The 121,896-nt window shown below is 51.8% G+C and overlaps 2 protein-coding genes and 1 pseudogene across 7 annotated transcripts; all 3 read left to right on the plus strand.

Annotated features, from left to right (window-relative positions):
- The first annotated feature begins 20,142 nt into the window (after positions 1–20,142).
- LOC105494027 (uncharacterized) lies at positions 20,143–26,983 on the plus strand (annotated as a pseudogene).
- A 27,611-nt stretch (positions 26,984–54,594) lies between these two features.
- On the plus strand, positions 54,595–90,735 carry LOC105493839 (tropomyosin 4). Of its 6 annotated transcripts, none has more exons than XM_071086165.1 (9): positions 54,595–54,796; positions 63,868–63,993; positions 70,107–70,240; positions 74,311–74,428; positions 75,925–75,995; positions 76,951–77,026; positions 80,842–80,904; positions 80,990–81,059; positions 89,003–90,735. In XM_071086165.1, the coding sequence occupies exons 1-9, from the start codon at positions 54,683–54,685 to the stop codon at positions 89,083–89,085; spliced, it is 855 nt and encodes a 284-aa protein (XP_070942266.1). In that variant the 5' UTR covers positions 54,595–54,682; the 3' UTR covers positions 89,086–90,735. The 6 variants fall into 6 exon arrangements, with proteins under 6 accessions (XP_070942266.1, XP_070942267.1, XP_070942268.1 ...); XM_071086166.1 differs by lacking the exon at positions 89,003–90,735 and adding an exon at positions 82,568–82,832 and having other exon boundaries at positions 54,610–54,796; XM_071086167.1 differs by lacking the exon at positions 54,595–54,796 and adding an exon at positions 54,948–55,028.
- An 8,433-nt stretch (positions 90,736–99,168) lies between these two features.
- Positions 99,169–121,511, plus strand: LOC105493781 (RAB8A, member RAS oncogene family). Its single transcript, XM_011761724.3, has 8 exons — positions 99,169–99,368; positions 105,858–105,918; positions 109,514–109,574; positions 113,202–113,279; positions 115,112–115,201; positions 115,725–115,790; positions 117,283–117,333; positions 120,175–121,511. The coding sequence occupies exons 1-8, from the start codon at positions 99,245–99,247 to the stop codon at positions 120,265–120,267; spliced, it is 624 nt and encodes a 207-aa protein (XP_011760026.1). The 5' UTR covers positions 99,169–99,244; the 3' UTR covers positions 120,268–121,511.
- The last annotated feature ends 385 nt before the right edge of the window (positions 121,512–121,896 follow it).

Consider the following 121,896-nt stretch of genomic DNA (forward strand, 5'->3'; position numbering starts at 1 on the left):
TGCTAACCACTCAGGGGGCGGAGGACGCTGACTCTGGGCCCTGCTGAGCCAGGCAGGGCCCCGTCTGATAGGAGCTGTGAACCCATGATGCTGTCGCTGTGCCAAGGGCCGCCAACCTACCTCCGTGCCATGGAGCAGTTGGAGACACAGTGGTGCTGTAAGTGGTTGTGCACCTAGAACTCTTTTCTGGGTGAGAGGCACATCTCAGCACCGCTGCTTGATCAGACTCAGGAAAGTGTGACCTGCTCTCTTCTCCCCTGCTGACTTGGGGACAGTCACAACCAGGTGGGTGGCAGCTACCCGAGGAGGGTCGTCCCTGAGCACTCACCGGGTGCCCGTTCTATGCTGACCATGTAGACAGTTGTCCCCTTCATCCTCACGGCAACTCCACGGGGGGTGGAGAGGTGCTATCCCCAAATGTACCTGCTGAACAGGTGAGATGCCAGAGGTCAGAGGGGCAGTAACTGGCTCAGAGACCCAGAAGTGGCCCTGGGCCATGCTCTCAGCCCTGCCCTGTGCCATGCTAAACTCAAGCCTTGACCTCTGTGACCTCCCTGTTCTGGACTGCACGTCTGCCTGGGGTTTCTGACCCCAGTGGGGCTGAGCCTCGCCCTGGAAGAGCCCTCATGACGGAGCCCCTGTGGGTGGGGTGGAGGGTGGTCCTCCGTCCAAGTCTGCGCTCTAAGGTAGGTCTGAGATCGCCGGGTCTGGGGCTCTTCCCCACGTGGCCTTTTCTCTCTCTGGTCCCCTAGAGGCCTCACCCTTTCTTTGCCCTGACTGTTCATGGGAGGGGTCCCTCTGGGGTTCTCCAGAACCAAGTCCCCAGAGTTCTCTCATTCTTTCTTGGTGACCCGGAAACACAAGGCCCCTTCCTGTAATGACAGCTGAGAATTGTGGGATCCACGATCCCTGCAGCTGAGGCATCTCCGTGAGCACATAGGCTGCTTTGGCCCAAACCAAGCACCCTCCTGTTTGGCTGGTATTACTCTTGACGCAGCTTCACTGACCAGAGGGAGTGGAGATGGGGGTGACATGGAGCAGTCACAAGGTGTCTTGTTCCCTATAGGAAAGTGGGCCTCTTGGTGGTCCCTGAGCAATCCGGGAGGGGGAGCATATGGAGCTCTCTGGTCCCTGACCCCAGTCTGCCTCCAGGTGCCCAGGATAGCACATCAGGGGCCCCTCACCCTCGGCAGGTGGATGCAGTTCATCCTGTGTGTGCCTGTCTCGGGGCGATTGGCGACAGCAGGCCCTTGTGTCCAGGTCCCCCTGTTCTCAAGTCCTCAGGAAGGAGTCCACCTCTGTTCAGGGGCAGAGACTCCAGAGACCCCAGCAGGCGTGGGGCCACTGGGTCTGGCCCCTTTTCACCCAGGGCGGTGGTGGCATGGGGCTCAGCCGGCCGGCAGGGTCTCAGAGCCCCCAGGAGCGGTCCGGGTGTTCTCTGAAGCGGTCAGGTGCAGCGTAGCCTTTGGGCGATGTTGTCTCGCAGGATGGACATGGAGGAAGACGCAGCTACTCTACTTGCGCAGGAGCAGCGGCATCATCGCCCAGCGTGAGCAGGTACAGGTCGGGCTGCTCCCTTGAGGGAGGCGGGGCCTCGTCTCTCCCAGTGTGCCCTGGTAGGAGGGCTCCCCTGGGAAGCAGGGCGGGAGCGGGTTGCCCATGCATTTGCACCTCCACAGCCCTTCACCTCAACCCCCTCACTCTGGACCCCTCTGGGTCCCAGGGACGCTGACAGGGCCCAAGGATGTGGAAAGCTTACAAAGTTACCGATTGCCTCAGGATTATGCAGTGAGTCCTCTGTCCCTGCTGCCCGACCACCACCAAACTCACCTCAGGGGATAAATTTTGTTTTTAGAAAAGTCTCTCGAGGCAGGACACATCTTCCCGGCTTGGTCCAGCCTCCTTTCCGGTGTAGGAACTCCAGCTGGCTACCCTGCCGGTGGTGGGCGGCAGGCCAGAGCTGCGAGGCTCATCTAGGGATCTTGGGGGAGCAGGTGGGGATGGAGACGTTCTCAGCAGAACGGTCTCAAAGACAGTATGAGAGTAGAGGGCAACCTGAGGGTCTGGTCCTGTCCCCTTGGGCTCTGCCCCAGTGAGACCCACAGGTGTGGCCACAGGGCATGGGGGTGCCTGGCCCAGCCTGTGGGCAGTTGTCCAGCAGGTCTCTGAGGACTCAGGGGGCCCAACTGAGCCACCCTATGGGGAGGGGCGTGGGGGGCAGTGAGGGCTGTGGCCCTGGGAGGGCGGAGGGGAAGATGGGCAGGGTGTCAGCCAGGGCATGTCAGGGTGAGGCTAGGGATGAGCTTGCAGCTGAAGGCAACCTGCCTTGGTGCTGAGAGGGGGCCTGGGTCCTGGGAAGGGGAGCCCAGCCTGGAGCCTGCCCCTCAGGGGTCACAGGATAGAGAGAGGGAGGAGCCTGGGGGAGGCTGGGTGGGGACGATCCCACGGGAAGTGCCACTTCTGGGACGCACCTGAATGGAGCCAGCCTAGGGTGGAGCTGATGGCCTGGGGTGAACAACACATGGTGGGGCCGGGGGTAGCGGCTCACCTGGGACTCCTTAGCAGAGGGGGCTCGGTCAGTCCCCAGGGCTCTGCATGGCCCTCCGGAGACCCTGGCTCCCCGCTGGATCCATCAGCACAAAGGCAGAGGGAGGATCAGGAAGGCCGAGTCGGGGCAGGCAGGACGGTGGGGGAACAGCCAGGGGCCTAGTGTGTGGCTGCCACAGTGGCTCAGAGGAGGGCAAGGACCGATGGATGGATGATAGCCCCGAGAGCCAGCTGAGGCTGGAGACGGGGCTGTGGGGCCATCCCGGCCGCCTGTGGAGCCCTCACTCACCCTCGTCACCTCTGGCATCTCCCCCACGGCACTTAGCAGCCCAGTGAGAGAGCGGTGGAGGCGGGCGTGTGGATGGATCCAGGGCCCTCGCTCAAGGGTTCTGACAAATGAGGGTGGAAGAAGGGCCAGGCTGTCCACAAAGACAGTCTCTGGGCTGGACAGGACGGGCAAAGTCAAGGAACAGGCAGAGTCTGCAGCCGGGGTGCAGGGAGAGGCAGGTGTACACTGGAAAGTCAGGCCCCACAAGAGCCCTTGCGGGCGTCAAGTGGGACAGGGCCCAGGTGCACCCTCCGTGCCCTGAGCAGGCCTCGGACCAGTGATGTGGTCACTCCTTCGGGAACTGCTGTTGGGGCCTGACCACCCACCCTGGGTCACACCCATCCCGCCTCAGGCCTGGACTTTCTCAGCTCCTGCAGAGGATGCTGCCTAGCCCAGGAGGGGCAGCCCCGTCGTGCAACCCAAGCCTCGCCCTCCACAAGCCCCAAGCAGCCCCCATTGGGTGGGCCCTACGTTCCCTCTTCTCCCAGGCCCCAACCCCTCCCAGGCACCAGCTGGCAGGGAAGCACCCGTCCTCCCTTCCCTGTGCGTCCCCTGGACTGAGACCTGGGGCGGGGGTGGGGGACACGGCTGGTTCTTCCCTGGGGCCCACGAGGGGAGGAGGAGGACAGCTCCCGGCCCGGCAGAGGTCCTCAGCTCTGCCTGGGTTGCCTTACAGTGAGACGTAGCTGCTACCCATCAGTGCCCTGGAAGTAAAGGTAAGAGCCTGACCCTGCCGTGTGAGAGGCTGGTCCAGGGACAGGGAGACTCAGTGGGTGGTCAGCAGCCCGTGGACCCAGGCGGTGATGAGTGGGAGTGACAGGCTGTCCCTGAGAGGGGTGGCAGTTCCTGCGGGACCTGACTTCAAGACTCTGTCCCCGTGGTGGTTTGACCAAACCCCAAACTGAGAACCACAGTCGTGGCTGAGCAGTCACTGCCCACTTGTGCCAAGACCCCACCTGGATGTTGGAACCCCACCAATGCCCGGGGTGCCTGTGGCCTGAGGACGGCATGTCCCAAGTCATGAGGCCAGGACACCGGGGCCCATTCAGTCAGAGGGTCTCAGTTCCCCAGGGCCGGCCCTTTCCTGGCTCCTTCCAGTTTGATCCTGTTGGGGCCCTGGAGCCCAGGACCCAGCATCCAAGGGGCATCCCGGCAGCTCCGCTAACTTCATCTTGTTTGACAGAGAAGACGTCAGGAGATGAGAGACAGAGAAAAATGGCTCCAGGTGCTTCTCGACTGGCAGTGATATAGGAGTGGCAAGGAGGTGACATGGGGAGGGAAGGGCCCCGTGACCACTTTCTACAGAGTCAGGGGGACGGGCTCCCATGACTGTGTCCTGGCACTGCCAGCCTCTCAGAGGATGGACACCACACTGGGACACCAGCTTTCCTGTTCTTCCCTGCAAACCTCATCTTGCCAGGAGAGAGTCTGATGCCAGGGCCTGGGTCAGTCCTAGCTCAGGGGTAGGGACACCCCCTGGTGACCCGAAGGAAGGAATAGGTCAAGATCAGAGTTCATGACCAGGCGTAGTAGCTCACGCCTGTAATCCCAGCACTTTGGGAGGCCAAGACGGGCGGATCCCCCGAGGTCAGGAGTTCAAGACCAGCCTGGCCAACATGGTGAAACCCCGTCTATACTAAAAATACAAAACTAAGCCGGCTGTGGTAGCAGGCTCCTGTAATCCCAGCTACTCAAAAGGCTGAGGTAGGAGACCCACTTAAACTCAGGAGGCGGAGGTTGCAGTGAGCCGAGATCGTGCCACCGCACTCCAGCCTGGGTGAAAAGTGAGACTTGATCTCAAAAAAATAAATAAATAAAAATAAAAAGATCAGAGTTCATGACCCTGAGTGCTTCTTCATTCTTTGAATCATGGGAGGAGAGACCCAGTCCTAGGTAGACCCCATCTCTCCCAAGGAACTGAGGAGCCAAAGGCTGGAGATATCCGGAATCCTCAGGGTCCTGTCCTCCCCAGGGTCACCCCATGTCTCACTGGAGCGTTCCTCTGTCCATAGCTGTCTGTCGGGGTCTACAAGGGAATCCGTCTGCAGATGTGGGGCCAAGTGTGGTCACTCTTGCTGAATGTCGAGAAAGTGAAGGCTGAGAACCTGGGAAAATGCCAGGTACCACACTTCCACACTCAGCCAGAGCCGGACAAACAGGCCAGGCCATGTCGGGAGCCCAGGCCTCCAGATGGAGGATCAGATGCACGTCCTGGGCACAGACGGTGACGCCGGCACCACAGGTGAGCTGGGCTCCAGCGACCCTCCTGGTGACCCTTTGGCTTGTTGGAAAACAGGCCAAAGAAGGAGCTTTCTGCAGAAGGAAGCCTGCCTTCCCACCTGCCTGCCTTCCTTCCTTCCTTTCTTCCTTCTTTCCTTCCTTCCTTTCTTCCTTCCTTCCTTCCAGAAGCATGGACTGTGGATGACAGCCGTGTGGGGCAGCGCGTCTTCAGTCTGTCTGGAGGCTGCTTCCTCCTCTTGACCCTGCCCTGCAGGTCATGAAGAACAAGGGCAAGAGGTCCCCTGGGAACTTCCACCAGATGTGGAGGTTGGAGGGTCCCTGGGAAGATGGGGTGATCCAGAGGCATGGGGGCTTCCCCAGAGCAGAGGCAGGAGTCACCCTGGAAGAGTGACAGACTGGCCAAGCGCTCTCCTGGCCCAGGAGGCATGCAGCACCGTGGACTCAGTGCCTCTTGGGCTCCAAGCCCTGTGCCTGGCTGGGACACATGGGGCCAGAATCCAGGCGGCTCCCAAGGAGATGGACAGCAGCAAACAAAATCATGCGGAATGGTGGAAAGTGCTCTGTGTGCCTCTGAGGACCAGGGTAGGGACCCACAAGAGGACGGCAGGATGAGGGGGCTCAGGAGCCTTCCCAAGCAACACTGGCAACACCGAGCACCGGGAGGATGTGGAGCCCCAGGGACCCTCGTCCCTGCCAGGTGGGAATGGGACAGGGCACAGCCACTTTGGAAGCCCGTTGGGCGGCTGCTCATGAAGCTCAGTGGACTCGTACCACACATCCCAGAAGAGTCTCGGAGATTGACCCCAGTGATTTGAAAACTGGCGTCCACGTAAAACCCGCGTGCCACGTTCACAGCTTGATTCATCATCACTCGTAGCCGGAGGCCACCAAGAAAATCTTCGACGTGGGATTAGGGGAGGAAGGGGGCATCCGCCCTTCGAACAAAACACCACTCAGTGAGAAAAGGGAGCAAAACCCTGACGCCCGTAGCAATGTGGGTGAATCTTAGACGCATTTCGCTGAGGGAAAGAAGCCAGGCCTAACAGTCGACCACTGTAGGATTCCAACTCACGGGCCATTCTGGAAAAGGCTAAACCATAGGGATGGATAACAGATCAGGATGGCCAAGGGCTGATGGAGTGGGAGAGATCGGCTGCAGAGGGGACACCCTGGGGACTTGGAGGACGAAGGAGCTGCTCTGGGAGGTGCTGGAGTGGTGGGTGGGAGACTCGGCACCCTGGTTCAGAAACGTGGGACTGCGTATCCCAAAGACTGAGCTTTCACTCTGTGCTAAAAAGGGGAGAAAAATAATCAACCAGAGTGATTGCACACCTGAGATATTTGCATTTCACTGAAAGAGGATTTGACCCAGAAATTTCCCAAAATAATCAGATGCCCTGAAAAGGTCACTGCTTATTCGGTGGATCATCTCAACCTTGAGTTGGATTTGTCATCGGGGCTTGTAGACAAAATGAAACAGCATCTGCCTGAAGCAAAACAATCTTTTCTCTCTTTCCTAAGCAGCAGGATTTCTTTCAGGTCCCGGTGGCATATTCTGCATCTAACCCCGTGAGTATTCCCAGGCAACGAGATTCCCGGGCCACACTCCCATATTCACAGGCATAGGCCTCTCGGGTGGGGCGTGTCATTGTTTCTTTAAAATTCAGCATTTGCGGCCAGGCGCGGTGGCTCATGCCTGTAATCCCAGCACTTTGAGAGGCCAAGGCACGCAGATCACCTGAGGTCAGAATTTCGAGGCCAGCCTGGCCACCATGGTGAAACCCCATCTCTACTAAAAATACAAAAATTAGCTGGGCGTAGTGGTGCGTACCTGTATTCCCAGCTACTCGGGAGGCTGAGGCAGGAGAATTGCTTGAACCCGGGAGGCAGAGATTGCAGTGAGCCGAGATCACGCCACTGCAATCCAGCCTGGGCGACAGAGCAAGACTCTGTCTCAAAAAAAAAAAAAAAAAAAAAATCAGCATTTGCGACCCACCAAGACACAGTAGTTGGGACTCAAGCTCGCTACTGGCTTGGACATCCAAGCAGGAGGAGAAGGGTCTCAAAGGTGTCAAAGTAAGATGGAAAGAGGTCAAGGCCCAGACCCCTGGTCTGACCTGAGCCTGACCACCATTTCACAGAGCAAGTAATGACGCCCTCCTCCCAGACTTGACCCAAAGCCCCCCAGAGCTTGGCGGTGTCCCCGGACGGTCGTCCCAGGAAACATTTTGAACAAGTTGCTGAAGTGCCTGATGGACGCGGCTCTTGTCATGAAATGAGTTTGGATCCGAGAAGCCCTCTTCTCATCAAAAAATGGGCCGGGGCCCAATTTCCCCTCCACCCGAACCCCGTCAGAGCCCTTCCAGGCAGCAGACGGCTCCGTGTGTTGGGAGGATCTCTGATTTCGAGATGGGTCGGGGGCTTCTCAGGATTCTGCAGCCCAAATTGTGCCAGCCCACGAGGAGCACGTGTTATGAACGTCATTCCCAAAGATCCTCGGCACTTGGTGAACGGACAGTCCCCTCGGCTCCTTCCCAGAGGCCCTGGGTCCCATGGGCCAGGGGTAGAGAGGCGGCTCGAGCCCCTGGTGGGGCTGGCAAGAGGCTGAGTCCCAGCCAGGGACATGGAGCTCTCCATGGCTCCGGAGCTGAGTTTCCTTCTCCTGCCCTGGAGCAGGCAGAGGCACTCTACCCGGGCTGAGCTTCGGCTGAGCAAGGCTAAGGGAAGTGTGTTCTGGGGGTCCGTGCAGGGGGCAAGTGTCAGGGGTGCCCCAGCCACCACCTGGTATTCTGTCTCTCAGGGAAGGGTCTGCAGAGGGGCCTGGAATAGGGAGGTTTGGGGGCAAGCCCAGGGGCCCCAAGGACCTCTGTTGCTCCCATTAGGACAAGGATGAGCTGTGTACCCAGAATTCCACGTTTACGCTGACTCCTCCAGTGCCTCATCAATGAAGTAAGCAGGTACATTCATACATCAATGAAGTAAGCAGGGAGCCCCCAGCCCAGGGACCCTCCTGCCCCACACTGCCTGGATCCCCCAGCCCAGGGATCTGCCTCCCCAGGAGGAACGGGCTCACCCCGATCTGGCAGGAGGCACAGGCATGTCCCTGCGGGGCACACGAGCCAGGCAATGCCCCAGAGGGAGCATCCCACAGCAGAGGCCGGGGCTCAGCCCAGCCTCATGGGCAGACAGGGCCAGGACTCAACTTGGGAGAGCCCAGGGAAGCCCCAAGCCCGTGGGGAGCCTCTCCTTCCAGGAGCCACATCCCCACTGAAATGAGTCTCCCACATGAGGAGCTACAGGACCTCTTCTGATCCAGCCTCACAGGGGAGTGGGGTGGGGGATCTCATCCCATGGGGAGGGGTCCCTGGTGCTCCAGGGCACTGAAACCCCAATGGGCCCTGCCCAAGCTACCAGCCCCCAGCTAAGAAGGGCCAGGTCCTCCCACGCCTGTTGTCTCCAAAGACTCCCTTTGGGCTTGCCAGGCAGCTACGTTCTGGAGGGCTAGCGTGTCCTAACGGCACACAACTTCCAAAGTTGACAGAGTCAAGTCCTGGCGTGCCCAAGGCTATCCAGGGGAATACGCGGGACAGACAGAACCCTCAGACCGTCCCCATGACCCTCTGCTCCAGTCTGAGGGACAGGACACCATGAGACCTCTCAGACACAGAGCCCACCCTCGACATGACCCGGATGAAAGGCAGGAGTGTGGTGAGCCCCTCCCTGCCCGCGCCTCCCCCTGGCCGTGGCCTCCTATGCACAGCTGGACCCCAGGGGTGGCCTGAAAAGGACCCAGCACTGCCCAGTGGGAGGGGGCCATGGTGGAAACAGCGTGTGAACACCAACCTCTCCCAGGGACCCCTCCCGGCCTGATGCCCACCCTGCCCCTAAAGCATCTCATGAAGCTGTCCCAGTCCACCCTCAGGGAGCTCACCCAGGACCAGTTCTTCTGGGCCTGGGCCCTGGAGGATGCCATGGCGTTCAGGTGCCTTCATGTCTCCATGGGGTTACTGACGAGGAGGTGGTGGGTCCTGCTACCTCCAGGTGGGCCCCAGTAGCAGGTCCCCTCCCAAGTCACCCTCTGGGGCAGTCAATCGTGGAGAGGGCCTGGGCCCCTACAGCCTCACTACCTGGGCCTTCCTCCTGCACTTCTGAAGGCTTCTGGAGGCCAGGCAGGGTGGTTCACGCCTGTAATCCCAACACTTTGGGAGGCCGAGATGGGCGGATCACTTGAGGTCAGGAGTTCGAGACCAGCCTGGCCAACATGGTAAAATCCCATTTCTACTAAAAATACAAAAAAAGGCCGGGCGCGGTGGCTCATGCCTGTAATCCCAGCACTTTGGGAGGCCGAGACGGGCGGATCACGAGGTCAGGAGATCGAGACCATCCTGGCTAACACGGTGAAACTCCGTCTCTACTAAAAAATACAAAAAACTAGCTGGGCGAGGTGGTGGGCGCCTGTAGTCCCAGCTACTCGGGAGGCTGAGGCAGGAGAATGGCGGGAACCCGGGAGGCAGAGCTTGCAGTGAGCTGAGATCCGGCCACTGCACTCCAGCCTGGGCGACAGAGCAAGACTCCGTCTCAAAAAAAAAAAAAAAATTAAAAAAAAATACAAAAAAATATTAGCTGGACGTGGTGGCGGGCACCTGCTATCCAAGCTACTTGGAAGGCTGAGGCAGGAGAATCTCTTGAACCCGGGAGGCGGAGGTTGCAGTGAGCCGAGATCACACCATTGCACCCCAGCCTGGGCAACAAGAGTGAAACTCCGTCCAAAAAAAAAAAAAAGAAGCTTCCAGAAATGAGCCCGCAGGTCCTCAGGGCAGGTGCTGAGCGCGTGTGTGCTGGACGTGCTGCAGATCAGGCGGGGGGACCAGGCGAAAGACTCTTCTGAGCCCCACCATTGCCACCTTCCACAGTGTCCTGCTTTGCCCTCGAAGGTCCCTGCAGAGGACCCATCTGTGCGAGCCCACAGCCCTACCTGCAGCATCCACAGCCTCAGAGCAGCAGGGGCTGCTTATCCCTGAACACCCGCCAAGAGCATCAGGACAACAAACCTTGAGCCTTGGAGACAAGAGAATCAGTATGCCTGGCCCAGGAAGGATTCGAGGAGAGGACACGCGCAAGAGCCCTGGCCCAGAGCCAGAACCAAGAGTCCAGCCAGGTGTGGAAATGGTCCAGTCCTGGCATGGAGTGGATGGCCCCGGAGGGCAGAGGGGACCCCATGCCTGGGGCCATCCATCTCACCCACTATAGAGACAGGCCCCCGAGTGAGGTGGCAAGGGGGCCAGGTGACAGCAAAGGCCCCTCCCATCTAAGTTCTGAATCAGGGCTGCATCCCAGCCAGCACAGCCCTGGGGTGAGAGAGAGAGGCAGGAAGACTTGAGCCAGCCCAAACCCTCGGGGGCCGGCCTAGGAGCAACCTGAGGTGCCCCGACGGCTCCCCCGCCACAGCCCACACACAACTGTCACTCCAGGATCGGATACCTGCAGGAGTGTCCGCAGCATCAGACTCAAGGAGCCACACAGGGACCCCAGGGACTCCAAAGACCCAGGTCTGGGGGGGCCCGGCCCTGTGAGGACCTAATGGGCTCGGTGGAGAAGCGGACCACACATGTCTGCTTTCCTTTCGGCGAAACTGGAGCTAGAGTCCCTGACACCCAGGCCTCTGCAAGCATCTCCCAATGTCAAGTCCTTCTGCAAGGGAGATGAGCTGGCCTACCCCAGGCTGTCCAGCTCCAGCAGGCTTGCATGCAGCCCCTCCAGAACAAAAGCCTGGTCCTCCGCCACCCTGCCCCCGTCCCCCAGGCTGTCCCTGAGCCCGAGGCCCAGAGACACAAGAGGACATCTGTAGAGCCCAAGGGAGCAGATTGTTCTCTTGGGACCCCGGGGGGATCAGGGTGTGGCCAGGCTGTCCCCAACTCAGGACAGACCATGGGCTGCCCCAGGGTACCTCCTCTAGAACTTCCTGCCCAAGCTTCGCCATGGACCTGGACGTCAGGGGCCTGTGGTTCAACTTTGAATAGGGATTCTGGACCTTGCGCAGGTGCCCAAGACAACCCCAGAATCGTGGGTGGGACCCAGTGGGACACGCCCAGCAAGCCCATCAGGGCCCTGAAACCCGGCCTTGCCGGGCACTGTGATAACCAAGAGGCAAGTCCAGAGACATCCACTTTGCCCAATGGCACCTGCATCCGACTTCTCAGTAGGCAGTGACTGGCATGGTGTGGGGGCAGCTGGGGCAGCACCTGGCCAGCTGCCCCGTAGCCCCAGATGGTTCCAGTGCCTCTGGACCTCTTTTTCTACTTTCTACGGGGAAACCTGCTCCCTCAGAGGCTGCCAGAGGGAAGAGTGAGCAAGGCATTCCTGCAGCTCAGACCAGCCAGCGGCATGTCCTGTGGCCTCTGACTCAACCTATGAGACAGAGCTCTGATCCCAGGGCACACTTCCCAGGACATGGGGCCCAGCCTCAACCGGAGCCCTGTGAAGGGAGGGGCACCAGGATGACCATATGGGGGACCGTGGCACTGCACACCTGGGCACTGTACTTTTCATTGGAGAATCCAGGCAAGATCTTGAAGCAGGTGCGTGAGGTCCTGAGCCTGTGCAGCAAACAGCACTCATCTGGGGCTGGCACGAAGGGGTCTACAGAGCCACGGCCACTGCTGCCTCCTCCCAGCCCCATCTGTGCAGTGCAAGTGATCCACATCCGCTCCTAAGCCCAGTCCAGCAAGCAGCAGCCCGGGCCCCCCAGCCCGCCAGGCCAATGTGCTGCCCAGAGGCTTCGAGGCCCTGCCCGCTGTGCCTCCCACCACCTGGAAGCTGCCTCCTGACACCTGCCAGCCACTGCCACAGCCGCAACAGGTGCCACGGCCAGTGCAGGCTTTCCAGACAGTGGGGGCGCCCAGCAGCGGTCGCCTCAGCAGCTCTTTGGTGGCAGCCAGGCCAACCAGGGCAGCAACTATGACTAGGATGACGCGTGAGCAAACAGCTCCACACTGGTGGACAGGCTGGGTGCGCGCCCGGCCCTCAAAGGCTCGCTGGGCCTGTACCATCATTGTAAATTTGAGATCATGAGATTATACCATTTGCCTTCTTGCTTTTTGAAGTACGAATATTTTTATGCACACTTGGTAGACCTAAAAATCCATGAAGGGTCTCAAAGAAGCTGGCTGGATGGAGCCTGCTGTGGATGCCTTTTTACTTTCATAGACCAGGGTGATTTACATTCCACCTGTAGCCTGTTTGCAAACTCTCACAGAGCAGCCTTGCAGCTTTGTGCCTTTAGACTCTTGGTTTTGCGTTTCTCCCCGCTCCCTTCTTCCAGTAAGACGCAACTTTTCTGATTGAAAGGGTGCAAGGCTAACATACGGAATGACTAACTCAGGATCACATACTGGCAGTGAGAGGGGCGGGAGGAGCAGCTGCCATCAATTGGCACGGCCAAGTGGATGATAGGATGGATGCTGGCGCAGGCGGAAGAGGCAGACGCAATGCTCATCTCTGATACGATGTCTATTCCCTTAAAGGCAGCTGTAGCATCGCCTCGTCAAGCAAGTGTCTTGAAACTCAGTTTGAAGATTTCAGCAAACGTATCTTACAGCGAGGAGAAGAGGGAGTCAGTCCATCAGGATTTAAAATATTGAGGCAGTGACAACACACACCCGGCTTCAGTTCAGTTCTTAGGAGAGTTTTGGTTTTGTTTTTTTTTTTTTTTTTTTGGAGACGATTTTTTTAATGGATCTACACTGCTAACTGAGACTCGGTTGAGATTCACTGGTTTACTTAAAAACTTCTCAGGGACATCTATAAATTTCAGTGTCATATGTCATGAAAACAGGTGTGGGTGGATCTGTTGGTTGCAATAATTTCTACTATTTCAAATACTGAAGGCAAGCATAATTGGTTTATACTGTATTTCAAATAAAAGTATGACTGATAAGTCCCCCAGGACATTAAACCTTAAAAGTCATTTTTAAGCTCTTATTATTGTAAGAGAAATACAAATGACTGGAAAATGCCACAGAGATTCGAAAGCTGCTTAATTGAAAGAGCAGGAAGGGATTCTGGCTTGTAATGCCAAATTTTCCACGTTTTTATAGTTACTGAGCTAAACCATATGGTTATTGAGACTTTCTAAATCTGTCACTGAAAGGTTAAAGTATCTGCTGTTTTTGTGAAGTCGAACTTAACGCTGCCTCAGAAATCCCTGGGTACCGAAATGGTCACACAGAGCTAAGGAAGTCAGTTTGAAATGCCAGTGAGTCAAAATGATTAAAGAGGCCAGGCGCGGTGGCTCATGCTTGTAATCCCAGGACTTTGGGAGGCTGAGATAGCGGACTGCTTGAGTCCAGGAGTTTGAGACCAACCAGTGCGACATGGCAAAACCCTGTCGCTACAAAAAAAAATACAAAACAAATTTATCCAGACCTAGTGGCGCGCGCCTGTATAGTTCCAGCTAGGGGGCTGAGGTTGGGGGATGGCCTGAGCCTGGGAAGTCAGGGCTGCAGTGAGCCGAGATGGCACCACTGCACTCCAGCCTGGGCGCCTGGGCGCCTGGGTGACACAGCCAGACCCTGCCTCAAAAAAAAAAAAAAAAAAAAAAAAAAGATTTAAAAAATGGGTCTGTTTATTTAAAAAGAAAAGTGAAATAATGCCCAACAGCACATTTACTCTCTTAAAAGTAATTTCAGGCTGGGTGCGCTGGCTCACGCCTGTAATCCCAACACTTTGGGAGGCCGAGGGGTGGGTGGGGTGGATCACCTGAGGTCAGGAGTTCGAGACCAGCCTGGCCAACATGGCAAAACCCCGTCTCTACTAAAAATACAAAAATTAGCCAGGCATGGTGGCGCAAGCCTATAATCCCAGCTACTTTGGACGCTGAACCAAGAGATCACTTGAACCCAGGAGGTGGAGGTTGCAGTGAGCCGAGATTGCGCCACTGCACTCCACCTGGGCAACAGAGTGAGACTCTGTCTCAAAAAAAAAAAAAAAAAAAAAAAAAAAAAAAAAAAACCTTCATATGGGCTGAATTTTTAAGGTCAGATGATCACAATTTTGATATTTTGTCTGTATTTTATACCTACGTGACTTAGAGCCTGATTTTTAACGTGGCTTTGTCTTGACTACAGATACGTGGAACTGTAGCCAAATATATTGTTCTGTTTTTTAAAAAAAAAAAAAAACCTGATTCAGTTACTAGGACTGAAGAAAATTGGGCAAAGGAGGGCCCAGGAGCCTAGGTCCCTACAGCTGCCATCCTTGGCAGCTGCATTTCATGGTTAGAAAAACTCAGGAAACAGTACAGCTCATGCCTGTAATCCCAGCACTTTGGGAGGCCGAGGTGGGTGGATCACCTGAGGTCTGGAGTTCGAGACCAGCCTGGCCAACATGGGGAAACCCTGTCTCTACTAAAAATGCAAAAATTAGCTGGGCATGGTGATGCATGCCTGTAATCCCAGCTACTCGGGAGGCTGAGGCTGGAGAATCCTTTGAACCCAGGAGGCGGAGGTTGCAGTGAGCCGAGATCATGCTACTGCACTCCAGCCTGGGCGACAGAGCAAGACTCCATCAAAAAAAAAAAAAGAAGAAGAAAAGAAAAACTCAGGAAAGGAGGTCTCACACACTGCAGGGAGGGTCCAAGCTCCAAAGTCGGGGGTGGTGGGGGGACCAGGGCTGCCAGTACCAATGCCTTCACCCCTTTGAAGTCCTCCCTCTCAGAAGCAAGGATCCCCTCCTTGGCCTCAAGTCCCCACCCTCATTGGTTAAAACACAGTCACTTCTCCGTCGCTATGACCTGCCTGTTTTTGACTGAAATGGTCATACAGAAGGAAGTCAGTCTGAAATATTGGTGAGTCAAAACGATTAAAGAGGCCGAGCGCAGTGGCTCGCGCTTGTAATCCCAGCATTTTGGGAGGCTAAGGTGGGTGGATCACTTAAACCCAGAGCTCTCTGCAGGAAGCCCCGGGCACCCTGGGGCAGGCAGGGGGAGAGGGCAGCACAACCCAGGCTCCACCCGACCTCTCTCAGCTTCCACCTCCCACAGGCCACAGGGGAGCCTGGGACAGGAGCAGAGGGCCAGGGTTCCGGTGACATCTTGAACATTCACGATAGTCCGTGCAACGCATTCCTGGGAGGGTCCATGGTCACCTCTGTCCCAGGGTGGCTTGACTCCAGCAGCCCTTCATTCCTTCTGTCCGTCCTTCCTTCGGCCTGCACCTCCTCTCAGCATGTGGCACTCCCACGTCCTAAGCCTGTGTCACTTTCTTTCCATGGATTCTTTGACCGTCTTCCTTTTCTCACTGACTTGGCATCTAGGAGGTTCTTGGTGGAGGAAGGTAACTGGTAAGAAATGACATACTGAGGCGAGGCATGGTGGCGCACCCCTGTAATCCCAGCACTTTGGGAGACCAAGGCGGGTGGATCGCTTGAGTTCAGAAGTGCAAGACCAGCAACATAGTGAGGAAAAAAATAGGAAGGAAGGAAGGAAGGAGGGAAGGAAGGAAAGAAGGAAGGAAGGAAGGAAGGAAGGAAGGAAGGAAGGAAGGAAGGAAGGAAGGAAGGAAGGAAGGAAGGAAGGAAGGAAGGATTGACTAAGAAACTAGCAGTCTTCTGGCTGTCTGGATGTAGGGTCCAGCCCTACCGGGCTTAGCGGGTGTTCTCCCCATGTGTGGAGACAAGAGATCATAAGAAATAAAGACACAAGACAAAGAGATAAAGAGAAAACAGCTGGGCCCGGGGAACCACTACCACCAAGATGCGGAGACCAGTAGTGGCCCCGAATGGCTGGGCACACTCATGTTTATTGCATACAAGACAAAGAGGGGCAGGGTAAAGAGGGTAAATCTGCTAAGTGATTGACAAGGTGAAGTGAGTCACGTGATCACAGGACAGGGGGCTCTTCCCTCTTAGGTAGCCGAAGCAGAGACAGAAGGCAGCATACGTTTTCTTCTATGCACTTGTAGGAAAGATCAAAGACTTTAAGACTTTCACTATTTCTTCTACCGCTATCTACTACAAACTTCAAAGAGGAACCAGGAGTACGGGAGGAACATGAAAGCGGACAAGGAGCGTGACCGCTGAAGCACAGCGCCACGGGGAGGGGTTTAGGCCTCCGGATGACTGCGGGCGGGCCTGGATAATATCCAGCCTCCCACAAGAAGCTGGTGGAGCAGAGTGTTCCCTGACTCCTCTAAGGAAAGGAGACTCCCTTTCGTGGTCTGCTACGTAACGGGTGTCTTCCCGGACACTGGCATTACCGCTTGACCAAGGAGCCCTCAAATGGCCCTTATGCGGGCATGACAGACGGCTCACCTCTTGCCTTCTAGGTCACTTCTCACAATGTCCCTTCAGCACCTGACCCTCTACCCACTGGTTTTTCCTAGGTTATATTTTTAATGCAACAAAGAGTAATATTAAAAGCTAATGATTAATAATCTTTATAATAACGATTGATAATGGTCCATGATCATCTCTATATCTAATTTGTATTTTGACTATTCTATTTTCTTTATTATGCTGAAACAGTTTGTGCCTTCAGTCTCTTGCCTCGGCACCTAGGTAATCCTTCGTCCACATCTGGGGACAGTCCTCATGTGTTCCTCAGCTCAGCCTCGAGGGTCCTGGGCTGGTCACCTCACCACCTCCGCACTGTGTCTCTAGATCCAGACTCCACAGGCAGGGCTTGGGAGGCCTGGCACAAAAGGTGCCTGGTGTGACAAACATCCCTCTGTTCCCTGGACTGCAGCTCAGCAAAAGGTCCGGGTGGTGCTTTGCCTATTCACTGTCCCCTTTGAGATGAGCCCAGAGGGCCTTGTAGGGGGCGAGTGTGAAGCTGGGCGCCTGGAGCCTGAGGCCAACTGTCCCTCCCTGTGTCCTGGAGGAGGGGCCCCATCCCAAAAAGACCCCCAGGGGCCTGGCCTGTGGCTGCAGATGTGGGGAGGGGAGAGTCTGTGGGCTGAGTGAGAGCCATAGGTAGGGGACATTGAGCACCACGGCTGAGGGGCCTAGTCAGTGGGAACCTGGACATTGTGCCTTAGTCAGCGGAGGCCTGGTCAGTGGGACCTGGACATTGTGGCCTGGTCAGCGGGGGTCTGGTCAGTGGGACCTGGACACTGTGGCCTGGTCATTGGGGGCCTGGTCAGTGGGACCTAAACACTGTGTCCTAGTCAGTGGGGGACCCGGTCAATGGAGGCCTTGTGAACGGGGACACATTGGGGACATAGTCAGAAAACACCTAGTGAATGGGGATGTTGTCAGTGGGGGTCTGCTCAGTGAGAATCTGGTCTGTGGGAGGCCTGGTCAGCTGTGGCCTGGTCAGAGGGGACTGGTCACGGGTCCTCGAGTTCAGGACCTAGTCACTTGGCACCAGTGGGGACCTGGTCAGTGGGATCCTGGTCGGCGGGAGCTGGGTCAGTGGGAGCTGATTATTGGGGCTCTGGTCTGTGGGGACCTAGTCAGGGGAAACCTGGTCACTGGGGCCTGTTCAATAGAAACATGGTCGGTGGAAGCCTAGCAGTGGGGGCCTGGTCACTGGGCTCTTGGCTAGTGGGGCCTAGTCAGTAAAGGTCTGTTCAGTAAGGACTTGGTCAGTTGGAATTTTGTCAGTTGGGGCCCAGTCAGTGGGGACCTGGGCAGCCAGGGCCTGGTCAGTGGGACTTGGTCTGCAGGGACCTGGTCACTGGAGTCCTGGGTAGTGGGGTCTAGTCAGTAAAGGTCTGGTCATTAAGGACCTGGTCAGTTGAAACCTTGTCACTTTGGGCCCAGTCAGTGGGACCTGATCTGAGAGGGTCTTGTCAGTTGGACCCAGTCAGAGGGAGTCTCATCAGTGGGGCCTGGCTAGTGAGGCCTGGTCAGTGGAGGTTTGGTCAGTGGGGTCCTGGTAAGTTGGGGCCTCATCAGTGGGGACCTGGTCAGTGGGGACTTGTCAATGGGACCTGGTCGGGGGCCCTTGTTAGAAGGAGCCTGGTCAGTGGGTCCTAGGTAGTGAAACCTGGCCACTGGGGGCCTGGAGACCTGGGGCCTGGCCAGTGGGACCTGGTTAATGGGATCTTGGTCACTGAGGTCCTGGTTTGTGGGGTCTAGTCAGTAAGGGTCTATTCAGAGAGACCTGGTCAGTAGGGGCCTGGTCATTGAGGCCCTGGAGAGTGGGGCCTATTCAGTAAAGGCCTGGGTCACTGGGGTCCTGGTTAGTGAGACCTATTCATTAAAAGTCTGGGTCATTGGGGCCCTAGGTAGTGGGGCCTGGTCAGTAAAGGTCTGGTCACTGAGGACCTGGCCAGTCAGAACCTTGTCAGTTAAGGACCTGGCCAGTCAGAATCTTGTCAGTTAAGGACCTAGCCAGTCAGAACCTTGTCAGTTAGGACCCAGTCAGTGGGCACCTCATCAGTGGGGGCCTCATCAATTGGGCCCAGTCAGTGGGGGGCCTGGACAGTGGAGACCTCATCAGTGGGTCCTGGATAGTGAGACCTGGCTGCTGGAAGTCTGGTCAGTGGGGGCCTGGTCACTGGGATCCTGGTTAGTGGGGTCCGGTCATTAAAGGTCTGTTCAGTAAGGACCTGGTCAGTCGGAACCTCGTCAGCTGGGGCCTGGTCAGTGGGGGACTGCTGAGTGGGGGCCTTGTCAGTTGAGCCTGATCAGTGGAGGTCTGGTCAGTGGTGTCCTAGTAAGCTGGGGCCTTGTCAGCTGGGGGCTAGTCAGTGGAGACCTGGTCAAGATGTGCTTGTCAGTGGAAGCCTGGTCAGTGGGGCCTACTTTGTGAAACCTGGCCACTGGGGTCCTGGAGAGATGGGGCCTGTCAGTGGGGAACTGGTCAGTGGGAGGTCTGGTCACTGGATTCCTGGGTAGCGGGGCCTGGTCAGTAAAGGTCTACTCATTGAGGACCTGGTCAGTCAGAACCTTGTCAGTTAAGGACCTAGTCAGTTGGAACCTTGTCAGTTGGGCCCAGTCAGTGGGGGCCTGGTCAGTAGGGACATGGTCTGTAGGGACATGGTTAGTAGGGACCAGGTCAGTGGGGGTCTGGTCTGTGGGGGCCTTGTCAGTTGGGTCTGGTCAAAGGGGGCCTGGTCAGTAGGGACATGGTTAGTGGGGACCTGGTCTGTGGGGGCCTTGTGAGTTGGACCTAGTCAGTGGGATTCCTGGGTAGTGGGGCTTAATAAAGTTCTGATCATTAAGGACCTGGCCAGTCAGAACCTTGTCAGTTAAGGACCTGGCCAGTCAGAACCTTGTCAGTTAAGGACCTGGCCAGTCAGAACCTTGTCAGTTAAGGACCTGGCCAATCAGAATCTTGTCAGTTAAGGACCTGGCCAGTCAGAACCTTGTCAGTTAAGGACCTGGTCAGTTGGGCCCAGTCAGTGAGAGTTTGGTCAGTGGAGGCCTAGGCCATCAGTGGGTCCTGGATAGTGAGGCCTGGTCACTGGGGTCCTGGGTAGTGGGGTCTGGTCTGTGAAAGTCTCATTGATGAGGCCTAGTTAGTGGGGTCCAGACGGTGAAGGCCTCATCGGGGGACTTAGTCAGCGAGTCAGTGAGGGCTTGGTGAGTGGGGGCCTAGTCAGTGGGGCCTTGTACCTGGTGAGTGTGAACCTGGTCTTCAGGGGCCTGGTCAGCAGGTGATTGATCAGTAGGAACCTGGTCAGTGCAACCCTGGCCAGTGGCTGCCTGATCATTGGACCTAATCCATGAGGGCTTGGCAGAAGTGGGGGAGGGATGGGGGGCGGCTGTCAGTGGGGTCTGGGCAATGATATCCTGGTCAGCAGGCTCCTAGTTAGGAGGAGCCCAATCAGTAAGGCCTGGTCATCGGGGGCCTGGTCAATGAAAACTTAGTTAGCAGTGTTGGTCAGTGTGGCCTGGATACTGGGGATTGGTCAGTGGGAGACCGGGCCAGTGGAGACCTGGTCATCGGGGCCCATTCAGTGAAGGCCAGGTCGTGGAAGGCCCAGTGGATGGGGTCCTGGTCAGGAGGGGCCTGGTCAGTTAGACCCGGTCATCCCAGGACTGGTCCTCAGGGGCCACTCTGACTTCACCAGGCTCCCCTGATGGTGCCAGTCCCTGGACCGCAGCCAACTGTGTCCTTTGTGTCTCTCCCAGCACAGGCCCAGGACGTGGGGATGCCTGAAGCTGGGAGGAGGCTCAGACAGCAGGAAGGAGAGAAGGAAGGAAGGAACTTCCACAGCACCGACGCCTACGAAATTACAACACATGGTGCTGTTTCTACTCCATCGCCGTGTTCGCTCTTTGTTTCCTACGTAATTCTCTATTCGACTGGCCTCAGTTGAGCACAAAACCATCCTTGTACCACCACGAATAGCTGGCCATGGCTCTTTGATAGGCATTTTTATTCTGCCGTAGAAATTATCCTTGAATCAGAAAAAAAATCCCCAACCCAGCGTCCAGTCACTCAACACTCTCATCTTTGTGAAGAGCTGGTTCCGAATTCTGGGTCGCTTTTTGGAAAAAATATCTGTTGTGGTAAAACGTGCTGCATCTGTGGTCTCAAGTCTCTACTGGAATTGGATAGAGATGGTGAATTTCAGTCAGAGCGCTCTCCTAAAAGCCATCAGCCCCGCACCTCCATCTTCCCTCCTCCCATGAGTCGCCTGCTCCCCGTGACACTGGTAAGAGCTCCTCTGTGAACGTGGAGGATGTCTGGGAAGTTGGCCCCGTGCCCCTGGGACTGGCACTAACAGGTGCAAGATGGGGTCCAGGTCCTGCCTGGGCCAATCCGGAAGAGCTTACCAGTGGCATCACAGGCACCTCAGGGAAGGGGATGGCTTGGTTCAGGACCACCCAGAGGCCCACTGGGCCCACTCCAAGGCCTGGCTGAGGTCACAGAAGGGCTGGCCACCTGCTGATGCTCCTTCTTGAAGCCCCTCACCTCCTGGCCATGGGCTCCATGCCCTGTGGCTGAGCAGCAGCGCTGTGGTCCACCTTCTTGGGGAAGCGTCTCCAGCCATCCATCTTGCGCTCCACCTCCTGCAGGTCGAGGGCAGTGGTGGGGGTAGTGCTCAGGGTCAGGAAGGAGCTGACACCCACCACGCCACCCTTCTCAGCCTTCCTCTTGCCCTGTTTCCAGGCCTCCTCGCAGTGCTGCTGGGGCACGTCAGGAAGTGCTGGAGGACATGGCACTGCGCCAGCGCCAGGCGACCGGCCGTGTGGCTCATCCCGCAGATCAGGCTCTTCCTGTGCATGGAGATGGAGTCTTCCTGGAGGCAGCCCATGGCCCGATTCTCAGGCAGGTGGAGCATGGAGATGACTGGGAATTTCACTAGACATGCATCCAGCCAGTCCAAGGACTTGTCGAGCCATGCACCAGCTTGGAGGAGAGGTAGCTCTTTATGCCCTTGAACTTGTTCTACTGAGTGGTGTCGCCAATGGTGCACGGGCAGGGGTAGGGCTACTCCTGCCACTTGGGGCCATGGAGCCACAGCAGCCACAGCACCATGCACACAGCATGTCCCTGTCCTTCACAGAGCCCAATGCCTCGCCAAGCACAAAGGCCTCCCTTCCCGACTTGAAAAGGCAGAGTAGTGGTTGAGGTTGTGGCTCACAGTGACCGAGCTCCTGCCCACGTGGGGACACAGGCAGCTGTCGAGTTCCAGGAATGCACCTCTGCCCAATGCACCTGGCTCGTCCACCATCATGGAGCTGCCATCCCACTTGTCGTTCCCGTCATCATCACTGTCCTGGCTGGCCTAGTTGCCACCGAGGAGCTGCTGAGGCCACGGCTGCAGGGCACCCCTACCGCCTGGAAAGCCTGCATCGGCTGCTGGAAGGCACTCTGTGGTGGCATCTGTTGCAGCTGCAGTAGCAGCTGGAAAGCGCTAAGAGGCAACTTCAAGGAGGCGGGCAGTGCACCTGGCAGGGCCTCAAAGCCTCTGAGTGGTACGATGGCCATGGCACAGTGGGTCAAGGCACAGGGGCAGCCATGGTGCGCTGGGCCAGTCCAGAGGTGCAGACCACTTGCACCGCAGATATAAGGCCAGAGTTGCTGCGGCCATGAGCCCCTGCGAGTCAGCCCTTGATGTCCTGCTCGCTATACGGGCTCAGTACTTCATGTTCTCATAGATCACTCTCAAATTCTGCGCCATCAAGTGGTACAGCAACTGAATCCACAGTGCCATGGGTCCCCTGCGTGGTCATCCTGGCCACTGTGGAGGCACGTGACACCTCTAGCTCCCCTCCCCTCCCAGGGCTCAGGTTGAGGCCAGGCCTCTCTGGTCCTGGGAACTGTGCCTTGAGGGCGGGGCTCTGTCCTGCAGGTTGAGTCAGAGGCCGCAAGGCACGCTACTGACGGCTGGGGCTGCAGGGGTGCCACACTCACCCCTCTGGGGAAGTCTTAGAGTGAACAGCGTTCTTATTGAAGATGACTTCCCAAGGCCCAAGAGCCATCTAGGGCTGTGGAGCAGCTAGCCGGGTGCTGCCTTAACTCCTTCCACACCGGGCTGGTCACTGCCCGCCCAGAGGAGTCAGATGCAGGTGCCATTGTGTAGAGAAATGTCTCTGGACCTGCCTCTTGGTTATCACGGGCCACAGTAGTTTCTGGTGTCAGGGCCCTGATGAAGCTGTTGAGCCTATCCGGGGCAGATGTGGAAGTGACAGGAGCTCAGCATCCCTGTTCAAGGTCATACCACAGGAACCACAAGCCCCCAACGCCATCCGGCTCCATTGGAAGCTTTGGCATGGAATTCCACCAGAGGTACGGCCAGTTAACCCAAGGTCTGCCCTGAGCTGGGGACGGCATGGCCACACCCTGAGCCCTGGAGATTCCCAGAGAGCAACCTTCTGCCTTGGGCGCTGCAGAAGCCCCCTTTACATGTCACTGGGCCTCGGCCTCGGGGACAGCCTGGCCAGGCCAGTGTAGGGGAGGATCAGGCTCCCATTCCAGAGGAGTCGCCTACATGGGCTGCTGGAGCTGGGCTGGTGGGCCAGGGAGGGTCAGCCCATCCCCGTTGTAGAGAGGTTCAATGCCAGGAAATACCCGAAGAGTTCGGGGTGCTGGGGTCCCTCCCTCAGGCTTGGCTGAAGAGAATGCAGACGAACCCAGCTTCTCCACCAAGCCCATCAGATGTCCTCGCAGGGCCGGGTTCTGCACATTTGGGTCTCTGGAGTCCTTGGGGTCCCTCTGTCCTCCACCCTAGCCTGACACTGAGGACACCCCTGCAGGTCGCAGATCCCAGAGCAAGGGGTGTGTGCAGCCGCCTGGGTATCCCCCATGGGACAGGTAACACAGGGTTCGGGCTGGCTTGGGGCTTCCTGCCTCACGTCCTCATCCCAGGGCTGGGCGGCCTGGGATGCAGCCCTGATTCGGAGCTCGGGTGGGAAGAAGCTCTCACTGTCACCTGGCCGTCTTGCCACCTCACACGGGGGCCTGCCTCCACAGTGGGTGAGACGGCCCCGGACATCCGCTCTCTGGAGTCGTCCACTCCATGCCAGGACTGGACCATTCCCACGCCTGGCTGAACTCTTGGTTCTGGCCCTGGGCCAGGGCTCCTGCCCGTGTCCTCTCCCCAGATCCTCTGGGCCAGAAACACTGATTCTCCTGTTCACCTGGCATCCCTGAAGGGGCACTCTGGAGTGAGGGGACCCTGATCCTCCTGGCGTCTGTTGATGCTCACAGGCAGGGCAGGGAGCTGGCACAGACCGGAGACAGTGTAAAAGGTGCAGGGGGCACCCCCGCCTGTCTTGAGCAGCATGTCCAGTACATGTGCACTCAGCACATCCCCTTAAAACCGGCAGGTCTGTCTGTGGGAGTTTCTCTGTAGAGGAGGAAGAGGTCTGGGAGGAAGGTCCAGGTAGTGGGGTTGCAGGGACCCAGGCCCCCTCCACTATCGACTGCCCCAGAGGGTGACTCAGACAGAGACCTGATGCTGGAGCCTCCCTAGGGGTGGCAGGTCCCAGTGTCTCCTCATAGTTCCCTCATGCAGACCCGAAAGTGCATGAGAACTGCATTGTCCTCCAGGGCCCAGGCATGGGAGAACGGCTCCTGAACCAATCCTTATAGGCCAGACTGGGACAGGTTCATGAGGCACTCTAGGGACAGGGGAGCAGCATGGAAGGGGTCGGTGCCCACACCCAGTTTCCCCCACGGCTACCTCCCACTGGGAGGTGCTGAGTCCTTTTGCAGCCACCCCTGGCTTCCAGCTGTCCACAGGAGGCCATGGCCGGGGGGAGGCCCGGGCGGGGAGGTGCCCACCACACTCCTGCCTTTGATCTGGGTCTTGTCAAGGTGGGCTCCATGTCTGGGAGGACTCAGTGTCCTGCTCAGCACAACAGGCCCAGCCTGGCCCTCCAGACTGAAGCAGAGGGTCGTGGGAACAGTGTGAGGGTGCTGTCCTTGGGCCAGTCCGGGTCTGTCCCGGGGAGCGGGACTGGAGATCTTCCTGGCATGTTCCCGGAACGGAGTCACCGTGGGGATGAACAGGATAACCGTCTGCCCGGTCAGCACAGAACGGGCACCCAGTGAGCACTCGAGGATGACCCTCCTCGGGCAGCTGCCACCCACCCAGTAGCGACTGTCCCCGAGTCAGCAGGGAGGGAAGAGAGCATGTCGCGCTCTCCTAAGTCTGATCAAGCAGCGGTGCAGAGATGTACCTCTCACCTAGAAAGCGTCCTGTGGGCAGAACCACTCACGCTGTGTCTCCAACTGCTCTACGACACAGAGTCGGGCGGGTATCTGGGCACTGGGTAATGGTGCATCGTGGGCTCATGGCACCCATCACCATGGGGCCCTGCACGGGTCAGCAGGGCCCAGAGACGGCATCCTCTGCCCCCTGAACTGTCGACATGTGTGCGTGCAATGCGTCTGTGCACTTGAGTGCAGGTGGATGTGGGCGGGCATGTGTGTGCGTGTGTCTCTCCTCCGGCCGGCCCTGGCTTCCCCAATCACGTGTGCCCCCATGTCCTCATCTCTGTCACCCCGGGGCCTGTGGTCAGCATCAGAGCATCGGCGGGTGCACCCCAGCCTCTGCCTTCAGGCAGGGTGGTCCTGGGGATGCAGGCAGGGCAGGGCAGTGGGTGAAACCTCCTCCCTTGCGGGGGACTCTGTATGTACAGTGCTAAATCTGCATAGCAGGGCCATATTCAATGCACTTCTCCTCCTCCCAGTAGCTCTCTGGGGTGCAGTTGATTTCATTTTCCCTGCAAATGGAAGAAAGGAGGCTTCTAGGACAAGCCCCCTGCCTGAGGTCACCCAGCAGCCAACTGACCTGGTCCTTACTGACTAGGTCCCCACTAACCAGGCCCCCACTGCCAGGCCCCCACTCACCAGGTCCCCACTCACCAGGTCCTGTTGACTAAGCCAGATCGTGTTCTGCTGACCAAGCCCTGTAGACTGGGTCCCACTGATCAGGCCCCGCAGTGACCAAGCCACCACTGACCTGGTCCCCCGTGACCATCGACCCACAGACCAGGGCTCATCTTAAGTTAACCCATCTAAGAAAATGGGTTTGGCCCCAGACCAAACCCATTTTCTTAAGTTCCATGGAGCTCACTAGGGTATAAAGCCAAGTAGGGATAGGCTAAGCTTCAGAATCTGGACGTTTGCAACATTTCCAGGTATTTCCACATTCTTCACAGTGATTTTACCAATGTGTCTCCCACCACTGAGGGTTTCTACCTACCTCCAAAACTGTTGGTGTTGCCAGACTTTTTTCACTTACCTTGGGTGTTGGGTTTGAAATCCCTCCCTGTGGCTTCTTGTTCCTCATGACTGGTGACGTTGGGTGCCCTTGTATTTTAATTCTGTGCCACCTGGGTCCCCCCCAACTCCCACCCCCCCCCACCACTTGCTCTCTCTGCTTCGTAAGGAGATATTGTTGCCCGGTCAACTCCGAGTGATCACAGGTTCAGGGGTGTCCCCAAAATGAGATGCTTAGTGTTTGATGAATGAATGATGACACTGAGGCCAGGAGTGAGAGGAGGCAGACAGGGCCCATGTGGACAGAAAGGGTTTATTCCAAGTCCAGACATGACCAACAGAGATAAAAAGGGGGGAAAATTGGGACTAATCTGTGGGAGAAAGAGTGAGCCTGAATTTGAAAAATGGAGAGAATTAGACATGGAGGAGGAGAGGGAGGAAGAGAGAACAAAGGAAATAAGCAGTTGATGACTAAAACACGTAGTGATTCTATGCACATGATCAAAACGTGATCGTGTAATCATGTACATTTCTTAAATTCAAATGGACAAAGAACACGTAATTTTCCCCATTCCTCCCATGAAGCACAACTAAAACCCTGGACTAGACATCATACATAAAAACATGAGACTCTGAATATGATTCAGACTTTAAAAACAAGAAAGCTTGTGTTTACAACGTGGATGAACTTGGAAGACATGTTCAGTGAAATAAGTCAGGCACAGAAAGACAAACACTTCCTATCTCACTTGTGGAATCTAAAAAGCTGAACTCCCATGTAGAATGGTGGCTCTAGGGGCTGAGGGAGGGAGGAGGAACTGAACAGATGTTGGTCAAAGGGCGCAAGAGGAATTGTTCAACATGGTGACTCAACATGGTCAATGTATTTTATTCTTGAAAAATGCTGAGTAGGCTGGGCACAGTGGCTCACACCTGTAATCCTAGCATGCTGGGAGACCGAGGGGGATCACCTGAGGCCAGGAGTTTGAGACCAGCCTGGGCGACATGACAGTTCATCTCTTTTTTTTTAATATAAAAAACTTAATTGCTGAGCAGATTTTAAGTGTTCTTATCACAGAAAAAGAGATAAGCATGGATGTATGGTCACGGGTATGTCAAAGATATGTTAAATTAGCTTGATTTAGATATTTTACACTGTATACCTATGTCAAAACATGTTCTATGCATCATATTTACAATTTTGTCAATTAAAATTAATAAAAAGTGATTGGGAAATTGCATCATAACAGAAAAATACAAGACTCTGAATGGTGGAGAGAAGGCAGACAAGCTGGGGATTTCAGGACTCAAGGAATGACACAAAAGTGAATTCTTTGGTGGTTTGTTTTGTTTTTAGCTGTACAGCCCAGACTTGGACCTGAAGAAGCTGGCAACCTGCAAACGCCAACGGGCACAGTCAAAAAAAGCAAAAGAAAAAGCCCAAACAAAATCCTGTTCTCCCTAGCCAAACGACCAGGAGAGGGGGCAGCCCAGCAAGACAAAACACACTTAAACAATTACTGCTAACTAAGCCAGTCCTTGGCCATGGGTTCGTTTTTCTGCCACCTCACTTTGGGGCTGGGCTGGTTCGCCATCTTCACAGGGTGCGTTTCTCAATCCAGACGCTGGGGGGCGCGAGTACCTCGCGAGCCCCGCGAGGGTCATTCCCCGGACACCGCGGAATGACCCCAGGAGGGGAGCTCCTAGGGACCCAGAGCCTCCCAGGGCCGTGCCTGTAGGTTTTCCAGAGGCCGCTGAAAACATTCAAGACCTGGAAGGAAAAAAAAACTGTAAAATCACACACTTTGATATTTGACAATGTAAAAGCAAGGCTACAAAATCAAAAACGCTTGAAGGAAATGTCTACTTAGCTAGACATAGTGTCACGTGGATTCACGGTTGGTTCCAGAATTTCCCCCACGGTGTCATCACGTTGGAAAGTTACTTGTGGGTTAGCTGTTCTCTGTTGGCAAAACTGCCTGTACATGCACAAGAAGCATATGAGTTTAATGGGACCCCAATAATTTGAAAAGCAAAAAGATAACGATCCTTTCTACTTTTTTAACTTTTTTTATGTGTGTCACAGCGTCTTGCTCTGTTGCCCAGGCTGGAGCGCAGTGGCGCAATCACAGCTCACTGCAGCCTCAAACTCCTGGACTCAAGCAATCCTCCCACTTCAGCCTCCAAAGTAGCTAGGAGGGTGCACACCACCAGGCCTGGCTAATTTTTTTATTTTTTTTAGAGTTGGAGTCTCACTCTGTTGCTAGGGTGGGTCTCGAACTCCTGGGCTCAAGTGATCCTCCTGCCTCAACCTTCCAAAGTGCTGGGATTATAGGTGTTAGCCACCGCACCCAGCTTCTTCTTGTTTTAAACACAAAGAAATACATTCAATGTGAGTGCCTTTTAATGTTTGATATTAAACAAGTCCCCCACGAGTGCAGGTACCCAGGGATGTGCCACACAGCCCTCTGCCCTCACCTACGCTGTCCCCTTTGGCCTCCATCACCCTTCCCTTCCCACATCAGCCAATTCACTTCCCATTCATCCTTCATATTTTAGCTCAGTGTTACCACCTCAGGGAAACCTTCCCTGGTCCCAAGGGACAAGATAGTTTGTCTTCACCTGGAATATCCTAAGTGCTCAATAACGAATGAATGAATGAATGAATGAATGAATGAATGAACACAGGTGCGTAAGCATGAAAGGTTTGTCCTTGTAAGGCCTTCCCATGCAACTCAAAATACATATGACCTCACTGCAAAAATATGAATACTGGCTCACAAAGTCATCCTGCAAACTCAGGCACATTCAACAAGCGCTCCTCTCTTCCTGCTGGCCCTCTGTGCCAGCGCTGTGCTGAGCCATGTCGGGGCAGCAGAGAAAGCTCAACCCAAAACCCTGCTCTTGAGAAGCTCCTCTCTGGGGGTTGGAGCACAGAGCCAGACACAGACGTCCCTCTCCTGTGTGTTCAATGAAGGGAGGAAGGGAAGGAGTGTGGTGGGGATAAATGGGTGGATGGGTGGATGGATGAAGGGATGGAGGGATGGATGGATGAATGGGTAGATGGATGAATGGATGGAGGGAGGGATGGAGGGATGGATGGGTGGATGTATGGAGGGATGGATGAGTGGATATATGAAGGGATGGATGGGTGGATGTATGGAGGGATGGATAAGTGGATATATGAAGGGATGGAGGGATGAATGGATGGAGGATGGATGAATAAACAAATGAATGGAGGGATGAAGGGATGATGGGTAGATGGATGAATGGAGGGAGGGAGGAATGGAGGGGTGGATGGGCGGATGGATGGATGGATGGATGAATGGGTGGAGGATGGATGAATAAACAAATGGATGGAGGGATGGAAGGATGAATAGGTCGATGGATGAATGGAGGGAAGGAGGACTGGAGGGGTGGATGGGTGGACGGATTGATGGAGGAATGGAGAGATGGAGAGATGGATGGATGGATGAATGAGTAGATGGATGAATGGATGGAGGGAGGGATGGATGGGTGGATGGATGAAGGGATGGATGGAGGGATGAATGGGTGGAGGATGGATGAATAAACGAATGGATGGAGGGATGGATGATGAATGGGTAGGTGGATGAATGGATGAAGAGATGAAGGGAGGGATAGAGGGATAAATGAGTGGCTGCAGGGGTGGATGGTTGGATGGATGAATGAAGGGATGGAGGGATGGGTGGATGAATGAGTAGATGGATGAAGGGATGAATGGGTGAATAGATGTTTAGGAATGGGCCAGAGCAAGGGCCCGGATATGGGGAGTAGTGACAGGAATATGTCCCATAGAAGGCGCTTGGACTTGGTGTGGAGAGCAGGGTATGAGAAATCGTCTGTAGGAACAGGGACATTCCAAGCAGAGTAAACTGCAGAGGCAAAGGCCCTGCAGCTTGAGAAAACCTGGTTTCAGGATAAAGTAGGGAGTGGGAAATGGCTACAGAGGAGACTGGCAAGGACAACTGGAGCCAGGTTGTGAGGGACCCATCTACAACCCTTAACCACGAACTTTGCTCCAAGAGATACCTCGAAGTATTGGCTATTCTTAGTAGCAGTATTAGGGTGGTTTGACACACTCAAGAGTTTATTGCATGCAAATAGCTTCCCCTTTTAATTTCAGTTTGGAAAACATGTTTTATAGTGTTCACAACACTACTACAGTGGTGCAATATTTAGTTTTTAAATCAAGATGCCTGTTCAAAACTGTTACGCAATGGCCCACACCTGTAACCCCAGTGCTTTAGGAGGCCAAGGCAGGAGGATCCATTGAGACCAGGAGTTTGAGACCAGCCTGAGCAACATACATAGTGAGACCCCATCTCTACAAAAAAAAGAAGAAAACATTTTTTTAAATGTTGGAACATGAAAAGATGTTCAACATGATTAGCCATCAGATAAATGCAAATCAAAACCAAAATGAGGCCAGGCATGGTGGCTCACACCTGTAATCCCAGCACTTTGGGAGGCCAAGGCAGGAGGATCACTTGAGGCCAGGAGTTTGAGACCAGCCTGACCAACATGGCAAAACCCCGTCTCTACTAAAAATACAAAAATTAGTGGGGAGTGGTGGCTCATGCCTATAATCCCAGCTACCCAGAAGGCTGAGGCAGGAGAACCCCTCGAACCCAGGAGGCAGAGGTTGCAGTGGACTGAGATCGCGCCACTGCACTCCAGCCTGAACAACAAAGCGAGACTCTATCTCAAAAAAAAAAAAAAGAGAGAGAGAGAGAGAAGAGAGACTTCTCACTTCACACTCACTGAGGTGGCTAGAAGCAAAAATATAACTACAGATGTCAGCAAGTATGTGGAGAAACTGGAATCCTTGTACATTGCTGGTGGGAATGCAAAACGGTGCAGCCACTATGGAAAATAATCTGGCAGTTTCTCAAAAATCTAAATATAGAAATCCCTCATACCTCCTCAATTCCGCTCCTAGAGATATACCCAAAAGAACTGAAGGACTGCAAATAGATATTTGTACACCAGCATCATAGCAGCTCTATTCACAATAGTCAAAAGGTAGTAACAACCAAATGTCCATCTGGGACAATGGAATATTACTCAGCAATATACAGAAATAAAGTTCTGGCCAGACACAGTAGCTCATGCCTGTCATCCCAGCACTTTGAGAGGCCAAGGTGGGCAGATCGCTTGAGCCCAGGAGTTCGAGACCAGCCTGGGCAACACGGCGAAACCTTATCTCTACAAAAAATACAAAAATTAGCCAGGCATGGAGGTGCACACCTGTAATCCCAGCTACTCAGGAGGGTGAGGTGGGAGGATTGCTTGAGCCCAAAAGGCAGAGGTTGCAGTGAGCCAAGATCAAGCCACTGCACTCCAGCCTGAGGGACAGAGCGAGAGACTCTGTCTAAAGCAAACAAACAAATAAAACCTCAGACAGTATTATGAGAACCAGGACTTTGCTTTTAATTATAATTCTCTTAGTTCAATAGAAGTTGAGAGAAGACTCAACACTTATAGAAATACTTAAATAGAAAAATATAAGTCTCGGCCAGACGTGGTGGTTCATGCATGTAATCCCAACTCTTTGGGAGGCCAAGGTGGGCAGATTACGAGGTCAGGAGATTAAGGCCATCCTGGCTATCACGGTGAAACCCCATCTCTACTAAAAATACAAAAAATTAGCCGGGCGTGGTGGTGGGCTAGTCCCAGCTACTCGGGAGGCTGAGGCAGGAGAATGGTGTGAACCCGGGAGGCGGAGCTTACAGTGAGCTGAGATTGCACCACTGCATTCCAGCCTGGGTGACAGAGCAAGACTCCTTTTCAAAAAGAAAAGAAAAATATAAGTCTCAACAGGATTTGATGAAGGCTCAGGTGTGAGTGTGAGAGAAAAGCAGTCAAGGGTGACTTCAAGGTTTCGGATGAGAATGACCAGAAGAATGAAGCTGCTATTTACTGAGATCATTACCAGGTCTCTTGCAGCCTCAAAAAAAAAAGGATATTTTCTTTTTCCTTTTTTTTTTTCCTTTTTTTTTTTTTTTTTTTTGGAGACGGGGTCTTATTCTGTCACCCAGGCTGGAGTTCAGTGGCCTGATCATAGCTCACTGCAGGAGCCAATGGTTTCAGCGACCTCGCAGCACTTACGATGTTCTAGGTGAAGACAAACGTATCGTGTTCTTTCAAAAACAAAGAAAGTTCTAATCCATGCTGCAACGTGAAAGAACCTCAAAAACAAGCTGAGTGCTTTGGGAGGCCGAGGTGGGCAGATCTCGAGGTCAGGAGATCCAGACCATCCTGGCTAACACGGTGAAACCCCGCCTCTACTAAAAATAAAAAAAATAAAAAAAATAAAAAAATTAGCTGGGTGTGTTGGCGGACGCCTATAGTCCCAGCTACTTGGGAGGCTGAGGCAGGAGAATGGCGTGAACCTGGGAAGCGGAGCTTGCAGTGAGCAGAGATCGCGCCACTGCACTCCAGCCTGGGCGACAGAGCGAGACTCTGTCTCAAAAAAAAGAAAAAAGAAAAAAGAAAAAAAAAAAAAAAGGTAAGTGAAAGAAGCCAGACACAAAAGGTCACATAGTGTATGATCTTCATTTTCTTTCTTTCATTGCTACAAAAGCTCCAGAACAGGCAAATCCAGAGAGACAGGAAGTAGATTGGTGGCTGTCAGGAGCTAGGGAAGGGGAACCAAAAGTGATGACAGTGGCTGCTGACGAGGACAGGGTTTCCTTTAGGCATGATGGGATGTTCTGGAATTGGAGAGAGGCGACAGCTGCGCAACAATAGAAATGTACTAAACACCACTGAACTGTTGACTTAAAAATGGACAAATTGCCCTGGCACGGTGGCTCACACCTGTAATCCCAGTACTTTGGGAGGCCGAGGAGGGCGAATCACTTGAGGTCAGGAGTTCGAGACCGGCCTGGTCAACATGGCAAAACCCTGTCTCTACTGAAAATACAAAAATTAGCCGGGTGTGGTGTCGCATGCCTATAATCCCAGCTACTAGTGAGCCGAGATCACGTCACTGCACTCCAGCCTGGGCAACAGAGCAAGGCTCCCATCTCCAAAAAATAAATAAAAATAAAAAATAAAACAAAATGGTTAACTTTACGTTATGTGAATATTACCTCACTTAGAAAATAAATGTTGGCCGGGCACGGTGGCTCACGCCTGTAATCCCAGCTCTTTGGGAGGCCAAGGCTGGTGGATCACCTGAGATCAGGAGTTCGAGACCAGCCTGGCCAACATGGTGAATCCCCATCTCTGCTAAAAATACAAAAAATTAGCTGAGCGGGCCGGGCGTGGTGGCTCAAGCCTGTAATCCCAGCACTTTGGGGGGCCATGGCAGGCGGATCACGAGGTCGGGAGATTGAGACCATCCTGGCTAACACGGTGAAACTCCGTCTCTACTAAAAAATACAAAAAACTAGCTGGGCGAGGTGGCGGGCGCCTGTGGTCCCAGCTACTGGGGAGGCTGAGGCAAGAGAATGGCGTAAACCTGGGAGGCGGAGCTTGCAGTGAGCTGAGATCCGGCCACTGCATTGCAGCCCGGGTGACAGAGTGAGACTCCATCTCAAAAAAAAAAAAAAAAAATTAGCTGGGCATAGTGGCGGGTGCCTGTCATCCCAGCTACTCGGGAGGCTGAGGCAGAAGAATCGCTCGAACCTGGGAAGCAGAAGTTGCAATAAGCAGAGATCATGCCTCTGTGCTCCAGCCTGGAGGATACAGCAAGACTCCATCTCACAAAAAAAAAAAGAACTGGGGGTGGGGATAGATGCTGAACTGCTTTTGATTTGACATAGAGTCTGTGGGCTCAAAAGCAAGACCAGCCAGGAAACAAGGGCACCCAGGAGGTGTCCGAACTCTCAGGACGGGAGCTCGAAGGACACAGTGACCTTGACATGAGAATGGTGATGGAATCTGCAGTTTACTTACCCACCCATACAGTCCTCTCCTAGTAGTTCCTTGAGGGTGGGAGCCACATTGTGTGTGTGTGTGTGTGTGTGTGTGCCTTTGTACATGTGTGCACATGCATGTAATATTTCAGGCAAAAAAAAAAAAGCATAGACAGACTGGGCATGGTAGCACACACCTGTAATCCCAGCACTTTGGGAGGCCAAGGTGGGAGGATCACTTGAGCCTAGGAGTTTGAGAACTGCCTGGACAAGATGGTGAGACCTTGTCTCTATATATTAAAAAATAAAAGTAGGCCAGGCTCAGTGGCCCATGTCTGTAATCCCAGCGCTTTGGGAGGCTGAGGAGGATGGATCGCCTGAGGCCAGGAGTTCCAGACCAGCCTGGCCAACGTGGTGAAACCCCATCTCTACTAAAACTACAAAAATTAGCCAGGTGTGGTGTGCATACCTGTAATCCCAGCTACTTGGGAGGCTGAGGCAGGAGAATTGCTTGAACCCAGGAGATGGAGGTTGCAGTGAGCCAATTGCACCATTGCACATCAGCCTGGGCAACAGAGCAAGACACTGTATCATAAATAAATAAATAAATAGCATAGATAGGGGCCAGGTATTGTGGCTCATGCCTGTAACCCCAGCACTTTGGGAGGCCAAGGCAGGAGGATCACTTGAGCCCAGGAGTTGGAGACCAGTCTGGGCAACATAGAGAGACCTCATCTCTACAAAAATAAATAAATAAATAAAAATAAAATAAAAAATTAAAAAGCATAGATAATAAATCAAGCTGGAACACAGCTTGTATTCATTACCAAATTTAAGAAGAAAAAAAAAAATCACATGGCCGGGCGCGGTGGCTCAAGCCTATAATCCCAGCACTTTGGGAGGCCGAGACGGGCGGATCACAAGGTCAGGAGATGGAGACCATCCTAGCTAACACGGCGAAACCCCATCTCTACTAAAAAAAATACAAAAAACTAGCCGGGCGAGGTGGCGGGCGCCTGTAGTCCCAGCTTCTAGAGAGGCTGAGGCAGGAGAATGGTGGGAACTCGGGAGGCGGAGCTTGCAGTGAGCTGAGATCTGGAGCTTGCACTCCAGCCTGGGCGACAGAGCGAGACTCTGTCTCAAAAAAAAAAAAAGAAAAAAAAAATCACAGATAAAACTGATAAAACTGATGCTGCGAGGGACTCAGTGGGAGGTAGTTGAAGTGCCCCACTCAAGAGTGAGGAAGCCAGGGACTCACCCAACAAGCCCTGTCACTCAACAGCCGAGAGTCACCCCTAGGAGTGGGAACTCCCAGTACATCCACGTTACCCCCATGTGCAGGCTGAGCCTGCTCCTGTGGTCAGATGAAGCCCTCAGGCATAGAGACACCTGGTGGTAGAGGTGAAGGGTCAGTGTGTCTGGGTGCCATCCACCCAGATGACACCCTGCACATGGGCTGGGGGAACAGTGTTGCTTCAGCATGTTTGCTGATAAAAATGAAGGAGCAAGCCAGGTGTGGTGATTCACACCTGTAATCCCAGCATTTTGGGAGGCCAAGGCGAGAGGATTGCTCAAGTCCAGGAGTTCGAGACCAGCTTGGGCAACACAGCAAGACCCCATCTCTAAAAAATTTTCAAAATTAGCTGGGTGTGCTGACCCGCATCTGTTGTCCCAGCTCCTCCTGAGGCAGGAGGATCACCCAAGCCCAGGAGGTCAAGGCTGCTGCAGTGAGCTATGATCTCACCACTGCACTCCAGCCTGGGGGACACAGCAAGATCCTGTCTCTACAAATAAAAATTTTAAGGCCGAGCGCGGTGGCTCACGCCTGTAATCCCAGCACTTTGGGAGGCCGAGGCGGGCGGATCACAAGGTCAGGAGATCAAGACCATCCTGGCTAACACGGTGAAACCCCGTCTCTACTAAAAATACAAAAAAAATTAGCCAGGCGTGGTGGTGGCGCCTGTAGTCCCAGCTACTCGGGAGGCTGAGGCAGGAGAATCGCGTGAACCCGGAAGGCAGAGGTTGCAGTGAGCTGAGATCGTGCCACTGCACTCCAGCCTGGGCGACAGAGTGAGACTCCGTCTGAAAAAAAAAAAAAAAAAAAATTTAAAAAGGAATAAGTGAGCCAATAGGAAGGAGGTAATCCTATTGCAGGAAAGAGTTGGGAGAATTGCTGAATGTCTGAACCCAAAAGAGGGGATGAGATGGGGATGCAGTGGGGTCGGGGGCTGGCCTCAGCCAGAACCGTGGACAGCTCCTCCGTTTCGTTTCTAATTGACCCAGGTTAGCTGCGGAAGGGATGAACGTCTGAGGCAGAATAGGGAATTAGGATAACCAAGAGTTAAGGCACAAGCATAAGAACAGCAGGTGCGGCCGGGCGCGGTGGCTCATGCCTATAATCCCAGCACTTTGGGAGGCCGAGGCGGGCGGATCACGAGGTCAGGAGATCGAGACCATCCTTAACACGGTGAAACCCCGTCTCTACTAAAAACACACACACACCAAAAAAAAAAAAAAAAAAAAATTAGCCGGGCGCGGTGGCGGGAGCCTGTAGTCCCAGCTACTCAGGAGGCTGAGGCAGGAGAATGGCGTAAACCCGGGAGGCAGAGCTTGCAGGGAGCCAAGATCGCTCCACTGCACTCCAGCCTGGGCAACAGAGCGAGACTCTGTCTCCAAAAAAAAAAAAAAAAAAAAAAAGCAGCAGGTGCAGCCACTTCTACAAAACATTAGGCAGCATCCAGGCCACATCCTCCCTCCTATAATAACAAGACAGAGGTTTCCACTTCAGCCTCTGATTGGTCGTGGGCTGTCTCCACTTCAGCCTCTGATTGGTCACAGGGCCACCCTTCATAGGATGTAACCAATTAGAAGCCTCTAAAGGGCACCTGGGGTGTTGCCAAATTCTTCTAGCTTAATAAAAACCTCAGTTGGGGGTGCTCTTGAGCCACTTGCTCGAGCCCACTTCCACTCTATGGAATGTACTTTTGCTTCGATAAATCTGTGCTTTCATGACTGTTCTTCTGTTGCTTGTCTGTCTTTCGTTGCTTCTTTCTTTTGTTGCTTTGCTTTGTTCAACATGCCAAGAACTTGGACAACTCACAGTCAAGACCTTCCACCTGGTAACACTTTGCCTGGGTCTTTGAGTTTCTGCTCTTTGGCCTCTTGGAGGAACTCACACTCATCCTCTTCCTGAGCATGTTCCTTGTCACGGGGCTGAAGAACCTGCTCATCAACGAATTGCTTGAGCCCAGGAGGCGGAGGTTGCAGTGAGCCAAGATCACACCACTGCACTCCAGCCTGGGTGACAGAGCGAGACTCTGGCTCAAAAATAGAAAGAAACTGCTCATCATCCCGGCCATTGCCACTGACACCCAGCTCTCCATGCTCATGCACTTTTTCCTTGCCAACCTGGCCTTCGTGGTCACTTGCTTCACTTCCACCACCATCGCCACGATGCTGGGCATGCAGAGAGATCCCTTATGTCATGCCAGGATGCAAAGGGATTCCTTATGCTGGTTGCCTGGCCCAGCATAGCACTTTGTAATAACAATCACTTTTCCTCCCATTTTTTGTGGTGGTGGTTGTTATTGTTCAGGCAAGGTCTCACTCTGTCACCCTGGCTGGACTGCAGTGGCATGATCATAGTTCACTGCAGCCTCAACCCCCCAGGCTCAAACAATTCTCCCACCTCAGCCTCCCGCATAGCTGGGACCACAGGCATGTGCCACCATGCCCAGCTAATTTTTTGGTATTTTTTGTAGAGATGAGGTTTCTCCATATTGCCCAGGCTGGTCTCAAACTCTGGGGCTCAAGTGTGCCTGCCTAAGACTTCCAAAATGCTGGGATTACAGGTGTGAGCCATCACATCTGGCCTCCTCCAGTTTTCAACAACATGATCCTCATTTCCATCTGGGACCTCCTCAGAATGACCTTTGCCATTCATATTGCTACAATATTCTCATCACTGCCACTTAGGTAAACTTCAAAAAGATTGAGGCTTTCGCTCCTTTTCTTTTGAGCCTTTCTCTCCTTTTCTTTTGAGCCTTTCTCTCCTTTTGAGCCTTCGCCAGAATCACTTTTAAGGCTTTGTTCACAATAACGTAGTCTTTCTTTAGCATGCACCTGCACCCTCTTCCAGCCTCTACCCATTACCCAGTTCCAAAGCTGCTTCCACATTTCTGAGTATTTCTTACAATTTAACACTCCACTTCTGGGTACCAATGTCTTAGTTTGTTTTAGCTGCTAGAACAACATACTTTAGACTGAATAATTTATAAACAGCAGAGGTTTATTACTCACAGTTCTGGAGGCTGGGAAGTCCAAGATCAAGGTGCCAGCAGATTCAGTGTCTGATGAGAGCCCATAGATGATGCCTTTGAATGGTGGAAGGGGCAAACAAGCTCCTCCAGGGCTTTTTGAGGGGGGCGGGGGTGGGGGAAGGTGAAGTCTCACTCTTTCACCCAGGCTGGAGTGCAGTGGGGTGATCTCGGCTCACTACAAGCTTCACCTCCTGTGTTCAAGAGATTCTCCTGCCTCAGTCTCCCAAGTAGCTGGGACTACAGGCACACACCACTATGCCCAGCTAAATTTTTTTGTATTTTTAGTAGAGATGGGGTTTCACCAGGTTGTCCAGGCTGGTCTTGGACTCCTGACTTCAAATGATCAGCCCACTTTTGCCTCCCAAAGTGCTGGGATTACAGGCATGAGCCACCATGCCCGGCCTGTTGGAAAAATTACTTGAACTTCACAATTTATTACTGGTAATATAAAAATAAATGTTCAGGATGACTGTCTAATTGGGGGAAAATTCTATCAAGTTTATATAATTTTGAGCTGTAAGGTTTGGAAAACAAGTTTCTGTATATGACGTACATTAGAGCTGTGCACCATTGGACACTATAGTGTCCAGTTCAATGGAAGGAACCTGTTGCATTGCACCCTGACCCCTGACTTTACACCTCTGTGTCACAATGTCTTTGCTATTGTGAATAGTGCTGCAATGAACACATGCATGCATGTGTCTTTTTGATAGACTGATTTTTGTTTTCTTTGGAGTATATACCCAGTAACAGGACTGCTGGGTCAAATGGTAGCTCTGCTTTTTTGCATTGTTTTTTGTTGTTGTTGTTGTTGTTTCTTTGTTTTTGAGATGGAATTTCACTCTTGTCACCCAGGCTGGAGTGCAGGCGCAATCTTGGCTCACTGCAACCTCCGCCTCCTGGGTTCAAGTGATTCTCCTGCCTCAGCCTCCCAAGTAGCTGGGATTATAGGCATCCACCACCATGCCTGGCTGATTTTTGCATTTTTAGTAGAGACAGGGTTTCACCATGTTGGCCCATCTGGTCTCAAACTCCTGACCTCAGGCAATCCACCCACGTCGGCCTCCCAAAGTACTGGGATTACAGGTGTGAGCCCCCACGCCCAGCCAGGTAGCTGTAAGTTCTTTGAGTAGTCTCCAAATTGCTTTCCACAGTGGCTGAACTAATTTACATTTTCATCAGTACAGGATAAATATTCCATTTTTTCTGCAGTCTCTTTTTTTTTTTTTTTCACTTTTTCAGAATAGCCATTCCGATTGGTGTGAGATGGTAACTCATTGTGGTTGTGATTTGCATTTCTCTGATGACTAGTGATGGTGATCATTCTTTTATATGTTTGCTAGTCACTTGTATGTCTTCTTTTAAGAAGCGTCTGTTAATGTCCTTTACCCACTTTTTAATGGGGTTATTTGTTTTTTGCTTGTTCAATTGTTTAAGTTCCTTGTAGATTCTGGATATTAGACATTTGTCAGATGCACAGTTTGCAAATATTTTCTCCCATTCTTAGGTTGTCTGTTTACTCTGTTGGTAGTTTCTTTTGCTGTGCAGAAACTCTTTAATTTGATTAGATCTCATTTGTCAATTTTTGTTTTCATAGCAATTGCTTTTGAGGACTTAGTCATAAATTCATGTTTCCTAGGTTTTCTTCTAGGATTCTTATGATTTGAGGTCTTACATTTAAAATTTTAATCTATCTTGAGTTAATGTTTGTATATGGTGAAAGGGAGGGGTCCAGTTTCATTCTTCTGCATATGACTTGCCAGCTATCCCAGCACCATTTATTGAATAGGAAGTCTTTTCTACATTGCTTGTTATTGTCAACTTTGTTGAAGATCAGATGGTTGTAGGTGTGTGACTTTATTTCTGGGCTCTCTATTCTATTCTATTGGTCTGTGTGTCTGTTTTTGTATCTGTACCATGCTGTTTTGGTTACTGTAGCCCTATAGTATAGTTGGAAGTCGGATAATGTGATGCCTCCAGTTTTTTTCTTCTTTCTTAGGATTGCTTTGACTATTCAAGCTGTTTTGGGTTCCATATGAATTTTAATATAGTTTTTTCAATTTTGTGAAAAATGGTTTTGGTAATTTGATAGGAATAGCATTGAATCTGCAGGTTGCTTTGGGCAGTATGGCCATCTGAATGCTATTGATTCTTCTTCTTCTTTTTTTTTTTTTTTTTTTGAGACGGAGTCTGGCTCTGCTGCCCAGGCTGGAGTGCAGTGGCCGGATCTCAGCTCACTGCAAGCTCCACCTCCCGGGTTTACGCTATTCTCCTGCCTCAGCCTCCCAAGTAGCTGGGACTACAGGCGCCCGCCACCTCGCCCGGCTAGTTTTTTGTATTTTTTAGTAGAGACGGGGTTTCACCGTGTTAGCCAGGATGGTCTCGATCTCCTGACCTCGTGATCCGCCCGTCTCGGCCTCCCAAAGTGCTGGGATTACAGACTTGAGCCACCACGCCCGGCCTGTTGATTCTTCTAATCCATAAGCATGGAATGTTTTTCCATTTGTTTGTGTCATTTATTATTTCTTTGCAGTGTTTTGCAGTTCTCCTTGTAAAGATCTTTCACCTCCTTCGTTAGATGTATTCCTAGGTACTTTTTTGTGTGGTTACTGTAAATGGGATTGTGTTTTTGGTTTGGCTCTCAGCTTGGATGTGTTGGTGTAAAGACATGCTATGGAATTTTGTACACGGATTTTGTACCCTGAAGCGTGCTAAAATTGTTTATTAGTTCCAGTAGCTTGTTTGGTGGAGTCCTTAGGGTTTTCTAAGTATGGAATTGTATTGTCAGTAAAAAAAGATCGTTTGACTTCTTCTTTTCCTATTTAGATTACTTTTATTTGTTTCTCTTGCCTAATTGCTCTGACTAGCACTTCCAGTATTATGTTGAACAGTTGTAGTCAGAGTGGTCATCCTTGTCTTGGTCCAGTTCTCAAGGGGAATGCTTCAAGTTTTTTCATATTCAGTATGATGTTCTTCCCTAGCTTCTTGTGGTTTGCTGCCAATCTTCGATGTCCCTTGGCTTGTAGACCTCTGCATTCATCTTCACATGGCATTCTCCCTGTGTGCATATCTGTCTTTAAAGGTCACCTTTTTATAAGGACACTAGTTATACTGTATTAGGAGTCCACCATTCTCCAGTATGACTTCATCTTAGTTATTATATTTAATCCTATTTCTAAATAGGGTCGCATTCTGAGATACTGGGGATTAGGACTTCAACATATGAATTGGGAGAAGAGACATAATCCAACTCATAAGATTTGCTAAAAATAAAAAGAAGAAAAAGCCAGGTGCAGTGGCTCACACCTGTAATCCCAGCACTTTGGGAGGCCAAGGCAGGCGGATCTCCTGAGCTCAGGAGTTCAAGACCAGCCTGACCAACATGGTGAAACCCCATCTCTATTTAAAAAAAAAGAATACAAAATTAGCCAAGCTTGGTGGCACATGCCTGTAATCCCAGCTACTTGGGAGGCTGAGGCAGGAGAATCGCTTGAACCCAGGAGGTGGAGGATGCAGCAAGCCGAGATTGTGCCATTGTACTCCAGCCTGAGCAACAAGAGCAAAACTCCGTTTAAAAAAAAAAAAATACTCTAGTGAGTAGATTCATGGCTGAAGCAACATAGTAGCTTATTTCTCACATAACAGAATCCTAGGTTAGTGCATGGATCTACTCCTCTCAGTCACTCAGAGACCCAAGATTCCTGTGTCTTATTTCTCACCCATTTCCTAAACATGGTTCTTGTCTATAAGAGCAAAGCTTTGAACTCCGAATTACAAAAAATAATAATAATCAGAGTGCATGGAGGAGACAAGCCTATTGTCTGGAAATGCCACCTACTTTTCACATTCCACACTGGGTTACACCTAGCTGCAAGAGAGGCCAAGAAATACGATATTGGAACTTTGGCCCCTAAATAATTGCATGAAGCAGAATTGCATGCTGAACTGAAACTGGAGAGAAAAGTAAACTTTAAAATATTGAATTTTGGACCTCTCACTTCTTTTTACTGGAGCTTAGACTTTTGTCCTAACAAACGCAGTAACTGGTTCCAGAAGTGGGGTACACCATAAAAATAGATGGCATTTGCTTAACGATAGGGTTGTGAGGACGCAGATATTTCAGGCTGGAAAGCTGAGTATCCTCCTTAGGCCAAGGCAAAATATTTGGTAAAACATGGTCAACTAAGTTGCTAGGCTGTGATTTTGTTATTATAGTAGGGGAGAATGGATTTTTGTGGAGTGCTAGCAGTCCACATTCCATCCTCTAGCCACCAAATATATAAAAACATGCTTCTTCCCACCATAGAATACCTTTATACCCTTCCTGGAAGAAGGCAATCTAATATCCCATGTCATTGATGCATCCAGCTCAGAGTCCAAAATCTCTGGCTAAAACACAGCACAGTCTTCTTCATCAGGCAGGTCTTACTGTTTCTCTCATGATCCAATAATGTGTAAACTAAAAGTCCACTTATCTGGCCCTCTCCTCATTGAATACACAATATTATACCAGTTGCTAGCACAGAGTAATGATCAAATCTTGCTGGGCAGGATTTTTTTTAACTCTCTGCTTGTAAAGTAGAATAAATCATTTGGTGAGACTCTGGTGGATCTCTCCAGGAAACTCCATTGTCTGTTGTTCACTGGTTTTTCTATCTGGGTTTTTCTTCCTTGTCCACTTATCTTCCATGACCACATCTAGAGTGAGTTTTGAGGGGGGTGCCCTGCTTGGGAACTCTGCAGTTCCTGATTCCTGTGGTGCAAATTAGGGATTTCATTAAGGCTGACACACAGGCTGGGCTCATGGTTTCAAGACAATTCTCTGAAACACTTAGTGAGGTATTTGCTCCCAGTCAGTAACCACACCAAAAGTTCTTCTGAAGACATCGGATTTTTATATTCCTTAGTTTACCCAAGTCTCTCTGCCATGATAATGGTGGCTGCCTGAGGACATTTGAAACAAGTACCTCAAGTGAAAAACCTTATTTACCACTCACTGTTGGAGCGATCAGGGTCAGATGACTTCTCCAGCTCTTTGTGGACTTTTATCTGTGGATTCTTCCATCTCTGTTTGCATATTGGCCAAGTTCTTGACCACTAAGTCCACATCTTTCTTATAACACTTTGCTAAAAGCAGCAGGAAGCAACCAACTCACAACCATGTTCTGCCACTTTTTAATCACTTCATCTAGAAATTCAGGTTCAATTACCATTTTAACTATCTTCCTAGTTCTGTAAGATTATACATTTTGCCTTGGCCTAAGGAGGATACCCAGCTTTCCTGCCTGAAATATCCGTGTCCTCCCAACCCAGCCATTAATCAAATGCCATCTAGTCTAATGGCTACACCCCACTTCTGGAGCCAATTACTGTGTTTATTATGACAAAAGTCTAAGCTTTAGTAAAAAGAAGTGAGAAGTCCAAAATGCAATATTTTAAACAGACAGAAGTTTATTTCTCTCTCTAGTTTTGGTTCAACATGCAACTCTGCTTCATGCAACCATCTACAGACCCAAATTTCTTTCATTTTATTTCTCCATTAATCCCTAAGGCATTTGCCCTGTCTGTAGATTGGGTCTTAGGTAAGTCCATATACCAGCTCGCAAACAAGGAAAAAAGAGAGCATGGAGGAGGTAAGTCTACTGTCTTCGAAGCTTCACTCAGATGGTGCACACGTAACTTACATTCATATTCCATCAGTGAGAACTTAGCCACCCACATGGCCTCACTGCAAGGGAGGCTGGAGAATATGATGTCCCTGCAAGGTCACAATTCTGTCTGCTACAAAAGATGGGAGAATAGAATGGGTACACAGTTAGTATTCTCCAAAGCATGATTCTGCTATTTCCTTCCCATGTACCCGTGAGCCAGTCATTTCACCCCTTTGAATCTCAGTGTTCTCATATGTAAAACAAAGATACTATTACCTACAGCCTAGGGATGTTAAGAGGATTAAATGAGATAATGTGGTGCCTGTATACTGGCAAGAAAGATGATTGGAGATGTTAAATGGATAATCATGTTTTATTTAAACGTGTATGAAGAAAAACACAACTAGTATCTGAAGCCTACACTTAGGATGAGGCTAAAGAAGCTACTTGAGATTTGCTTAATGATTCAAAAATTATCCATCAAGGAAATAATAGTACTATTGGTACACAGATGTAGCCTTAGCAGATGCTGTTGCTGACCCCTTCCATATTCTTTCAGCCCACCCCATAGCTCACCTGCAGACAGTTCTCATACACACCAAAGACTTCCAACACAGAATGTTCTTCACCCTGCACAAGGAAGATCGAAACTGCCAGTGGAATTCCCAAAAGGTAACTGTATTAGTCTGTTCTCACACTGCTATAAAGAACTACCTGGGCAGCGTACGGTGGCTCACACCTGTAATCCCAGCACTTTGAGAGGCTAAGGCAGGTGGATCACTTGAAGTCAGGAGTTCAAGACCAGCCTAACCAACACGGTGAAATCCCATCTCTGCCAAAAATACAAAAATTAGCTGGGTATGCCACAGGCATGGTGGCATGCCCCTGTAATCCCAGTTACTGGGGAGGCTGAGGCAGGAGAATCACTTGAACCCAGGAGGTGGAGGTTGTGATGAGCCAAGATCGCGTCACTGCACTCCAGCCTGGGTGACAGTGCAATACTTGGTCTCAAAAAACAAATAAATAAATAGTCAGGCCATGGTGGCAAACACCTGTGATCCCAGCTACTCAGGAGGCTGAGGCACAAGAATCGCTTGAACCTGGGAGGCAGAGGTTGCAGTGAGCTGAGATCACACCGCTGCAGCATTCTAGCCTGGGCAACAGAGCAAGACCGTGTCTCAAAAATATAATAATAAATTTAAAAAAGAACTACCTGAGACTGGGTGACTGAATAATTTAGTAATTTATAAAGAAAACAGGTTCGATTGGCTCATGGTTCCACAGGCTGTAGAGGAAGCATGGCTGGGGAGGCCTCAGGAAACTTTCAATCATGGTAGAAGGGGAAGTAGGCACGTCTTATATGACTGGAGCAGGAGGAACAGAGGGGAAGGGAGCTGCTAGACACTTTTAAACAACCAGATCTCATGAGAACTCACTCACTCACCCTGCCCATGGCATACCCAGCTAATTTTTGTATTTTTAGTAGAGACGGGGTTTCACTTGATGAGAACAGCAAGGGTCAGGGAAATTCACCCCCATGATCCAATCACGCCTCACCAAGGCCCTTCTCCAACACTGGGGATTACAATTCAACATGAGATTTGAGTGGAGATACAAATCCAAACCATATCAGTAACCATCAACCAATGAGGGTCAAGAATTGGTGGGTACCGGGGACAGAGGTTCACGCCTGTAATCCCAGCACTTTGGGAGGCCAAGGTAGGTGGATCACCTGAGGTCAAGAGTTCGAGGTCATCCTGGCCAACATGATGAAACCCCATTTCTACTAATAATACAAAAAATTAGCTGGGCATGGTGGTGAGCACCTGTAATCTCAGCTACTCAGGAGGCTGAGGCAGGAGAATTGCTTGAACCCCGGAGGTCGAGATTGCAGTGAGCCGAGATCACACCACTGCACTCTAGCCTGGGTGACAGAGCGAGACTCCTTCTCAAAAAATAAAATAAAATAAATGAATTGGTGGGCAACTTACTTGCAGCATCCTAACCCTTCCATAGGATGACTCTGCAGTCCTCTTACTCAGCTACTCAGAAGATCCTGAGTGGAACCAAGCACAGGTTACCCACTCATGAATGCATCTCCCCTCGCCATCACCTTTCCCCACTCCTCATGCTTCCTGGGACCACCTCCCACAAATCCTTGTTTTGAGGTCTACTTTTTGGGGGAACCCAAATTGAGACATGGACAAAAATTGGAGGTGATGTGGGAATGACGGAAGTTTGTCAACCCTGAGACAAAGCATCTAAAACTCAGTGCCTGGCACATAGTAAGTGCTCAACAAACATTGTTCATTGTTACCATTGTTGTTGTTACTTTTTTTAATTTTGGGAAACCACACATAACATAAAATTTACCATTTAACTATTTTTAAGTTTACAATTCAGTCAGTGGCATTAAGTACACTTACTTTCCTGTGCAACCATCACTATCGCCTGAACCCGGGAGGCGAAAGTTGCAGTGAGCCGAGATCGTGCCACTGCACTCCAGCCTGGGTAACAGAGCGAGACTCCATCTCAAAAAACAAAAGAAAAGAAAAAGAAACTTGACCATCCTGGGATTTTTGTATTTTCAGGGGGTCATGGACTCAATCCCCCGTGGATACCGAGGGTTGACTGTGATTTGGGAGTGTAGAGGGATTTCTTATTTTAAAAAAGACCCCCTAAGCTGAAGGAGGCAGCTTTGAAGGATGTCTTAAGATCCTGGTCTTTCCTTAAAGGAGTGATTATCAACAACGGGGATGATTTCACTCGCTCCCAGCCCCAGGGACATTTGGCCATGTCCAGAAAGTTTTGACTGCGGTGACTGGGGATGGGATACTACTGGCATGTAATGGGTAGAGGCCAGGAATGTGGCTCAACATTCTCTAATGCACAGGAAAAACTCTTGTGCTGTAAAGAATAATCCAGGAGGCTGGGCCCGGTGGCTCATGCCTGTAATCCCAACACTTTGGGAGGTTGAGGTGGGAGGATTGCTTGAGCCCAGGAATTCAAGACAAGCCTGGGCAACATGGCAAGACCCTGACTCTACTGAAAATCAAAAAACTTAGCTGGGTATGGTGGTATATGCCTGTAGTCCATGCCTGTAGCTACTCAGGAGGCTGAGGCAGGAGGACTGTTTGAGCCCAGGAGGTCAAGGCTGCAGTGAGCCATGATTGCAGTACTGCACTCCAGCCTGGGTGACAGAGCAAGACCCTGTCTCAAAAAAAAAAAAAATTCAGGCAGCAAAGAGTTAAGGTATGCCGTCCCACTCTGCACCTACTTTGAAAGGTAGCTGTGAACCAGGTGCAGTGGCTCACACCTGTAATCTTAGCACTTTGGGAGGCCAAGGTGGGTGGATCATCTGAGGTCAGGAGTTTGAGACCAGCCTGGCCAACATGGTGAAACTCCATCTCTACTAAAAATACAAAAATTAGCCAAACGTGGTGGTGGTCCCCTGTAATCCCAACTACTCAGGAGGCTGAGGCAGGAGAATCATGTGAACCCAGGAGACAGAGGTTGCAATGAGCCAAGATCATGCCATTGCACACCAGCCTGGGTGGCAAGAGCAAAACTCCGTCTCAAATAAATAAACAAACAAACAAATAAATGGTAGCTGCATTTAGCTGGGCATGGAGGATCTCACCTGGAATCCCAGCACTTGGGAGGCCAAGGTGGGAGAACAGCTTGAGGGGCCAGGAGTTCAAGACTAGCCTGGGCAACATAGCAAGATCCCATCTCTACCAAAAATGTAAAAACTAATATAAAAAAAAAAAAGACAAAGAAATAAAAATTAGCCAGGTGTGGTGGCACACACCTGTAGTCCTAGCTACTTGGGAGGCTGAGGCAGGAGGATCGCTTGAGCCAGGAGTTGGAAGCTGCAATGAGCTATGATTGCATCACTGAACTCCAGCCTGGGCAACCGAGTGAGAACCCTGTCTCTTTAAGAAAAAAAGAAAGAAAGAAAGGTAGCAGTGAAAGTGAGACATAACCAGGCCAAGTCTAGGATCCCAAGAGAAACACCATGGTGACAGTTGTCATTCCAGAGACACAAGTAGTTGTCAAGAACTGTGATGACTCTGGGATCTTATTCTACTTGCAAATGGCCAACTGAACCTGCTACAGTTTTATGGATGCGGGCAGAAGACACGAGACTCCAGTGTCAGAGACAAAGGACTTTATTACTTGTGGCACAGCAGGCAGCATGAACTTTGTGTTTGCACTAGCCCACATTGGGTTAGTTCCACAGCCAAGGAACTCTGAGCTTAAAGATCCCTATTTTTATAGTCGACTGCAAACAAACCTGGTCTATTTTAATACCAGGAGACATTATCTTCATCATATGAACAGCAAATGAAACTGCCCTCTGCTCCACAAGAAGAAACTCTGTCTTCCAAGGCTGTTTGCTATACAAACATCCTTGAAAAGACAGCTGGAATAAAAACTGTCTGGGCACCTGATTCTGGGGTGTGCAGAAATGCAAGAGACCCACGGAGAATCGTTCTCCAATGGTACCATTGACACCCAGTGGGCAGTGGCTGTCCTTGAAGGTAACTCAGGTGGGAGATTGAATAGGGGAGGCCACTCAGGTTATAGTTTGTGGGTCGATGTGTAGAATCTGGAGTCAGACACTCTTGGTTCAACTCCCAACACCACCACTTCTTACTGTGTGAGCTTGAGCAAGTTACTTCACCTCTGTGCCTCAATTTCTCCTTTTATAAAATGGAAATGACATAGCACTTATCTCATGAGATTATTGTGAAAATTAAGTGAGTTTATGTGTGCAAGTCACATAGAACAGCATGGACACATTAAAGACATGTCAGTGTTAACTATAATTATTATTAATTATCGTGACGATGCAGCCAAGCTTGTGGTCGTGCCTGTTTTACGGCATTAATGGCCAAGCTCTCTAACCCACACAGTTCCCTCGGAATGCGGCTCAGAGACTTTGGGGAGGACTTAGGGCCCTTTTCTTCCTGCCCCCCCCACCACTGGTTTGCCCCTTCCCAGATAATTTTTGTTTTAAACAGGATCTTGCTCTGTCACCCAGGCAGGAGTGCAATGGTGCAATCTCAGCTCATTACAACCTCCACCTACTAGGTTCAAGCAATACTCGTTAGCTTCCCGAGTACCTGGGATTACAGGTGTGCACCACCATGCCCAGCTAATTTTTTTGTATTTTTAGTAGGGACAGGATGTCACCATGTTGGCCAGGCTGGTCTCGAACTTCTAGCCTCAAGGGATCCAACCCCTTGGCCTCTCAAAGTACCAGGATTACAGGTGTGAGCCACTGCACCTGGCCTAGAAACTCTTTTTTTATTAAGAGATAGGGTCTCACTCTGTTGCCCAGGCTGGAGCGCAGTGGCACCATCATGGCTCACTGCAGCCTCAAACTCCTGGGCTCAAGTGATCCTCCTGCCTCAGCCTCTGGAGTAGCTTGGACTACAGATGCATGCCACCACACCAGTTAATTTTTAAATTTTTTGTAGAGACGGGGTCTCGCTCTGTTGCTCAGGATGATCTTGAACTCCTGGGCTCAAGCAATTCTCCCACCTTTGCCTCCCAAAGTGCTGGGATTGCAGGTGTGAGCCACTGCACCCAGCTTCAGGGTCATTTTTATTGTCATCCCTGTCATCTTGTTACTCTATTGTACCCCATGAAATGAAACTCCATAGAGTGTAAGCTGAGAACATTTTTGCTCTTTTCTATCAGAACTCAGTAAACTCACCTGTTGCCTTGGTCTCTCCTCATGTCTCAAACTGCAGAAGACATGCTTGGGGGCAGTCCCCATCCTCTCTTCTGTTGTTTGATCCCTGCAACCTCACCACCCACCACACCACACCACCTCCTCACCTCTGCATTCAACGGCAGACACTCTTACCCGCCCTCAGTCCCTTCCTCCTATGACCTTCGCATAGACCCCACCACCACTGTTCAGACCTCCCTCAATTGCCACTTCCTGAGGGAGGCTTTTCCCTAACTTCCACCCAAGACTAATTAGGTGCCTGCGTTTTGCATTCATTAACATTTTTAGGCTGGGCGTGGTGGCTCATGCCTGTAATCTCAGCACTCTGGGAGGCCGAGGCAGGCAGACCACCTGAAGTCAGGAATTCGAGACCAGCCAGGCCAACATGGTGAAACCCTGTCTTTGTAAAAATACAAAAATTAGCCAGGCGTGGTGGTGCATGCCTGTAATCCCAGACACTTGGGAGGCTGAGGCACGAGAATTGCTTGAACCTGGGAGGTGGAAGTTGCAGTGAGCCAAGATCGCACCACTGCACTCCAGCCTGGGCAACAGAGCAAGACTATCTCAAAAAAAAAAAAAAATTTTAGCTCAAACTCTGGGTGCCCGCCCAGATCCACTAGGTTCCTACTTGTTTCTCTCCACAACAAGGACTACTTCTAGCAGCTTCATCTCTCTGGTAGCGAGAAAGGAGGTCTTCCTCCAGCTGCTGAAGTGGGTGTGGCCCATACAACGGCAGGTCAGCAGAATCAACAGCCCCAAAGAGCAGCCTTCAATCAACAACAGCATGGAATTGGTGGATAAATACCCCAGCTCCCTCGCCCCTCAGCTGGAACAACTCCAAAGAGTGTCCTCTCTGCTGCCTCCAGAGGCCCTCAGTGGGACTGCACCCTGTTTGTCCATGGCAGTAACTGGTTTCACAATGCATGCTTAATGGCTGGCTGCTTTCTTTTCCCTATTTCACTTCCCATCCTCTACTTGTATCTCCTTGGGTCACCTCCCAAATAAACTATTTGTCCTTGCATTTTTAAAGAGTTGAGGTCTCTGATGCGCAGGCTGAAGTGCAGTGGTGCGATAATAGCTCATGGCAGGCCAGGCACAGCGGCTCATGCCTGTAATCCCAACACTTTGGGAGGCCAAGGCAGGAAGATCTCTTGAACCCAGGAGTTCAAGACCAGCCTGGGCAACATGGCAAGACGCCACCTCTACAAAAACAAAAAAGTATCCAGGCATAGTTGCACATGCCTGTAGTCCTACCTAGTCAGGAGGCTGAGGTGGGAGGATCAATTGAAGCTGGGAGATCTAGGCTGTAGTGAGTCACTATTGTGCCACTGCACTCCAGCCTGGGCAACAGAGTGAGACCTTGTCTCCAGAAAGAAAGAAGAAAGAAAGAAAGAGAGAGAGAAAGAAAGAAAAAAAGAAAAAAGAAAGAAAAGAAAGAGAAAGAAAGAGAGAGAGAGACAAGAAAGAAAGAAAGAAAGAAAGAAAGAAAGAAAGAAAGAAAGAAAGAAAGAAAGAAAGAAGGAAGGAAGGAAGGAAGGAAGGAAGGAAGGAAGGAAGGAAGGAAGGAAGGAAGGAAAGAGAGAGAGAGAGAGAAGCTCACTGTAGCCTCAAACTCCAGGGCCCAAGAAGGAAGGAAGGAGAGAGAGAGAGAGAGAGAGAGAGAAGCTCACTGCAGCCTCAAACTCCAGGGCCCAAGTGATTCTCCTACCTCAGTCTCCTGAGTAGCTGGGATAACAGGCACAGACCACCATGCCCAGCTAGTTTTTGTATCTTTTGTAGAGATAGGATCTTGCTATGCTGCCCAGGCTGGCCTCAAACTCCTGACCTCAAGTGATTCTTCCACCTCAGCCTCCCAAAGTGCTGGGATTACAGGCATGAGCCATTTTGCCTGACCTCCTTGAACTTTTGTATCAAAAGACAGTCATTTGCCCTATTGTAATTAATTCCATAATTGCAGTTATCGGTTGTCTCGCCACACTGGGATGAGTCATGTCCACCACAGTGTTCCAAAAACCGGCACATGGTAGTAAATGCTTGATAAATGACTCTGGGTCTCATGACTGGGAGGCAGCTGGGATGCTGATGGGCCATTCTCTTTCCCCCACCCCGTCCTTAGAAGCCCCCAGTTGGAGAGGTTGAAGTGCAGGAGGGAAGCTCACGCCTGAGCTATAAATGGCAGCCTCCACCTGCCTCATGCTCTAGAATACACAGCCTGAACAGCTGAGGCAGGGCCCCCAGCAGCCAGGAACCCCAAATGACCCTCCCAGCCCCGACCAGGCCTCCTGGTGTGTTCCCTGGAGCACATACCCAGACGTATGTCCGTTACCAAGCCTGCAGAGGAGGGCACAAAAAAGATGCTGATGGGGTCACGCAGCTAGTCCTAACGCCATTCCTAGCCTGCTTCTCCCCTCCTCCGCATCTGACTCCACCTCCGGGAGCTCCCTTTGCGAGAAACCGAACCAGGGACAAGGGTCTTCCCTACAAGGCCATGGAGCATGCAGACATCTCCTGCGGGAGGGATCTCTTTCCGAGGCCGGTGGTGTCAGGCCTGGAATTAGCCACACCACCTGCGGCGAGGCTGGTCCCAGGGTCTCTGGGGACAGCGGGGGACAGCAGGGGTGCAGAGGAGATCAGGACTGACCTCTGATGACTCAGCCTGAGACAGTCAAGAGAATGAGAAATGGTGGGCATGGAGGCCTGGTTGTGGCGGAGCGGGGCAGGTGGAGTCTCAGTCCTAGAGTCAACTGGGCCACTCACAAGCTGGGTGACTGTGGGTGAGCCACTCTGGGCCTCAGTTTCCCCATTTGTAGCACAAGGAGGGGCTCATAACCGCAGCTCATTCCTGGAGTTTGTTGTAAAGGCAAAGGGGCCTCCGTTGCAGCCGCCTCTCCTGGCTGGATGGCCTCTGACATGGAGGGCCAGCCTCAACTTCCTCCTCTGTAAAAATAGGAATAAAAGGCTATGCATGGTGGCTCATGCCTGTAATCCCAGCACTTTGGGAGGCAGAGGTGGGTGGATCATTTGACGTCGGGAGTTGGAGTCCAGCCTGGCCAACATAGCAAAACCCTGTCTCTGCTAAAAATACAAAAATTTAGCCAGGCGTGGTGGCAGGCACCTGTAGTCCCAGCTACTCGGGAGGCTGAGACAGGAGAATCACTTGAACTCGAGAGGCAGAGGTTGCAGTGAGTCAAGGTCATGCCAGTGCACTCCAGCTTGGGCGACAGAGCAAGACTCTGTCTCCAAAAAAAAAAAAAAACGGGGGGAATAAAAACAATCCCCCGTTTAGGGCTCAGGGAGAGTGAAGTGGGATCTGTGAGTCATCTGCTGAGCTTAGTCCATGAATGGCATTTCTTCATTATCCACCCAGGATCCTTTTATCGTGACTGACGTCCCTTGAGATGCAATTATTCTGGTCTGCTTTTGTCACAGGAGGAAACTGTCTGTGTAGCATGGGGGAGGGGTTGTATAAGGGGGAAGGATGAAAAATGGAGTTGGGGAGGGGTCTGGGCTCCCTTAATTAAGGACTCCCTTAATTCCAGAACACAGGGAGAAGTCAACGTCTTCAGTGCATGAAAGAAGTTCTAGAATGTTCTATGTGCTACCTTTTCAGCCCCTGCACCAACAGGGATGAAGTTCTCACTATGACAAAGAGAAGGAAGCTGGCTTAATGGACAGTGAGGCAGCTGGGAGGGGGCAGACGGGAGCTGGACACTCTTGGCCTGAACCTACAGTCCCCAGTGGCACTGACCACTACCCATCTCTCCCACGATCCTGTTTCCTCTACAGCCTTGGGCAGAAAACGAGGAGGCCTCCCTACCTCCACTTCATCCCACACAGGAGTCTTGATGCTGGCTGGGAGTCCAGGAGTCTGTCCATGAATCCAGGAAGGCTTCCTTGAGGAGGAGTCATTGGATCTGGGCCTTGAAGGATAAACAGAAGTTCCTGGGCAGAGAAGTGTGTGTATGTGCGCGTGTGTGTGTGTGCCTGTGTGTGTGTGTTCATTTTAACAAACACTTTCCCATCTTCTAGGGTCCAGGCGCTCAGAAAACCACAGACGAGACCCAGCCCCAGGCCTGCCCCAAAGCAGGTCACATCTCATAAATGATGCTCGAATAATAACAGTAACAGCTCCCACATGCTGAGTGTGCACTGCTAGGGCACAGCACATGAGAGGAATTCAGTGCCTGAATGAATGAGCCAATAAATTAAACTTTCTCTTTAAAAAAAAAACAAAAAAAAACTTTCTTTTTGTTTTATTCTTTTAGCTCTACTCTCTAAGGAAGGAAAAAGCTTTCTGGAGTCAGCGAATCCTGCCCCAGATTGCTGGAGGAGAGAAAGGAGGCACAGTAGGGCCAAGGAGACGGACGGCACAAAGGCCTGGGGGTGAGAAAACTAGGGTACAGGGGTCCTGTATGGAGAGAGTTGGGGGCAGAGTCTTAAGCGGGGAGCTGAGAGAGACACAGGGACAGTCACCAAAAGAGAGACAGAGGCACAGCAGAAAGAGGTGGGAGAAATCCAGGAAGGCTCCCTGGGGGTGGTGGCAGGAAATGGGGTGCAGGTCTAATCCCTGATACTGGAGAGGCAGGACCCAAAGGGGAGGAGGAGGCTTGATGCTGGGCTGGAAGTCCAAAAGTCTGTCTAGGAATCCAGGACGGCTTCCTGAAGGAGGGACCATTGGATTTGGGCCTTGAAAGATAAATAGACGTTTCCTAACATTTCCTAGGCAGAGAAAAGCACGTGTGTGTAGGGGGAATTGCTCATTTTACTTCACAAGTACTTTCCCATTTTTGAGGGACCAGGTAGGTGCTCAGGGGGCCACAGACAAGACCAAGGCAGAAAAGACAGGAGCCTCCCCACATCGCAGCGCCAGGACTCCGCACCCACCCACAGCCCTCTTCATTCCTCCCAACGACGGATGGGGAAACTGAGGCAGCCCAGAGCAGCCCCCACCCTAGGTCCTGCCTGGGCAGCTTCTCCTGGGCCTGTGCCGTGCCCACACACCCACGCGGGACCTGTGTCACCAGGTTAAAAATGGAAACGGCTAGGATCTTTTTTTTTTTTCTTCCTTTAAGAAAATCCTAGGTCCAAATAAGGCGAGGGCTGCCGGGAGCACGGTGAGCTGGCCAAGTCCTCCTGAGCAAGCGAGTGGTGGCTGGCCCGGCCGGCCTGGGCTTGGGCCTCCTCCAAGACTCGCCCGGCAGGAGGGCGGGGGCACCCTGGGAGGCTATAAGGCCCTCTCCTCCACCCTGCCAGGCTCACTCAGCCCCGCAGCCGCAGCCCCCGCGTGCCGCAGCCCTCACAGAGCCAGCCGCGCTCCCCACGCCCCCTGCGCCAGAGCCCAGCCATGGAGGCCATCAAGAAGAAAATGCAGATGCTGAAGTTGGACAAGGAGAATGCCATCGACCGCGCGGAGCAGGCCGAGGCGGATAAGAAAGCCGCCGAGGACAAGTGCAAGCAGGTGAGCTGCCCTCCGCTGGGCCGCGCTGGGCTGCTGGGCGTCCTCTCTGTGCGGAAGGCCGGGGTCTGGAGCCCAGGTGGGGAGTCGCAGACACCTGCCGGTGGGGAGGACAGTGAGCTGATGCTTTGGCCGAGGAAGAGCGAGAGGAGACCATTGCCTTCCTTGGATGGGGTCCTGTGCTGAAAGGGGGGTGACGATCGAACCCTTCCCCAGCAGGGCCAGCGCGAACAAAGTGAGTTTGACAGAGAGGTGGTGTGGGGAGGGAGAGAGTGAAAACATTCACGAGAGCGGTAGAGGTGTTTGAGCTGGGAGGTTGTGTAATAGAGAGGGTGGCTGGGGACATGCTGTGTGTGTGTGTTTGCGTGTGTTTGAGCATGTGTGTGTGTACGTGTGTACTTGTGTGTGTGTGCGTGTGTTTGCGTGTGTATACATGTGTATGTACGTGTGTGTGTGTTTGAGACGGGAGTCTCGCTCTGTCGCCCAGGCTGGAGTGCAGTGGCCCAATCTCAGCTCACTGCAACCTCCACCACCTGGGTTCAAACGATTCTCCTGCCTCAGCCTCATGAGTAGCTGGGATTACAGGCACCCACCACCACACCCGGCTAATTTTGTATTTTTAGTAGAGACGGGATATCACCGTGTTGGCCCGACTGGTCTCCGACTCCTGACCTCAAGTGATCCGCCCGCATCTGCCTCCCAAAGTGCTGGGACTACAGGCATGAGCCACCACACCCGGCCATTTGTGTGTGTTTGAGCAATTCTCTGTGTGTGTGTGAGCATTTCTGGGTCTGTGTGTGTATCCGCATGTTTGGGCATTTGTATGTGTCTGTGTGTACATGTATTTGTGTATGTTTGAGCGTGTGTCTGTGCGTCTGCGTGTCTCTGTGTTTAAGCATTTCTGCGCGTGTCTGTGTACACATATTTGTGTGTGTGTGAGTTCTCTGTGTGTCTGTGTGTGTTTGAGCATTTCTGTGTGTGCACATGTGTTGTATGTGTCTGTTTTATGTGTCTGTACATGTGCGTATGTTTCAGCTGAAGAGAGTGCGGAGGGGTAAAGGTGACTGTGAGAACGAGTGTGTACTAGAAGAGCTGTGAGTGTGTGGGACGCTGCAAGCGGCTGTTGGAAAGTAGGTGTGAAAGAGTGTGGGTGTGTTTGTGAGTCTGCGTGTAGATGGTGGGGGTCTGTGAGGGTAGTGGGAGAGGCTGTGTGTGTGCTTGTGCAAATGCTGGCATGACAGTGAAAGTACACGTTGATGTGGCTATGTTTGTGTTGGCATATGTGTGTCAGGGTGATGGGTTTCTGCTGGCGTGTCTGTGTGTGCCCGTGCACATGTTTGGATGTGTGTTTCTGTTTGTGTGTTGGTGACTGTGTTTCTGTTGGGGTGTGTGTGCATGTTTAGATGAGTGTGTGTTTCTGTTGGTGTGTGTGGGGATGTGTATGGATGAGTGTGTGTTTCTGTTGGGGTGTGTGGATGAGTGTGTGTTTCTATGGGTGTGTATGTGTGTGGATGAGTGTGTTTCTGTTGTTGGCGTGTGTGTATGTGTGTATTTCTATTGAGGTGCATATGGATGAGTGTGTGTTTCTATTGGTGTGTGTGTGTGGATGAGTGTGTGTTTCTATTGTGTGTGTGGATGAGTGTGTGTTTCTATTGGTGTGTGTGTAGATGAGTGTGTGTTTCTATTGGTGTGTGTGTGGATGAGTGTGTGTTTCTATTGTGTGTGTGGATGAGTGTGTGTTTCTCTTGGTGTGTGTGTGGATGAGTGTGTGTTTCTATTGGTGTGTGTGTGGATGAGTGTGTGTTTCTATTGTGTGTGTGGATGAGTGTGTGTTTCTATTGCTGTGTGTGTGGATGAGTGTGTGTTTCTATTGGTGTGTGTGGATGAGGGTGTGTTTCTCTTGGTGTGTGTGTGGATGAGTGTGTGTTTCTCTTGTGTGTGTGGATGAGTGTGTGTGTTTCTATTGCTGTGTGTGTGGATGAGTGTGTGTTTCTCTTGGTGTGTGTGGATGAGGGTGTGTTTCTCTTGGTGTGTGTGTGGATGAGTGTGTGTTTCTATTGTGTGTGTGGATGAGTGTGTGTTTCTATTGGTGTGTGTGTGGATGAGTGTGTGTTTCTATTGTGTGTGTGGATGAGTGTGTGTTTCTATTGTGTGTGTGGATGAGGGTGTGTTTCTATTGGTGTGTGTGTGGATGAGTGTGTGTTTCTATTGGTGTGTGTGTGGATGAGGGTGTGTTTCTATTGGTGTGTGTGTGGATGAGTGTGTGTTTCTATTGGTGTGTGTGTGGATGAGTGTGTGTTTCTATTGGTGTGTGTGTGGATGAGTGTGTGTTTCTGTTGAGGTGTGTGTGTATGAGTGTGTGTTTCTATTGGTGTGTGTGTGTGTGTGTGTTTCTATTGGGCTGTGTGTGTGTGGATGAGTGTGTGTTTCTGTCGGAGCGTGTGTGTCAGTGACTGTTTCTGCTGGCATATGCGTGTGGATGTGAGGGGGGCTGTGCAGACCTGGGTGTGCGTGTAGGTGACGCTATGCCCCTGGATCAGGAAGCCTCCACTGTAACAGGAGCCCACAGTCTCTTGGGCAGCTGCCCAGGAGAGTGGCAGGGCGCTTGTGTGTGTGGTGGGATCCCAGGGCGGTGACCTGCTGCAGGGGTGACTGGGTGGGCTCTGGGGACTAGGATAGCAGTAGAGTTGAGAGTGAGTCTGAGAATCTCAATATGTATGTGGGGGTGTCCCTGCTATAAGCCTGGAGGCCGGGGGAGATGGGCCGCCCATGGCAGACGGACAGGGAGGCCATTTCTCATCTCCCGGCAGCCAAGAGCCCACACAGACCCAGAGCATTGGAGACAAGAGTCCTGGGAACCCTTGGAACGAGAGTGCACTGGAGTCCCAAGGCCGTGGCCATGGTTTAGAGCAGAGCAGACACGAGCAGTGGGTGGGAGGAAGGAAGGCAGTCCCCTCCCACAGAGCCATGTTCCCCACAAAGCTTATCCACACACCAAAGTCAACTGCCAAGCCCTGGGGAGCGTCCAGGTCTCCGATAAGCCCTGGGAGATGCCTAAGACCATGGCACTGAGTGCCCAGCCCCACCCAGGCTAGGAGCCAGGCCAGCCCAGCAGCTAAAGGCGAAAGCTCGGGGCTCAGACTGGCCATGTTTGAGTCATGGCTTAGTCGCTGGGTGTCCCGGACGGCTGCCTGAGTGAGATATGGAAGTGACAGTAGGGCCTCCCTCGCCGCCCCGTGACAGGATTAAAGGTGACTGTACAGGTGGAACCATTGGCCCGGTGCCTAGCTCAGAGTAAGCATTCAATAAATGTGGGTTGATTTCCTGCCCCACCCTACTTCCCCTTTGGGCCTCCCCAGCCCCCAATGCCCTGGGGCTGCCCTAAGAGTCTGTGGCACATTCGCTCAGGCCAAGCCCCACCCCAATGTTCCCTGCCACAAGCTCTCTTCGCCTTCTCTGTGCCCCTCCCTGGCAAACACAGACATTCATCCTGTGCTGGGCCAGCTTCTAGCCATCATTTAGCCCTCACCATGAGGGACTTAGCCAGAGATTCAGAGAGAAACAAGTTTATGGTTCTAATTCTTACTAAGGTGTGAGTGGCTGTCTCGCAAGGCAGTCACAAGTTCAAAAGGGAAGGATCCTCAAAACCTCCAGCCAGCTGCATGGCCAAGGAGGTGAGGACAGGTTCTTTTCATTATGTCTTTTTTGTCCCACAAAAATGCCCACTGGAGTAGACTTGGGCTCAAAGCCAGTCTCCATAGACTGGCTTTGAGGCAACACTCCATAGACTAGCACACACTTTGTGTATGTCAGTCTTTAAATGTATTATTATTTTTTAGAGATGAGGATCTCACTGTGTTGTCCAGGCTGTAGTGCAGTGGTGCAATCACAGCTTACTGCAATCTCAAACTCCAGGCTCAAGTGATCCTCCCACCTCAGCCTCATTTTTTAGAGATAGGGGTCTCACCTGTTGCCCAGGCTGTAGTGCAGTGGTGCAATCACAGTTCACTGCAGTCTCAAACTCCCAGGCTCAAGTGATCCTCCCACCTCAGCCTCCCCAGTAGCTGGGACTATAGGTGCACGCCTCCACGCCCAGCTAGTTATTTTATTTTTTTGTAGAAACAGGGTCTCACTATGTTGTCCGGGCTAGTCTTGAACTCCTGGGCTCAAGTGATCCTTCCACCTCAACCTTCCAAAGTGCTGGGATCACAGACTTGAGCCACAGAGCCTGGTCTTTGTGACTCTCCTAGCTTCATGACTGAGGACACGTTCCTGCACATCTCTGGGCCCTCAGTGTCCTCATCTGTGAAATGGGAGCACATGAGGCCTTCTGAAGTTCAGGTGTGAAACCCAAGATCCCAGAATTCCCAAGCAGAAGCCAGAGCCCCATGGGAGCTGATGGCCAGTCCTGCTGGGGAATAGAGGCACTTAGAGTGCCTGATGCTGCAGGAGGCCAGAGAGAGCAGCTCTCGGGCTCTTGAGCCAGCCTGATCCCAGCAGCCAAGCACTGATTTCTGGCCCTGCCTCCCCAGTGTGGGAACAGGACAAAGAGGCCCAGCCTGGCCGCTTCCTGCCCACTCCCCTCCCAGGGCAGCAACATCCTCCACCACTGGCCTTTGACCCCACATCCTGCCTCAGCCCCGCCCCAAGGCCACATTTGCAGGGACTAAGGTAATCCTATGACAGGCTGGGAAACTGAGGCTCACAGAGGGACAATGACGGGCACGCGCCACTACGCCCGGTTAATTTTTGTATTTTTAGTAAAGACGGGGTTTCACCATGTTGGTCAGGCTGGTCTCGAACTCCTGACCTCGTGATCCACCCACCTCGACCTCCCAAAGTGCTGGGATTACAGGCATGAGCCACCGCGCCCAGCTCTCATTTATTTTTTATACTCACTGCCTACCACTGAAGGGTTTGGGGCTGTGTCATCGATTCATCCCAAACACTTCCTACAGTGTTCTGATGCTGGGGCCCATCGTGGCCCCAGACCTGACCCCCAAGGAACTCCAAGCTGAGGGAGACAGACCGTGAATACCTCCAACTCAGAGGTCAGGGCCAGACCAGAGGGAGGGACAGAGGCTGGGAGGGGCCGTAGGGGTGATGAAAGCTCTGCTCAGGGCAGCAGAACAGGCCACCAGGGTTGGGGAGCCTTGGGACTGAGCACGGAGGGACAGTAGAAGCCCTCCCAGTAAAAAGCAGAAAGTCATTCTTAGCAGTGGGTCCAGCATGGTTTAGAAGTCGAGCAAACCAGCTTTGGAATCAGACTAACAAAGATTCAAATCCCCCATCTGTGTGGCATCAGGCAAGTCCCTTCCCCTTTCAGAGACTCAGTTTGCCCTTCTGTAGTATGGGGCTTCCCTGGGACAATATTTGTAACACACCCTGGTCGGGCACAGTGGCTCACACCTGTAATCCCAGCACTTTGGGAGGCTGAGGTGGGCGGATCACCTGAGGTCAGGAGTTTGAGACCAGCCTGGCAAAACCCTGTCTCTACAAAAAATACAAAAATTAGCTGCGCTTGGTGGCATAAGCCTGTAATCCCAGCTACTAGGGAGGTTGAGGCAGGAGAATCACTTGAGTCCGGGAGGTGGAAGTTGCAGTGAGCCGAGATCACGCCATTACACTCCAGCCTGGGCAACAGAGCAAGACTCCGTCTCAAAAAAAATATCAAAAAAAATTCGTAACATGCCCAATACATTCTTTTTTTTTTTTTTTTTTTTGAGACGGAGTCTCGCTCTGTCGCCCGGGCTGGAGTGCAGTGGCCAGATCTCAGCTCACTGCAAGCTCCGCCTCCCGGGTTTACGCCATTCTCCCACCTCAGCCTCTGGAGTAGCTGGGACTACAGGCGCCCGCCACCTCGCCCGGCTAGTTTTTTGTATTTTTTTTAGTAGAGACGGGGTTTCACCGTGTTCGCCAGGATGGTCTTGATCTCCTGACCTCGTGATCCGCCCGTCTCAGCCTCCCAAAGTGCTGGGATTACAGGCTTGAGCCACCGTGCCCGGCCTATGCCCAATACATTCTAAATGCCAGATAGCCCCCTGCCGGCCTTATCTCCATCCTTACCTGTTCATGCCCAAACACTGCCCCCAAAAAAGCAGTCAAAACCCCAAACCAAACAAACAAAAAATCCCAAACCAGCCAGGTGGGGTGGCATATGCCTGTTGTCCCAGCTACTCAGGAGGCTGAAGTGGGAGGATCCCTTGAGCCCAGGAGTTCGAGACCAGCCTGGACAACACAGCGAGATCCTATCTCAAAAAAACAAAAACAAAACAAAACGAAACACCCAAACCACCTTCATACCCTGATGAGCTCAATGCTGTCAGATTTGCTCTCACTCTTCCTACATGTTAGGAGAGTCCTGTGCTGGGCACACAGTTGGCACCTAATAAAGGCTGTGATCCACAGATCTGGAAGGAAGTCAGGTGGACAGTATAGGTCAAGATTGACCTATGAAACGTCTTTAAGGAAACTGGCTCATTTTCTCAGTCAAGGCAGAAGTTCAAAAGCAGCTGCTGGAATGCTCAGAGACCAGCATGTCAAGGTTTCTCTTCTGCAGATGGAGAAACCAAGGCCAGAAAAGGGGACGGGGGTTGCAGAGCTTGAATTTGGAGTCAGGCTTCCAGGCTCCCCACCTGGAGGTCAAGGTCACGCCCTATAGATTCTGACCTTGCCCTGATCAGCTGGCCACCCTGGGTTGGGCCCTGTCACCTCCCCATAGCTTGGGATGCTCCTGAGGACTTCAGACAGGATAGCCCTACTTGCTCTCTGTGGCATCTCAGTTAGAGACCCTTGCAGGTCACTTCAGTGACTTCAGCTGAACCCCCAGCTGCCAGCCTCCACCCCCATCCTCCAGCTGACACCCAGCAGGCCGCAAGATGGGAAGCCTGGAGTTCACACTTCCCAGCTGCTCAGGAGGCTGAGGCGGGAGGATCACTTGAGCCCAGGAGGTCAAGGCTGTAGTAAGCTATGATCACGCCACTGCACTCCAACCTGGGAGACACAGCAAGACTGTGTAAAAAAAAAAAAAAAAAGGAAAAAAAAAGCGCACACACACACACACACACATACAGAGCACCTGCTACATTTTGCACATCCACTCAGGAGTGAGCATGTAACCCAGATAGGATTCAGAGCTCGGTCTAGAAGCCACGGGTACAGCAGCTTTTTTTTAACATACCCTCTTCAGGAAAAAAGAGAAAAGAAGCAAGTCAGAGAGGGAGGAATGGAAGCTGGCCTGGTGTGAGGAACAAGGCCAAGGGCTTTGTCTTTGTCAGCTCAGGCAGTTACAACAAAACACCATAGACTAGGTGGCTTCAATAACAGACATTTGTTGTTTACAGTCTGGAGGCTAGATGTCCAAGATCAAGATGTTGGCAGATTAAATGTCTGGTGAGGGCTCTCTAGCTAGCTTACAGACAGCCGCCTTCTTGCTGTGTCCTCACATTGGAAGAGGATAACCAAGTTCTGGTCTTTTCTCATAAGGGCCCTAATCCCATCATGGCAGGTCAACCCTCATGACCTCACCCAAACCTCATCATCTTCCAAAGGCCCCATCACCAATTGCCATCACATGGAGATGAGGGCTTCAACATACAAATTGGAGAGGGGGCAGAAGCAAACATTCAGTTCATAACAGGCTTATATTCAGAAGACCTGAGCTCAAACCCTGTGCTGTGTGACCTAGGGAAAGTCATTCCACCTCTCTGAGCCTCCTGCTGTGGGGAGGAAGCAGGAGAACGAAGCTGGGCTCAGTGGGGGCTGCCTGCCCACCCTGGGAGCAGGAACAAGATCAGTGTCAAACCATCTGAGGCAAAAGTCAGATCCAAGCCAGGTGTGGTGACTCACACCTGCAATCCCAGCAATTTGGGAGGCCAAGGCGGGCAGATCACTTGAGGTCAGGAGTTTGAGACCAGCCTGGCCAATATTGTGAAACCCCGTCTCTACTGAAAATACAAAAATCAGTCAGGCGTGCTGGTATGCACCTGTAATACCAGCTACCAGGGAGGCTGAGGCAGGAGAATCACTTGAACCCAGGAGGCGGAGGTTGCAGTGAGCTGAGATCATGCCACTGCACTCCAGCCTGGGCAACAGAGCGAGACTCCAAAAAAAGAAAAAAAGAAAGTCAAATCCAGGCATGAGCTGGATATAATCACCCTAATCCAGAGAGTTGGGGGCCCAGGGAGGGAGCTGCAGCCTGGAGGTGACAGGAACGACTTCCTGAGCCAACTCTAGACCGGTGTGGCAGGGGTTGACAAAGATAGAGAGGTGATGGGGTCTGTGGTTTGTATCCCATAGACCTGAGCTTCTCAGACTAGGACTGGTGGGAGAATGGGGGCAGACTCTTGGGATAAACAGAGGACTGAAAATTTAGGGAAAGTAAGGGACATCTGTATTAAAATGAACATGGCCTATATGCAAAAATTTTAAAGATTTAACCCGAGTCTTCAAACAAAGTGATCCTGTAGGGGCGAGTCTCTTCTAGCCAAGCCCCCGAAGCCCAGAAATGAGGCACTAGGTCTGAGCCCTTCAGCCCTGCAGAGTATTTTGGTAAGACAGTCTAAGAACCACTGCCTTGGGCCATAGAGAGCCATAGCAGGTTCTAGGCAGAAGCAGGGCAGGCGTATTTGGAAAGTTTCTCTGACCATGTGTTGGGGTCAGAACCAGAGGGAGAAAGGCTGGGGACAGGGATGGGCAGGGGGATCCAGGCACGGAGAATGAGATTCTGCTTCACTCCAGATTATGGTGAGGCTGCACCCCTGAAACTGGAATGTGTATTTCTGGAAAACATTAGGGGTCTTCAGTTTCCCAAAAGCTGCTATCGATCTCCCTAGAGTACTGGGGATCCCGATAAGGCTAAAACAGCTGGTCCTCAGGACGAATGTGAAAATCCTACTATCAGGTAGCTTGGATGGCCTGGTGCCTGCTATTGTAGCCCCTGTTTTACAGATAAGGAAACTGAGGCCCAGAGAGAGACGAAGGGACTCTTGTGAATATTGGGGGCGGGACCACCCCTGCACCTCGGGGACGTGCCCGCCCCCAGGCTGACCCGTTCCCCGCTCTGTCGTCCCCAGGTGGAGGAGGAACTGACACACCTCCAGAAGAAACTAAAAGGGACAGAGGACGAGCTGGATAAATATTCGGAGAACTTGAAGGACGCGCAGGAGAAGTTGGAGCTCACGGAGAAGAAAGCCTCCGACGTATGTGTGCAGCGATGCGGGAGCCTGCAGCGGGGCCAGGCCGGAGCCCTGGGGCCGGGAGGGCGGGGATAGCCGGAGGGGGAGGAGGAAGAGGAGGAGGAGAAGGCGGCGCCTCCCAGCGCTTTCTCCAAATAAGTCCCGAAAAGGGGCACTTTCCAGCAGCTGTGGCCAGCGGTGCCGACGTCAGGCCCTCCCCCAGCGGTGCTGACGTCGGCGGCCTGGCCAGGTGACCTCATCGCCCCGACGGCAGCCGGCCCGGGGGGCGGGGAGAGGTGGGGGCGGCCCCCGCGCAGGCAAAGGCTTGGGGGGCCGGGGCGCGGCCGTGCAGCTCTCGCCGGAGCCGAGTCCAGCCGAGCGCCCGCCGCTGCCCGTGCGCCTCTGCGCCTCCGCGCCATGGCCGGCCTCAACTCCCTGGAGGCGGTGAAACGCAAGATCCAGGCCCTGCAGCAGCAGGCGGACGAGGCGGAAGACCGCGCGCAGGGCCTGCAGCGGGAGCTGGACGGCGAGCGCGAGCGGCGCGAGAAAGTGAGCGCCCCGGCCCCGGGCCCCGCGCCCGCAGCCTCCTCCCCCGCACGCCCTCTTTTCTTCCCGGCTTCCCGCGCTGCCCGCCCGCGCGCAGTCCTCGGGCCTCCTTTTTACGCCCTCGGACGCCGATCGCAGATCCACATCCCTGCGCTCGCAACCAGAACCCCTTTCTTCCTCCGCCGTCCTCCTTCCTGGGCCTGGGACAGGGGAGGGGGCGCCGCCTCCGGGTCGGGCGGAGCCGGCTGAGCGGGAAATGGGGGGATGGGGTGGAGGGGGTGCGCGATCTCCGAGTGGAGAAGTGAAGCGGCGGGAGGGGGCGCATCGTGCAGGTTCCGACTCAGGGCTGGCTCTGGGGTCCCAGGCCGAGGGGAACCCGCTACCGGACTTGTGGGCGGGAAGTGAGGATGGAAACGTGGAGCTTCCATTGTCTGGGGTTTGACCGGCCGACAGGGATTTCGACGGGGGTCCGGGGATCTGGGGAGGGGGTCGCACTTTCTCGCCTCTTTCGCGGCTTTGCGGCTCCTGCTTGGACTTCCCTGACCGTTCCCAGGGGCGCGGCGGCGACGTGTCTTCTCCAGGCGGCGGGGGCGGGTGGGGATGGAGGGTGGCGGAAGTTCAGCCCCGAGCCGCCCGCCTTTCTCTCTCCAGCTGATTCCTGCGGGAACCGGGGCGGCGGGACACTGCCTTCCTCCAGAAGGCCCCGGGAACGCAAGCGCGGGGCCCTGGACCCACTGTCGTTTGAGCGCCTGCTGTGCGCCCCCGCCGCGAGTCTCGGGCAGGGCCCGAGATAGACAATGGGTCTGAAGAAGGAGGGATTTTCACCATCCCCTCTGCATCATCCCCCTGGCTGTCCCTTGGGACGGATGGTGGCACCGCCAGGGGCTGGGGACAGATTTGGATTCTGGTCCCATCTCATGCCACCCACCAGCTGCATGACTTGGTATTGACTCTGTAGGAGCTGTTTCCCCATCTGTGAGTAGGACTGATAAGAATCCCGACCCCCCAGAGTAGCAGGGAGGGTCCCAGGAGTGAAATCTCAGGCGTGGAGCCTGGCGCTTTGTAAATGCCCAATTGTGTTTTGTTTCTTGTTTTTTTTTTGTTTGTTTGTTTTTGAGACAGTCTCACTCTGTCGCCCAGGCTGGAGTGCAGTGCCGCGATCTCGGCTCACTGCAACCTCTACCTCCCGAGTTAAAGCGATTCTCCTGCCTCAACCTCCCGAGTAGCTGGGATTACAGGCGCCTGCCACCACGCCCAGCTATTTTTATTTTATTTTATTTTATTTTTTGTATTTTTAGTAGAGGCGATGTTTCACGATGCTGGCCAGGCTGGTCTCGAACTCCTGACCTCGTGATCTGCCCACCTTGGCCTCCCAAAGTGCTGGGATTAAGAGTGTGAACCACCGCACCCAGCCTCAATTGTGTTTTCTCTGCCCTGGGAAGAGCTCAGAGACAAATGGAGGCAGGGGAGCTGACTCACTGATCAAGCGAGGTTTGCATTCCATGGATTTTCTGTGCAGTTATGGGAGCATCACGGGAGGCTCCAAAATGGAGGTTGAGCAGGGTCTTATAGACTAAGTTTGCTGGGACCAGAGACAGGGGTGTGCACAGACTCAGAAGCAAGAAAGTTGTATGGTGGGGGGTGGAGATGCAGGTAGAGGTTGAAGCCCAAGAGCCCTGAAAGCTAAGTGTTGAGGCTCAGGGCGGGGACCCTAGAGGGGCAAAAGATGCCCGGCCAGATGGAATTGGTGGTGTGAATTGCCAGGTCTGGAAAGAGCCCAGATGGGGGCTGCAGCATGGGCCTGGTTGAAGCCTCTATTCCTGTAAGGGCTGCTTTGGCCCAAAGAGGCCTTAGAAACCCAAACCCGGTGTAAACCTCAATCGGTAGCCGGTCTGGCCTCTTTCTCACACTTAACCGACACAGCACTCGCTCTGATCTCATCCCAAGTCATCTCGCTGGAGGACAATTAACTCGGCTTCAAAATGGCCCTCAGCCTCGAGCCAAGACTTAGGAGCAGGACCGTCTAGTTGGGAGGGAAGCTGTTTTTGGAGAGCGGAAGACTTCTTGAAAAAGTTCAAGAAGTTCTTGAAAAAGCAAAGGATGCTTCTCTCCGTCTGGGAACTAAGTTCCTTTTCCCAGGGCAAAAGGAGCTAAGACCAGGGGTGGGTTTAAAAAAAAAGAAAAACCCTTTCACTCTTGTAGGATAAGCCAGGAGCCGGCGTGTGGTAGACTTCTGGGCCTGTTTCCCGACAGCTGGTTTCGTTTAGATTTTTGTGTGATTAACTGACATCTTCCTGTTCCTTTGCCACATGTATCTAGCAAGCCTCTTTTACCTTATAAGGGAAATCCTTTGTAGCGTGTGGAAGGCTTTGATTGCAGGAAGGGGTGGAACCCAAAATGACTCGGCAGTGACTAGCAGTTTTTCAAAAATACATATATATGAATGCATGTACAGATATGCGTGTATCTCCCAACTCCAGACAGTTGAAAATCTGCCAAAAGCATTGTTTGCCAGGATTCAGAATTTCCCACATAAGGGCTACTCACTCTTAAAAGACAACTCATGAATCAAGCACCTCTGTTGGATCTTTAAAATCAATTCCTTGACTACTAATAGCTACGCAGTTGTTTGTTTGTTTGTTTGTTTTTGGTGGGTGATGAAAATGTCCTAGAATTCAATAATGGTGTTGGTTGCAGAGCTTTTTTGCAACATCAGTTCCTGGCCCAGTGACTGAAGGTGGTAGGAGGAGTTAAGATCTATGCAATTAAAAGGAATGAAAGGCACCCATTCATGGGAAGGCCTGAGTGACGTTTCTCAAGACAGTTTCATCGGTGGTTTTCACAATTCTCTGCTTTTGGTGTTTCAGAGGACGCTGCAATATGAAACACCCCTGTCTGTCTCTAGGAATCTGAGGCTAAGAGACCTTCCTGACTCTACTTGTGTTTTTCAGCCACGTTAGCCTCATTCTATTCGTGCCCTCCCCCCGCCACCCCCCTACCTCTGCCACCCGAATGAACTCAGGGCAGGAGAGGGAGTGGCGGCTTTCCTAATAATTTTTGTTTTTTTGAGACAGAGTCTCGCTCTGTTGCCCAGGCTGGAGTGCAGTGGCACGATCTCGGCTCACTGCAGCCTCCACCTCCCGGGTTCAAGCGGTTCTTCTGCCTCAGCCTCCCAAATAGCTGGGATTACAGGCTCCCGCCACCACACCGACTATGTTTTTTTTTTTTTTTGTAGTTTTAGTAGAGACGTGGTTTCACCATGTTGGCCAGGCTGGTCTCCAACTCCTGACCTCATGTGATCCACCCGCCTTGGCCTCCCAGAGTGCTAGGATTACGGATGTGAGCCACCACGCCCGGCCTTCCTAATAATTTTGATAGCCTTCCCCAGTTCAGGGATTCTTCATTTTTCCTGATAGGAAAAAGGTAGTGTGGCTTCCCTTTTCCTCTTGGTGGAGGCCCGTTTGACCCGTTCTCAATATTCCTTCCAAAGAGCGGGCATTGCTGGAAAACTCGCCAGGCCATGACACCCTGGCAGGACCTAGGGGACAGGTTCTGACAAGGAAGAGCCCTGGGTGGGTCTTAAGAGGCCATTCATTTCTTACCAATTCTGAGTCACTGAACAAAACCACTTCACCCAGTGGGGCCCCTCGGTTTCCTCACCTGTAAAATGGGTGCAATGTTTGAGGATGAAATTGCGGTAAAATAAAACCATGGCAATAAGAGATGCCTTTTTCTGGCACATCCCACCTGCTGAGGCTAAGCAGCACCACGTCCTGGAGTTACAGCCTCAAGGCAGTCCTGTAACTAATCAGGCTTTGGGATGGAGACGGCCAGGATGAGGAAGCAACCTTCCCAACACCACGTGGCTATGAAAATGACAAAATGTGGCCGGGCGCAGTGGCTCATACCTGTAATCCCGGCACTTTGGGAGACCAAGGAGGGTGGATCACATGAGGCCAGGAGTTTGAGACCAGCCTGGCCAACAAGACGAAACCCTGTCTCTACTAAAAATACGAAAAGTTAGCCAGGCGTGGTGGCGCCCGTCTGTAATCCCAGCTACTCAGGAGGCTGAGGCAGGAGAATTGCTTGAACCTGGGAGGCAGAGGTTGCAGTGAGCCAAGATCATGCCATTGCACTCCAGCCTGGGTGACAACGCGAGACTCCATCTCGAAAAAAAAAAATTAAAAAGAAGGCTGGGCATGGTGGCTCTCGCCTGTAATCCCAGCACTTTGGGAGGCTGAGGCAGGTGGATCACGAGGTCAGGAGTTCAAGACCAGCCTGGCCAAGATGGTGAAACCCCGTCTCTACTAAATATACAAAAAAATTAGCCGGGCGTGGTGGCAGGCGCCTGTAATCCCAGCTACGCCGGAGGCTGAGGCAGAGAATTGCTTAAACCTGGAGGTGAGGAGGTTGCAGTCAGCCGAGATTGCACCACTGCACTCCAGCCTGGGTGACGGAGCGACACTGTCTCAGTTTAAAAAAAAAAAAGTTAAAAAGAAAATGACAAAGCAGGGATTCCAACCCAGCACTTTCTGGCCCTGGAGTTCCTGCTTTAATGCTTCCCATTATACTTCCTTCCTTGTAGGTAAAAACCCCTTGAAAAGCCAATAGCACTATCGGGGTATGTCTTCCTTGCCTGCAACCAAGTTTTCTTTCCCTTTTCGTATCTTTTTGTCCTGCCATCTCTCAGCCAGGCTGATTGAAGGATGGGATTCCAACGAGGCTGCCCGATCTCGTCCCACCTTGGTAATTGCATGGCCAGCATTTAACTGAGGGCTCCATAGTCTTGGATTTATCTTGCCGTTCAGGTGAATGGGAGCGGAACTCACGGGACACAGTGAGCCAGGTCACTGATGGCCTTGCTTTCTAGGAATCTCACAGTGAGCCCTAGAACTCTCTATGTGGTAACACTGTGCCTTTTTCAGAGAAGAGCCTATCTTAGATCTTAGCCTAACGTTGGGTCTATTGTGTTGCTGGAGAGGCCAACACTGACATTCATCTCAAAGCACATGTGGTATGTTTGCCTCCTGTGTTGACTCAACTACCCATCTTGTACTGGGACACTTGCCCTTTTTTTTTTTTTTTTTTTTTTTGGAGATGGAGTCTTGCTCTGTCACCAGGCTGGAGTGCAGTGGCGCGATCTCGGTTCCTGGCAACCTCTGCCACCCAGATTCAAGTGATTCTTCTGCCTCAGCCTCTCAAGCATCTGGGACTACAGGCACATGCCACCACGCTCAGCTAATTTTTCTGTTTTAAGTAGAGACAGGATTTCACCATGTTGGCCAGGATGGTCTCGATCTCTTGACCTTGTGATACACCCGCCTTGGCCTCCCAAAGTACTGGGATTACAGGCGTGAGCCACCGCGCCTGGCGATGCTCACCTTTTGCTATTGAGTGGTGGATGTTTTTCCCGGACATTTTCCGGGAAGATCACACTGAAATTTTGGTATGAGTGTAAATTCCCTATGGCCTGGTCTCCTGGGTGGGCTTTGATGGGGAAAATCGGGTTAACAGAGGGCAGGACATGGGGGAGGCTCCCACTGGTGGCTGGCCTGATACTTCTTCACATGGCTGCACCCCCACCTCCCCAGGCTGAAGGTGATGTGGCCGCCCTCAACCGACGCATCCAGCTCGTTGAGGAGGAGTTGGACAGGGCTCAGGAACGACTGGCCACGGCCCTGCAGAAGCTGGAGGAGGCGGAAAAGGCTGCAGATGAGAGTGAGAGGTAAGGACACTTTGAATCCAGTGGCATCCATGTTTTCTTTTGGAAAATGGGGATCGTGCTGCCGACCCCGCAGAGCTGGTGTGAAAGTAAACAAGGTGACGGGGACATGCATGTGTTCACAAACAGATGCATGACAGCACTTTGTAAACTGTCACTCTGAGGGGTAGAGATGTTTATCCTTGGCCAGGCGCGGTGGCTCACGCCTGTAATCCCACAACTTTGGGAGGCCGAGGCGGGTGGATCACCTGAGGTTGGGAGTTCGAGACCAGCCTGGCCAACGTGGTGAAACCCATCTCTACTAAAAATACACAAATTAGGCCAGGCGCGGTGGCTCAAGCCTGTAATCCCGGCACTTTGGGAGGCCGAGACGGGCGGATCACGATGTCAGGAGATCGAGACCATCCTGGCTAACACAGTGAAACCCCATCTCTACTAAAAAATACAAAAAAACTAGCCAGGCGCGGTGGCGGGCGCCTGTAGTCCCAGCTACTCGGGAGGCTGAGGCAGGAGAATGGCGTAAACCCGGGAAGCGGAGCTTGCAGTGAGCTGAGATCCGGCCACTGCACTCCAGCCTGGGAGACAGAGCAAGACTCTGTCTCAAAAAAATATATATATATATACAAATTAGCGGGGCATGGTGGCGGGCACCTGTAATCCCAACTACTCGGGAGGCTAAGGCAAGATCCCCCAGCTTGAACCCAGGAGGCAGAGGTTGCAGTGAGCCGAGATCGCACCACTGCACTCCAGCCTGGGTGACAGAGTGAGACTCTGTCTCAGGAAAAAAAAGAAACTGTTCCTCGCCCCTCCGTGGCATCTGTGCTGCATCCCAGCCACCAGTAGGGTGCCTTCTCCTCGGGAGCCGGATCATTCTCTGGCACGCCTTAGCACAGGCTCTCTGGAAGACTGAGGGTAGATTGTGTAATTCACAGAAGCAGCAGTCTCTGTGTGATGGAAAACGAGTTCCTTGTGTGGCGATGGTGTGGGCCCAACCAGTGACCATCGCGTCTGCCCCTCACTCGCGCCGGAGTTCTCACTTGAGCCACCAGCCACCATGCTTTTGCAGTATAAACGCCTTCAAAGATTCATTTCTTTTTTTTTTTTTTTTTTTTTTTTTTTTTTTTTTTTTTTTGAGACAGGGTCTCACTCTATCACCCAGGCTGGAATGCAGTGGTGCGATCGCAGCTCACTGCAGCCTCGATGTCCTGGGCTCAAGTGATCCTCCTGCCACAGCCTCCAGCGCTCCAGAGTAAAGCTGGGACTACAGGCACATGCCATCACGCCTGGCTAATTTAAGATGCGTTTCTGATTCTGCTGTTGTGACCACTAACCAGAGATTAGAAACCAGCTAGGAAATCTTGGAGATCGCATGTTGCCCAAGCTGGAAATTTCTTCCCAAGTAGTGGAACAGCCAGGGCAGAGGGAACAGACGCCACTGCAGACTCTGCTTCAGCCACCGAATTGAGGGAGAGAGGGGCAGCTCGGGCAGCCACGGGGCAGAGGAAGGATCCAGTCACGAGGGCTCCTGGCTGTGCCTGTGGCCTAAGTTAGCTGCTGTTCACAGTCAGACCAGCCTGGCTGGATGCTGACGTTGAGGGCTCCCATATTGGCAAACCAAGAGGGGCTGCAAAGGCCAGTCTCTTGTTTGCACCATGCCCCCAGAGGCCTTTGGTGACACCCCTGTTAGAGATGGCTGTGTCTCAGTAGAAAGAATTCTATACTTGAAGCTGGGGGATCTAGAGTCAGCTTCTTCCACTGGCACTTTCTATGGAGCCTTGGGCAAGTCACTTTGGTCTCTTGGGTGCTACAAGGGATTTGGGAACAATAAATATCCCAGCAAGCTTGCTCACATGCTGAGGGTGAGACCTCGTACAGGTAGGGGAGGGCGTTTTGAGACTTAGCTGAGAATGGGTGATACCCCATATAGACATCTTTATTGGACAGCAAGAAGCATATGGTCTCTGTGCTGAGTGGGAATGATACATAGCAATGACACGTTATCCCAGGCTGGCCTCTTCTTTTCTTTCCTTTTTTTAAATACACAAGGTCTTGGCAGGGTGTGGTGGCTCACGCCTGTAATCCCAGCACTTTGGGAAGCGGGTGGATCGCTTGAGCCCGGGAGTTTGAGACCAGCCTGGACAACATAGTGAGACCCCATCTCTATAGAAAAATATTAAAAGTTAGCCAGGCATGGTAGTGCATGCTGGTAGTCCCAGCCACTCAAGGGGCTGAGGTGGGAGAATCACCTGATCCCAGGAAGTTAAGGCTGCATTGAGCTATAACTACACCACTACACTCCAGCCTGGGCAACAGAGTGAGAACCTGTCTCAAGGAAAAAAAAATAAAATACACAGCATCTTGCTCCGTCACTCAGGCTGGAGTGCTGTGGTGCAATCACGGCTCACCGGAACCTTGAACTCCTGGGCTCAAGCGATCCTCCTACCTCAGCAACATAGCAAAACCCCGGCCGGGCGCGGTGGCTCAAGCCTATAATCCCAGCACTTTGGGAGGCCGAGACGGGCGGATCATGAGGTCAGGAGATCGAGACCATCCTGGCTGACACGGTGAAACCCCGTCTCTACTAAAAAATACAAAAAACTAGCCGGGCGAGGTGGCGGGCGCCTGTAGTCCCAGATACTCGGGAGGCTGAGGCAGGAGAATGACGTGAACCCAGGATGTGGAGCTTGCAGTGAGCCGAGATCTGGCCACTGCACTCCAGCCTGGGCGGCAGAGCGAGACTCTGTCTCAAAAAAAAAAAAAAAAAAAAAAAACATAGCAAAACCCCCACCTCCACAAAAAAATTATTTTTAGTTTAACCGAGTGCGGTGGTACACACCTATAGTCCCAGCTACTCAGGAGGCTGAGGCAACAGGATCGCTTGAGCCTGGGAGGACAAGGCTGCCGTGAACTCTCAGGGCACCACTGCACTCCAGCCTGGGCAACAGAGTGAGATGCTGTCTCTCAAAAGAAAAAGAAAGGGGGCACTGACTCTGGAGTCAGACTGCCAAGGGCTGCACCCCAGCTCTAACACTTACCAGCTCTGTAACCTTAAGTTACTTAACCTCTCTCTATGCCTTGGTTGTTTCATTTGTAAAATGTGGATAATGCACCTGCTCCATAGGGCAGTTGTGAAAGTGAAGGCACTTAGAAAAGTGCCTGCTAGTCAGTAAAGATGAAGGGAGGCTGGGCGCGGTGGCTCACACCTGTAATCCCAGCACTCTGGGAGGCCGAGGCGGGCAGAGATCACTTGAGGTCAGGAATTCGAGACCAGCCTGGCCAACATGGCAAAACCCCCTCTCTACTAAAAATATAAGTTAGCCGGGCATGGTGATGCATTCCTATAGTCCCAGCTACTCTGGAGGCTGAGACAGGAGAATCGCTTGAACCTGGGAGATGGAGGTTGCAGTGAGCTGAGATCACGCTACTGCACTCCAGCCTGGGTGGCGGAGCGAGACTCCATCTCAAAAACAAAAAAAAAAAAACAAGATGAAGGAAATATGTGCAGAGTTTTCATCTTCGCACTGTGTTACAGTGCTTAGTAGATTTAGAGACTCATTTAGATGAGAGATGGCACCAGGGGTGGTATCTCACGCTTGTAATCCCAACGCTTTGGAAGGCCAAGGCAGTAGGATCACTTGTGCCCAGGTGTTTGCAACCAACCTGGACAACATAGTGAGGCCCCCATCTCTGCAAAAAAAATTTTAAAAAAGATAGGCGGGGCGCGGTGGCTCACTCCTGTAATCCTGGCACTTTGGGAGGCCGAGGTGGGCGGGTCATTTGAGGTCAGGAGTTTGAGACCAGCCTGACCAACATGGTGAAACTCCATCTCTACTAAAAAAACAAAAATTAGCCAGACATGGTGATGGGTGCCTGTAATTCCAGCTACTCAGGAGGCTGAGGCAGGAGAATCGCTTGAACCTAGGAGTCGGAGGTTGCAGTGAGCTGAGATCGTGCCACTGCACTCCAGCCTGGACAACAGAACGAGACTCTGTCTCAAAAAAAAAGAAAGATAGATGAGACGAGGGTGGAGGGGTGTGAGTGAACAGCGGTCCTGATGAGATTGCTCCTTGCAGAGGAATGAAGGTGATAGAAAACCGGGCCATGAAGGATGAGGAGAAGATGGAAATTCAGGAGATGCAGCTCAAAGAGGCCAAGCACATTGCAGAAGAGGCTGACCGCAAATACGAGGAGGTGAGTGAGGCTGACAGATGGCGCAGCAGCAGGAAGTGGGAGGAAATGCATCTGCTGAGATAGGGAGGATGCCGGGGCCAACGAAAGGAAGCTCTTGGTTAGGTCAGCTGTCCTCCTGCGTGAACATATGTTTGTCCAGAGACAGCCACTTGGCTAGGAAGCTATCTCTCACGATGCCAGAAAGTCCGGCGGACGCTTATCTAATGTAATGGGAAAACCGAATGATCAGCTCACTTGTGTCGTTAGCTGGGAGTTTTGGCACAGTTGGGCAAAAATGGAGGATTGTGGTCCCAAGCTGTGGAGTTTCAGACCATGCAAGCCCAGGCCCTCCTTTGCCTTCCTCGATGGCTCGGCTCTTCCTTCCCGCCTCTTGTCTGCCTCACTCCTCAGGCCTGAGGAAGAGAATCAGGATTCCCTCCAGGCCCCAGGATAGCTCTTTCAGTTGAAGCACCAGCAAAAGGCCAGGTCTGGTGGCTCGTACCTGTAACCCCAGCACTTCGACCAAGGCGGGAACATCACCTGAGTCCAGGAGTTTGAGACCAGCCTGGGCAACATAGCGAGACCCCATTTCTAAAAATAATAATAATAATAATAATAATAATTAGCTGGGCGTGGTGGCATGCACTTGTGGTCCCATCTACTTGGGAGGCTGAGGCAAGAGGATCGCTTGAGCCTGGGAAATCAAGGCTGCAGTGAGCTCCGATCATGCCACTGCTCTCCAGCCTTGGAGACAGAGCATGACCCTGTGTCAAAAACATAAAAAAGAGCTGGGCATTTAGCTCACGCCGGTAATCCCAGCAATTTGGGAGGTCGAGGCAGGCAGATCACCTGAGGTCAGGAGTTCATGACCAGTCTGGCCAACATGGTGAAATCCCGTCTCTACAAAAAATACAAAAATTCGCCAGGCGTGTGGCACACGCCTGTAAGCCCAGCTATTTGGGAGACTGAGACAGAAGAATCACTTGAACCCAGGAGGCGGAGGTTGCTGTGAGTCGAGATTGCGCCACTGCATTTCAGCCTGGATGATAGAGCGAGACTCTGTCTCAAAAAAATAAAAAAGAGGCCGGGGGTGGTGGCTCATGCCTGTAATACCAGCACTCTGGGAGGCCAAGGCAGGTGGATCATGAGGTCAGGAATTCAAGACCAACCTGGCCAATATGGTAAAACCCCGTCTCTACTGAAAATACAAAAATTAGCTGGGCATGGTGGCACGTGCCTGTAGTCCCACCTACTTGGAAGGCTGAGGCAGGAGAATCGCTGGAACCCAGGAGGTGGAGGTTGCAGTGAGCCGAGATTGTGCCACTGCACTCCAGCCTGGGCAGCAGAGGGAGACTGTCCCGAAAAAAAAAAAAAGACAAGAAAAGAAACACCAGAAAAACCCATGTTGCAGCTGGTCTAGGGATCTGGGTGGGGCATCCCTGGGGACTGTCTGCAGTGGGTGGGAGAAGACACGGCTGGTGGGGATCGGGCTCAGCTGGGCGTTTCTGTCTCTGCAGGTAGCTCGTAAGCTGGTCATCCTGGAGGGTGAGCTGGAGAGGGCAGAGGAGCGTGCGGAGGTGTCTGAACTGTGAGTGGCAGAACAGGACTGAGCGAGGCTGGCTCAGTTCCTGAGAAGGAGTGGGAGGGAGCTGGCTGTGTTGGGAATGGGCTGTGACCGGGGCCTCTGCTGAAGTGGATGGGCGACGGGGGCTCATGGCTCATCCTTTCTTTCTCTTGGCTTCCATGACAAAGAGAGGTGGTGACTTGTTCTTACTGCCATGGGAAGCGCTGCCCACGTGTTGACTCTTTCTGCAAAGATATGAGGAAATAGGAGTGAGACAGGAGGCAGCAGGGAAGCCCAGAAGTCCCAGAGAGGATATTATCAGGGGGCTGTGCCATCTTAACGGAACACTGACCTGCTCCAGAAGGCAGGCTTCCCCCCAAACTCCCCCGTCAGTATGTAAATGCTTTGATCCTACTGTCAGTGTTTGGCTGTGACACATTCCTGGGGGGGAAGGTGAGAAGCTTAACCAGAATCCCACAAGCACCGAAAAACAAAACGCCTGTCCTCTTGGCCCCGGGTAAGGAATTCAGCCCCACAGAGCATCCTGGAATGCTGAGAGAGATCTGGTTTCACAAATCCGCTCCGGGCTTCCTTCCCGGAGTGTCCCATGCAAACTCTCATTGCTATCTGCCTGCCTCCTGCCCTCGGTCCCATTCTTAACACCTTCCGGAGTCGGCCTCATCAATCATAGATTTCACAAGTCCTTGTAGCCTCACCCTTGGCAGAAGACCAGAAGTGCTTTCCAAGCCCTCCAAATACTCCTCGGTCGCGCCTCGCCTCTGCCTGGTATGATAAGGCTTTGATAAGCCCATAGTATCATACTACAGAAAAATCCATTAACATTTTCCCCCCACATTCCTTCTGGGGCCTGCCCCGGGACTGTGTAGGTTTCTCCTTTTGAACATTTATTGTAGGGGCGATTGCTATATTGCCAGCTGTAAGGGAAGATAAGACATAAAAATCCTTTGTCTCTGTGCAGAAAATGTGGTGACCTGGAAGAAGAACTCAAGAATGTTACTAACAACCTGAAATCTCTGGAGGCTGCGTCTGAAAAGGTTGGTGGTTGGCTTGAGCCGGAGGGTGGCTTGCTGGACTCGGTTCTTTTCTTTCCCCCCGAAGGGATACAGGAGCCTATCAGGGTATTTGGAAATCTGACTTTTCTTTAACAATAGCATAGGTGCCTGGCAGCCAGGGATTCTCCCCTACAGAAAGAGCTGGATTTCTCCTGCACACTCTTGGGTCCTCTTCCATGGGGTCTGAGCACCATCTTTGATCTCCATCTCAGGAGGATAGAGATAGAACATGAGGCTCCTCTTAGCGAGATCTAAGCATCGTCATATAAACACAGAGTCTCCCTCTCACCCGATTCCCCTGGTTCCTCCAGAAATACCATCTCAAAGGTATAGCAATGATCAGAGGTGGAATTGGGCTTTTTAGGTTGAAACAGCACCCAAAGCCGTCGCTACGTGGCAGCTACATTGGGAACAAAGGACATACTTCCATGGCCGAACCCCACTGAATTCCCCAGCCTCTTCTCTTCCTCATTCTTGCTCCTCCTTTTGCAGTTTCACAGGCATTCTTTGTTCTCCCATCACCTCCACTCCCCCGCTTTTTTTTTTTTTTTTTGAGACAGAGTCTTGCTCTGTTGCCCAGACTGGAATTCAGTGGCACGATAGTAGTTTATTGCAGCCTTGAACTCCTGGGCTCAAGCCATCCTCCCACCACAGCCACCACCTGCTATTCACTCAGCTGGGTGGGGCTTTCCTTTTGCTTGACAAACCCCTATTCAGCCTTTTTTTTTTTTTTTTTTTTAGATAGTCTCTCACTCTTGTCACCCAGGCTGGAGTGAAGTGGTATGATCTCGGCTCACTCCAGCCTTCGACCCCCGAGTTCAAGCAATTCTCCTACCTCAGCCTCCCGAGTAGCTGGGATTACAGGCGTGGATCACCACGCCCAGCTAATTTTTATAATTTTTGGTAGACACAAGGTTTCACCATGTTGGCCAGGCTGGTCTCGAACTCCTGATCTCAAGTGATCTGCCTGCCTCGGCCTTCCAAAGTGCTGGGATTACAGGCGTGACCCATTGCACCCGGCCTAGAGATGAGATCTTGGTCTGTTGCCCAGGTTGGAGTGTAGTGGCGTGATCATAGCTCACTGCAGGCCCTAAACTCCTGGGCTTAAATAATCCTATCACCTCAGCTGAGTAGCTAGGACTTGCAGGCATGTGCCACTACTCCAAAACTGTATTTTTTTTCTTTTTTTTTTTTGTAGAGCGCAGTCTGTGTTGCCCAGGCTGATCTTAAACTCCTGACCTCAAATGATCCTCCCACCTCAGCCTCCCAAAGTGCTGGGATTACAGGCGTGAGCCACCGTGCCTGGCTAATTTTTCTAATTTTTTGGTAGAGACGAGGTTTCATCATGTTGGCCAGGCTGGTCTTGAACTCCTGGCCTCAAGTGATCCTCCCACCTCGGCCTCCCAAAGTGCTGGGATTACAGGCGTGGGCCGCCGAGCCTGGCCTCCTGTTCATCCTTTGCGCTTCTGCTCAAACATCACTTCTGAGAGGCCTTCTCTGATTTCTCATCTAGGTTAGGTATTTCTCTGCTGTGTAGCCCTGTCTGTACTTTTCCTGGCATTATGATTTCTTACATTTACTATAATTACTCCATTAATTGCATGCCTTCCTTGCTAGATTATAAGTTGTAAGGACAGGAACCAAGTCGTCTTGTTCAGAGTTGTGTCCCTAGTACTAGCATTGTGTCTGGCATATATCTGTAGAGTGTGTGTGTGTGTGTGTGTGTGTGTAATTTTTTTTTTTTTTAGTAGAGACGGTGTTTTACCATGTTGCCCAGGCTGATCTCAAACTCCTGGCCTCAAATGATCCACCTGCCTCTCTCTCCCATATATGCCAGCCCTGGCATATATCTGATACTGGGATGTATAAAGAATGAATGCAGTTGGGGTGTGTGTGCCAAACACTGCCCTGGGCTAGGGGGATAGACGTGACACCACTGACGTGGCATCTGCTTTTTTTTTTTTTTTTTTTTTTTTTTTTGACACGGAGCCTTGCTCTGTCACCCAGGCTGGAGTACAGAGGCGCGATCTTGGCCCACTGCAACCTCTACCTCCTAGGCTCAAGCACTTCTACCGCCTCCACTTCCTGAGTAACTGGGAATACAGGCGCACACCACCACGCCTGACTAATTTTTGTATTTTTAGTAGAGACGGGGTCTTGCCATGTTGGCCAGGCTGGTCTCAAACTCCTGACCTCAAGTGATCCACCCACCTCGGCCCCCCAAAGTGCTGGGATTACAGGCGTGAGCCACTGTGCCCGGCCTGGCATCTGCTCTTGAAGAGTTCATAGTTTAGCCTAGTGGAAGGGATTGGCAAAGTCACACAGTGCTTTGGGAATACAATAGAGGGACCTTGGTAGATTGTGAACGGTGTCACCAAGGAGGCAGCATTTAAAACAGCTGTAGGTCCAGCACGGTGGCCCATGCCTGTAATCCCAGCACTTTAGGAAGCCGAGGCGGGAGGATCGCTTGGGCTCAGAAGTTCGAGACCAGCCTGGGCAACGTGGCAAGACCCCGTCTCTACTAAAAATACAAAAATTAGCTGGGCATAGTGGCGCATGCCTGTGATCCCAGCTACTCGGGAGGCTGAGGTGAGAGGATCACTTGAGCCTGGAGGGCAGAGGTTGCAGTGAGCCAAGATTGCCGTGCTGCACTCCAGAGTCAGGCTTCAGTCATGACTTGATCACTTAATAGCCTTATGACCCTAGGCAAAATAGTAACTTCACCTTTCTGCGACCCTTTCCTCCCCTATAAAATGGGATTACAAATACCAGGCTGTGATGCCATTGACTGTGTCTGGACCCTGGTAAGCAGCTAATAATGTTAGTTATTCAGAGGCCGAGGCAGGCCAATCACCTGAGGTCAGGAGTTCGAGACCAGCCTGGCTGGCCATCATGGCGAAACCCTGTCTCTACTGAAAATAACAAAAATTAGCTGGGAATGGTGGTGGGTGCCTGTAGGCCCAGCTACTTGGGAGGCTGAGTCAGGGGAATTGCTTGAGCCCAGGCTGGAAGAGGTGGAAGTTGCAAGTCACAGTGAGCCGAGATCGTACCACTGCACTCCAGCCTGAGTGACAGAGCAAGACTGTCTGAAAAAAAGAAAAGTATAATTTCTGATAGGTCGTCATGGGGAGGGGAACATTCCGTGCTAAGGGGCGCATTCATGGACAGGGACTGGGACTCAGGAGTCCACAGATGATGATCAGAGAGTGCCTGTCACCCTAGGGAAGGTGGTGGAGAACGGGGTTAGAAATACAGAGGGGGCTTTGAGTAACACAGATTTCCAGTTATCTCCCTTTTTTCGCCATACTTTTTATCTCAAGTTATCAGTTCAGGCCCTCTGATCAATACCATCCTAGAGGACTCTCCCCCACATTCTCCGCATTTCATACATACTTCTTCTGCTGGGGAAAGGTGCCTGCCTCTACTCTGCCTACCTCTTTTTTTTTTTTTTTTTTTTTTTTTTTTTTTCTTTTTGAGATGGAGTCTCGCTCTGTCGTCCAGGCTGGAGTGCAGTGGCACCATATGGGCTCACTACAGCCTCCACTTCCTAGGTTTAAGCAATTCTCATGCCTTAGCCTCCCGAGTAGCTGGGATGACAGGCGTCCACCACCACACCCAGCTAATTTTTGTATTTTTAGTAAAGACAGGGTTTCGCCATGTTGGCCAGGCTGGTCTTGAACTCCTGACCTTGTGATCCACCAGCCTCAGGCTCCCAAAGTGCTGGGAATCCAGGCATAAGCCAACATGCCCGGCCGGGCCCTCCTTTTCTTAAAGCGGTGTTTTGGTTTTTCCCACAGTATTCTGAAAAGGAGGACAAATATGAAGAAGAAATTAAACTTCTGTCTGACAAACTGAAAGAGGTGAGTGTGGTTGCTCCCAGCGAGCTCTGGTTTCTTCTGGGGCTGGTCATGAAGCCATGATAGTAACTCCTTTCTTCTTACCTAGGCTGAGACCCGTGCTGAATTTGCAGAGAGAACGGTTGCAAAACTGGAAAAGACAATTGATGACCTGGAAGGTATGAGGTTACCATCTAAATGTTTGCCCTGCCCTGCCTCCCACTCTGGGACACATCCACAGACAGTTGGGGAATGTTTGTGGAGGGGTTGGGTTGGGCCTTGTTTGCCTTAGGAAAGTAAAGTGTGTAGTGATGTCATATCTGGATGTCTTGGAACTCTAGAATAGGATAATGCAAATCATTCAAGGCTTGAATTGCCACTTTTTTTTTTTTTTTTTTCTTGAGACGGAGTCTGGCTCTGTCGCCCAGGCTGGATGGAGTGCAGTGGCGCCATCTCGGCTCACTGCAACCTCGGCCTCCTGGGTTCAAGCAATTCTCCTGCCTCAGCCTCCCGGGTAGCTGGGACTACAGGCACGTGCCGCCACGCCTGGCTCATTGAATTGCCACTTTCAGGAGGTAAAATATCTCTGCTTAGTCCCATGAGCAAGTACAGAGAAACAAGTATGGCTCTCTCTAATTAAAAAAAGATTAATAATCAATAAAAACTCTCAGGCCAGGCGCAGTGGCTCAAGTCTGTAATCCCAGCACTTTGGGAGGCCGAGGTGGGCGGATCACTTGAGATCAGGAGTTTGAGACTAACGTGGCCAACATTCTATCAAAAATATAAAATATTAGCTGGGCGTGGTGGCAGGCGCCTGTAATCCCAGCTACTGGGGAGGCTGAGGCAGGGAGAATCACTTGAACCCGGGAGGCGGAGGTTGCAGTGAGCCAAGGTCGCGCCACTGCACTCCAGCCTGGGCGACAGAGCCAGACTCCGTCTCAAAAAAAAAAAGAAAAATCTTCACAATTTCCTTCTGTTTGCCCATTTCTGATAGATGCCTTGCAATTTTTTTTTTTTACATGCCTTGCATTTTTGCAGCTCTGTCCCAAGGAGCTCAAAGCTTGTCACAGTATTTAAAAAGAAAAAAAAAACAACAGAAATATGGGAAATATAGGAACTGCAATAAAGACTCTAATGCAAGTCTGGGGCCTACATCTCCCAGAATTTCTTCAAGAGTTCCAATGTTTAACATTCGGTCACAGAAATTCCAGAATCTCGGGGTTCAAATGGAATCTTCCAAACTGCTCATCCCACCCAGAAAGGACACATTCTTCAGACCATGTGTTCCAATGTTTTTTTGGGGAAGTGAGGTTCCCATATAAGGGAAAATGCCCCATTCCAAAATACGACCTTTGGACAGGGTGACGTCATTGGAAATCCGAAATAAACTGGGGGATGGGGACTGGTGGGGGGAAGCTCCATCACTTCTGGTTACCACTGTTTTGAAGCTTCATTGTGGCTAATCCCCCTGCAGAACCTCAAACCACTTAGAAATCACTCCATACATCTTTGGTTTTCTTCATCTGTTTCACATGGAACTCGACTTTCTCCTAGTCTGTGCTTTGTTCGCTCACATTTTTTTTTTCTTCCTCCTGCGGTTCATCTGTGGCACTCCATTCCGACCCTTGCCTTCTGTCCCCTGTACTTCTTCTTCTGAACTGTCTCCCCGGGGACCTCCGCCCTCTAGATGAGTTATACGCTCAGAAGCTCAAGTACAAAGCTATCAGCGAGGAACTGGACCACGCTCTCAACGACATGACCTCTCTCTGAGAGGCAGCCAGGTCGCTGCCCTCTGTCCTTCTCACGTGGTGCCTCCTATGCCCCTGTGGGCTTCTAGGAGCTCCGGTGGCTAGGAGCTCCGGGGGCCTGCCTCCTGGTTTAAACGTCAGAGCCTTCTTCTGATGTGTCTGTGACTCTACGACCGAAATAAAGACGGGCAGTCCTCCTCTTCACACCCCCTCATTCTCATTTTCTCCACTTGCCGCCTTTGAGCTGTAGCTGTGTGCCCTTAACCATAGCCTGAAACAAAAAGTGGGTGGTCAGCCTCTCTCACTCACAAATGAAAAGCTTATTACAAAAAGAAAATTATGCCTACAGGATGCTTTTCTGAAGACGTGAAAACAAAAGCAAGCTAGGCATGTGTTCTCAGATACCGCTGTTAGCTAACAGTATCTGCATGCCAGTAGTTTTTTTGTTTGGTTTTGTTTTTTTTGTTTCGAGACAGGGTCTCGCTTTGTCACCCAGGCTGGAGTGCAGTGGCACCACCATAGTTCACTGCAACCTCCACCTATAGGGCTAAAGCTATCCTCCCACCTCGACCTCCCAAGTAGCTGGGACTACAGGTGTGCACCACCACACAAGGCTAATTTTTGTACTTTTTTTTTTTTTTTTTTTTTTGAGACGGAGTCTCGCTGTGTCGCCCAGGCTGGAGTGCAGTGGCGCGATCTCGGCTCACTGCAAGCTCCGCCTCCCGGGTTCACGCCATTCTCCCGCCTCAGCCTCCGAGTAGCTGGGACTACAGGCGCCCGCCACCACACCCGGCTAGTTTTTTGTATTTTTAGTAGAGACGGGGTTTCACCATGTTAGCCAGGATGGTCTCGATCTCCTGACCTCGTGATCCACCCGCCTCGGCCTCCCAAAGTGCTGGGATTACAGGCTTGAGCCACCGCGCCCGGCCTGTACTTTTTTGTAGAAGCGGGAAGGTCTCGCTATGTTGCCCAGGCTGGTCTCGAACTCCTGGGCTCAGGCAATCTGCCCACCTCCCCCTCCCAGTGTGCTGCAATTACAGGCATGAGCCACCGCGCCCAGCCCCAGTGACTTTTCCTTAAATAGAAATTGTTGTGAATGGAGACTCATCCTTATAAACCGCTTAGGCAGCTTAAGAGTCAAAAGGGATTTGGAAAAAACGAACAAGCCTGTGTCGAAAATGAGGCTTCCCTTGAATGGGGCTCGAGCTACAGATTCAAATAGCGGCAATGACATTTTGATCTCCATTTCCTCCTTTTCTTGTGTCTTTTCTCTGTGTTACACTGTGAGGGTAGTTACTGGAGCTTCCCGTAGCTTTGTTCTTCACTGTTCATCTAGCTCCCAGTCCTGGGAGGAAGTTCACCTCCACGCCCTGCCCTTGGAAAACTGACTGCACAAGGAGGGAACAGGCCTCCCATGAACAGGGAAAGTGTTGTGACATCAGAAGAAGTGAATTTAGAATTCTTTCCCGAATTCCAAAACTGCCTGAGACACTAACATCAATCTTCCTTCATATTTGAGTGAGTTATAACAGGAACCTTGCTTTAGTTTAGAATAGTTCTTAAGGTTGACCTGTGGGTATTAAAAGGTCATACTTTTTCCTACGTGAGGGTTATAGAGAAAACAAGGTCACGCTTTTTCTTTTTTTTTTTTTTTGAGACAGTGTCTTACTCTGTTGCCCATGCTGGAGTGCAATGGCGCCATCTTGGCTCACTGCAACCTCCGCCTCCTGGGTTCAAGTGATTCTCATGTCTCAGCGTCCCGAGTAGCTGGGATTACAGTCGCACACCACCACACTCAGCTAAGTTTTGTACTTTCAGTAGAGATGGTGTTTCACCATGTTGGCTAGGCTGGTCTCAAACTCCTGGCCTCAGCTGATCCACCCATCTCAGCTTCCCAAAGTGCTAGGATTACAGGTGTGAGCCACTGCGCCTGACCCAGGCTATGCTTTGCTTTTTTTTTTTTTTTTTTTTTTGAGACGGGGGTTTCACCCTTGTTGCCCAGGCTAGAGTGTAGTGGCACCATCTCTGCTCACTGCAACCTCCGCCTCCTGGGTTCAAGTGATTCTCCTTCCTCAGCCTCCCAAGTAGCTGGGATTACAGGCATGCGCCACCACGCCTGGCTAATTTTGTATTTTTGGTAGAGACGGGGTTTCACCATGTTGGCCAGGCTGGTTTCGAATCTCTGACCTCAGGTGATCCACCCACCCGGGCCTCCCAAAGTGCTGGGATTACAGGCTTGAGCTACTACGCCTGACCCAGGCTATGCTTTTCTAATGATCGAAAACACAGCAATTTATCAGAGATGATCCAAATTTCAAATAGTCCATCCAGTTCTCGCCTGCATCCTACCACCACTACCACCTCAAATTATCACAGATAATTGACATTTAGATGTCCAGGCCACATCTTCCAGACTACCCCTTGAACCTGGGAATAGCATGAAAATCTCCAACTAGATCCTGAATTTTCAGTATCCGTTGTTATTCCTCATCCTATTTTTTTTTTTTTTTTGTACAGGCGGGAAGCTCTGACCCCATTACTCTCTCTATTCATTCATTCCTCCAAAATGCACCTCCCCTAAACTACCTACACCTTTCCACCCTCAGCCTCTCACTGCTCCTGACTGCCATCCATCCTGAACTTCTGCAAAAACCATTCCCCTCACACACTGCCATATATATGCCCTTGGAAAGATTACAGACTGTGTAGGGGGCTGGTTTTTGTTTGGAGTCTGTGTATTTGTCCCTGGAATTTTTCCAGACATTTCTGAACTCCACCCTTTAAAGTAACTATGCAGCCTGTCTATCCAGTTAGTCTACCTAACTAAGCACATAAGTGGAATTTCAGAGATTAATGCTATGGCCAGGCGCGGTGGCTCACGCCTATAATCCCAACACTTTGGGAGGCCAAGGCGGGCGGGTCACTTGAGGTCAGGAGTTCGGGACCAACCTGGTCAACATGGTAAAACCCTGTGTCTACTAAAAATGCAAAAACTAGCCGGGCGTGGTCGTGGGGGCCTGTAATCCCAGCTACTCGGGAGGCCGAGGTGGGAGAATCAATCGCTTGAACCTGGGAGGCGGAGGTTGCAGTGAGCCGAGATCGCGCCACTGTACTCCAGCCTGGGTGACAGAGCGAGACGCCGCCTCAAACAAAAAAAAAAAGAGATTAGTGCTATGGAGGTCTACACTATCTGTTGATAGTCTGTGAGTCTTGTCAGTGATTCTCAAGGGCAGTTAACACTTTCAGGGAAAGTCATTTTATCTCAGACCTAATAACAAAATAGATGCTAGAGCATCCAAGTGACAAGATGAAGCAAAGTCAGGATTTGTAGTCAAGAGACCAGGGTTTAAGGCCCGGTGCAGTGGCTCACACCTGTAATCCCAGCACTTTGGAAGGCCAAGGCAGACGGGTCACTTGAGCTCGGGAGTTTGAGACCAACCTGGGCAACATGGCAAGAACCCTGTCTCTAAAATTATTCATAATAATATTTTATTTTAAAAGTTTTTTTAACTAAAGAGAGAGAAAATAAAGAGACCAGGGTTTTAAATCCTCGCTCTGCTGCTTTAACCATGCCAACGTGAACAAGCTGCTTAGCTTTTCCACAAAATAAAGGTGATATCTCTGTTATGAGGATTAAATGAGATAATGGAGAAACTGGCTCATGACAACATAGTCAGCATTCAATTAACTTCTACTCACCCAGACTGGATAGACCCAGGTCGCTGATCTGTCTGATGGAATCATCCCAGGTCATAGTCTCATAGTCACTTGACTGTGTGTGTGTGTGTGTGTGTGTGTGAGATGGAGTCCAGGTCATAGTCACTTGACGTGTGTGTGTGTGTGTGTGTGTGTGTGTGTGTGTGTGTGTGTGTGTGATGGAGTCCCACTCTGTCGCCCAGGCTGGAGTGCAGTGGCGCAATCTTGGCTCACTGCAACCTCCGCCTCCCGGGTTCAAGTGATTCTCCTGCGTCAGCCTCCCAAGTAGCTGGGATTACAGGTATGCACCACCACACCCAGCTAATTTTTTGTATTTTTAGTAGAGATGGCGTTCCGCCATGTTGGCCAGGCTGGTCTCAAACTCCTTGTATCAGGTGATCCATGGTGGCTCATGCCAGTAATCCCAGCACTTTGGGAGGCCAAGGTGGGTGGATTGCGTGAGACCAGCTTGGGCAACATGCAAAAACTACCCGGGCCCATCTCTACTAAAAATACAAGAATTGACTGGGTATAGTGGCACGCCCTTGTAGTCCCAGCTACTTGGGAGGTTAAGGTAGGAGGATCACTTGAGCCCAGGAGGTCAAGGCTTCAGTGAGCTATGATCATGCCACTGTACTCCAGCCTGGGCAACAGAGCAAGACCCTGTTTATAAATAAATAAATAAGAAAGGCTGCCATCTTCTGCAGTCATTTTTTCTTTCTGTAAATTTCCAGGCTGATCATATCACATTTTGTGAGGCATTTTGCTTTCCCCCAGCATTTTAGTGAGTCTTGACCTTGTCCCTTATCAGCCATCACTTATTGCAAACTAAGTTCTCTCTCGTGCTCTGTCATGCATAACTCTAAATGCCATCTTTTTTCCCTCTCCCTTTCTTTTTTAAATTGTTTAATCAGCTCACACACTTAATAACATGCCTGTAGAATGGCTTAAATTTCAATCATACCGCATTTACCTGGGGTTTGTCTCCATTCCTCTGGATACATAGACAGTTACACAATTACGCATGTAATTTAAACAGCCATTCCCAGCAGCTCCCAAGGAAAGATGGGTTACAGGATTAGATGTAACTACCAAAGGCTCAGGGGCTACTTAATTAGCACTTGGGTGGAAATTTATATTAAGCCATGCATATCTAGGACTGAAATCTTTTCTTCATGTAGCACGTCATAGGTTCTGAAGTATTCCGCATTTATTCCTCATCATTACTCCCACACCACACATTGATATCGTTACCCCCATTTGACAGATGGGGAAAACAGATCTAGGAGGGTTAGATGCTTACTTCAGTGATACAACTGGGGCTTAAGTCCAGGTATTCTGACTCTAGGGTTACCAGAGTTCACAAGGAAAAATACAGGACACCAACTTAAATCTGAATTTCAGAAAAGCAATGAATAATCTTTTTTTTTTTTTTTTACTGGGACGGAGTCTCGCTCTGTCTCCCAGGCTGGAGTTCAGTGGCATGATCTCGGCTCACTGCAAGCTCTGCCTCCCGGGTTCACACCATTCTCCTGCCTCAGCCTCCCGAGTAGCTGGGACTACAGGTGCCCACCACCATGCCTGGCTAATTTTTTTTGTATTTTTAGTAGAGATGGGATTTCACCATGTTAGCCAGGATGGTCTTGATCTCCTGACCTCGTGATCCACCCGCCTCAGCCTCCCAAAGTGCTGGGATTACAGGCGTGAGCCACTGTGCCCAACCAGCAATGAATAATTTTTTAATCATATCTCATGCATAAGTATATCTCATGCAACATTTGGGATATACTTACACTAAAATATTATTTGTGGTTTATCTGAAATTCAATTTAACTGGGCACCCTGCATTTTATCTTACAACTGTGACTCCCAAATTTGGTGCTTGTTCCTTCGTATTCTGTGATGTTCTGCTGTAATTAAAAATACAAAGTACTGGACAGGCATGGTGGCTATAACCCACCTGTAATCCCAGCACTTTGGGAGGCTGAGTGGATGGATTCCTTGAGCCCAGGACCTCGAGACCAGCCTGGGTAACATGGTGAGACCCTGTCTCTAGAAAAAAATGCAAAAATTGACCAGCTGGTGGCACGCACCTGCAGTCCCCAGCTACACGGGAGACTGAGGTGGAAGGATCACCTGAGCCCAGGGAGGTCAAGGCTGCGGTCGGTGATTCGTGATTATGCCACTGCACTTCAGCCTGGACAACAGAGTGAGACCCTGTCTCAAAAAAAAAAAAAAAAAGTACTTTCTCTGTTGCGACTTTCACCCTGGCAGTTTCAGGTTTAGAAATTTTTTGGGGGGTGCTGGGCATGGTGGCTCATACCTGTAATCCCAGCCCTTTAGGAGGCTGAGGTGGGTGGATCACTTTGAGGTCAGGAGTTCGAGACCAGCCTGGCTAACATGGTGAAACCCCATCTCTACTAAAAACACAAAAATTAACCGGGTGGTGGTGGCGCGCGCGTGTAATCCCAGCTACTCGGGAGGCTGAGGCAGGAGAATTGCTTGAGCCTGGGAGGCAGAGGTTGCAGTGAGCCAAGATCATGCCACTGCACTCCAGCCTGGGTGACAGAGTGAGACCCTGTCTCAAGAAGAAAAAAAAAAAAGAAATCTTTTTTTTTCTTTCATTTAACAAAGATGCTTATTAATTTATCTTTCCCCCTGCTCTTAACCCTCACCAGAGAAACTTGCCCAGGCCAAAGAAGAGAACGTGGGCTTACATCAGACACTGGATCAGACACTAAACGAACTTAACTGTATATAAGCAAAACAGAAGAGTCTTGTTCCAACAGAAACTCCGGAGCTCCGTGGGTCTTTCTTTTCTCTTGTATGAAGTTCCTTTTGTTATTGCCATCTTCGCTTTGCTGGAAATGTCAAGCAGATTATGAATTACATGACCAAATATTTTGTATTGGAGAAGCTTTGAGCACCAGTTAAATCTCATTCCTTCCCTTTTTTTTTTCAAATGGCACCAGCTTTTTCAGCTCTCTTATTTCTTCCTTGAGTTGCATTTATTCCTAAGGTAGGCAGGGTATTTCCTAGTAAGCATACTTTCTTAAGACAGAGGCCACTTGGTTCCTGGGAGAATAGGCAGCCCCACACTTTGAAGACCACAGACCCCAATATCTAGTCGTGGATATACTTAAAACACTGAAGAGCATAACCTTTTGGGTCAACCGTTGGTCAAACTATAGGGACCATCACACGGGTAGGGATTTTCCATCCAGAGCCAATAAAAGGGCTGGTGGGGGCCGGGGGTGGCTATTGTGGGAAGTCATAAACCACAGATAGATTAACCTAAGAATCCTGGCCCTTCTCCACACTCCACCATGCAGAACAAACATCCTCTTAAGCAATCAACGTAGAATGCTTGGGTAATAGTCATAATTACCCACATATAGTAATTAATAGATGGTAATGAATAGATCCTTGATGTGATGTTCTTTTGTGTATTGCCTTCATTCTAAAGTTCTCTGGCCGGGCGCGGTGGCTTTCGCCTGTAATCCCAACACTTTGGGAGGCCAGATCACTTGAGGTCAGGAGTTCGAGACCAGCCCAGCCAACATGGCGAAACCCTGTCTCTACTAAAAATATAAAAATTATGGTGACACCTGCCTGTGGTCTCATCTACTCGGGAGGCTGAGGCAGGAGGATCACTTGAACCCAGGAAGTGGAGGTTGCAGTGAGCCGAGATCGCACCACTGCACTCCAGCCTGGTCAACAGAGTGAGACTCCATCTCAAGAAAAAAAATAAAATAAAAATAAAGTTGTTCTCTGAAGAGCAAATGTCTCATTCCAGTAATGACCCACTCAGCCGGAATATGGTGGAGTTCAGTCCAATTCAGGTCAGCCATATCCAAAAGACTACAAGTCATTCATAAGTTGAGCAAAAGCGTTTCTATCTATTAGCAGAAAGGGCCTCTCTGGCAGCAGAGGTTAAAAATTGGCCCAACTTCATTTCCATACTTCAGGGAATAGCAAATTGAAGATTTACTTATCTAGGACTTGAATTCCTTCTTTGGGACCAAGTTAATAAAACACCAAGAAACTCCTGATTAAACTGGATAATGAAGGATTCTGTAGACAGGGCTGCACGTATCGGCTTTGTTTGACTTCTCTTTTCTCAGTTAACATCTCAGAGCTGGAACATTCCACATTCCCCAGCAGCGTGTGGGGGCCGAGTAAAGTTTACAATTCCGACTAAAAATCACCCTGTGTCTGGCTTATCTGAATCCCTTACCCACCCCACCACCCCACTCCTATTTATTCAGCACCACACTACCCAGGAAATACACTAGCAAATTGTGCAATGGAATCAAATCCACACTTTTCTTTAGATTCTTGCAACTGTATCATATGTAATAGTATCACTTTTTCTACATTTTGGTCGAATAAATTTTTACATAAACTACAATTTGTGTGAATTTTAGAATGTGTGGGAGTACACAGAGCATCTTGGTTCAACAGATGTTAAAGGAATGGAAAAGGAAAATAACTGAGCCAAGAATGTAGACGAGGTTATCTATTTGCTTTATACTGTGACTTCATGATACAAGGATATTACAATCTCATTGCAGGCAAGAGCACTCAGCCTCGGTCACTCAAAAACTCCTGGCCTTCCTTATCCCCTACCCTGCCTGAGCCAGCTGTGAAGAATGAGTAGGAGTTTAAAAGATAAGAGCAGGGAAGATCATCTCTGTTGCCTGAGTTAGGAAGGACTGCTTGGCTAAGGCTTTCTGAGTTGCACATATAAAGAAAAGCAGACCAGCATAGGCACCATAGTGAGACCCCGTCTACAAAAAACAACAAAAATTTGGCCAGGTGTGGTGGCCAAATTACACCTGTAATCCCAGCACTTTGGGAGGCTGAGGCAGGCGGACTGCTTGGGGCCAGGAGTTCAAGACCAGCTTGGCCAACATTGTGAAACCCCATCTCTGCTAAAAACAAAAATGAGCTGGGCATGGTGGTGCACACTTACAATCCCAGCTATGCGGGAGGCGGAGGTTGCAGTGAGCTGAGATCACGCCACTGCACTCCAGCCCATGTGACAGAGCAGGACTCTGTCTTAAACACACACAAATTAGTGGGGTGTGGTGGCGCGTGCCTATAAGTCCCAGCTACTCGAGAGGCTGAGGAAGAAGGATCGCTTGAGCCCAGGAGACCAAGGATGCAGTGAGCTATGATCGGCCAGTGCATTCTAGCCTGGAGGACTGTCTGAGCCAGACCCTGTCTCAAAGTAAGTAAATAAATAAAGCAAAGCAGAAGCAGAAAAGCTCGAAGGTAGGCTGAGCCCACACTGATGAGAGCCTGAACCTAATTGAGTCAGGAGTAGAGAGCCACTAAAGACTGGAGGAAGCCAGGCATGGTGGCTCACACCTGTAATCCCAGCACTTTGGGAGGCTGAGGCAGGCAGATCATTTGAGCTCAGGAGTTCAAGACCACCCTGGGCAACATGCTGAAACCCTATCTCTACTAAAAATACAAAAATTAGCTGGGCACACACCTGTAATCCCAGCTACTCGGGAGGCTGAGGCAGGAGAATCACTTGAACCCAGGAGGTGGAGGTTGCAGTGAGCCGAGATCATGCCACTGTACTCCAGCCTGTGCGACAGAGCGAGACTCCATCTAAAAAAAAAAAAAAAAAAAAAAGACTGGAGGCAACAAGGCAAGCAATACATTACATTAGGAAAATCCACTTATCATTCATCTTCGAGAAGGTCTACCATTGGGGTGGACTAAGGCAGGAAGCCCAGTTAGGAAAAGGTTTCAATAATCCAGTACGCGTTGCCATGGAATATGAGGGAAGAAGTGATTTGAAGGGAGTAATCTTAAAATTTAGCTGAGAACTCAGAGCAGAGTGTCAAAGACCACTACAGTTTCACTACCTGAATTTTGGTATTTTGCCTCAAGATCTTTTGAGGAGGGGAGGCAGAGAATCAGAAAGAGAAATGAAAGCCTTTAAAACATTAATGGAGTCTTCAGACAACTTTCTGTTATTGAAAAAATAACAAGCCAGGTGCTGTGGCTCACACTTGTAATCCAAGCACTTTGGGAAGCCAAGGTGGGCAGATCACCTGAGGTCAGGAATTTGAGACCACCCTGGCCGACATGGTGAAACCCCATCTCTACTAAAAATACAAAAATTAGCCCAGCGTGGTGGCACATGTCTGTAATCCCAGCTACTTGGGAGTCTGAGACAGGAGAAGCGCTTGAACCCAGGAGGTGGAGGTGGCAGTGAGCCAAGATTGCGCCACTGCACTCCAGCTTGGGCAACAGATCAAGACTCTGTCTCAAAAATAAAGCAAAATAAAATAAAATGACAGGCCAGGCATGGTGGCTCACGCCTGTAATCCCAGCACTTTGGGAGGCTGAGGCGGGCGGATCACCTGAGGTTGGGAGTTCGAGACCAGTCTGACCAATATGGAAAAACCCCATCTCTACTAAAAGTCCAAAATTAGCCAGGTGTGGTGGCGCATGGCTGTAATCCTAGCTACTCGGGAGGCTGAGGCAGGAGAATCGCTTGAACCCGGGAGGCGGAGGTTGCCGTGAATCGAGATCCTACCATTGCACTCCAGCCTGGGCAACAAGAACAAAACTCTGTCTCAAAAAAAAAAAAAAAAAAAAAGCAGGTGGAGACAGGGGAGGATAACTTGAACCCAGCCAGGAGTTCGAGACCTGCTTGGGAAATATATCAAGACCCCATTCTCCAAAAATAAATTAATAAAAAGTAAACAACTGGCTGGGCGAGGTGGCTGACACCTGTAATCCCAACATTTTGAGAGGCCGAGGCAGGCAGATCACGAATTCAGGAATTTGAGACCAGCCTGGCCAACATGGTGAAACCCTGTCTCCACTAAAAATACAAAAATTAGCTGGGTGTGGTAGTGGGTGCCTATAATCCCAGCTACTCGGGAGGCTGAGGCAGGAGAATCACTTGAACCTGGGAGGTGGAGGCTGCAGTGAGCTGAGATCACGCCACTGCACTCCAGCCTGGGTGACCGAGACTCCGTCTCTAAATAAATAAATAAAATAAAAAAGAAATAATCGAAAATGTACAGTTATAATAAAAGTGTACAATTAAAGCATTTGCTTTTGACCAATCCAAACTTTAACTGACACTGGGCTGATATAGACGGTCGGCACAGGGAATGTGAATGAATAAAGTCAACCCCTCCAATAAGGGGCCCGCCATGACTTGAGCGCAGTTCCCACTTTGTGTGTCTGTTTCTCCCTCCTCCCTCCCCACTTGGGTTGTAATCTCATCTCGGGATGCTGTTTTAGTCATGCATATGGCCTCAGCACTTAACACTTCACTGTGTTCAATGGTTATTCAACGGACCTGTTCCAACTTTTGGGGAGTTTCTTAATGCCATGAAGTACGGCTGGAACACAGCATGAGGTTAGAACCAGATTGTGAGGGATATCAAACGCTAAGAGGAAGATTTCGGACTTTATCCTGCCCAGAGACCACGGATGGTTACCAAAGGAAGTGTGTTTTTTAGTTTGTTTTGTTTTGTTTTTTGAGACAGGGTTTCACTCTTGTCACCCAGGCTGGAGGGCAGTGGCACGATCATGGCTCACTGCAACCTCGACCTCCTGGGCTCAAGCAGTCCTCCCACCTCCGCCTCCCGAGCATCTGGGACTACAGACGTGTGCCCAGCTAATTTTTGTATTTTTAATAGAGACAGGGTTTTGCGATGTTGCCCAGGCTGATCTCAAATGCCCGACCTCAAGTAACCTGGTTGCCTCAGCCTCCCAAAATGCTGGGATTACAGGCATGAGCCATCATGCCTGGCCTAAAGTAAGTGTTTTAGAATAAGCACACTGCAGGGTGGAATCTGGATTAGAGAAAATGCTCAGGGAGACCAGTGGAGAAATGCAATGATTCCACTGTGGCAATGGAAATGGAAGAATGCAATTCAAGAGCTATTTTTTTTTTAAATTTTTTATTTTTGAGAGGGAGTCTTGCTCTGTCGCCCAGGCTGGAACACAGTGGCACAGTCTCAGCTCACTGCTACCTCTGCCTCCTGGATTCAAGCCATTCTCCTGCCTTCAGCCCCCCGAGTAGCTGGAATTACAGGTGCCCACCATGCCTAGCTAATTTTTTGAATTTTTAGTAGAAACGGGGTTTCACCATGTTAGCCAGGCTGGTCTCAAACTTCTAACCTCAGGTGATCCGCCCATCTTGGCCTCCCAAGTACTGGGATTACAGGCGTGAGCCACCGTGCGGGCCCTCAAGAGCTATTTAGAACCTCCTTAAAAACCAGAATGTAACAGATAAGAGATGAAAGGCAGCTGTCAAAGATGGCTTAAGTTTCACTCCCAAGGAAAATCAGGACAAGCCAGTCTGGGTATTAGCTGATGAGTTCAGTTGTGAACATGCTGAGCTAGGAGCATCTCACAAATCAAAAGGGAGACGTCCAGAACGCAGGTAGACGTGAAGAGACGGCTGGGCTAAGGATGAAAAACGAAGACTGGTCAGAATGGAGACATTAGGAGACATTAGGAGCCCCTAGAAAGTGAGAACAGAGACAGAACAACGAGGAACACAAATGCTGAGAGACAAGCAAAACCTCCCCACAAAAAGACTGCAATGGGGTCTGAGAAAAAAAAAAAAAAAAACAACCAAAGAAGGGGAGGCAGAGGCAGAGGTGGCAGGGAGAAGAAACCAGTAAATAAAATAGGGACAGGGCCGGGCACAGTGGCTCATGCCTGTGATCCCAGCACTTTGGGGGGATCACTTGAAGTCAGGAGTTGGAGACCAGCCTGGCCAACATGGTGAACCCCCGTCTCTACTAAAAATACAAAAATTAGCTGGGCATTTGGTGGCGTGCACCTGTAGTCCCAGCTACTTGGGAGGCTAAGGCATGAGAATTGCTTGAACTCAGGAGGCGGAGGTTGCAGTGAGCCGAGATCACATCACTGCACTCCGGCCTGGGTGGCAGAGTGAGACTCCGTCTCAAAAAAAAAAAAAAAAGAAAAGAAAAAAAGAAAAAAAAAGGCCAGGTGCAGTGGCTCACGCCTGTAATCCTAGCACCGAGATAGGTGGATCACTTGAAGTCAGGAGTTCGAGACCAGCCTGGCCAACATGGTGAAACCATGTCTCTACTAAAACTACAAAAATCAGCCAGACGTGGTGGCGGGCACCTGTAATCCCAGCTACTCAGGAGGCTGAGACAGGAGAATTGCTTGAACCCGGGAGGCAGAGGTTGCAGTGAGCCGAGATTGCGCCACTGCACTCCAGCCTGGGCAACAAGAGTGAAATTCCATCTAAAAAAAAAAAAAAAAAAAAAAAAAATGGTATAGGGCCAGGCGTGGTGGCTCATACCTGTGATCCCAGCTTTTTGGGAGGTGGAGGCTGGAGGATCGCTTGAGCCCAGGAGTTTGAGACCAGCCTGAGCAACATAGGGAGACCCCATTTCTACAAAAAATTAAAAAATTAGCCAGCCATGGTAGCATGCAGATGTAGTCCCAGCTACTTGGGAGGCTGAGGTAGGAGGATGGCTTGAGCCCAGGAATTCCAGACCAGCCTGGGTAACATAGCAAGACCCCATCTCTACAAAAAATAAACAAAAATTAGCCATGCGTGGTGGTGCATGCCAGTGGTTCCTGCTACTCTGGAGGCTGAGGTGGGAGAATCACTTGAGCCTGGGAGGCGGAGGTTGCAGTGAATGAAATCACACCATCACTCTCCAGCCTGGGCCACAGAACAAGACCCTGTCTCAAAAATAAGTAAATAAAATGAGGATAATACCAAGAAAAAAGAATATTCAGAGGTGGTCAAGAATATTAAATACCACAGAGGCTGAGGCATGTAAAGTGGTCAGTGCCTCTGGTTGAAGCTTTTCTTAACCAGAGCTAGATTAGCAGAAGAATGAGCTGAAGTGGAAGGGAGGAGGAAAAGCTGGACCCTCCTTCCACAGATTAAGTGAGCCTCAAGGCCCCGGAGGCCCCAGAGTGACCTAAAACAGACTGGACCATCTCTAAGAAGCAGCGAGCCCTAGTGATCAAACTGCAGCCTGGGAAGCTTGGCATTCTGAGTTCAGATACCAAATTCCCACTTTTAAGCGGGAAGGGGGAAAAAGTCATTTAACCTCCTGGCTTCAGTTTTCTGACCATCAAACAAGAAAAAACCAGTAACATCATTTTGCTGAGCTGGTACTGGGATTAAAATTTTAAGAGTCAGGGGCCAGGAAGGGGGGCTAACGCTTGTAATCCCAGTACTTTGGGAGGTGGAGGCAGGCAGATCACGAGGTCAGGAGTTCGAGACCAGCCTGGCCAACACAGTGAAATCCCATCTCTACCAAAAATACAAAAAAATACACCACGCCAGGCGCGGTGGCGGGTGCCTAGAATCCAAGCTACTTGGGAGGTTGAGGCAGGAGAATCGCCTGAACCCGGGAGGCAGAGGTTGCAGTGAGCCGAGATCGCGCCATTGCACTCCAGCCCTGGCGATCATGGGAGACTCCATCTCAAAAAAAAAAAAATGTCAGGGTCTTGCTCCGTAGCCCAGGCTGGAGTGCAATGGTGCGATCACAGCTCACTGCTGCCTTGACCTCCTAGGCTCAAGGGATCCTCCCACCTTAGCCTCCTGAGTAGCTGGGACTACAAGCATATACCACCATACCCGGATAATTTAAAAAAATTTTTTTTTTGTTTTTTTGAGACGGAGCCTTGCTCTGTCACCCACACTGGAATGCAGTGACATAATCTCGGCTCACTACAACCTCCGCCTCCCGGATTCAAGCGATTCTTGTGCCTCAGCCGCTGGAGTAGCTGGGACTACAGGTGTGCACGACCTGTAGTTTCTGAGTTTCTGCATCCACCTAGTTTCTGAATTTTTAGTAGAGACGGTGTTTCACCATGTTGGCCAGGCTGGTCTCGAATTCCTGACCTCAAGTGATCTGCCCACCTTGGCCTCCCAAAGTGCTGGGATTACAGGTGTGAACCCCCTCGACTGGCCAAAAAACTTTTTTTTTTTTTTTTGCAGAGATGGGGGTCTTGCTATGTTTAGCCCAGGCTGGTCTCCACCTCCTGGCCTCCAGTGAACCTCCACCTCAGCCTCCCAAAGTGCTGGGATTACAAGCGTGCTAATCACGCCCAGCTAATTTTATTTGTTGTAGAGATGGGGGTCTCCCTATATTGTCCAGGCTGGTCTCGACCTCCTGAGCTCAAACAATCCTCCTGCCTCAGCCTCCCAAAGTGCTGGGATTACAGGCCTGAGCAACCACACCCAGCTGCAAGCCCGATTTTCCTAATGTATCTCTCCTCTTTTTCTTTTCTTTTTCTTTTTTATTTTTTTGAGACGGAGTTTTGTTCTGTTGCCCAGGCTGGAGTGCAGTGGCACGATCTTGGCTCACTGAAAGCTCCGCCTCCCGGGTTCACGCCATTCTCCTGCCTCAGCCTTCCGAGTAGCTGGGACTACAGGTACCCGCCACTACACCCGGCTACTTTTTTGTATTTTTAGTAGAGATGGGATTTCACCGCGTTAGCCAGGATGGTCTCGATCTCCTGACCTCGTGATCCGACCGCCTCGGCCTCCCAAAGTGCTGAGATTACAGGCGTGAGCCACCGTGCCCGGCCTTTTTCTTTTTTTCAGAGGCTTCTCGCTCTGTCGTCCATGCTGGAGTGCAGTGGGACGATCACCGCTTACTGCAGCCTCAAACTCCTGGCCTCCCAAAGCACTGGGATCACAGGTGGCAGCCACAGCCCCGGCCTGTTTTTTCAGTGTTGAGAGTCCTGGCCCCTAGATAGGAACAAGCATCCTCACTGTTCTAAAGCATCCTCACTGTTCTAAACCCCCCGGGCTGGCCCGGACAACTCCTAAAGCGGCCGAGGGCGGACCCTGAGGAGGCCGGCGCGCGCTTCGGGGCACAGCTTGTGGCGGTGAAGCCGCTCAGGTGGCGGAGGCCTTGGGTATCTGTAAGCAGGTCGCTAGGCCGCAGACCTCGGAACTCGTCTCGGGTCACTTTTATTTATTTATTTATTTTTGAGATGGAGTCTTGCTCTGTCGCCCAGGCTTGAGTGCAAAGGCGCGATCTCGGCTCACTGCAACCTCCGCCTCCCAGATTCAAGCAATTCTCTGCCTCAGCCTCCCAAGTAGCTGGGATTACAGGCGCCCGCCACCACGCCCGGCTAATTTTTGTATTTTTAGTAGAAATGGGGTTTCACCATCCTGGCCAGGCTGGTCTTGAACTCCTGACCTCGTGATCCACGCGCCTAGGCCTCCCAAAGTTCTGGGATTTCAGCCACCGCGCCCGGCCCGGGTCACTTTTCCAGTATACAGTGTCTCCTCTCTCCTTCCTCCGTCGGCCCCCGCTGCCCCGACTCGGAGGCCGCAGATCAGGTTGAGAGCGCTACCATGGTTTCCCGCGCTCGCCTCGGGGCCTATTGCGCCTGCGCGAGTTGTGACGGCGGGACCCAGAGATACCCGCCCCAAGTACAGGATTGCGCCCTCTGCCGTCGCCTAACGGAACTCCGGGCGCGCGTGCGCACGCACCCCAAGCCCCGCCCCCCAGGCTGCCGGCGCGCGAGCCGTTGGCGACGCTCCCTGCCTTCCCTCTCCTGTAGTGGGGCGGGGCCGGGCCGCCCGAGTAGGGGGTGGAAGGCGGGGGGCCACATAATGCCACGCCCCCGCCTCGTCCCCATTTGAAGCCCCACGACTCTTCACTGCTGGTCAATCAGAGCCCGTCCTCTCCCTAGTGCCGGCCAATGGGAGGTGCGCTCGGGCTGCTTCCGGCTCCGCGCTCCATTCGCCCCCTCCCCAGGTCTCCCCGCGACTGGCGGGACGCAGGGGCGGGCGTCGACCGCGGTGACGCGCAGCGGGCCTGGAGCCAATAAGGGGCGGGCTCGGCGCTGATGGACGGTGCTGGTGGCCAGTGGAGAGGCGCTGGCCGCACTTCCCGTCGGGGAGAGAGTGTAATATGGCGAAGACCTACGATTACCTGTTCAAGCTGCTGCTGATCGGGGACTCGGGGGTGGGGAAGACCTGTGTCCTGTTCCGCTTCTCCGAGGACGCCTTCAACTCCACTTTTATCTCCACCATAGGTAGCGGGACCGGGGAGTGGCTGGGGGCGCCAGAGGCCCGGGCTGGGCGCGCCCCTGAGGGGCTGGGGCTGAGGGATCTACCGGGCTGGACTGGCCGAGGGCGCTGAGAGGGTCGAGGGGGCCTAAGGGGAGAAGAGCAGAGTCGCCTGTACCGCCGTTCGGGGGTTCCTGGGCCGTGGTGGGGGAGACCAGGTGCCCATTTTGCAGATGGGGAGACTGAGGCTCCGACCCTCAGCCCGCTCGTTAGGGAGTGTTATGTCCTGGGCTGGGGTCTTCGCGCCCGTCCTCTCGGTCTGTCCTAGCAGCAGCCCTCAAAGCGGTTCTTTTGAGGCTCCTGCCTTACAGAAGTGGAAACTGAGTCATGGGGAATTGGCCATGGGAAAAAGACGGTGACATCTCACCTTAATGAGCATTTACTATGTGCCAAGTGCTTCCCGTGCATTTTCACACTCTCCAGTTCTCGGTGTTAAGTGCTGTTTTGAGCCCGTCTCACAGATGAGGAATTTGAGGCTCAGGGTGGGCCTGGAACTTGCCCAAGGCCACACAGTCTGCAGGTGGTGAGAATGGGATTTGATGGAATTTGAACCTGGCTGTGTCTCAACCCAAAACTCGAGGCTTAGCTATCCTAGAGAGATGCCACCTCACACTCCCAGCTGATGACAAGCTCAGCTAATGCACCTTGGAGCCGGAACTGTAACCCACACCATTCCTGCTCTTTTCTCTGGAGCATTCAGAAGTTGAACCCCTCTCCCTGACCATTCTTCCCCTCATAAGTGTATTTTCCTCTAGAAGGAATGATAAGAGGAGTCAGGACCTTTTCCCTGCCCACATTTCATCCTGCTCCAGGATGACAGTAATGACAAGTGACAGCACTGCCTGCCCTGGAACCTGTCATCTGCAAGAAGATGCAAGATAAAAGCCTCAGCGAGCAACTAAATCAGCCACTGCCACAGACAGCCTTGACTTCCCTATCAAAGGGCCCAAGACTCCGGTTGTCACTTTAGAACAGCTTTTCCCGTAGGGCCAGCCCACATTGTGGTTGAACAGAATTGGCTTGGTGCATCTCAGTTGTGCCGTCTGCAGAAGTGGAACTGACCTCTCTCAGTGCCACAAAAGCAGTCCTGGCCCACAATGAAAAGGTTAGACCGGGGAGTAACACCAGTCTTAGTGGCCTGGGAGCTCTGAAGCCCTGCTAGGGATGGGGAAAATGGGGGAACGGTCACTAAGGAGTTTATTCCAAGTCACGAAAACGTAGGGAATGGCCTTTGCTTTACTGTGTCACTTCAACAGAATCATGTTTTCTCCCTGAACCCCACGATAATGTGCTGATTCCATTCTTGCCCCCCTCCAGGAGCTGTGCTTTTTTAATTTTATTTTATTTTATTCTATTTTATTTTATTTTATTTTTTGAGATGGAGTCTAGCTGTTTTGCCCAGGCTGGAATCCAGTGGTGCTATCTCGGGTCACTGCAACCTCCGCCTCTCGGGTTCAAGCAATTCTCCTGCCTCAGCCTCTCTAGTAGCTGGGACTATAGGCACCCGCCACCACGTCCAGCTAATTTTTGTATTTTTAGTAAATATGAGTTTCACTATGTTGGTCAGGCTGGTCTCAAACTCATGACCTTGTGATCCACCTACCTTGGCCTCCCGAAGTGCTGGGATTACAAGCATAAGCCACTGCACCCAGGATAGCTGTGCTTTATAAAACAGTTATATGCCTGATGTAAAGTAGAGAGAACTGACTGGAAATCGTTACGTCTGGTTTCCAATTGCTGTTTGCCCTTGAACATACACTGCCCCTCTCTGAGCCCTGCTGTCTTTAGAGCAGGAGTGACGCTGTCTCCTGGGCTAGTGCCCTGGTGGTTGAGGATTAGAATTAGACAATAAGGGGTTATCACCGTAACCAGAGGCCATCTCGAAGAAGCAAATGAATGAATGGCTCCTGCAGTGACAGCATCCAGCCTCTGAAGACAGATGGTTCTGAATTCTTCCCCCTCCCCAACTCCAAGGCCAAACTTTAGGGTAACTCTTGTGCCCCAACCGATCAAGAAGTGGCGTTAATTCAGCCTGGGCAACATAGCAAAACCCCATCTCTATAAAAAATAAAATAAAATTAGCCGGGCATACTGGCTTACCCGTATAGACCCAGCCACTTGGGAGGCCGAGATGGGAGGATTGATTGAGCCCAGGAGGTCAAGGTGCAGTGAGCTGTGATGGCGCCACTGCACTCCAGCCTGGGCAACAGAGCGAGACCCTATCTTAAAAGAAAGAAAGAAAGAAATTATGTTAACTGTGGGCAGACTGTGGCTTGCCTTCACTCAGATCCCAGTTTCCCGGCCTCAGCACCTTCCCTACAAATCCCCCCTCTTTTTTTTTTGAGATGGAGTCTCGCTCTGTCACCCAGTCTGGAGTGCAGTGGCATAATCTCGGCTCGCTACAACCTCCGCCTCCCAGGTTCCAGCAATTCTTCTGTTTCAGCCTCCTGAGTACCTGGGATTACAAGTGCCCACCACCATGCCCAGCTAATTTTTGTATTTTTTTTTTTTTTTTAGTAGAGACAGGGTTTCACCACGTTGGCCAGGCTGGTCTCGAACTCCTGACCTCATGATCCGCCCACCTTGGCCTCCCAAAGTGCTGGCATTACAAGCATGAGCCACTGCGCCCAGCCCAGACCCCCCCTCTTTAGAGTTACTTTGAGCTTTAAAGAGGCTGTCTTCCATTTGCAGATGAGGATGTGACTTGGTGAAAGTTACCTAGCAAGGTGAAGGTGGCACCTGACCCCAGGATCCCTCCCTCTCACCCCTTCATTCCCCTCCTTCCATTTGTAGCCTTCTGTCTTCTAGGAATTTCTTTTCTTTTTTTTTTTTTTTGAGACGGAGTCTCTGCCGCCCGGGCTGGAGTGCAGTGGCCGGATCTCAGCTCACTGCAAGCTCCGCCTCCCGGGTTCACGCCATTCTCCTGCCTCAGCCTCCCAAGTAGTTGGGACTACAGGTGCCCGCCACCTCGCCCGGCTAGTTTTTTGTATTTTTTAGTAGAGACGGGGTTTCACTGTGTTAGCCAGGATGGTCTCGATCTCCTGACCTCGTGATCTGCCCGTCTCGGCCTCCCAAAGTGCTGGGATTACAAGCTTGAGCCACCGTGCCCGGCCTCTTCTAGGAATTTCTAATTCACCATGACCTTGAAGTTCAGGCCTCATAATTCTTAGGCCTCATAAAGTTTACACTTCGTAATTAAATTTGGCATGTTAATAAAACCCAGAGGAGTGTAGGGCGGAGTGCTGCTGTGGAACTTGGCCAGCCTAGCAGTGCTCCCCGATTTTGTGTGTCCCTGTACACGCGTGACAGGAAGTGGGGAATGTTTTAGGAAGCCTAGGCACACTGGGCTGTCTAGTCCTGAAGCAGAATCACCTTGATGCTTAAAGGTGATTCCATAAATTAGCCAGACGTGGTGGCGCTTGCCTGTATTCCCAGGTACTCGGGAGACTGAGGCAGGAGAATCACTTGAATCCAGGAGGCAGAGGTTGCAGTGAGCCAAGATTGTGCCACTGCACTCCAGCCTGGGCAACAGAGCAAAACTCTGTCTCCAAAAAAAAAAAAAAGGTGATTCTATATTGGCTGCAGGCACCTCTGGGTTTTTCTTTATAGACGAAGATTGAGTGGCTGTTCATTTTCTGCCACTCAATCCTTAACATTTTGCCAAAAGTTCCATTTCATCAAAGCCTATTCTCAGAAGTCCCATCGATTATTTCTGGTGTGAACTTGGCCCTGTAGTTCCCTGGAATGGGTTCTCACCAGACTGGCTCGGCGCCACTGCCTCCTCAGGAGTCCATTCATTCCTCCAGTGAGAGGGTTGGCATTTGAGAAAGTGCTTTGTGAACCACTCAACACCACGTAGACCCTGTTGCGCTTTAATTCTTTGATCCAGCCATATTTTGCCAGTGCCTTCTGTGGGCCAGGCAGCCGCTTTGGCACGAGGGCTGCAGAGAGGACACAAGTGAGTCAAGGTGCCTGCAGGACTGGGGTACCAGCTTCTAGCAAATGCATATTCAGCCTCTGTGTGTTCAGCCACTGGAGGTAATAGCAGCGGATGAGACTTGTCAGATAACCTGCCCCCAGGGAGCTTACGTTTGAGACGGCGAAATTCCAGTGCTGAAGCTGACTGGACAGAATTAGCATTCCCAACCTGGGTTCAGAGAGGCCCAGCCAGGCCTGGGCCTCGAGTCTTCTCCGGCAGGGATTTGACCAAACCCCTGGTGGCAAAGGCTGGGTCTGGCTGTTTCTCTCATCCACATGGGCCAGTATGATCTGCAAGCATTATGCCCAGGTCCATGCAGGAGATACATAAATGTATGTCAGCTATGTTAACAAATAGGTAAAGGGAGAACGGATGAGGATGGTCAGGAAGGCTCCCCTGCGGAGGGAACTTGAATGGGAACCTGAACGAAGGGATAGCCAGGTAGCTACAGAAGGAAAGAACTTTCCAGGGCAGGAAAGAGCAAACATCAAAGCCCCCAGACAGGAGCGTGCTTGGAATGTTGAGGGAAATCGCTGTGTGGATGGTGTGGCCGGAGCGAGCAGGTCATGAGCCAGAGTGCTGAGAGGTGACCAGATTAGGCAGGACCTTGACACACACGGGTACCTGTTTCCACTTTATTCAAGGGAAGTGGGGCAGGGAAACCACTGAAAGATGCCTTAAAACAAAACAAAAAAAAAAAACCCGCTTTATGAGGTAGAATTCGCATACTAACATACAGTTCACCCATTTGCAGTGTACAATTCAGTGGCTTTGGATCCATTCACAGAGTTCCACAACCATCACCACAGGCAATTTGGGAACATTTTTATTATGCCAAAAAGACGCTAACCCAAGGCCAGACACGCACGGTGTCACAGTGGCTCACACCTGTAATCCCAGTACTTTGGAAGGCCAAGGTGGGCAGATCACGAGATCAAGAGATCGAGAACAGCCTGGCCAACATGGTGAAACCCTGTCTCTACTAAAAATAGAAAAATTAGCTGGGCATGGTGGCTCATGCCTGTAGTCCCAGCTACTTGGGAGGCTGAGGCAGGAGAATCACTTGAACCCGGGAGACATAGGTTGCAGTGAGCCGAGATCACATCACTGCACGTCAGCCTGGTGACAGAGAAACTCCGTTTCAAAAAATAAAAAATAAAATAAAGACACCAACCCTTCCAATTTCCCCATGTTCCCCCAGCCCCAGACAACTGCTAATCAGCTTTCTGTTCCTATGGATGAGCCTATTCTGGACATGTCTGTTAATGGAATCTCATACTAAGTGACCTTTAGTGTCTGGCTTCTCTCAGCATCCTATCTTCAAGGCTCATCCACATTGTGTAGCATCGAGAGTACTCCGTTCCTTTTTATGACTGAGTCGTATTCCGTTGTATGGTTGGACCACATTTTGTTCATCCATTCATCTGTTGGTGGACACACTAGAAAGTTTGGAGCAGAGGGCCGGGTGCGGTGGCTGATGCCTGTAATCCCAGCACTTTGGGAGGCCGAGGCAGGCGAAATCATTTGAGGTCAGGAGTTCGAGACCAGCCTGACCAACACGGTGAAACCCCATCTCTACTAAAAATTCAAAACTTAGCCGGGCATTGTGGTGGGCACCTGTAGTCCCAGCTACTCAGGAGGCTGAGGCAGGAGAATCACTTGAACCCGGGAGACGGAGGCTGCAGTGAGCCGAGATCGTGCCACTGCACTCTGGCCTGGGTGACAGAGCGAGACTCCGTCTCAAAAAAAAGAAGAAAGAAAGAAAGTTTGGAGCAGAGGTTAGCTGTGTAACGTGGTTAGGGCTGTATTTTTGAAGGCTAGGGAGGGGACTGAGGGGGAACAGTGCGAGCCTGGGGAACATCAAGGTGGCTGCAAGGTCACCATGGGGAAAGGGGATGAAAGCAGGAGGTGAGAGACAAGGAGGATGGGGTCAGGAAGGCTTGTTAGGAGGTGATCTTCAAGGAGGCCTTAAAGGAGGGGAATTTTGCCCAGGTGATGGGCAGGTGGGACACAGACCACCTGCAGAAAAGGAACAGCGTGTACAAAAGCTGGGGGCAAGAGAGAAACTGACCATGTGCATGGACGCATCGTGGGACCCAAGGCCCTGTGTGCTTGGGGGTCAGCTGCAGGGTGGTGGGGAGCGAGGGACTCAGGCCTGCAGAGGGCTCTGCTGAGACCCACTCTGTACAACTGCCTGGGCCAGGGAGGCGGGGTCAGCTGGCAGCAAGGGACAAGAGCAAGGCTTTGCCACCCATGCCCCCTGGGTTTGCTCTGCACTGCTCCCATCGGCCCTTGGAGAGGGGAAGTATCTCCAAGTGTTTCCAAATCTGGATATTCCGACATCCTGCATGCCCAGTGCCAGGCAGGGTCTCCATAAGCCACGACAACTGTCACGTGCACAGGTTGGTGGCGCCCAGCTCAGACACAGCTTGGGAAATGGGCTGACAGTGATGCGCCTTTTTTCCTTTTCTTTCAGGAATTGACTTTAAAATTAGGACCATAGAGCTCGATGGCAAGAGAATTAAACTGCAGATATGGTAAGAGTCATTGTTCTCTGTCATTCTCTCCACCTGGCAATGGCTTCAAGCCAGAAGCCCTTGGCGTTCTCCCTCTGCCCTCCCTGTGACCTTGGCCTCCGTCTCTTGGTGCCCAGTCCTGGCACATGGGGCTTTCTCCAGAAGCTCCTGGAGTTTTATACTCAGCCCAGAGAGCTGTGCTCTGCTGGCTGCAGGGCGCCAGGGCCTATAGCATCATAGGCACAGAGCTGCCCAGCCCCGGCTAGCTCAGTGTTCTGCCATGGGCACCATCTGGGTCTGAGCTTCAGAGCGGGCTGCTTCTGTTGAACAGGGAGAGAGCCCTCTCGGTGCCAGGTGCTGGTGACGCCTGCAGGGACTGCGAGATGCCCCAGCTGACAGTTTCCTTTTCAGCCTCCTAACCCACTCAGAAGCATAAAGGTCCAACTTCACTTCCTCTTTTCTCTCCTGGGGCAGGCCTGGCCTCCCTTCCTAGCATACAGACCGAAACCCCGAACCGAAATTAAGCCAAGTCCGGGCCCCCTGGTGAGACCTGTTTCCATTCCTGAGAACTAAGGGTGACTTCCCATGCACATACAATTAGAGAAGTGGGGAGACTCCAAGTCGCCCTTGCTGGCCTGACTAGTTTGCTGAGACTGAGTTCAGGTGGCGGGTATGGTGGGGTCCTGCCCTGCACACATGCCACTTGCATAGAGTCACTGGCCCTGAGCAAAACAAAGAGAAGTCACATCTAAGAGCATAGTGCAATTTCCCTGTCACCCAAACCAGGCAAGTGCCTTTGAGTGGGAGCAGTGTGCCAGGAGACGGGCCGTGAAGCCGTCCTCCCTCAAGTCTCAAAGTGTGACCCGTCACCCCCACTTGCCAGTTTCAGGGAGCCCCACGGGTACCCTTGGCTCCAGGTGCTATTCATCTCTTTTTTTTTTTTTTTTTTTTTTTGAGATGGAGTTTCGCTCTTGTCACCCAGGCTGGAGTACAGTGGTGTGATCTTGTCTCACTGCAACCTCCGCCTCCCAGGTTCAAGCGATTCTCCTGCCTCAGCCTCCCTAGTAGCTAGGATTACAGGCATGCGCCACCACGCCTGACTAATTTTGTAATTTTAGTAGAGATGGGGTTTCTCCATGTTGGTCAGGCTGGTCTCAAACTCCCAACCTCAGGTGATCCACCTGCCTCGTACTCTGAAAGTGCTGGGATTACAGGCGTGAGCCACCACGCCCAGCCCTACTGTTCACCTCTTAATCTGACTTCGGCAGTCTGGGGTAGGTTTAACGCACAGTCCATCCTACAGACTTTGGTAGTAAGTTAAGCTCTGGCCGCCTTGTAAGTTCCAAGCCTTGGAAGTTTCTCCACTTCTGGCACATTGGTGCCACGTCACCCTTTGTTCCCAAGTCCAAAGTGACGCTGCACTGGCAGGCAGAAGTTTCACTTTCCTCCTGCCTTCCTGCTTCTGCTTTTAGCAATCATGGTGAGGTTAGTGACTCAAAACTCTTCTAAGGACTGTGGTTAAGAAAAAAATGACTGGTTTTTTTTTTTTTTTTTTTGAGATGGAGTTTTGCTCCTGTTGCCCAGGCTGGAGTGCAGTGGCACAATTTCAGTTCACTGCAACCTCTGCCTCCCGGGTTCAAGCAATTCTTCTGCCTCAGCCTCCCAAGTAGCTGGGATTACAGGCGCCCGCCACACCTGGCTAATTTTGTATTTTTAGTAGAGACGGGGTTTCGCCATGTTGGCCAGGTTGACTTCGAACCCCTGACCTCAGGTGATCCACCCACCTCGGCCTCCAAAAGTGCTGGGATTACAGGCATGAGCCACCACACCCGGCAAAAATGACTGTTCTTAACTACTCATGTCTTCTGTGGCTGGTGTCAGAAAGTCAGCTTAGCTCCAAGCAAGGTGTTTCTGCACAATCTAGACATACAGAGCCCTCTGGGTCCCTGCAGGGCTGTGGGAGGAACCCTGGGCTTGGAGACAAAAGACCTGAGTCTTGCCCTGGCTCTGCCGCCAATCAGTTAGGTCACCTTTAATTTTTTTTTTTTTTTTTTTTTTTTTTTGAGACAAAGTCTCACTCTGTCACCCAGGCTGGAGTGCAGTGGCATGATCTCAGCTCACTGCAACCTCCACTTGCTTGGTTCAAGCAATTCTTGTGCCTCAGCCTCCCGAGTAGCTGGGATTACAGGCACCTGTCACCATGCCCGGCTAATTTTTGTATTTTTAGTAAGACAGGGTTTCACCGTGGTGGTCAGACAGGGTTTCACTGTGTTGGTCAGACTGATCTCAAACTCCTGACCTCAGATGATCCGCTGGCCTCAGCCTCCCAAAGTGCGGAGATTATAGGAATGAGCCATCATGCCTGGCTTTTTTTTTTTTTTTTTTCTCAGTGGTGCAGAGTAAGACAGTCTTATTCTGTCATGAGTAAGACTCATGAGTAAGGCCATGCCTGGCTTTTTTTTTTTTTTTTTTCTCTTTCTTTCTGCAGTGGTGCAGAGTAAGACAGTCTTACTCTGTCACCCATGCTGGAGTGCAGTGGCACAATCTCAGGTCACTGCAACCTCCACCTCCCAGGTTAAAGCGATTCTTGTGTCTCGGCCTCCTAAGTAGCTGGGACTACAGATCTGCGCCATCGTGCCCGCCTAATTTTTGTATTTTTAGTAGAGATGAGGTTTGACTGTGTTGATCAGGCTGGTCTCAAACTCCTGGCCTGAAGTGATCCACCCGCCTCGGCCACTTAAAGTGCTGGGATTACAGGTGTAAGCCACTGCACCAGGCCAGTTAGGTTACCATTTTTTTTTTTGAGATGGAGTCTTGCTCTGTCACCCAGGCTGGAGTGCAGTGGTGCAATCTCAGCTAACTGCAGCCTCCGCCTCCCGGGTTCCAGCGGTTCTCCTGCCTCAGCCTCCCAGGTAGCTGGGATTACAGGCATGTGTCACCACACCTGGCTAATTTTTGTATTTTTAGTAAGGACAGGGTTTCACCATGTTGGCAGGCTAGTCTTGAACTCCTGACCTCAGGTGGTCCACCCGCCTTGGCTTCCCAAAGTGCTCAGATTACAGATGCGAGCCACTGCGCCCGGCCAGTTAGGTTACCTTTGAACCAAACACTAAGTACCCTTCAAGCCAGGAGCTGGACTGGGCATGGGTGCGTCTTACCCAGGCATCACCTCCTTGGCAGTAGGCCCTGTGTTCCTTGTCATGCAGATGAGGAGGGACTTTCCCCACCATTCAAACCAAGATGGCAGGCCTGAAAGCTTTTCCGGAGTCCCAGCCACCCCCAACAGCAAGAGCTATGTTCCTGAGCCACATGACCGGCTCTTCTGTGAACCAGAAACTCCAGGGAGAATTCCCTAGAAGCAAAGGTGCAGAAGAGAAGATGCATGGGTCAGGGATCCCATTATGGCTCTGCCACATCAAATGACCTTAACCCCTCCAGGCCACAGTGTCATTCCCTGTAATAACAGGGAGATTAGAAGGTGTTGCCTCAGCAGAAGAAGGTGTCACAGCGGATGACCCGTGAGAAAGCCAGGCATCCCAGGGAGATGCTCCTTGTCTCCTACTGGGGACAGTTATTTTCCTTTAATGTTGCTCATATCCCTTCTCTTCATGTTTAGGGACACGGCTGGTCAGGAACGGTTTCGGACGATCACAACGGCCTACTACAGGGGCGCAATGGTAGGGATTTTTTGTTTGTTTGTGTAAGTCAACATGGGAGCGTCACTGTACATTGGTTACTGAAGCCTAGATGTTTCTGTGGAGCCTATGCCCCAACTCCTCAGGGCTCCTTGGTCCCAAGTTAGTCTCAGGAAGAGGCTTGTGCCCCAGCCCACCCCCATGTACATACCTCGCCTTCTGGCTGCAGAGACAATGCAGGGTTTAAATAAAGTGGAAACATAATTCTATGGGAATGAAGGAAGACACAGGAAGCCGGTTCTTCCAGGTGAGCTCAGTGCGGTCGGAGCCGGCATGCCCCAACTTTTAGGAGTGGTCACATGACTCCTATCTGTCTCTATGGAATTTGCTACCAAAAGCTTGAAGATATTCCAGGAACTGACCTGCCCTGGGTTGTCAGCTGTTATATCTGTCACCCAGGCCTGAGGCGGGATGACATGACGGGAAGACTCACTCATCATCCCTCAAAACATTTCTCAAGCACTTTCTCTGGGCCAGGCCTTAACTAGATGCAGAAGGTGGCCAGGGATGGGAGGAGGTCCTGTCTCGGGGCCCTGTGTGTACACGGCAGGGCATTCAGGGGTGGAGGGAGCAGGAGGTGGAGCCCCTGGACCTGGCCTAAGACCCTGGCTTGCCCACTGAGCTCCATCTCCTGACTTGGAAAATGGAACAGAGCATAGCACTGTGTCCCAGGCTGTGCTGAGGATAAATGGCCGTCTCTCCCCATTCCCAGGTCCCTCTGCTCCCTACTCTTTCCTTGGCACACCCCATCATTTAATTGCTCAGGCAACTGCGGGTTTCCTCGATGAGGGCAGCACCACATCACGGTCCCTGCCATCTGCCTGGCCTGGGGGAACCTGCTCAGTAAAGACTTGTGGAGGGTGGAGATGAATGGAGGCATTATGTATTTTAGAGCATCCCACGCGGCATCTGAAACCTCGTGGAAACCCACTCGTGTGGGTTGCAGCCTTAGTGTGCCTCAGTAAAATTAATGTATTTCTTCCCACCCCCCACCTCACAGTGCTCCGGTGGAGGGTGGGCAAGGGCCTGAGGGCACTGGGGTCTTGGGGAGCTTCAGCCTCTGGAGAAAGCTGTGTGACCTGGAGCCTGTCCCGATCTTCTCTGAGCCAAAATAGCCACCTTCCACCCTGTCCTGATGACCAAGCCCTCCCCTGCACCAGACAGTGGGTCCAGGTCTTAGCTCAGATTGTGTCATTGCATTTTGGCTGTGAACCCCTTTTCGCAGGCGCCATTGTCATCCCTGTTTTATAACAAAGAACCTGAGGTTTGGCCCGGTGGCCTTTCCTGCTGAAGTTCACTCAGCAGGTAAATGGCTAGGCTGGGCTGGGCTGTTTGTCTCCAGCACCCACGTCCTTAACCAGCACCAAGATAACTGTGGCTTTCCATCCTCCTAGACCCAGGCTAACCTGAACAGATGCCACCACTGGCTGCATGTGGCTATTTGAATTTGCCCAATTAACATTGAAAATCCAGCCAGGCACGGTGGCTGATGCCTGTAATCCCAGCACTTTGGGAGGCCGAGGCAGGTAGATCTCTTGAGGTCAGGAGTTGGAGACCAGCCTGGCCACATGGTGTAATTCCATCTCTACTAAAACTACAAAAATTAACCGGGTATGGTGGCAGGTGCCTGTAATCCCCGCTACTCAGGAGGGTGAGACAGGAGAATCGCTTAAACCCAGGAACCGGAGGTTGCGATGAGCTGAAGTTGCACCACTGCACTCCAGTCTGAGCAACAAAGCAAGAATCCGTCGCTTAACTACTTAATTAATTAATTAATTTAAAAAAAAAACATTGAAAATCCAGCTCCTCGGGTCAAAGCAGCTATGTTTCTTGTGCCCTAGCGCCTTGTGTAGCCAATAGCAGTCATGTGGGACAGCGCCACCATTGCCGCTGTGTCCTCATCTCTGTCAGCATGCTTCTAGACCCTTGGGCCTCAAAATCCCAAGTTTGGGAAGCATTGGATGCCTAGAGACCCATTGTGAGGTTTGCCCAGACGGGGGCCTGGAACATAGTCACTTGGAGCCCTGAGGGCTGTTTCCAGGAGAACCTGGAATAGGATGGCTGGCTCAGTGTTTTCCAGGTGCTTCTGCTTGATTCTAAGAGAGAGCTCTACCCACTGCCCCACTAACGTCCAGGTTCTCTCCCCTCAGCTCCCTGAAATAGGTACAAATCCAGGAATTTGAGTCTTGGGCACGTGTCACAACTTAGTGGTGAAGGCAGGAATCCTGGGCCTTCAGAGGGTCTGGTCCCTGGATGAAAGGCCCCATGCTCCTGGTCCCTGACCATGTCACAGTCACAGGTTGTGCCCACCGTGGCTGGGACATGGCAGACGTCATGTGCCACTGCAGCCTTGAGTTTCTTTGCCATGGTTGCAGCTGACTGTGAGGCCATTATTCATGTCCCCGAATTCCCGGAGGGATTTGGGGTTGCAGTGACTTTCCTGCCCCATCTGTGTGGTTTTGTCCCACACTCTTGCACCCACACCTGTCTCACCATTACCACATGGCCTGTGTCCTTATTCTGCAAACTTGGATGGCCTCAGACAACTTGGCCAGCAGCAGAAGTCATCAGTGCCCTCGGAGGTGCCACAGATGCAGAGCTGGGCCTGGGGAGCAGGTACGAGGAGGAAGGAAGAAAGCCAGGCCTGGACGTGAGCAGGCCACATGCCTTGGAGCCCAGGATGCCCGGCAACCAAGGGGAACTTGTGATGGCACTGCAGGCTGGCCCACTGTGGGCACTTCACAAGGACATCAAGAACCACACACAGACCATCAGAGGGTGGCTCCTGCATGTGGGTTCTGGGGCTGAAAAAGGCCCAGGGACATTGCTGAGAGGATAGATGTCATCAGTGCTTTTGGAGTTAGGCCCCCCAGGCTTGAATCTTAAAGGTCACTTCTCTGTGCCTCAGTTTCCCCTTGCATTGCATGGGCATGTTTGCCCTTGTCCACAGCAGTGGTGTGGCTGTGGACCCAGGCTGAGGCGGGGCTGCCCCGAAGCTCTTTCAGGACCCACGGGCCGTCTCCCAGTTGCTCACATCTAGGTTAGGGAACTGGAAGGGCCTCGGTGCTCCCGGCTCCATCTTCACACAGCTGGTTCCCTCTGTGGTGGGGTCACTGGAAGTTGCGTGGATGTCAGGTCAGGACTCCCTGGGCTCAGTTGTGCCTGAGAGGTGGCTCAGGCAGAGCGTGGGGCGAGCAAGGGGTGAAGAGGAGGCCGATTGCAGGGGAGGGTCAGTGTGAGGGGAGCACTGCTGGCAGTGGGCCTGTGGAGCAGCTCCCAGCATCAGGCTGCACCGCCCCGTGGGCCATGAGGGGAGCCAGCTGGGCTTGTCAGCGAGGGCGTGGCAGCGGCTGGCCTGTGAGGCAGAAGGGTCACTTCAGTGGCCCAGGGGGCAGGACAAGGCTGGTGCCAGAACCCAGCAGAAGGGCCACAGGGATGGAGAGGAGGGGGCTGGCTTCCAGGGCTCCACAGTGGTGGGGAGGGTGGCAGCTAATGGGCCTGGCTGTGTAGTGGGTGCTGGGCTCCCCACCACTGTTCTCTGGTGCCGCCGCGGCCTCCCTTCCAGAGCCTGCAGCCCATCAGGCACCTGTGTCTCCTCTCCCCGCTCAGGGCATCATGCTGGTGTACGACATCACCAACGAGAAGTCCTTCGACAACATCCGGAACTGGATTCGCAACATTGAGGAGGTGAGGCCCGCCAGCACCTCCCACTGTCCCTGCTTCAGTCCTTGTCCCAGAGCCCTCTGGTTTACCCATGAGAAGGCCAAGGTGCAGAGACACAGACAGGCCACTTGCCAACAGCCTCCTAGTCAGGGACACGGTGGGAGCAGGGACTGAGATGCAGGCAGCCGACCCCAGGGACCACACACTGGCCTGGCCCCACCCAGAGCCCCTTGGATCCCACCCCTCCAGCTGGGCTGTTGGATCTGGCCGGTGTCATGGTCATAAGAGAAAGGATATCCAAGCTTGTGGTCACCATGAGTGTTGGGTGCTTTCTAGAGAAGGAAGGGTCTAGCACAGGTGTGACCCTTGTAGTTGGAGGGTGTGGTGAGCAGGCGTCAGTTGTACTTTGAGCTATATCGGAGCAGGGTGTGACCTGGTGCAAACGACCTGTGTTCAGACTTTGAACCATAGAGGGGTGAGAAGGAGGCCAACCCCTCCTCCCCTCCCAAAGCCAGCATCTTCATCTTCCTGCTCCCCAAAGAGCTGACCTCACCCCCAAAGCCTTCCCGGCTGCCAGCACCTGCAGCTTTTGATAACTAACCAGGTGGGGCTTCAGGTCTGAGGCACAGCCAGAGAACTTTTCCCATCTATAAAGCCACAGCAAAAGGGCGTATCACTGTCCACCCAGGACTCATGGACCTCCCAGGCCAGGCCGAGAGGCCACCCCCTCATTTATGAGTCATTGCATTGGGCTCACCTCCCCAGTGAGCCTGAGAGGGCTGCGCCCCAGCTGGGGAAGCTGTCTTCATCTGTGGAGAGGGGAGCCTGGTCTTTGTGAAAGGTCTCTGTTTCTGGCCAGCGGGCAGGAGCCACCTTCTGGTTCATGGGAAGTAAGGCAGGGAGTGGCGCAGTACGTTCCAGAGACCAAGTCTGAGCTGGTGGAGGAAGACAGCAGTTTCCAGTGTCCCTGTCCTCCAGGAAGTGTGGTCCGCTCCATGGGGACCCAGGGAGGCTTGACGAAGGAGCCACCTTTGGGTATGAGGGCAGAGTTAGGGCAACACCACACAGTGTGGTGAAATGCCTGCGGCCACCTCAGGCACGGCCTGTTTCTGGAGCCCAAAAAGAGAGAGTTGAAATGTCAGGGCCAGGTGTGGTGGCTCACGCCTGTAATGCCAGCACTTTGGGAGGCCAAGGTGGGCGGATCACCTGAGGTCAGAAGTTCGAGACCAGCCTGGCTAACATGGTAAAACTCTGTCTCTACTAAAAATAGAAAAAATTAGCCTGGAATGGTGGCAGATGCCTGTAAGCTCAGCTATTCGGGAGGTTAAGGATCGCTTGAACCTGGAGGCGGAGGTTGCAGTGAGCCAAGATCATGCCACTATACTCCAGCCTGGGAGACAGAACAAGACTCCATCTCAAAACAACAAAAAAAAAATGTCAGAGCAGAAGGTCCCAGGACGACAGCTGGGGCCTCTTGCAGAGGAGCTGGGGAGGGAGGGAGGAAAGCAAAGGTCGGGGGTAAATATCTCAGCCTCACTCACCTCCCATAGGCTAGACCTGCCCAGCAGCCCAGGTGCGGGGGCCTGATTGATATAGTCATAGAAGCTGCCAGAAAGCATTTCAGAAAATGTACATTTGCTCAGAGTAGCATCTAGAACTCTGGCCCCGGCCCTGGCATTGACTGTGACATGGGGCCAGCTGCTCGGCCTCTCTGAGCTTCAGCTTGTCCCTTACGCCAGGCTGTACCTAGCAGTCCTGACCCCACTGCTCTGATTTCTGGGGACAGGCTGTGTGTTGGCAAAGGCACCTAGCCTGTGTCATCCAGTCTGATCCCCCATCTGCCCCCTCCCTCTCAGCACGCCTCTGCAGACGTCGAAAAGATGATACTCGGGAACAAGTGTGATGTGAATGACAAGAGACAAGTTTCCAAGGAACGGGGAGAAAAGGTGGGCATGGTGGCACAAGGGGCAGAGGGCCTCGGGGTCTTGGGGTTCTTGTGCAGAGGCCTTCCCCGGTGCCTTCCCCTGTCCCTCTCTGCCCCAGGGGCTTGGGATAAGTTGGTCACCCCAGTGGGGCACGTGCCGTGGGATGGCAGAAGCACACACCCAGCCAGGGCTTCTTGGGTGCGCTCTGCGGGCAGCTCATCAAAACCTACCATGGTCCCACTCCAGGCTTTTAAGACCACAGGAGTGGGGAATGGAGCCATGGTTTGATCCCAGCAGGCCCCTGCCCCCCTCCCGTCTCAGCTGCCATCCCCAGCACTCCATGCCCTGCGCGGCACTGTGGAGGGGCATTCACAATGGGCTCCCCACTATAGAATCAAGGGAGCGACCCAGGAAGTTACTGCCACAGCCCCAGTCCCGTTGCTGCTCCCTCTTGGCGCCAGCCCCGCCTTCAGCCCCTGTTTTGGGCAAGCTCAGATGCGCCCGGCAGCTGGTGAGCTCACTCGTGTGCCTCCCTCTCTCACAGCTGGCCCTCGACTATGGAATCAAGTTCATGGAGACCAGCGCGAAGGCCAACATTAACGTGGAAAATGTGAGTCCTGGGCCCTGCTGGGAGACATGGGGCCTGCAGGATCGGCTCCTTCAAGCTGAAGGGGGAGCTGGCGTCCTCCGAGGAGGTCCTGCCAGAGGGACCAGCCTCGGGCTCAGGGCTGCCAGTCAGTCCTCTGAGGGACATTTCCTGGGCAATGCCATGTGCCAGGCACAGGCAGCCCGTGGGAATGTGGTGCCATCAGCACGGGCAGGCCCCACACAGGGCACCTAGGATGCATCTCACGGGCTTCTGGGCAGCCCTGGAGAACAGGCATGGTTTTACAGGTGAGGATGCTGAGGCTCAGAGAGACCCAGCCCTGTGTTTGCACTCTCAGCCACACCACTTATTGTGGAGAGGTCCCGGTCAAAAGCCCAGACGCAGCAGGGAGCCCTGATGGGACCTGGGCCCATGCCGCCCTCCCCTCTCCACGGGGTGACCCCAGCCCTGCAGCTGACCCTGTGATGTTTCCCCATCCTAGTCATGTTTCCAAAGCAGATCTTCCATGTCACTCCTGACCTAAAGTCTCTGTGCTGACGTGAAGACAAAAGCTAGACTCCTCGCCTGGCACGGAAGGCCCTCCCTTGCCGGCTACAGCTGGTGTTTGCCACCCAGGACTCAGGCCTTGCCCACCCCCTCCTCCCTCCCAGGCCACCTGGGCTGCTCCCTTCTCCAATACTTCACTGCGTTCCCCTCCTGTGTGCCCCGTTTTCTGCCTGCCAGGTTCCCTTTTCTAGTCAGGGCCCGGCCCAGGGGGCCCCTCCCCAAGAACACCTTCAGCCTCCCCTGGGCCTTCCTCTGCACCCCAAGCCGCTCTCCTCTCCAGAACCTCCCACGTCATGGGGATGTATGTTGGGATTAGCCTCCCGCTGTCTCTGTATGTCCCCTCCTCGAGACTGTGACAGCAGCTCAAGCCTTGGCTGTGCTGGGAGATGAACCTGCTCCCGCGCCCAGCCCTGCCAGGCAGGGCCTCCGAGCGAAGCTTGTTTGGCCACAGAGCTGCTTGCCTTTTTCCCTGACCATTAGAAGGGAGGCCAGAGCTGACAGAACCTAGGAGTCAGAGACGAAGAACTGGGCACTCCTTCTAGATTCTTCTGGATCGATCGGCTAACTGCTGGGTGCCTTTGGACAAGTCACTTGTCCTCTCTGAGCCTCAGTTTCCTCTCTGGCCAACTGAGTGTCGCCCCATCTCACAGGGCTTAGGGGAGGTGGCACATGGGTAAGTCCTGTCAATGCTAAGGTGCTCTGCAGAAGTGAGAGTTGGCATCGGAGAGTTGGCATCAGAGAGTAAGGGTGGTTGGGAGGCAGAAGGAGCCGGGAAAGGACAGGAGCTGGGGCCGGACAGGCCAACGGAACCCACTGCCAGAGGCGGGCATCAAAGGGCCAAATGGGAGGCCCTCGCCTGGGAAGCTGTCCTGCCACATCTGCTGTACACAGGCGGCTAAGGACTCGGGGTCCTGCCATCCCAAGGACTCACAGTGTGCTTATTCCACAGGCATTTTTCACTCTGGCCAGAGACATCAAAGCAAAAATGGACAAAAAATTGGTGAGTGTGCGTCCTTCCCAGATCCCCGAGTAGATCTCTGGGATCCAGCCATTGTCGTTAGCAGCAGTGACATGACGCGCCCTAGATCCTGCTTTTTAGGGCCCAGCCAGACCCCATGGGACATTGCTGGGAAAGGGGGAAGTTTGCAGGTGTGGCTGGGACATCAGCACCAGGCAGTGCCGGCCTGGGGACACTACCCAAGCAGACAAGGCCATGCCCGGTGAGTCCCTAGGCTAGCAGGGGGCACACGGCCCTTTGCATTCCACTTAAGATGAGGGCCAGAAAGACAACACGGTGTGCAAGGACAGAGAGCCACGCCTCGGAGAAAAGCTTCCTAGGTTACTTGGGCAGGGCCAGGGCTAGTGTCTGATAACTAGTGGCTCACCGTCTTCATAAGCATGGCAGATCGAGAACCTGCCTCCGCCCCACCCCAGCCGCAGATGCTACAAGTTGTGACAGCTCTGTGACCTTCATTGTGTCCCAGGGTTCTCTGAGGCCTCCAGGGAAGTCTGCGTGAATCCCTCCCCATCCACCCTCTCATTCGTTTCTTGCTTTTTTATGATTACCATGCTAGTGATTTCCTAGTCCACTGCGCTCAGTATCAATGGCGCTTTCTTGACGGAATCAAATCACTTCCCCGTACTTTGGGGGCATTTAGTGCCTAAACACCGTCGAGACCCTTCTTCCCTCACCCTGATGCCAGCAACTGCCCTTTCCCGGCCATGTTACATTGGTTGTCCAATCGAGGAGCACACAGCACTCTATTTGTGGGTTAAGTCTCGTCACTCAAGAATGCACGTAAAATACAAAATGCCATTCAAGTAGTTTACATCTGATGTAAGCAAATCTGTTTTATAATTCTAAGATGTGGTGAGGTGAACAATGAGGCACGCGATTGATTTAATAGCAGCTCTTTGGCCATTAAATCAAAATGGGAAACAGCTCATGGAAACCAATGCACTGACCAACAACAGTTTGGGATTTTCTTGTAATTTTTTTCTTCAGTATAGCGGTCAAGGTTTGATTCTTTTTTCTTTTAATTTTTTATTAGTTAAAAAAGTGATTTTTTTTTTTTTTAAGAGTCTCACTCTGCCACCTAGGCTGGAGTGCAATGGCACCATCACAGCTCACCACAGCCTTCAACTCCTGGGCTCAAGAAATCGTCCCACCTCGGTCTCCCAAGTAGCTGGGGCTATAAGCACGTGCCACCATGCCTGGCTAATGTTTTTTCCTTTTTTTTTTTTTTTGAGACAGAGTCTCGCTGTGTTGCCCAGGCTAGAGTGCAATGGTGCAATCCCTGCTCACTGCAACGTCTGCCTCCCAAGTTCAAGCAATTCTTCTGACTCAGCCTTCCGAGTACTTGGGATTACAGGCACATGCCACCATGCCCGGCTAATTTTTGTATTTTTAGTAGAGACGAGGCTTCACCATGTTGATCAGGCTGGTCTTGAACTCCTGACCTCAGTGATCCGCCTGCCTCGGCCTCCCAGAGTGTTGGGATTACAGGCGTGAGCCACCCCGCCTGGCCATTTTTTTTCTTTTTTAAGAGGCAGGATCTCACTTGTTACCCAGGCTGGTCTCAAACTCCTGGGCTCAAGCAGTTCTTCTGCCTCGGCCTCCCAAAGTGCTGGGAAGGGTATGATGGGGTGGGTGGATAAGTGAGAGACTGATTGGAAGGGGTGGTAGATAGCAGATGGAAAATAGATCTGTTTTTGAAAAACAAATTATCAGTTGTAAGAGAATTGGATAGATGGGTAGATTATGGATGGATGGTTGGTTGAAAGGGGATAAATCAATGGTTGATTTGTTGGAAGGAGATGGTTGGATAGATAGATGATTGGTTTGTTGGTTAGTTGGAAGGGGATGGACGAATGGTTGGTTGGAAGGAGGTGGTTGCTTGGAAGGGGATGGATGGATGGTTGATTGGTTGGAAGGGGTGGTTAGAAGGAGATGGTTAGTTGGAAGAGGGTGGATGGGGAAGGAGATGGATGGGTGGATGGATGGTTGGAAAGGGATGGATGGATGGTTGGTTGGTTGGTTGGATGAGGTGGTTAGAAGGGGATGGATGGTTGGTTGGTTGGTTGGTTGGAAGGGGATAGATGGTTGGAAGGAGATGGGTGGTTGGAAAGGGATGGATAAGTGGATGGTTCTTGGAAGGGATGGATGGTTGGTGGATTGGTTTGTTGGTTGGAAGCAGGTGGATAGATGGAAGGGAATGGGTGAGTGGATGGATGGATGGTTGAAAGGGTATAGATGGATGGTTGATTGGTTAGTTGGATGGTTGGAAGGGGACAGCTGGATGGACTGGAAGATGATGGATGGATGATTTGATGGCTGGTTGGTTGGTTGGATGGTTGGAATGGGAATGGATGGATGACCTGGCAGATGATGTTTGGATGGTTGGATGGCGGGTTGGTTGGTTCGATGGTTGGAATGGGAACGGATGGATGACCTGGCAGATGATGGATGGATGGTTGGATGGCTGGTTGGATGGTTGGATGGTTGGAATGGGAACGGATGGATGACCTGGCAGATGATGGATGGATGGTTGGATGGCTGGTTGGATGGTTGGAATGGGAACGGATGGATGACCTGGCAGATGATGCATGGATGGTTGGATGGCTGGTTGGATGGTTGGATGGTTGGAATGGGAACGGATGGATGACCTGGCAGATGATGCAGGGATGGTTGGATGGTTGGATGGCTGGTTGGTTGGTTGGTTTCGTTGGTTTGGTTGGTTGGTTGGATGGATGGTTGGATAGATGGTTAGATGGATGGTTGCTTGATTGTGAGACATAGCGCTGCTCAGTGATAACCTCGGAAAACCTCTTGTGATTTCAGGAAGGCAACAGCCCCCAGGGGAGCAACCAGGGAGTCAAAATCACACCGGACCAGCAGAAGAGGAGCAGCTTTTTCCGATGTGTTCTTCTGTGAGGAACACCGCCTTACTCTGAGCCTTGCTCGGCCCAGCTGACTGTGCCTGTTCTGAGTGAGCCCCTCACTCAGCCGGGGCCCTCCCACCTCCAATGCCCCACCCACGCCGTGGCCACCGGGCCCCGCAGCCACCAAAATGCAATTGAGAAATTGTTTATTTTAGTAACTGTCTGATCTTTTTCAACTTTGGAGATGGAATAAGTTAAAAATTTGCTATTTTTCCTGTAACGTCTGCTGAACGGGCCCACCCACACGTCGTACATCCAGAGAGAGAGAGGGAGTCAAGGTGCGACTGTCGACCGTAGCCAGTGTCAGGCCTCTGCCTCTGGGCCTTTGCTTTGTGGCCTCACTGCAACACAAAGCTCCACCAGGAGGCTCGTTCACATCCCCCACTATGGAAGCGAGGTCCCAGGAGGTCAGCGGTGGTTCCAGGAGCAACAGGTCCCAAACCCTGAGCAAGGCAACCGATCGCCAGGCCCGGGAAGCATCACCCAGGAGATCTGGCGCCCACTTCCACCTCTTCTCTGTTTTGGACAAGTGACAAACCATTTTGCCCCCTCACTCTTCTTTGTTAACTGTTAAACCAAAGGAAAGCACAAATGAAGGAAATCCTGTGTAAAGCGTTGAGAAGGAAAGAAGCCTGGAGCAGCCTCTCCGGTCCACAACCAGGGCTTAGGTCCGCAGGCCCATCTGCGGTCCCCAGCGAGCATCAAAGGGACGCTGTGTGTGCTACAAGTGACCCCGAAAACACAACCACAGCCGTCACATGGCCCTCCTGAAGTCGGGGCACCCTCCTCTCAGCACCAAAATGGCCCCCCACTCCTTCGTGTCCTCCCACTGTCTCCAAATCGGACGTTCTTTCTAGCTGAGATTTTTATTTTTCCAGATCTGTAGTGCCATGAAGCAATTCAGTCTTTGACTTCCAGTAGCAGACCTGGGTGATCGGGAACAAGCGTGTCGTACCCCCGGCTGGACATGGCCAAGACACGAGGCATTCCACGGCGGCAGGCTGACCGCACAGCAGTCTGGATTGATTTTCAGCCGTCATCATTGGGTTCTGTTTTGACAGCTTTGCTGTCCCGTAGAGACTGCGACTGGGACCAGGTCAACCCAGCCAGAGGGGTGTCACCGGGAGCCTTTTCTTTTTTTCTTTCTTTCTTTTTTTTTTTCCTCCTTAAGCTGCTGTCGATCCAAACCATTGGCATCATCATTTCTTTTGAATTAAAACCAACATATCAGCAATAGTCTGCTCTCCCCGGGAATCTCTAACATGCTCTGTTTACATCGATAAATGCACTTAAGGAAAACAAACAAAGCTCATCTTAAAGTCCAAGGATTTTTATGTCCACATTTTCCCTGTAGGCCACACGGACATGACCAGGCCCTGGGGTTGGGTCTGGACAAGATGGTAGAGCCCACGGGTTACCCCATCGAGCGGCCACCTCAGAGGAGATGCCACCTGTCATCAAAAGACTAAATTGGGAAAAGAAGCCTCCTGGCTTGGTGCAGTGGCTCACACCTGTCATCCCAGCACTCTGGGAGGCCAAGGCGGGCAGATCACTTGAGCTCAGGAGTTCGAGACCAGCCTGGCCAACATGGTGAAACCCCATCTCTACTAAAAATACAAAA

Source organism: Macaca nemestrina, chromosome 20 (genome assembly GCF_043159975.1).
Source record: "Macaca nemestrina isolate mMacNem1 chromosome 20, mMacNem.hap1, whole genome shotgun sequence".
Classification (NCBI taxonomy): Eukaryota; Metazoa; Chordata; class Mammalia; order Primates; family Cercopithecidae; genus Macaca; species Macaca nemestrina.

What these genes read in the sequence shown, in the direction of transcription:
- LOC105493781 (XM_011761724.3), top strand. Translation starts at nt 99,245, where the DNA reads ATGGCGAAGACCTACGATTACCTGTTCAAGCTGCTGCTGATCGGGGAC. An exon ending in CACTTTTATCTCCACCATAG is followed by an intron (nt 99,369 to 105,857) that starts GTAGCGGGACCG and finishes CTTTTCTTTCAG; the next exon opens with GAATTGACTTTAAAATTAGG. An exon ending in GGATTCGCAACATTGAGGAG is followed by an intron (nt 113,280 to 115,111) that starts GTGAGGCCCGCC and finishes CCTCCCTCTCAG; the next exon opens with CACGCCTCTGCAGACGTCGA.
- LOC105493839 (XM_071086165.1), top strand. Translation starts at nt 54,683, where the DNA reads ATGGAGGCCATCAAGAAGAAAATGCAGATGCTGAAGTTGGACAAGGAG. An exon ending in CCGAGGACAAGTGCAAGCAG is followed by an intron (nt 54,797 to 63,867) that starts GTGAGCTGCCCT and finishes TGTCGTCCCCAG; the next exon opens with GTGGAGGAGGAACTGACACA. An exon ending in CGGAGAAGAAAGCCTCCGAC is followed by an intron (nt 63,994 to 70,106) that starts GTATGTGTGCAG and finishes CCACCTCCCCAG; the next exon opens with GCTGAAGGTGATGTGGCCGC.